The 144,179-nt window shown below is 47.4% G+C and overlaps 1 pseudogene; it reads left to right on the forward strand.

The window, feature by feature from the left end:
- Positions 1-5,816: 5,816 nt before the first annotated feature.
- Positions 5,817-52,716, forward strand: LOC146858377 (adenosine receptor A2b-like; annotated as a pseudogene).
- The last annotated feature ends 91,463 nt before the right edge of the window (positions 52,717-144,179 follow it).

Here is a 144,179-nt window from a genome sequence, read left to right on the forward strand (position 1 = left end):
AGTGGGAGGCCCACGGGATTCGTGTGCAGAGTGGAAACACTCACGCGTAATGCGTAAAAGTCAATAGCAATAGTACAGTTTAGAAAACGGTAGATTTAGGACACTTCCGGAGTAGCTAGGAAGTTGAGACTTGAAAACTAGACACTAGGATAGTCACTATCCTGATGAGCACCGGAGTACCCAAGTTACCTAGCCCACAGGCTGCGGGTGCATAGGGGTGAAGATGCGTCGTTTTCGTCGTCGACTCCTATGGATGCCTGAAGAAAGATGCTGACAGGCAGTCAGTGAAGAGTGTCCGGTGGATCCCAAGGCTGGGATCAAGAAGAGAAGAAACCTGCAAGCAGAAGGGACAGAGTCAAGGTCACTAGCCAGTGACCACGTGGAACCAGGAAGGAACCAGGCGATGTCGTGAAGACTTGCAGGTGAAGGTGAAGCTTGTCGCTGCAGCCAGGAGGACCAGGAAGCGTCGAGGACGACCAGGACCAGGAGGCGAGCTGTCCCACGAAGGCTCTTGCTGTCGGCGGTGTCGAAGTTGGACTAGGACTCACCAAGCCTTGGCAAGCGGAACCCACGAAGAACGGAGGACTTGCTTCTGGTGCAGACCAGGAAGGTCTGGGGTGCTTCTTCTTTGCAGAGAAGCGGGAGCCAGTCTGGAGGAGCCAAACCAGCGCAGAAGATTTCAGGGTGCGTCGTCACCAAGGCCACTAGCCAGCGGGCAAGCAACCGGACAGACGCGGCAAGCAGGAAAATGCTGAAGGGCCCCACGCAGGACTCGTGGAGTGTGGGGGGCTGATCTTCGGTGCAGATGGTGCTTGGGGTTGGGGCTTCTCAATCCCCGGTGCACAACTTCGAGGGTACCTCAGAAGCTGCGCTTTAAGTTACTAGCCACTTTTTCCAGGTAGCCGGTCCCACGTCGCTCGTCGCCTCCACGGATCTCAGCTCTGCTGCAGATGTGGATCAGGGTCGGAGAAGTCTGGAAGTCAAGGCTCTGGTCAGGCTCTGCAGTCGGTTCCTCGTAGAACGTGGGCAAAGCAAAGGGTAGTCTCTTGATGGTGCCTGTTTGCACAGGGTAGCCACTCCTTGGCTACAAGGGAGATTCTTCAGTCTTCTTCTTTCGTCGAATGTCGAAGGTCCAGAGTTTCTGTTCAGTTTTGCAGGTTCAGGATAATCTAAAGTCTTGAGGCCCAACTCCCACTCTTATACTAATCTGGGGGGCTGGGATACCTGCTAGGTCACGCCTTATGGGTGGGACCTGGGAGGGGGTGGTTACACCCACTTCCCTTTGTCCAGTTTCGCGCCAGAGCTGGGGCTGGAGTGCCCCAGCGCCGGTTTGAACTGGACTATGCAAGGAACACCTTGTGTGCCCCAGGCATGTCTCATTCCTTTCAGCCCACCCTGCCCCAATACACTAAAGGCTGTCTGGGGAGGTGCTAGCACCTCCCCAAGCAGGAAACCTATTGTCCAGGCCTCCCTGGCTGGGATCACTCCCAGCTGCAGGAGGTCAGACTGGTGTCGTGGCAGCAGCATCCATTTTGTGATGCTGAGGCTTTGGTCAGAGGCTAACAGTTGAAGTATGATTTTAACATGTCTTTCCCTCTAGAAGGGGGGAATAATATTCTCATGTCCAGAAATGGCATGGGGGTATTATTCCACAGTGTTAGACACCTTACACGACATGTTTCGATAAAGCCAAACCATAGTTACCATAACCGTCTAAGATTATAAGGCACTTTAAGAGTATATGGTGGCTATATCATAGAACAGCTATAAGGACAAGGTTCCGAAAGCTGCAGACAGGCTCAGCTCATGCTAGAGCACCATCTCACATGTTACCAAGCACTCTGCCTCCAGGATTGTCAAGGCCTGCCATAGGAGTGACTGATAGGTACACATGTGTCTATATGTAAGTTAGGTATAGGAATACTACACCTAAGCAAGGGGTGATTACACGACCTTGCCCCAGCTGAGTGATCAGCCAGTTGTGTCAAAATGGAAGGCCAGGCCAGGGGTGGCATAATACATGCTGCAGCCCCTGGTAGGCCTAGGGTACACCTATGCCCTGGGTACCTAGGGTACACTGTACAGGGGCCAATAAGGTGATCCTATCCAAATGGGTTATGCACCTAAAGTACATAGTATTAATTTAGAGAGAGAACAGCAGGGCTGTGGGTCTGATTAGCAGGCCCACAGCCACATCTAAGTCGAAAACCAGTAAAGCAAAAGCAAAAAGTGGGGGTGAACATAGAAAGCAGACCCTACTCTCCTACAGGGGTCTACTTTAGACTTTATCTAGCAGTTATTAGTGCGCTATTATTGAATGGTGATAAGGGCACTACAACTCCCACAAGTCTCTAAATCGCCTTATGAGGGGCGGGACTTTGTACAAATTGATGGGAGGTGGCCCGCCAAAGCACGAACTTTCCGAGCCCTTGATGAAGAGGAAATCTTGAAACGCGTCGGCGTTAAGGAAAGCTGCTTCAATCACCTGCATGCGAGTGTATCCATACCTATTACATTAAAGGCTGGTAACCTGGTGCCATCTCGAGTGTGTCCCAAGTGAGTCACCGTGTTCTTGTCAAATGTGCGGCGGACGCTTATCCGCCGGGACTGCACCACCCCATGATACCGAGGGGGCCACGAGGAAGGTATTCAACGTCCTCAAGTGGAGCTGACACCTAGGATTTAGGATATACCGGCGTGTGGGGGTCTACTTTAGACTTTATCTAGCAGTTATTAGTGCGCTATTATTGAATGGTGATAAGGGCACTACAACTCCCACAAGTCTCTAAATCGCCTTATGAGGGGCGGGACTTTGTACAAATTGATGGGAGGTGGCCCGCCAAAGCACGAACTTTCCGAGCCCTTGATGAAGAGGAAATCTCGAAACGCGTCGGCGTTAAGGAAAGCTGCTTCAATCACCTGCATGCGAGTGTATCCATACCTATTACATTAAAGGCTGGTAACCTGGTGCCATCTCGAGTGTGTCCCAAGTGAGTCACCGTGTTCTTGTCATATATATATATATATACACACACATACACACAGGCACCTACTGCTTTTCCAACGCGCTCGTTAGCCTATCATGCACAGAAGAACCGGCGCGAGGTTTGAACTTTCCCCCCGCCAATCAACACTAATGAAAAGGAGACTTGCGCTGTTCACTTGCACACGCAACCAAAGCTGTGTCTGAACAGCTGCCATCAGGAATGCCACTCTCAAGCTTCCAATAGAGAGCGGCTCGAATCGGACTCTACGAGCGTCAAGTAAGGAACGAGGCTGGATTCAACTTCCTCACAACAACTGCCCGACGCACAGCGTTTACATTACGGGAGCGAGCAGTGGTGGGTGCAATAATTGCAAACAGATGGCGCCGCTGCTCCTCCTGCAAGGTAAATGCCACACATGCACGAGGGCTCAATGGGAACCGTGCAGTACATGCACGAGTTTCCCAAAAAGTCCTGAGTGATTCCAAGAGGTCGCTGCGTAGGCGAGACCTAGAAAGGTCTGAGTGTGTGAGACAACCCCCCCTGTCTCCAGGCATCGAAGGGACCTGGATGGGAGGCCAGGGGGGAACGCTGGGTTGTAATGAATCGGTGTATTTGGTGACAAGAAGGCAGTTCAGGAGGCCACTCGATTTGCCTCATCCCATACTTGGAGGGTAGTTTTCATTGGGTGATCAAATAAGCATTTGGTGGGTGCTCCGCTTTTGCTTTCCAGAGCACGTCTCAGATGACCCTACCCACTATTGCCCTGTCTATGTGCAGCCAGTGTTTGTCTGACTCTATTAGTGACCATTCAGAGAGAACCCACAGCTGAGCTGTTTTTTAATAAAGGTGAAAATCAAGGTGCGTAGCGTAGGCAGAAACTGACAAGGTAGGCCTTGAAAAAAATTAAGTACTTTCAAGAGGATCATCATCCTGATCGCATGAATATGACCTAACCACGTGAGATACATGGGCGCCGAGCACTTGAGATCACTCTTCAGTTGTAGTAGGAGCGGGCGTAGTTGGCCAGGTAGAGGGTGGACAATCTAGCGGCAAGTTTAACACCCAGTTAGATGATATCTTTTTTAGCCCATTGGAAGGGTTAGAGTCCACCAGAGTCTCCATGTCTGTGTCCGTCAGTGTCAAGTTCAGTAGAAAGAACTTGTTTTCGAGCCTGATTTCAAGTTTGACTGCGCAGTAGTGGGGCAGCACACAACCGTCCCGCTCCCGCACCGCCAAACTCAACTGCCGGCCACCTACCCACCAGATTTCAAGTTTCCTCGTTGTCTGGGGGAGAGGGGGTGGGCCTTTGATGTTCCCACGGTCGTGAAGGCACCACAAAGTTCCTGCACGCCATGGACTGTTGAGTCAATGTCGTGCATGAACTGGGCATGCATGCAGACAAGAGGGCACCCATCTTTCCTCACCAACAGCAGTTTCATGGTGTGAACACCGCCATGAGACCGCTGGCAGTGAGGAAATTCGTACTATGGTTGGCCGTGCCGCAGCAGCCGTGCCAAGCATATTGCGGTCTCGCACTGCCGCTACTCCCCCAGGGATCGCAGATCCCTTACGGTTGCTGCGGTGCCATGGAGGTCCAACCACCGTAGTTGTAATACGGTGGTCGGACCACTGGTGCAGCGGTCCCCGACCACCACTGTATGGGTTCGGCAGTCCATCATAATCAGGTCCCTTAGTCGGGTTAATACGGAAACACGCCACACTTGGCTCCATCGGCAAATAGGGAAATTTTGTGTTCTAGAGAGCCAATCTTAGATTATTAGAGAGGGTGGCTTGTATTTTGGCAGCTAGTGGTTCTATACTAAGGGTAAAGAGGAGTGTCAAAATAACTCTTCTGTTGACTGGGAGCCAGAGGAGTTCTTGCAGGTGTTCGGTGATGTGGCTGCGGCGGGGGATTTTGAGAATCAGTCTGGCTGTGGTGTTTTGAACGTTCTGTAGTTTCCTGAGGAGTTTCTTAGTGATGCTGGCATAGAGTGTGTTGCCGTAGTCAAGTCTGCTGTTGATGAGTGCGTGGGTGACTGTCTTTCTGGATTTGGTGGAGATCCATCTGAAGGTCTTTCGAAGCAGGCGAAGCCCAAGCTGAGGGGGTGGGTCCCAGGATGAGGACTTCGGTCTTGTCCAAGTTGAGTTTGAGGCAGCTGTCACTCATCCAGGGGGCGACAAACTTCATCCCGTTGTGGAAGTTGTTTCTGGCGGCTGTGGGTTCATTGGTGAGGGAGAGGATCAGCTAGGTGTCGTCAATGTAGGAGACAATGTTGAGTCTGTAGTTCCTGACGATGGCTGCGAGTCGGGCCATGTAGATATTGAAGAGTGTGGGGCACAGGGAGGAGCCCTGGGGCAGTCCGCAGCTGATCTCTGTGGGGTTTGAATGGAACATGGTAGTCTGGGTCGCTCAGTTCAACCGGTGAGGAAGGAGTTGATCCATTCTAGGGCTTTGTAGTGGATGCCGGCGTCGTGGAGTCTCGTGATTAGGGTGCGGTGGGTGATTTTGTCGAAGGCAGACGAGAGGTCCAGGAGGATGAGGGCTGCTGTTTTGCCCCGGTCGAGGAGGGAGCGGATGGTGGCGGTGGCGGCGAGGAGGGCAGTCTTGTTGCTGTGGTTACTTCAGAAGCCGGATTGGGAGATGTCCAGGATGCGGTTGGCTTCGATGAACTCAGAGAGTTGGGGGTTGATGGCCTTCTCGATGACCTTGACTGGAAAGGGGAGCATGGAGCTAGGCCTGAAGTTCTTGAGGTCTGTCAGGTCGGCGATTGCTTCTTCAGCAGGCAGTTGATCTCGGCGTGTTTCCAGTCAGGGAAGGAGGTGGTCTCGATGGAGCAGTTGATCATGGGGCGCAGCTTGGGAGCGATGGAGGTGGTGGCTCTGTGGAAGATGTGGAGCGGGCAGGAGTCTGAGGGGGCCCCGGAGTGGATGCTCTTCATGGTTTTGAGTGTGTTGTCCGTGGTGAGCGGGGTCCAGTTAAGCAATATCTATTGAGAGGTGGCTTCGCTTGGTGTGGTGGTGGCAGGCATGGTGGGAGGGTCTTCTGTGTCGAAGCTGTCGTAGATCTGCCTGATCTTGTGTTGGCAAAAGGTGTTGAGTTTGTTTCAGAGGTTGTGGGAGGGTGGGACGTCTGTGGTCTCGCTGTTGGGTCTGGCAAACTCCTTTAAGATGGTGAAGAGTTATTTGCTGTTGTGTGTGTTGGCATTGATTCTATCTTGGAAGGCCATTTTCTTAGTAGTTTTAAGGAGTTGATATAACGTGACGGCGGCTTTGAAGGCTGCATGGGTTTCGTTTTTTTTTTTTGTTCCTCCATCTCTTCTCGAGCCGTCTACAGGGGTGTCTGAACTCTTGAAGGGTGGGAGTGAACCAGCTGGCTTTCTTGGAGTGTTGCCTGCCAGGGGATTTCTTGAGGGGTGTCGGAGCATTTGGAGATCCATCGGTGGAGGTTACGTGCTGAGGTGTTGATGTCTGTGAATGTTGGCGGTGGGGTTGTGCTAAGGCAGGTGGTGAGATGTTCTTCGGTGACCTTGTTCCAGCTTCTCGAAGACGGTGGGTGTGGTGGTGTACGGTGGGTTTTGTAAAGGCGAAATGGACACAGTGGTGGTCGGTCTAGATGAGTTTGGAGTTGTGACTGAAGGTGACATTTTCGCTGGCAGAGAAGACAAGGTTGAGCGTGTGTCCCACTGAGTGGGTAGGAGAGGTGACTAGCTGCTTAAGTCCTACGCTGTTGAGGTTCTCCAGAAGGGATGCTGTGTTCAGGTGGTTGGGGTTGTTCATGTGAAAATTGAGGTTGCAGAGTAGAATGTAGTTGGTGGATGTGAGAGCCTGGAGTGCGATGAAGTCGATGATGGCGTCAGTGAAAGGCGGGCGGGGGCCAGAAGGTCAGTAGATGAGGGTGCCTCAGAGGGTGGTATTGGGGCTGGTCTGGAAGTGGAGGTGTAGCATGCTTATCGTTGGGTCGTCTAAATGGGTGGTCAGGTGAAGGGTGTTTTTGTGGACGATGGCGATGACTTCTCCTATTTTGTTGGTGCAGTCCTTGTGGTTGAGTTTGTATCTATCGGAGATGGTGATGTCCGGGGCTGAGCTGGGGTTTATCCAGGTTGCTATGAGGAAGGCGATGTCCGGAGAGATGGAGTGGAGGAAGTCCCAGATTTCTGCAGCGTGTTTATGGAGGGAACGAGTGTTGAGGAGGATGCAGCTGAGACTGTCGTGTACGCTGTGGGTCGATCCACAGGTGGGAGGAGCTGGAGTGCGGAGGTGGGTGAGGGTGCGGCAGCAGTGGCGACAAGAGAAGAGGCCATGGGGGTCGTGAAGCGGCAGGCGGCGTTGTGTCTGGGGTTGAGGGTATGAGGCTTTAGGCACAGGAGCATACATTCTGCCCTATTAGTGTTGAAGGCACTAAGCTTCCCACGTAGTGGCGTAATTTTCTGTGGAATCGGTAATGTCAGAGACGCCTTATGTGTCTGTTCTAGTGTGTGTGGTTACCCTTCAAGTGTCAATCAGTCCTTCACCTCTGTTTATTAAGTGTGGCGATAAGCCCTATACATTTGCCTCACAAAACCACCTTGAACATACCCCAATTACTGGAAGGGATAGTGTCTTGGGGGCGGTTTATGTGAAAGACTTCTCCAATGTTTTTCCGCTATTCATCTCTAAGCAAACGGTCTCTTACCAGGGAGCTAGAGAAAACCCAGTGGCGATATTTCCCCACTCCAGGGAGATCACCACTGGGACATCGTCAGATATCGTGATTGGGTGAATTGCTGCTGCCCTCAAACCTTGGATAAAAGTCTGACTGAGAAAGACATAGTCCAAGCAAGAATATATACAGTGTATGTGTCAGAAAAAGGTGTAACCCTTAGTGCTGGGATAAAGTGTTCTCCATGCATCTATGAGACCTAGATCTTGAAAAGCCTTTTTTAAGGTTTTGGGGATCTGTGGAGATGTGTGCTGTCCACACCGGATTGCCACGTGAGGTTAAAGTCTCCCATCAGGAGAATCACATCTTCTGAAAAACACCCATCATGGTCAAGAGAGAGTGTACAAAAAGGTACCTGGCTAGAGTTAGGGGCATAGACTGAAGTAATGTACACATTCTTTCTTTATGGCGTCGCTTCAGGAGGACAATGCACCCCTCCTTATCTGTTCTATAGGGAGGCATGGAATAGTAAATCTACCACGCTATGTTTAGTAGGTGCTAAAGACTTACATGTCAAATGATAGGCCTTGTGTCTCAGTCTATGGTGCTCGTTTTGTTTCAGATGTGTCTCCTGCAATGCCACCACATCATAATGTTGATCAAGTAGGTATTTCCACATTTGGAAACGCTTGGTCGGGGAGTTTAGGCCCTTAATGTTCTAGTAAAGGGTAGTGATTACCATGGCGGCTGAGACCTCCTATTTGTCTGCCCAAAATCTCCCTGTCTCGCAGCTGCCCCTGCTCCTCCTCACTCCAGAGTCTGCTCTCCAGTCCTCTCTGTTTGCTCGTGTCTAGGTATCCTCCTCACTACATCTAGTCTTCATGTGAGTCCCCTGAAGAAGAAGTCAATCATGTACCAACAAACATAAAAATAAAAACTGAAACCCCAACCCCGAAACTAATGACAACTGATTCCGTGACATGTATGTCAGGTAAAGAAAAATATATCTTGCTCACAACATAGTCACAACATTTATAAAAGATACGGATTGCATTAGATAAGTCTGGACCTTGTGGATCCCCAGACACACCTCCTCAACGATCTCCTAGCTTCCATCCGGCAGAGAAGCCCCCATAGGTTAGTATCTATACCTCATTTTCCCTGTGTGGGTGGATAGTCTACGTTGAGGGGTTCTCAATATCACATCCCACCAAATTGACCCGCCAGGGAGACACAGTAGGAGTCTTGGTCACCTCTTTCTCTGCTGCCATGAAAGTCGCTGAGACAGCCCTAGGCCCCCTCTTTGGGATCCGTTGGTGCTGCCTCTAGAAGTTCTCAGGTCATCCCCAGCATGGTGTACTTCAGAACTGGGTATCTCTAAGAGTGTCATCACTGCTGCCAGATCCATGCCATGACGTACTTTGCTGTGCATTTTAAAGGCGAGCCCAAATGGGTATGTCCAGAGATATTTGACATGATAACGTCGTAGCTTGTCTGTCACTGGTCTAAACTGTTGATGTTGGGCTAGAGTTGCCAGTGCGACAACTTGATAGAGCGAGCAGGTTGCACATTGAAATTCAATCTTGTCCTTTTTTCTGGCTGCCTGAATAGCCTCCTTTATTTTAAATGAGTTAAGTTTTGCTAGCACATTTCTCGTGAACTTCCTCTCTCCTGTTGCCAGGTTGCCTACACGGTGCACCCTCTCACATTTAACCTTCATCAAGATGCCCCCTAGAATCCCACAAACAGACCAAGGCTTCCAAGTCGGGACCCTCCACCCCTCCTCTAAATCACAAATCTGTTTATCACATCGCCATCAAATTTCAAGGTCTTCAGTCTTCAAGAGAGAAGCCTGAAGCTGCTCATGGAGGGGGGGTTGCAAGGTCCTCCAAATGGCCAAAGCATTGTTCCAGGTCGAGAGAGTTTTATTCCAGGTCTAGAACCTGGGTACCCAAAGAGTCCACATCGTGCTGGAGGTAGGACAGTCTCTCATTCAAATCAGCCCAGAGGTTTTCCAAGGAAGATGCTATATCAATTTTTAGTTCCTCCCGAAGTTCTTTTTTAAACTCTCGCAAGGACAAGAGAGGGACATGGTGTTTCCCACGACCATTGTTGGTAGGTTGTCAAGCGATTCTGCTGGGGTGTAATAGATGGACACCCTACTAAGCTGTTGCATTTTCAGAGGCATAAAGAGTGACTAGGTTGTCAGCAAGAGTCCGATAATGAGACGTAGTCACATGGCGGCTCACCTCTTTATGGCTTCTCTCTGAGGGGGCAACCGGCGGTTCCCTCAGTCCTCTCTAGATCTCCCCCATGCGATGCCACTCCATGCTGTGGGGGTAAATCATGCTGCCAGATGGTGCGCCCCCGAGAGAGGCCTCTACAAAGCTCCAATCATTGCTCTGGGCCACTGATGGTCCCTGGCACTAAAAACCGTCTGCTAGCACCCTCCGAATGCCATTTCTTTTCGATCCTATGATACAGACTATGTGACCCTGCCACTCTCCCACAGTCTTTATGCAACTCTGGAGTCAATAACAGATGTGGGTATGTTCAATTCAACTGGAGGGGCGCCCCAGCGCTTGCCCTTTGTACTTGACTCACCATCAAGCACATTGGCACATATTTAGGTGATTCTCATGGGTAAATGCAAGTGGAGACTGAGCCAGGCCCGGGAGGGCCCCATCCGGTCCGCCATGTTGTACCCAGGTAGGTGTTTGGTCGTTGCTCTTTAGATGGTGCAACTTCCCGATCAGCTCTGTGATGCCCAGGTCCCCCATAGTCTCTTAGGGGCAACCGGGTGGGGGGAGAAACAAAGCACCGGAGTCACTGACGTCTTGTAGGTCTCCATCTCTGTGTCGCAACTGGCCGCCATCCCAAGGTCAGGCAATCCACTCCCTTGGTTTCCGGAGCTCCAACTCTTCTGCCGTAGGAGGAGCACGTTAATCATCTACTGATGGTCCCCTTACCGAAGGGCAGCCTCTCCCCGGGTAAGTGGCTGCGGCGTATGCAGCTCAGTGGGGGAAGTGCCTAAACAAAAACTTAGGGGCCTGGCCGCAGCAGGCTCTGGAGAGTGGACCACACTCACCACTCTCCGCACCATTCAAGCATCTGAGGCCTCTCTGCTCCTCTGGTGTAGTAGTACGCTTTGTTGCTGCCCAGGGAAGAGTGAATGGAACATAGCCTCGATCCAGTGCATGTTTCAGTCTCTGGTTCCACCGCTGCATAAGGCCGCCGCCATCTTGTTGCCCAGCCCCGTTTTTTAATATGTGCTTATCCGTCTTGCTGCAGGGATTTCCATCACTCCAGGGGGTGTCGACAGTATCCCATCATTGGCTGCAGTGCCTCTACTGTGCAAGGCTGTCCAGTAGTGATGTAGAAGCTAAGATTTGCCAAGCACAGTAACGAGGCCGCTGTGGATTACTTCCACTCAGCTATCTTGGCTGGCCACGCCCCTACTTTCAGATTTTTATGTATTGCCTTATGCCGTGAGCAAGAATTGCTTTATGTTTATGTATGTGGGTGGCCAAGGGAGCCTGAAGTTGAGTTTTCTACCCAAATAATCAAATTTGGATACTCTCTGTAACCTTTGCTGTCGCAACCCTATATTTCCTCTAAAAGTCTTGTGTATCACCGTAGGCATTAGAGTTCTCAAGTAGCCTCTGTAATCCCTTTGGGGCCTGTGACTACAAGAGGGTATCATCTGCAAATAATAATGCAGGCACTGGGACCCCAACAAGCTTCAGGGAGTTGTGATTGCACTACTGAAGGACTTCTATAAGGTTATTGACATAGAGTGAGACAAGGGTAGACGCAAGCACCCACCCCTGTCTCACTCCCCTATTTACCAGGGTAGGGTCGATCAGCTCACCAGGATGGCCCTAGCAGACTTTAGCATAGTTGACCGGGTGCAGTCTGATTATAGGAGATAGATCTTAGGGAGTTCCTTTCTTCTTAAGGGACACCCAACAAAGAGCCCCTAGGGACTAGATCAAAGGCCGCCCTCAGGGCAATAAATGCAACGTATAGATGGCCTCCCTTCAGTTTAGTATACTTCCATACAATGACTAAAAGCCTGAACACCTGATTTATTGTGCTGAGTCGAGACCTGAATCCTGTTTGGTATGGTGTTAAGATCTTGTTTTCCTCTATTCAGTTACTAAGTTTGTTCAGAACCTGACTTGCTATTGGTCTATAAGTGTCAGGGTCGTGACGATTCCCTTTTTTACAAATTGGTTCTATTTCTGCTCCTTTCGTCTTATATGGAACTGGGGCTCCTGAGGCAACTGAAGTACATAGTAAGTTTACAAATGCAGTGGTTAATTTTAGCCAATGGTTTACAGGTGCTCAGCACCGGCACTCAATAGACAACACCAGCACTTATGACAGTCTACCACATGGTAGTGCTGTTTGTCTAATTTAGAGAGAAGAACAACAACAGTTGTTTATGAATTCAATATATATTTAAAATGACTAATACCTGCCGCCAAAGCCATTCTTATAGCTTTGTGGGCCTGATATAGACAAAACTTCCACACCTGTAGTAGTGTGACGGTTAGTAGTTATGTTACTGTAATTGGCAGCCCTGACAGCGGCAATGGGTGGTGCAAGTGGCCTCCTGGCAGTTATAATTTTACAAATCAAGCACTGGAAATCTGGTGCCCAATTAGCTGTATCATGCCTCAGTAAATCCCCTGGGATTTTCTCTGGACCTGGAACTCTTCCAGATTTTGAGGAACCAATAGCCAACTCAGTCTCTTCCAAGGTAAAATAAGGTTGATATGTCTTACCACTATTTGAATGACAGATGGATTGGCTTTCGGGGGGCCAAAGGAGATAAATGTTCATCCTTGGCACCCTATGACTAGAGATTGGAAAAGTGATGAGCCCATGTGCTGGGATCTAAAAAGTAATCAAATTGAGTTTGTGAATCCTTGCTCCTGTGGGCTATAATTTTCCAAAACGTTGTAGTATCTCCATTTTAATGCATTAATCAGATCAACCCAGTTGGCATCATCCCAGTTCCTTTGCTAGGGCTATTGTTTGCTTAGATTGTGCCCTTGCCTCTCGAACGGCTAAAATGGATTTAGATGTTATTGCCTTGATTAGTGATTATTTAGCTATTCGACAATCCTTCGTGTACAAAGGGTCGCATGAAGATTCCTTATTTATCCTTCGTTATATGTCTTTACATAATATTTTAGTTGAGGATTGTCTCAAATTGTCAATTAAAGAATGTTGAATGTCTACCATGGGAAAGTCGTTTGGCAAAAGATCACCATATGGGGATAGGATGTCAGAAAAGGCATTATAAATCTTTGACATGGTGTCCAAGTTAATCAGTATTGATGGCCATTTAATGGATTTGCAATTGTTCCCGATAAACGGCATTGGAGACAAGGGGCCAGTAGATAATTTCAGCATCTCAATGAGGAGTCCTGTCATCACTAGATGCAAAGGGAGATGATTACTTTCTTTCCTCAAATCTGTCTTTTATTCCAGCATTCTGCCCCATATGGCAACGCTAATCAGTATGTAGCTATTTTTTGATGGAGAGTTGCCTCTTTTAAATGTAAAGGAACTAGCGTTATCAGATATGGGCCTGCCATTGCAGACCCACAACCTATGTTCTACAGTTAAAAGAGCCAAAGTCCATAGAACTGTTGAACAGCTATCAAGGCAAGGAATACGCCATGTCGTACCCTACTCCTTTGTTACAGAGTCCAAGCCAACTATGGGCTCAAACGTGCTTTTGAAGTCCCCCCTAGAATAATCATACCCCTTGGGGTAAAAATGCTATCTAATAGCACTAAGGTTGGATATTCCATGCTGCTCTTTCTCTGTCTGACATAAATGCTAAGGAGATATAACCGGAGCCGATTTTGGGTATGAATTCCTAACCCTAGGATATCAGGTGAGTAAATTCTCAAAATTGACTGATAATTAAATGGAGAGTCAGGGTCTACAGTCTCTAGACCCTTTCTAAACCCATACTGGACAGTAGAGAATTTTTTTTTCTACGACCCAAATCTCTAATCAGTCCTATAGAATTCTGCCCAATGTCTTTGCTGTTGAGTCAATTACAGAGTTTGGTCGATAGCAAAGAGGGCCAGCTCTGTCACACTTTTTATAGATTGGAACAATGATGGAGTTCGAGCATGGCTTGAGAGGAGCTATGGAAACTGAACTCCTTAGTACATTGACAATTAGTACATTGTACCCAGGCTAATTATAAATGAAAAAAGGCTCTGCAAAAACTTCCAAGAAATAGAGAGGAAGTCAGATTTTTAAGGGCAAATACAAGCAGGCTATAGGACAGCGTAAAAACGAGCTGAGGGAGCAACCCTGTGCAGGCCTATGACAAGCAGCATACACCAAAGATAGTAAACTGTTATGAAAATTAAAAATTCTCCCTTTTTGTCAGACAGCGCAGACCATAAAATATAAGCTTTTGTTGCTACATCCACCTGGGTACAACATTTTGAAGGAGTTTTTAATTCCTGCAATGACCATCCAATAGCATCCCAGAGTGATATTACTGGTTTGACCCTAACCCCTTTACAAAATGTTACTGTGGAGAAGGTGATTGCAGCTGTTGGAAAATCTACTGCCTTGAAAGCCCCCGGGCCCCGATGAGGTTCCAGCCGATGTGTTTAAGGGTGTCACTGAACTATGGACACCAGTCCTTACAAACGTTTTTAATGCAGTGGGTAGTGGGTTCTTTCCTCAAACCTGAACTGATTCTATCATCGTTCCTATTTTTAAAAAGTAGAGAGGGGGACCCTAGGTGTTACCGCCCGATATCCCTCCTGGACTCCTCTCCAAAAGTTTAGGGTGGGTTATTTTAGATAGATTGGACGACTGGATGGTAGAGAAACATGTCTTGACTGATGCCCAATACAGCTTCAGGAAGGATATAGGGGTTCATGGAGCAATGTATAAATCTCCACATTATAGTTAGTAAATATACACTAGCAAAGCAGGGATTTATCTATCTTTGCTTTGCAGATCTCTCCAGCACGTTTGATTTTGTGAACCACACCATTTTATGGAAAACCTTGATTGATATGGGCGCCCCAATGGATATAGTCACTCATTTAGAACAAATGTATTCTTAAATTACCTTATGCGTAAGATTCGGGTTGGGGGAAAGTGCCCTAGGTTCAATATTAAAAGAGGTATAAGACAAGGATGTGTCGTAGCTCCAACTCTTTTTCTTTTTATGTAAATGGGATTGATAAGGAGCTAGACGCACCAAGAATTAAATCTCAACCCACCCCGGTGCTCCTATATACCGACGGTGTGGTGTTAATATCTAGAATCACAATCAATCTTCAAAAACTGATCAGTTTAGTCGCATTAATGTAGCACAAAGTCTTACAATTGAACCTGTCTAAGACCTATCCATGGTGTGAGGTAGTGGTAGAGCCAAAAATAAATCACATTTTGTTATGGGTCATAAGTTATTAGAAATCAAGAATTTTTCCTATCTGGGCGTAATTTTTTCAAAAACCTCTAATCTAGAATTTGCTAAATTAAGATTTTCCAGATCCTTCGAGGCCATGTTTAGGTTTGCAAAAAAAGTTGGTGATAAGCCTTTTTGTGAAATGCTTCAACTCTATAGGAGTAAATGTATCCCAATAGCCACGTATGGAGCAACCCTTTGGGGAGTGAAAGGGCATACTATGTTGCAAACCCAAGAAAGTTCCTTTTTGGCGAAGCTCCTTGCTCTATGGCACACTATACCTTCCATAATTACTCATAGAGAATTAGGCATAACCTTTATGGAGAATACAATTGACTTGAGTGTGATAACTGGTTGGTACAATATCTGGAGTAACCCAGGCAAGACATTTTCAAGAGAAGTCATTTGTGACTGCCGTGCCCTTGAGCACTGTAATAAAATTCCCTGGTTGGTTCATGTTATTAGGTTAATAAAATAAATTGATGCGGAGCTTCAAATTAAGAATCCAGCAAATATTTTACAGTTCGGTAAGAAAGACATTAAAGCTACCCTAATAAATAAGCGTGTAGCCGAGAGAGAAATCAAGGAAAGGCAGAAAGTCTCAGTAACCAATTATCTCCAAGGGCCTAGACAATCCGGGTTACAAGGATATCTTGTGACAATTACAGACATCCAAAAGAGATTCTATCTTACTAAGCTTCATTTAGGTATTGTACATAGTCTTGTAGCTATTCCGAAAAGAGATGCGTGGTCCAATAGACTCCCTAGATGCCCGTGTAATGGAGTCTCAATACAATCCTCAGAGCACTTTATATTATTTTGGAGATCCTATAGTGCAATTAGGAAACGTTTTCTGCGTCCAGTTTTACAATCTAAGAATTTTATAATATACCAGGAAGCTTATAATTTTTATGCAGTTTTGAGTCCGACCGTATTTGCCATACTGCTTCAGGATTCATTAGGGGTGCTATAATACAAGGAAAAACACTCTCCTTGTATGATAAATTGGTATATGAACATGATTAGTTTACATTCTGTTTTTATCTTCTTTTAGCTACAACGTGAATACTTTTGTTTTTACCACATGATTTTAATCTTGGATTTTATTTATGTTAGAAGAAATGTGGATATCTATATTTAATTATGTATGCTTTTATGATTATCAAAACATGAAATTGCGAATAAAGCCGATTTGACTTGACAATTATGAGAGCCCATAAGTCTAAATGATCTTTAAAAAGATCAAGTGGAATCCCATCATGGCCTGGGGCCTTGTTCCTTGGGCTCCGTTCAGTCGCAGATCTTACCTCCCCCAAGGTGATAGGTGCAAAGGCAATAATCAATCAATCAATCAATCAGGGGTTTATAAAGCGCGCTACTCACCCGTGAGGGTCTCAAGGCGCTGGGGTGGGGGGTGCAGTTCCAGATCAGTCGAAGAGCCAGGTCATGAGGTTCTTCCTGAAGGTGTGCAGTGTGGGGGAGCGTCTGATGTTGACTGGGAGCTCATTCCAGGGCTTTGCTGCGACGTAGGAAAAGTCTCTTCCGCCTGTTCTGGTTCTGCGGATGCGTGGGGTCTCTGCTAGGGCAAGGTCGGCGGAGTGGAGGTTCATTTGGGTACATGGAAGGAGAGTCTTTTGTTGAGGTATTTGGGTCCGATGTTGTGGAGGGATTTGTAGGCATGGGTGAGTAGCTTCAATGTTACTCTCTTCTCAATGGGGAGCCATTGGAGGTCTCGTAGATGCTGGTTCATGTGCTTGTGTTGTGGGGCTCCGAGGACGAGTCTGGCTGCGGTGTTCTGGATGGTTTGGAGCTTGTGTAGCAGAGTTTTGTTGATTTCGGTGTAGAGGGAGTCACCGTAGTCCAGCCTGCTGGCTATGAGTGCATGGGTGAAGGTGTTTCTGCATTCGGGGGGGATCCACTTGAAGGTTTTGGGGAGGATGAGGCGGGAGTTGAATCAGGTGGAGGCAACGCATTGGTCTGGCTGGTCATGGTGAGGGAGGAGTCTAGAATGATGCCAAGGTTCCAGGTGTGGTCCGTCCGGATGGCTGGGTTCCGAGGGCAGGGGGCCACCAGGAGCTGTTCCATGCAGTGGGGGAGGGTCCAAGGACGAGGACCTCTGTTTTCTCCGAGTTCAGTTTTAGGCAACTGTCGCTCATCCAGGCTGCGACATCTTTCATTCCTTCTTGGAAGTGGAGTCTTGTGTTTTCGGGGTTCTTCGTGAGAGAGAGGATGAGCTGGGTATCGTCATCCGGTGTTGTTTTAAAGTGATTATGTAGTTCAATGCTACTATCATACATCTTGGGGAACGGCTTCACCCACATATGTGTTGGAATGGTCGTATCCATGGTGACATTGTGGCCGTCTCCAAAAAAAGGGGCATTTACAGTTTTCCAAAAATGTCAGACATCATTTCTTCTACTGGCCTCAAATAATTACTCCCAGGCTTCCTGCCAGCTGTCTTCCTATTTTTAATCATCTGTTTGTTGTTCGAACTACAAAGCTTCACTTCCTCCACATTCCTAGGTGACTGCTTGAAAGCATAAATAAGACATCTATGTGGAATAGAGCATGCTCCGTCAAACCACTTCTGAATACTGTGCTCCCTACGGGCCTTTGTGAATGTTAAGAGTTTGGTCGCAGTATTGTAAATCGCATTATACGCCCTTAGCTGGCAAGAAGGGTCCGTCTTTAGCCCTAAACACATCATCAGCTGCTCCCTATTTCTGGCTACAGGCTCAACTAGCAAGTGTTTGGAATCTACAGTGGCCCATTTACGGAGGAGGCCCTTATTGGGTCTGGCCTCTAGTGGTAAGATGGATTGGACATGCTGATGCTGTATAAAGTCCACAGACAAACATAATGCCAAAGGGTTGTGGTCGCTCTTACAATACTGTACAATTGAAAAGGGAATGGCTTTATTACTACACCGCTCTGAGACGGCAATAAAATGAATCATACTGTGAAAGTGATTTGTTTCTGGGTTGAGGCTCTAGTAAAACCGAATGCCAGCACAAAAGAGGGCCTGCTCATGATTGTATTTAAGACATCACTGCATGAATTGTGTTCGAAGGGCGAGTAATCCTCATTGTCGCGAGCCATCACACCACAATCGAACAGAAATTGAACAAAGCCTGCAATTAAAATCCCACCCCTCCACCCAGATTACAACATAATCTCCCTTTAGTTTACTCAGTGCCTTGCTTAGGGTCCGATCAGATGTGTCTAGAATATCTGTGTTATGAGGATTCGAGTTATTGTGGTAAAAATTAACAATACCAATTGTTTCCTTGGCAACAAATGACATTGTTTCCTTGGCAACAAATGACAGACATATCTTTTGAAAATGTGATGACTCAAGATAGGTTTTAAGAATCCTGCTATCTAATGAGATGGATCCTAAAGTTACCAGCCCACCCCTGTGATTCCCCAGTCTGGAATACACTGCGGGTTGACACACAGGTAAACCCATCAATATACACGGTGTTACAAGCCCAGGTCTCACGCAAACACACAAGAGATGATATTTCTTTATTAGTTCGATCCATTCCACTTGCTCAAAAGGACCGGCCACGTTCCAGAGCAGACAATCGAGATCTGATGCAGGCGCTGCAGTCTGTAGGGATGCTTTGTACATTTCCAAATTGTACTCACAGGTCCACAGCCACAGGAACATTAACAGCAAAATCCTTCCCCTCTCCGATAGAGAGAGAAGGTGATTCATGGTAAGCAGGTGGGGGGAAAGCTGAGTCCCTTATGGCCTGTCCTGATAAACGCATGGCACTAGAGTAGAGTTTGGCCCTAACAAAGATGTCTGCCCCTTCATTACTGACTTAAACTTCTGATGTCTCACCCTGAACCCTTTGCCCGCCAGCAGCAACTTGCCCTTAAGTCAATCAACCTACACTGGGGTATAGAATGACTGTGTCGGGATAGTGTATGACCTACACATAGGAACTGAGTGCACAGTGGGTCCAAAGGACATAGCATTGGTTGGTTTATAGAAGTGTCCTAGAGGCACTGCCCTTCTGATTATTCTGTGATGTTACAGCTCTGGATAACCTGTTCAGCGGAAAGCCCACCAACTGTGCATCCCTGAAATGAATGACTACGCAGGACCCCGGCTCCCTTTTCAGACTGTTCTCCACCCAAGTGACTCTACGCACGGTAATAATATCATTATACGAGGTGTCACAGCTGTGGACGCCCAGTATCTACCCAACAAGTGTACAACTTTGTTTTTAGTTAGAAATTACCTTCAGATTGATTAATATGTAGGGTTAGGACATTTTTGAGCAAGGAGTGGCTTTTGGTGACAGCGGCAAAACCTTGCTGTGTTGCCTAACGGCAGAGCCTTCCCATTTGGGATTGTCTATCCCTGACTCTCTTGTTCCTAATACTGGGGGTGGGAGGGTATTCCCCAAATAGCTCGATTGATGTTTGAATCTCGGCATAGAGGGTAGAATATTACATGCTGTATTAACACATGAGAGTTTAACTGAGCTTATTGTTGATAGAGGTTCAGTCACCATATTTCCTGTGTGTCTCACATGACTGCGCACAAATCTAGGGTCATTTGCATTGAACAAAGGACCCATTGTCCCTGAACCCCTTTTTGCAGCCTTAGAATCCCCTTGATCTAATAACAACTTAAGTGAGGAATCTATACTCTTAAGTACAGCAAGAACGAGTTCAAATGATTTAGCTAAGGATTCCTCAACCGCTTTTAAGCACAGATTAAAAGGGGATTTCTCCCTGTCTCGAATATGACAAATGTGTTAGCAGATCCTCTGTATCACAACCCCTAATCGGAGAAACAGTATTAGTCTCCAGGGATGAATGTTTTTTGGATCTGGTAGGCGGTCTTCTAACACAAAAGTTGGCCTGCCGACCAGTGCCTTTTTTAAGGTCTCGCCTAGCGACGCAGCCCTGCTCACCTTGTCGAGATCTACTGTTGTTAACTTGGTTTGCGAAGGGGGACAGTATATGTGCACGCATACAAAAGACAGCAGTTGTGCACGCGTATGCCGTAGTTAGCAGGACTTGGAGGACAAGACATGTGCACGCGTACGGCTTGCGGCACATGAAGACACCTCACAGGGCAGGAGATGTGCACAAGTTTTCTGATACTTTTTAGAATACATTACGAGTACAGCTCATGGCGTGATAAAAACGTTGTGCTGTCTCACTCACTGGCTTCCTACTGGCCTTGTGTGCCTGTTGCCCCTTCTGTATTATTGTTGAATTATACAAATGCCCTTCAATCTTTATTCATTGTTTTGCATGCTAATTTTCTTTTATTCACACTTGCTGGTTGCTTGCCATTTCTTGCGCATTATTACAAAACATAGCAGTTGTGCACGCGTATGGCATCGTTAGCAGGACTCAGAGGACAGGAGATGTGCACGAGTACGGTTTGCGGCGCATTCACACGCCTCCTCCTTGCTTCCTCGCACGCATACAGCGACGCACAACTCGCAGAGTGGAGATGTGCACGAGTTCTCTGATACTTTTTTTTTTAATACATTTACGCGTGTGCGGCTCACGGCGTGATAACACGTTGTTCTCTCTCGTTCACTGGCTTCCTCCTGTGTGCCTGTTGCCCCTTGAGTATTATTGTTCAATTATACACATGCCCTGCGATCTTCATTTATTGTTTTGCATGCTAATTTTCATTTATTCCCACTAGCTGCCTGCTTGCCGTTTCTTGCCCAAGTCTAATCTACAATCTTTCTTCTTACACAATACTGTTTTACATAGTTCCTCGCAAGTTACCTTTTACCACTGCATACTAACAAACATTTTTTTGCATACTCCCAAAGCCCGTTATAGCTCTAACTACCCCGCTACACAAAGCTTTATATTCTGTGCAAATAGCCTAGTACTTAGCAGCCGCACTTAGCCTCCATTGTCCGCATATAGGGGCCTGCTCACAAACAACGATAACCCAGCAAACTCCCTGATCAGCCCTCCGATTTTCCAGCGAGCGCTCCCTGCTTTACACCTCTCCAAAAACCCCTCACGACTCTAAAAAGCTTAGAACACTTTGCCATCCCCCTAGGGCATAACTAAAATCAACCCGAAAACCCTGGATGCCCTCTCACCATTCGCCCCCTCCATACTCCTAGCCACCTCTGGCAACCATACGCTGTCTGCCATCAGCCACCCTTCCACCTTTCAGTCTCAGCACAGCCATAATGAACCCATACGATGCCACAATGGGTTAAAACAGAAAGCACGCATACCGTTTCTCCTTATTATTGCCTCTAATTTGCAATCCACTGCCGAGGTTAGCCGCAATGGATAAAATAGTGATGTTCCCAGTTCACAAACTTTCAAGTCACTAACACAGTCCAGGCTGTTGCTGTAACCAATGCCGCTTTAATCTAACACTCAGCTTTACCACGTTTGCAACCACCAGCAAACCTTTGCATGCTACAGGCCACACACTTATTCATTGTTTAAAAATAACTTACAGTTTATTTTACTACTTCAATGTTGGTCCTCCAAAGCTGCTCAGCTCCCCGCAACGTGCACATAAAATCTGCGTGCGTACAAAGACGGCGTTGTGCACGGGTATGACGTCCTCAGCAAAACTCCAAGGACAGGAAATGTGCATGAGTACGGCTGGCGGCGTATTAGTACGCCTGTTCCTTTCTTGCTCGCACGCGTACATCACCGTTAGCGCAACTTAAAGAAAAAAAAATATGCACGTGTCTTGCAATACTTTTTTTTCAAAATATATGCACTTGTCCGACGCAAGGCGTACTCACACGTCATTCTCTCTCATTTGCTAGCTCCCTACCGTCCGCTGCATATTATTGTTAAGTTACACACTTGCCCTGTGATCCTTAAATGACTGTTTTGCATGCTAACTAACTACACTGTTAAATATCACTTTAATAAAAATTTTAACATTACTATTGCATTATTATTTGACACACCAAAAACTCAAAATTTTACTAATGCGAAACCTATTGCAGTGCAAATGCTTGTCTTTTTAAGTGAGCGGGGAGGTCTCGTAAGTTCGATGCTGTAACTTAAAGTATTATTAGTGTAAATCGAAAGTTCCTCGTTAAAGACACATGGGTTGGATACCTCGCTTGTTTGTTCTCTACTTGAAAGGGTATTAACTTGGTGTGGAAGGGTAGGAACCGTTGCAGCACCTTTCGCCACATCCACCAGAAGTTCTTTTATGTTGCACCCAGTCTTTCTTCCACACAGTCTATCTCTGAATTGAGAGCACCCAAAGCATTGGTGAGAAAATGTGTTATAGTGGCAGTTAAAGATCGGTCCTTAGAGGATGAAGACAATACTGCAGATTTACTCTTGACTATAATTTACCATCCTTCAAAGATCTCAACAAGCTAACAGATAAGGTGGCCAAGAGAGGTAGCTGAGCCCAGCCTCATCTGGCCTGCAGACGGGCCTGCTCTTGGCACAAGCATGCACCCAGGCACATATTGCACGGCAGGAAATGAGAACGCCTTAAATGGTCAGGTGGAGGAGTCTGGGGCTTGAAGTTCTCTGCGTGACCTGCTGAAGCCAGGCCTAGTAACTGATGCATCCTGTCCTACGGGTAATGAGGGTGCCTTAAATGGTGTTGAGTTGCGGCTCAGGTGGAGGAGCCTGGGGGACAGAAAACCATATGATAGTGCTATAGGGTCCGCACATCAGATACGTGGTCGAAGTAGGAGGATATGAAGTCTCTTTAAAGATAAAGCCTGTCCCAATGGTGTTGCTCTCTTGGTAGCATCACCCTTCCACCATGGGTGAAAAATCCATCCTGGAGCAAGGTCCCAGCACGGTACGTTTAAGAAAGAAATGGTGCCAAAACACACAAGTAAGTCCCGACATTTCTCTCGGACCATGATATATCAGCAGTAAAAGTGAGCAAAAGTTTTTTTTATTATTCTTTGCGTTATTCTTCTCCAAGTCTTCGTATTACATACAACACATCTCCAAAAGGCAGCTGACACATGTTTCATCTACAATACTTTTTCAAGGCTGTTAGAAACTGAGGGCCTCATTAGGATGTGGGTCGGAAAGCCTCCGATCGCAGGTCGGAGGCTTTCCGGCTGACATCCTTGGTTTGACTTCCGACCACCGTATTATGATTACGGCGGTTGGAAGTTAAACCGGTTGGCTCAAGGAGCCCGTTGGCCAGCCAGAAACCACAACATACTCCCTTACGGGCGGCGTTTCCGCCGTTGGGATTATGATGTCGGGCTTTCTGACATGGAAAGCCTGTGTGAAAGTGAGTTTTGGGGCCCCTAGCAGGTACCCCATACCTCCGTGGCCTCTGGTTGGGGCTCTATAAATACCTTGAGGTGCCTGCCACATGGTGCAGGGATTTACACACACCCCCATTTCTCTATGGGAGCTTGTACTACCCGCAGCACAAACTCCCATACAGAAATGGGAGTTAGCCACCGCACCATGTACGGTTGCAAAATAATGCGGTGTTTGGAACCAGCGACCTCTGGTCTGTCGGTTCCCACACCGACACGGTCCGCCCGACATTGTAATTATGGCCTAAGTTCTTATGCCCATGTAGTGCTCAGTTAAAGGTTACAAAACCAAGTTAAAATATCTGTGCCATTCCACTGTGACACATAAAGTAAATCCTTTAAGGCACTCGGGTAGCTTATGAGCGCTGCCATCTCAATGTCCGGTGGTCAAACAATTAAGCAACAGGGACACTATTTATCACTGGGAGCACCCAGAGACATATGATGTCTTAATTAGATGTAACCATAGATTGATTCCCGTCTTGAAGACCTCTGCATGCCCTGATGAATCCTGGCCCAGTCACTGATGCATCCCGTGCTGAGGGTAATAAGGGCACCTTAAATAGCACTGAGACGCAGGTCAGGTGGAGGAGCCTGGAGGACTATGGGGCTTGAAGTCCTCTGTGTGCCCTGATGAAGCCTGACCCAGTCACTTTTCCTAACAATAGGCAGAGGGTGCATGTCTTGTGATGGAATTCTTCTATTATCAGGCACATAAGTACAACAACTTTGTGTCTTAATGCCTTGCAGACATCGCCTTCATTTGCTAAAAGAATATCTAATGCTAATATGTTCTACATACCCATAGCCCTAATTGCAATCCTTTCCCTAGTCATCATCTTCATTGCTCCATGTGTACCAACTGCCATCTTATCCACTAATGTAGAAAGACATCTAATTTTCACATCATTCACTACAACACCTATAAAGTAATCATAGCACCTAATGTACCAAAGCTCCTTTTCACTATTCTCAAATCCATCCTCAATGTCACTCCTATGATAAATTCTAGGAAAGCCATAAAGCAAGACCCAACTTAATTTCTCTGCAAATTCAAATATGCATTTTGCCCACATACATAAGAAATTGCAATTCAAACTTGGCTCTACACCCAACATATAATCTCCACTTGCCTCATAGCTTCATTCATTCTCTCTCTCTCTCTCACTCTCTCTCCCCTTCCCCCCCCCCTTTTCAATCTTACCATCTTTTGGAATTCTCCTTCGAACCATACATAATTCACCCTTTTTCTCATATTCCACCTTAACCTAGGATGCATATTTGACCGTCTAAATTTCACCTCTTCCTTTACCTGTTCATCTGCAGGCTTCCCTTCGTCAAAATTCCTCACAATGTTAACTCCTCTCTTATTATATTCATAGTAAACAATGTTTCTTCTTTGTTTAAACCACACACATACTCCCCATTTTAGATTAATGATTTTAGATTTGTGCTCAGTTGTGCAATTATTTTCAAATACTTACCATACTTACTAGGTTTATCTAATCTAACTGGAAGACTCTCAATCGAAACATTATAATCAGTCAGATAAGGAGAAATAAAATCATCCCTATTGAATACAGATACATTATCAATGCAGGATAGAGTGTAAGATAAAGGAAGGTGCAAATATGTAACTCCTTCACCCACAAACGTAGGAAGTTAAGTGCATAACATCTGTCAACACACATTATTATTATTTACTTGTTAATCATTCCAGTATATATATATTTTTACTAAAACATGTATTAAATGTTTGTCTGTGTACCATAGTATCATAATCTAAGTTATTTCTAATAGTTAATTCTATCTACAGTTGTGCAAACATTTCCCACTGCAGACAGTAAGCACAACAACAGCCCATTTAAAACAAATAATATAATTATTAACATAACTGCCCCTACAATTTTACAGCATTTCGTTCTTCTAATTAAGACACAAAAAAATTATAGTGGTGCTAAAATAAAAAAGTAACAAAAACATTCTTTAAGACAAAGCTTTCTACTATTTCTATTTTGTTAAAATAATAATCAAACAAAAACATATTAATCTTCTCAACTGTTCAAAAGTGAGTTTAAAAAATATTTTAGAAGTCAGTCTTTGTTTGGTAAATTTTCAATGTGCCAAAAGTCTCTTATCTTTTCATTTATTTTCTATTTTTCAAATGTATTTAAGTTTCTTTTTCACATTCAACTCTCGAATTCAGTCTCATGCTTGTACTGGCAATAGTTCACTCCTGGGTCAAAATTGCCTAACTCTGCTGCTTCTTCTTCAGATACTGTATCTAGATTTAGCCATTTAGTTAAAGCATACTTTCTATTTAGTGCTCTCCTTCTTGTTGATCTTTTGGCTACCAGTGATTTACTTTCACTAGTTTCAGAGTCTCTGTCTCTCAGAGTTTTCTTTCGGTTCACATTGCTTTCTCCTTTCAGGTTCTCTTTCTTTAAATATCTTCTTCAGCTTTAGTCTTTTTGGCAACAGTCTTTGTTGGAGGTTCTTTATTTTCCAAGATACCCGAGTGTGAATTTGCACTTTTAACTGAAACTTCTCATTAATTGGATCAGAGACTACATCTTCTTGCTGCCACTCATGGTTTTGGTTTTTGCACTGCAACAGCTCTTCATTCTACTTCCTGTTTTGAAAATGGACTTCAGAATTTTCAGGTTCTTCATCAGAACTTTCACTAACCTAAACTTTTACCACTTCATTTCTCTTGTGTTGTTCACCAGTTTCAAGCATTTTATCACTCTTTGGATCTTTGCATGAAATATGACTTTGTGCTTGACTTTACACTCTGAGCACTCAACTATGGACCAGCTGATTCATCTGCTGCTTCAATTGCTCTCAATCTCTTTGTGTGAGATATGTGGATCCACTGCAGTACCCCTGCATACTTGACCACAGTGTTCATCATCAATATCACTAGCAAGGGTCTACATCATCTCTCCTTCAAGCAGCTGTTACTGACATGTTTTTGAACTCCGACCCAGTCACCTGGATTGAGGTCATGGCACCGGATAAGTCTTTGTTTCTTCTGTAGCCACATTCATCTGCGAGACAGATTTCACCTTGTCAGCCAGGCTTTTGCAGTAATCTACTGCAATGTCATCACTTATAAACTAGAGCAGCTGATGATATATATACAAGCCTGGTCACTCGGCCCATGATAATTTCATGGGGCGATAAACTAGTCTATTTGTCAGGGGTACTTTTCATGCTCCTCAAAACAAGAGGAAGGGTGTTAGACTTTGCCCTTTTTGGCTGAAGTTCCTTAAACTTTTTGCCTTCCTCATAGACCTTTTTCTGACATCATTTTGCCAACTAAGATGCTTTGGGCACTTTGCCACTGCTGATCAGTGTCAAAGTGCAAGTGCTCCCTTTATAAAGTGTGATAGTAATTGGTTGTCCATAACTTGTATGTTTGTCTTACTAGTAAAGTCCCTAGTAAAGTGCACTATGTGTGCCAGGGCTGGTAATGCAAATGCTACTAGTGGGCCTACAGCACTAATTGTGCCACCCACACAAGTAGCCCTATAAAGAGATCTACGGCCCGCCACTTCAGTGCCTGCACGCAGTTTGTTAACTGCCTTGTTGTCCTGGCTAGTGTACACACTTGCCAGGCCTTACCTTCCCTTTTTATGCACATCAGACACCCCTATAGTAGGCCCAAGGTAACCCCCTGGGCAGGGTGCAGTGTATGTGAAAGGTAGGACATGTACTGTGGTGTGTACCATGTCCTGACAGTGAAATACTGCCAAATTCGTTTTGCACTGTTGCAAGGCCATCTTGCCCATAGCACAGAATGGGGATTGCTGTGTCCCATGGTTCCAGCATATCTTCCCATAGGCATAAGATGGAGTTTAGTGTGCCTGAACTCAGAATTTAATAACCCATCTTTTTGTGAAGAGGGTTTTTAAATTGTGTGCTTAGAAACCATGTTTTTAAAAGTGGCTGGTTTCTTGTCTTAAACCATCCTGTGTGCCTCTGCCTGTTTGTGTATTGACCATCTGAGTTTGGATGTGACCGGGTCTGGGAAATGTCCTGACCCCAGGGAGGAGAAGGTGAGACAGCAACAGGCTGGCCTGCATTTGATGTGGGGGGAAGGAGTAGCCCCCTGTATGTGAAGAGGGCTGTGATGCTGCCACAAAAGGATGGCTCCACCTCCTGCAGAGCGTCTGGGTCCCAGACCCTGACTATCAAAGGAAGAGGGTGTGCACTGGCAGGAAGACACCCAGGTCTGGTTTGGACTGGGCTCAGAGCCCCTGAACACAAAGACTTCAAAGGCATTTAGGGGTATAAATGTGAGAGCTGAAACCCAGGAACTCAAGACTGAAATCGAGATTGAACCTACTCCGTGATCAAGAGGAACCTCTGCCAAAGAAGAACAGCTGAAGAGACTGAAGAGAAGGACTGCCCTTGCTGTTTGTTCTGGGGGGCTGGCCTGCAGTTTGCTTATTTGACTAAGGAGAGTCCAACGGACTTTGCTGTGTGCCATGTCCCCCTGCCTGTGAGGACTTTGCTGTGTCCTGTAGTAGCGTGTCTCCAAGGGCCAGAGGAGAGCTGTTCTCCTGTTGTGGAAACTCAGGAACATAAAAGTTTCCAACCGTGTCTCAGCGACGCTTGGTGCGTGGTGCTTTTGCACGCCTGAGACTGCCGTGTGGTCTGTAGTACTGTTTATGAGGTGCCCCGTGATCGCATTGCCCCCGCAGCGTGAAACATCGTCCACGCTGCTGTATTGCTGTTTGTAGCCCAAGCCATCATCGTAACCGAGGCTGTGAGTAAGAATCGCCGCCGCCGGCTCGAGCCGCAACGTGCTACAGGATTTCTGGAAGACTGCTGTGTGGTTCATGGTACTGTGTACGAGGTGTCCCATAATTGCATTGCCCCCGCAGCGTGAAACATCGTCCACGCTGCTGTATTGCCATTTGCGGCCCGAGCCGTCATAGTAACTGAGGCTGTGAGTAAGAATCACCGCCGCCGGCCCAAGCCACAACGTGCTACAGGATTTCTGGAAGACTGCCGTGTGGTCCGTGGTACTTTTTACGAGGTGGCCCGTGATCGCATTGCCCCCGCAGCGTGAAACATCGTCCACGCTGCTGTATTGCTGTTTGTGGCCCAAGCAGTCATCGTAACTGAGGCTGTGAGTAAGGATTACCGCCACCGGCCCGAGCCGCAACGTGCTAAAGGATTTCTTGAAGCTAAGAAAGCCGCAAGGTGAAAGGGATCGTGATCGTTGTTCACCGAGAGGAATCTGCCCAAGATCGTCAACGAAGGAGAAGGCAGCGCCGTAACACGTCTGGCTACAGCGTCGCCTAACAATGGAGCTACACTGTCATTGGGGCCGCACAGCAGGACGTCTGACGAATGGGGAGAGAGAGAGAGCGAGGCAGCGCACCCCCCAGTCAAGGCTTGGACTCCGGTCGGGAGCCGCAGGCGTGTGTGGCCTGGGGAGACGTGCAGGAGGAGTACAGGAGTGCTCCCAGCTCCCTCCTGCTGCACCGCTTTAGACGCGCTGAGTCCCCAAGCGACCTGTACCTGCCCAGCAGTACCAGGGCCGCCCCTTTAAGCTTCTGACCATTGTCTCTGGCGTTGGGGCCTAGTGGGGGCCCGAGTTGACTGCGCAGATTGGCGTACTGCATTATTTCTTGCATTACGAACTGCCTGATTCTTGCATTACGAATCGCCTTATTTCTTGCATTACGAACTGCCTGATTCTTGCATTATGAATCGCATTATTTCTTGCATTCTGAACTGCCTGATTCTTGCATTACGAACTGTATTATTCTTTCATTACGAATCGCATTATTCTTGCATTACGAATCGCATTATTCCTGCATTACGAACCGCATTAGTACGTGCATTAAGGACTGTGTTATTACTAAATTACGAACTGTATAGGATTGCATTAGGACTGCATTAGATTATTGTGAACTGCTCATTAATTCCGCAAGAACCTATAAGTGTTTGCTGGCCTAATAACTGACAAAGTGAAAGATTACGAAAACACATATGTTGGATTTCTATTGTTTGGTCTCAACGTCTTCCTTTTGATAAAGATACCACTATTTTGATAAAAACCAGTGTGGTGTCCTTTCGTGGTGTTATCACTGTGTTACTGGGAGTCTGGTTGCAAATACTTTACACCTTGCCTTGGAGATAAGCCTGGCTGCTGGTGCCAAGTTACCGGGGGTGGCCAGGGGTTATCTAAGAGGGTGTCCCTCCTTTCCCTGACTAGAAGCAAGGGTCCCTATTTGGACTAAGGTACCTACCTCAGCCAACTAGAGACCCCCAGTTCTAACAAAGGGTGTCAGGCCATTTCATACCAGTTGACGCACACATTTATGCCAGGTTCTTTTTTAAGAGTACCATTTGTCCTTTCTACCACTGCTGAAGATTGAGGTCAATAACTACAAGGGAACTTTTGACGTATTTCTATTTCTATACTTCACAGATGATTTGCAAAACCTCATTTTTAAAATGAGTTCCATTTCCTGTCTCAATAGAAGTTGGAAGACCAAATCGTGGAATTTACTCCCTCACCAACAATTTGGCTACTGTAAGACTATCTGATCTATGAGTGGGATATGCCTCAATCCATTTAGAGAACAAGCAGACAACTACTAAGATATACTTCAATCCATTGTAATTTGGCATTTGAATAAAATCTGCTTGCAGCCTCATAAATGGGCCTTTTAATTTGCAAATATCAATACCTGAGTCTTTGTTTCCTTGGATCATTCCACCGACAAGTGAACAAACATCCTAAGCAACATTTCTCAATTTTGAATTTTTTAAAATACTTAAAAAATATTCTCACTAAATTATCTCTCTCTGCATAAGACCTATTGTGCAAATATTTGCACATTGGGTCAACATAGAGTTTTGCAAGATATATTTACTTTCAGCATTTACTTACGAATTCTGATATTTCCTCCTGTAGCATAATCTTTTCCATTATTTTCTCCACGTTTGGGGCATCATCCTGTAGATCTCTGAATAGAACTCATAAAGAAACGATTCACATTTTCTGCATTTTTAACTTGTACTTATTGTGGCCTCATCAGTTTCATTCTCCTAGACAACTGTCTCTTCTTTTTTCATTTATTTTGAAAGTTTTCTATAGCGCGAACATGACCACTGCGGGTATAAGAGCGCTTTACAGTTTATACATCAAGAGGGATACAATCAAAAACAGAACCAACAAAGCAAAAAATACACAGTCATGTAAAGCCAAGGGATTCTCGTGACCATGGCAGCTGGGCCACAGAATTGTGACTGAGACCTCAGTATCCAATGGAATAGCCAGTCAGAGGCAGAAATGTCTTCATCAAGAGCACTTTTACTTCCTTTTTGAAGAGGACAATGGAAGGATTCACACTGACTTCAGGGGGGAGGGAGTTCCAAATCTTCGGTGCAATTCCTGAGATGGCTCGATTGTAGGTTTTTTTCTTCTTGAATGTTTGAGGTTTTAGCAGTAGGGTGCTGGCGCTTCTAGAGGCTCTAGAACCACATGAAAGCTCCAGTTTCTGTGCGAGGTACAGTGGGGTATTGAAGTGAATGGTTTTGTGTGCCATGCATTCAATTATTAATTGTATCCAAGCTTCATATGGCAGCCAGTTCAAGGAAAACAGGTCAGGAGTGATATGGTTGGATTTTTTGGCGCCTGTTACGTGCCTAGCAGCAGAGTTGAGTGCATCCCTAATAGGAGCAGTCTTCACTCTAGGTAGGCAGCAAAGGGTTGCGCTACCATACTCCAGCTTTGACATCACTAAGGCTTGCACTGCCACCTTTAGATCATGAACAGGGAGGTAAGGTTTGAGTTTCCTTAGAATATTGAGTTGGAAGTTCGCTCCTTCGGTGAGAGAGCTGATGTGCTTCTGCATGTTCAGACGTTTGTCTAGCATAATTCCCAGAGAGGTTGCAGAATCAACAAGGTGCGGCCTACAGTTAAGAGCATGAGATGATTCAACCATTGTTCGATGAACGGAGATTGCTTGTGTGGTGCAATTAGGAGGAATTCCATTTTGAGAGAATTTAACTTCAAGTGGTTGCGTGTCAGCCAGCTTTGAGTTTCCAGTAGGACTGAGTTGAGGGACCAGATGTCCTCAAGGGAGGCGATCTTCATGTATAGTTGGGTGTCATCCACATACATGTGATAGCGAATGCTGGATGATTTCAAAATTTCTGTCAAAGGCTCCATGAACAGGTTGAAGAGCGTGGGTGAGAGCGCTGAACCCTGTGGGACCCCAAGTGTGACCGGCGAAGGACGAGACAGGGACTGGTTCACCTTGAAGCTTTGGGATCTGTTATGAAGGAATGAGGAGAACCAGTTTAGTACAGGCCCAGCCAACCCCATTCTGTGTTCCAGGAGGTCAATTAGGTTATCATGTTTGACGGTATCAAATGCTGACGAAAGGTCGAGAAGGATGAGTAGGCAAGAATCATTTTGATCCAACATTCTTAGCGCATCATCGACAATGTGAGTTAACGCAGATTCTGTACTGTGGCCCGGACGAAAACCAAATTGATACTGGTCAAGGAGTTAGAAGTGATCGATGTGGTTACAGAGTTGGGCCAGAACACATTTCTCCAGGAGCTTTGCCAACGTGGGGATGTTAGAGATTGGGCGAAAGTTATGAAGGTCCATGGGATCTGCAGATGGTTTCTTTAGAATCGGGGCCACTTGACCCGATTTTGTGGCAATCCGGAATAGCACCTTGCCGAAGTGATGCATTGACGATCTTAGTCCAGAGTGGGAGTAAGGAGGTTCTAACTTCGGAGAAGAGGTTCGATGGTAGGGGGTCGTTGTAGTGATTAGAAGGTTTCAGAGTAGCCAGCGTTTTGCGTATAATGCTTTCATCCAAGGTTTGGAAAAGGCTCCAGGATGTGTTATTTTTGGGGAGGTAAGGCTTGCAGTGACAACCAACCCAGTGGGTAGGAGGGTGTTCAGTGGACTGATCGACAGTTGTTCAAGGGCAGAGCGTATGTCAGCTTCGATCTTAGTGGTCTTATCTGTGAAGAAGTCAGCAAATTCATCGCAGTTCGGCAGTGGCCCTCGAACCCTGTGGGGATAGATTAGGATGATTGTTAGCTTGGGACTTGATGAGTTCAAACAGTTTTTTGGGACTTTTTTTGCTTGCTCTATTTGATTTCGGAAGAAGGTGGCCTTTGAGCATCTGATGCGTTTGTTGTAGATGCTTCTTAGGGATCTCAGATGGTAGAGATGTTCAAGGGAGGTATGGGATCGCCACAATCTTTCCAGAAGTCTTAAATTCCTTCTTTCGGAATTAAGACTATCATTAAACCAAGGTTTGGAAAGTTTGAAGGACAGTCTTTTAAGCTGTAGTGGCACAATCATGTCTAAAACATTGGCCATTGAGCGGTTATAATGAGCTGTAAGGTCACGTACATCCAACATGTTCATAGGAGGGGGTAGGATGTTATTGCAGAGCGCATTCAGATCGTGCGAGTTGATGTTCCGTAGACATCTTTTCAGTTGTTTTAGGTTCCTTGGCTGGCTCTACTAGCTCTTACCGCCTCCAGGATGAGGAAGGTGATGCAGTAGTGGTCTGTCCAATCACATGGGAGGATCGAATCCAGAAGGAAGGAGTTGGGCTTACCAATGACTAGATCTAAGGTAGCTCCTTTAATATGAGTAGGGCTGTCACAGATTTGGATTAGGTTGAAGTCCAGTAGGAAGGTTTTAAGGCTATTGACCACCACATCATTCACATCGTTCCAATGCAGGTTGAAATCACCCAGGAAGATCTGAGTGCCGTGGAAATCTGCGTTAGCCGAGATAATGTCCATGATCTGTTCCGTGAAGGGAATGTTGTCGCAAGGCGGGTGGTAGAACGTGTGCAGTTTGCATGGGTGATTGTTGCTACCAGCCACTTCAATGCATAGGTATTCACAAGACGGCAGGAGGTCAGATTGTAGTGCTTTCACTGTTAGATCGCTACAATGTAAACAGGCGATGACTCCACCCTGTCAGCTTGCTCTGTCCAACCGAATGATATAGTTGGGAGGCATTAAAATGTCCAGGATGGGAGCAGCTGAGTTACTTAACCATGTTTCAGTTAGCATGGGATGAGGTCGACAATGTCCGCAACATGTTTAACTGCCGATTGACAGTTTAGGAGCACGCATTTGAACTTTGTGTTGGTGTCAATTGGTGCAGATAGTGTGGGGGTGACTTTCGTGAGGTTTTTCTCATTTAGTGCTCTGGTGTTTAGCCTAGGTTCCCTGAAGGGAGCAGTGTGGATGGATTCAATTTGTTGCAAGTTGGTTATGTTGAAGGAATGTGCCAGATCAAATGAAAGTAGGAGAGTGGATATCCCTATCTGACAGGGAGGTTCTACATCTGGATGGCCGTGAAGGGTTGTTAGGATGAGGAGCGGAAGCTCAACTATCGGGTGAGTGGGTGTTGTAGGACGGTGACCGACGATTTGTGAGGGAGGTTGGGCACTCAGGTAGATGGGAGCGAGCAGAGATGGTTATTGGTCACAGTGAAGCAGCTTAACCTGGAGTTGGCAGCCAGTTCTGCAGGGATATGTAATAGGCTACGTACCTCTGACTTGAGTTGTAGGAGGCAAAGTGAGATCTCATTAAGTCTGTCTTCCACTGAGGTGTGGGAATGGGATTGGGAAGCTAGGTTCAGGGGACCCTGCACTGGTAGAGAGCTAGTGGGAGCGGGGGACAGTAGGGCAGGTGGCGAATGTATGTGCTCAGAGGGGAGAGATTCCAGGAATTGGAGCTGGGTGTTCAGAGGGTTGGGTATGATAGGGGAGGAAGGGTAGGATGGATATTGACCCCTTGATGCCAGTGAGAGCAGGCTGGGATTACGGGAAGGGCTGGGGGAAGAGATCATGGGGAGAATTGGGGCAATGCTGTGAGCTGTGGAGCTAGGGGAGTTAGAGCTGGCTATCCTTGAGGAGGGGGGAGCAGGCCTACTAGTATGCTGACTATACTGTCACCGCTCATTCCCAACGGGCACTGAAGGAGAATTGTTCTTATGGGTAAAGGTAGGTAAAAGAGGGGCCCTGCGGTGCTAAGGTAGGGTCAGAAGATGGTGCTAGAGGGGTATGGGATGGATTTTGAGGAGACTGGGGGACGGTAGGGAGGCCGACACCTCCGGAGGGGGTGTATTTGATGTTAGCCACTTTATTCAAGATGGTAGGGAAAAATTGTCAAATACCACTAGGTTGTGATCTGAGGCTTGTATAAGGATGGTTCCGTTTTTGTAAAGCGAGATGGTGGCTTCTGCTCTGTAAGCCAAGGAGGGCGCAACCAACAATCTAAGACCATGAGGAGTCTTCAGGGAAGTGGAGATCTGGAGCAGAGCGTATATGGCCTTCTGCCATTGAGCGTGACGTTTAGTGTAGAAGATGAGATCCTTTATGGTAACCCCGTTTTTTGATGAAGAAGTAAGGATCTGAGATAAGGGTTTCCGGATGGGATTTAAGTAGTCTGTGTTTGAAGTTTTTTGCGGCCTTTTTTGATAGGTTAGGGGGATATATGATTCAGAAAGCATTATCGGTGGTCGGCTCAAGTGTGGGAGAGATGGAGTTCAAGGATTTAGGATCCATAGCCAAATCAGCGCTCAACTCGGCTCCAGACATAGGAGGCGCAAGTAAGCCAGGAAACAGAGGGTTTCAGGGAGTAGAGGTGGAGTGCTCAGTCGAATCTCAATATCTAACAACGAACCATCAGGTTCCTTTTGTGTAAACCAAGACCAATGTGAGCCTGACTATATTGGGCTAAAAAGACAGGAGCAAGGGCTGAGACCACTTGAAGGCAATTCCAAGGGTCGGATTTGCATCTGTGTATAGTAGACAGTTCACGCAAGGCGTTACACGCAAGACCTTAAAAAGGAAAACACCACATCTAAATGTGTGGTAATGAGGAATGATGACCACTCAGGCAAGGCCACCGTACGTGGAGGAATTTATTATGATGGCAGTAGGGAGTAAACCCAGGGCATTTCGTGGAAGTCCATGAAAGGGCAATTCGGAGGCCAAGTGTGATGGATATAGGTAAATTGACCTCACCTGAATGGTCCACGTATATGGGTGTGTATCTCACATTTGTTGAAGGGAGATCATGTAAAGTATATCATGCACAATGTTACATGGAGAACGCAGAGACCACGTGTGTGGGATAGAAGTCAAAGTAAATTGACCACTCCAAGATGGCCATCGAGTTTTGCGGATGGAGCACACCTATTTTTTTATCCATGACTAGGAGAGCAGAGAGACCAGGGAGCTCCCCTCATCAGTTTCCATAAGGTGTGCCAGGAGACAAATTGGATGTCCCCAGTAACCCACAACAACAAAAACAATCAAAATGAGCGCCCTTCCTTGTAGAAAGCCAAGCCCAGGGACATTCAAAGTGCCAGCAGGTCCAGGATAGCCTATCTGGAACCAGCCGAACCAATCAGGCTGGAGTGACAACCCATATGTGAGGCAGGAAGAGCTGGCGACGCCTGCATGCAGGTAAGAGCCGGTGTGACTCGCGCTAATACACAATTTGTTAACAAGTGTGATAAAATTCTATATAGCCGTATGGGCAAAACACTTGACAACAGCAATTTCCTGCGGCTTTAATATAGCTTTTAACAAATTCAATATGTAGGCACTATTTTTATAGGGGATACAAAAAATATCATAAAACCTCTTTGTGACCACAGCTGATCAAAGTCATGCAATACCCCAGAACCATATTAGCTGTCTGTGTAAGACATCACATTCAGAGTCTCTGACAAGCAATAAGCTCTTGTCAATGCAGCCAATTATCCCACTTTTACTATAGTTACATTTGGCAGAGAGAATGCTTAAGAAGGTTTTGAAATGGTACATACAGTATAGGCAGCTCTCAGAGCACCAAATTCATCTTTCAAACAAGAACCATCAATAAATAATGTCAGATCAGCAATTTCAAGAGGAGTTTATTTTTAAATCTGATCTTGGGTTTGTGCAATACAATCATCATTAGGTTCATCATCAAAATCAAAACATTTCTTGTCTTCACAATTTTTTATCTGAAATAGGAAGCAGCGTTGCTGGGTTACTGACTCTGCTAAGTTTCTTGAAAATCTGCATAAGCCTCTCATAAGAGGTATGCAGTGACTCTTTCGGCTCTTAGGAAGGGCCATATTCTCAAGGAACGGCGATAACATTATCGCCGCTTTAGCGGCAGGAAACTGGCGCTAAAGCAGGGATAATGGGCTTGATAATATGCCCTTGTGAATTCCCATAGAAGCCCAGGTTCACACCAGAACCTGGGCTTCTATGGGAATTCACAAGGGCATATTATCAAGCCCATTATCGCCGCTTTAGCGGCAGTTTCCTGCCGCTAAAGCGGCGATCATGTTATCGCTGTTCTTACTATGGCCCGAAGTTCTCAAAATCTTTAACCAATTTCTATCCTCTTCTGGAACTCGTTTTTCCAAATACTCAGTAACCTTCTGGTATTCATCAACTACTTCCTCTTCAGGATTATTAGGAGGCACAATAGCAGGTTCTTGTGTTGGCCGTCCAACTATAGTTTTGCACTCTGCACACACATCACTAGGAACCACAATAACAAACAAGACATTTAAATCTGTCCACAAAATCTGAGAAATGCTTGTCAAACTGTGTAGTTCCTCAAACCACTTCCCTGGTTTGTCTTACAATTTCAGGAAATTATTCGTAAAAGGCACATTAATCAGCTCTCGAGAAAGGCACATGAGCTAAATACCCTCCATGAACTTCTCTTAAAGTGAATTCCAAAACTGTTCTGGTCATTGCCTCTGAATCACTTGCAACCCTCCTTGCCCCAACTTCAGGCATATTCGATTTATTTTTACTTGCCATCCTTCATCTCCATCTTTTTCAATATTTCTTTAACCCACTCTATTCTGCTGTTTCCTCAATCAAATCTTAAATATGAACTCTTATAGTAATCATGCTAATTTCCTTAATTTCATCATGAGTTAAATCCATTTTAAAAGTTTGTTTCACATCTTTCAATCTGCTGACGTCTACTCAACAACATCAGGTAGCTCTTTTAATTTATTGTGTGCTTGATTTGCACTACTGGCTGCTTCTTTGGTCAAATATCTCATGTTGTCAACATTGTAAGTCAACACTTTATCCAAGTTAATATTTCTTTGCAAAATATTGCCAAATTCAATTTTTGAGAATGATAATGCTAATTTAATTAGGGGTCTCCTCACCTACAACCATACTTGCAGGTGTGGCAGCTTGAATCTGCGTCTCTGCTCATACTGGGCACTGCTATCATTTCAGTCTCACTTGGTGCACTTGGTACTACTCCTGGAGGAGCCTGCACCCCAGTACCATCTCCCTCAGTTCTGTTATCTGTTCCTGGACTAGTAATAGTAGAATTAGTACCACCACATGTCCCTGTTCCTCTGGCAGCGTACAGGGGGGGTCTCATATTCGAAGATGTATTTCTAAAATAATTTTCCTCATCAGAATCATTTGTCTGTTTTTCTCCCTTACTCCTCTGATCTTTGCCATTGGTTTCTTTAACTAAGGCAGGATAAGGGTTTACATTTTCAATGGCATCCTCCAGCTAACCTTTCTCCTGCCAATCCAATTTGTTTTCATGCCAAAGTCTAAATGAGCATGACATGTGACCTCTGTCTCAGCAAACGTGACAAGATAAATACAGAATTTAAAGGCATCTCTACTGATTGCTTGGACTTTCATGAACCACCAAAAATAAGGTCAGGACCCACAGTTTGGGAAGTACTGCTATGCCTTAACTGTTGATAGTAAAAGACACACAATTGATGGACGGAATGCAGAAAAATCAAAACATTCACTCCCAGTCAAGAGATCTGGGTTAAATCCATCATTCTTTTGCTCACCATGCCACCCTAGTTTAGACCTGGCCATATGCAAATCAGTCTTGACGCTGTGCCTCATGGGAACAGTCCAGCCCGAACTGCCAAGCCAGGTCCTCCCTGGACCGGAAACAAGCATCCTAGGACCGGGTTCGGGGTTTCACCCCTCTTCAACCAAAATAATAATGATTCTCTCTTGCTTTTATATAATTGTGACTATTTTCCACTGTGACAATATCTTTTGTACCAGTGACATCATTGGTGGCAGCGATTTTCCCCATTTTGTTTTAGTAATTTAGTATGTCTAACTTAACATGTGGGGTAGCCCTATCACTCCATTTCATCCCGGACACTCTTTCCAGTCCTGAAACTTTTGCCAGCTAATCACTGCCATCAGGTGCTTTACTCTAATTTGTTAATAAGGAAGCAAACTCCATGGTTATTCCTTCTCAGATTGTCATTGGGTTTTTCTCCTTGGCTATTTGTACAGCACTCTGATATCCAGAAGGGTTATGTTTGTGCCATATAAAAATCCCCCCAAAAAATTTAAACCAAGCTGACCAACCCCAACAATTGCAGAAGGATGTCACATAAATGGCCCGCACATGAGGTAGTGTCCATAATGACAGAGTGAGGTGACTGCCATATCAAATGTGACCAGTGAGAAGTGGTCTCCATAGATTCTAGCCTTGCCATTGTAGAAGCTGTTGTCCTATAGATGAGAAGTCAGGAGGACAGAACTCTTGGAAGTGGAATCAAAGTTACAACTCAACATGCTCTTAAGAACCATCGAAAACTGATGCTCTGGTCCTCATCGGCTCAACACCTCAGAAGCTTGAAATATTGTTCTGTTTGAGGGAAAGTTTCTGATAAACTACATGACTCAAACAATTCTTGTATCTTTATATTTTTCCAATGAAAATGTGAATTTGAGGCAAATGTCAGGGAGGATGTTTGTCCAGTAACACATAACTGGTTGATTAGCGTTTTGTCAGACATCTTCATTGCCTCATTTAAGTGTTCTCATCCATTTGCTACTGTAATGTATATTTGCAGAAAAGCAAATACTTATTTTAATATTTTATATGTTTATGTCAAAAGTGGTTTTCTTCCAATGTTTTCGGGTTCTTTTAGAATGTTTCCAAATTCCCTTAATTTTGATCTGACGTCTGGATCTGGTACACTTCAAAGGTGACAATGATTGTTAAATGTCTAAAATTTGAAAACATGACGTTGACATAGAAGAGCTCAGGAACATTGATGGGAATTTCAACAGAATCACAGTAGGGCTCAGTGACATAACAATGGAGTACAACAGTATCACAGAGTTCAATAGCATGAGTGCAACTGAAGAGAGCTCAACATCATCATAAGAGTGCAACAAGTTGGATCACTGACATAATATCGATCCAACAAATATCAAAACACAAAATTATCAGAAATTAAATATTGCTAATTAAAATATCAACTCTGTATACTTCACTATAAAAATGACAAATATTGAGAACACAAATATCACAGTTAAAAATGTCAATGTTTATAGATATTGGAAAACAATAATTCTGAAACTAAAATATTGGTACCTTTAAATAAACATATAATATGTCAAGAATATCGATCCACACAATATAGAGTAGAATATTATCGGCAAAATAAATTATTATTAATAAAACACTAAGAAAACCACTTTTCACAGAAACAATTACTTTAAATAAACCTACAGCTTCTTATACTATTGCACTGATGCTATTGTGATATACATATTTAATTTCAATAAAAATATATTACATCAACAAAATATTTACCATTCACCGCAAAAAGTTACAATTCTAAAATATATACAATAACCCCACCCACCCCCCAAAAAATGCTATTAATTACAAACAGATAAACACTAAACTAAATATTCATAAATATACATATAGAAATTATTGTATAATTTTTTAAAACTATATATCATACATAAATACTAAAACACATATTAGCTTTTACCTTTAGAAGGATTCAACTGATAAAAAAAATTAAAACTATAGTAAACCAACTCGATAAAATTAAACTATGAACAACTTTAACCAATAGAATCAAACAAACAATATACTCAACAGTATAAAAGGCACACTAATTAGAACAACTAAATACTTCAAAAACTTAAACTTCTGCAAGATAAGGAAACTTTGCCAGGTTCTTTCTACTAACCATTAAAGAAAAAATATACATCTTACACACCACATAACCAAGTAAGTAACACTTACATTTAAACTAAGACATAACTGTTAACAAACGTAAAAATATAGCACAGCAAATAAATGTTATCACATTTTCCAACTTTTATCTTTTTTACACATACCTTCTAAAACAGAAGATCTACAACTTAAAAACCAATAAACTACTAGAAAATACCAACTAACACCAACAAGCAAAAAAATGTTTTTAAAAAGTAAGTAAAACTAACTAATGATAAACTCATCCAAATAGTAAACAACAAACCTAACGACCCCAACCCATACAAACTATCACCAAAGTACCATTTTAAATGTAACCTACATTATCCTTTTTCAAACCACAGAAACGAAAGCACCTGCTGCACATTAAAACACCTCACAAGGAATAGCTGCAAAACTAGGTAAAACGTCTCACCAGAACATATATGTAAGCATACAAAATAGAAGTAAATGCATTTTTAAACATGTTAATAACAAACATGCAAAAGTTTAAAGATATTATATATTTATATTATTACAATACTTACAGATACAATGACAGAGCCTGCCAAATGTATCACTTCACAGAAAGGAAAGCAGTTACTAAATCACATGGGCTACACCAACAGTCACAAAAGTGCATTATTAGAAGCTATACATTGAAAATGTGCTAAATATTATTCTAATGTAAGCTAAGGGAGGGCAAGTGCCAAAGATGATGTAGTAATCCATGTAAGAGAGCATAACCACCCCCCAAATGTGACAGAAACGGGAAATATTGCAAGATAGAGGAGAGGCAAGCACTAGCTCCCAAGAACCCACAAGCAAAGTTACCTAGAGTTCCGGAACACATAACAGGGCAACCACCACCTATCCCCACTTTAAAAAGATTAATTGGATGAACAAAAATAAAGCCACCAGTGATACGCCAACTGCCCCTAGAAGATACCAAGACATAGGCATACCTGCAGAATTAACTATTACTCATAGTAAGGAACGTTTTCTGTTACATGATAGCCTAAATGGTGATAAATTCTAATATTTTCTAAGCAAACAACTTAGTAAACCCTAGCTAATGTCATACCTAGATGATGGATGGAACCTTTAGAATGTGTCTCAAGCCATTTACTCATATATATATACCATACATGGAGAATATTAAAATACAAATATCCCTTTTATATGTGCCCTACTACCAAATAAACAAAGCAGCACTTATTACGAGCTCTTAAACCATATAAAACATGCAAACATGCAATAACTAGTACCCCCCAAAATAATCATAGCCTTTAAACAAGCCAGTAATTCAAACAATTCTTAACCTATACCCCCACATAGCTATACAAGGCTGTTACTATAATTTCAATTAAAGTATAAGGAAACATCTCAAAACATCTGCACTAAGAGTAGAATATTTGGCTTAGAAATCAAAAAAATGATAGCACTAGCCTATGTCCCTGACATAGAGGTAGTGAAATACTAAAATCGATTAACAGAAAGCTCTTTCTACAAACATTATGACATATGAAGGGCCTAATTATGATATTGGGTGGACCGTTGTGGTCTAGAACTGACCGAACATAGGCTGGCGGTTCCGACCGCCAGATTTATATGTAACCGCCAAATGGGTGCTCAGAAACATTCATTTCCCAATGGCAGCTTGTGCAGGGGGCAGAAAAGGAACGCAGTACATGCTGCCATTAAGAAATTGATGTTTTTGAACATCCATGCACCATGTGGCAGGCACAATGTGGTTCCATTTTGAATACAATTTGTATAATTTTCAAATGTTTGTACATTTATTAAAAAATAAGTAACTAATTTGTTTTAAAAAATATATTAATTTAAAAAATAAAAGATTATATGAATTCATTTTTTTAAGATACCAAAATTGCAAAATGTTCTACTTATTTTGAAAATAAATGTTTTAATATTTAATATTTTCCAAAATATACATATCATACCATTAACATATATCTTAAATAACAAAGGTAAACATTTTTTAAATATTAATATAATAAAATTAATTAAACAGTTCTAAATTAATATTTTGCTCATCATTAAAGTGTTTACCCTATGTATTAAAATTTACATATAAATAACTACTTATATACCCACCCTTTTGTCCTAAAAACCCAATATCCAACTACTAAAAAAATAAAAACAATTAATTCTGTACATTATAGCTAAAACTACAACTTAAGTATTACTAAATAAAAAATAATAAAAAATAAAGACATACAATCCACACTAGTATACATTGCATACTAATTAACACTTACAAATTATATTACATACAATAATATTTTCAGCATCAATATTTTTTACAACAGTGTCCTAACACCCAACTAGTTCTAAGAGTTCAATATCTTCACTAAAAACGTAACAGCATCACACAATAGTACAAGGATATCAGAGTGCAACTGCATCACTATTGACACTAACATTTTGGAAATAGGATTATTATTTGGGGTGGGGCACTACCCACGTCAGGAAAAATCACAACTTTTGTCGGGGTGAACCCTCAAAGTCGCTAAATTAATCTGAACTCAACCCCCTGGTATGTACGGCACAGAGCAAACAGACTTAACATAGGACAATGTATAAATTATTTATACAGTACTTAAACAGAATAAAGCCAAAATGCAAAACATAAAAATCCGAAACAGAATAAGGAAAATAGAATAAAATGTACTAAACAAAATTACAGCACAATGACAACAATCCAATAATGGGAACTAGAGAAATGAATTTTTCAAGAAGAAATAGCTGCAAAAAGCACAAAGCATCAATGGTAATCAATTGTCAACTGGGATCAAGCTATACCATGAGACTAACCGTGATGAAGCACAGGTTTATCCTGGTCAAAGACTTTACCTTCAAACATAGGTCCTCTTTATAATAGTGGGCGGTCCACCGCTGACAGTCCGTCGGTGCCGGTCAGCCCGCCATCTAGGGCATCGGTCTGACCACTGCATTACAATGCAGCCAGTCGGACCGCAGAGGTCGGTAGGTAGGACCGCTGCCTCGGACAGGATAAAAGATCCAGCTGTCAGAATTCAAACCCTACAATGGAGATGGTGCCTGCGCGCACACCGCCTTAGGGATTAGGATATCCCTTTCCGGCTGCCTGTTCATGGCGGTCCCACTGGACCATTGCTAAGTGGCCTGGGGGCACATGTAGTGCTCCCCCACACATCCATGCATCGTGTGCCAGGCAACACATGACTCGTGCTGCAGCCCTTTCCCTGGGCCTCAGCACAAGCCACAGTAGAAAAAAGCATTGTACGACCGCCCAGACGGAGGTCCTATCCTAATAGGGCAGGTAGGACCGCTGACTCATTGTCGGAAAGTCACTTGCCCGATATGATGGCAGTCGGTGGTCCGACTGACCGCCATCGTAATAAGGGCCGTAGTCCTTTATTTCCCAAATCACCGCAGGAGTACACTTTTACAGCCCAGCAGGCCCTCAGGGGACGCATCTAAAGACTGAGAGGATGGCAGGCAGAGGCAAACAGCAGGGTCCTGTCTAGGTCCACTTACAACTGGTCAGCTGGGTACATCCAGGAAAAGGACTCTTGTAGCTTGTTGTATCCCAGTAACTTGAACAGGAGGTCTGAATAATAAGTTCTTTGTTCTGGTACAAGATTAAACTCATAGGTCCTTCAGGTCTCCTCTCAGGTTACAGAAAGTAGGTTGAGTACTTCACTGATCTTCCTCAGCTCTAGAAGTTTTCTAAAGTTGGGTGCCCTGATGTGTCACATTTATGCCTGGCATGAGCTAGAGGGTGTGAATGAGATTTATGAAGCCACGCAAGGGGCCCGAGTGGCTCCATAAATTTCTAGCAAAGCAACACAGTGCAAATCGCTGCGTTGCCTTGCTCTGCACCAGGGTGGCGTTCCATGGGTTTTACGTGGGGGTTCCCAAGCAAAATACATGGATTTTTACACATTCCCAGATTTACCAGAAGTTGTTGGCTTGGGAATGAGCCAAAAAACCTATGCCTCCCAGGTGAGGCGTAACAAGGAGAAATATTTGTATTTCTCCTCGTTTTTCCTCTTTCTATGTATGCTGCATTCTGCAGCAAACAAAGGAAGAGTTAAATGTCTCAGGGTTTGCTTTTGTGCAGGACAGTGTCCCTTTCTGCACAAAAACAATTCACCTTTTAAAGCAGGCACCCTTTTACCATGGTGCTAAGGTGCTTCCTTTGGCGCTAGGCAGCCAAAACGTCCCCAGCACAGGGCAAAAGGTAGAAATGCATTGTATTCTTTAAATAAGGTGCATTCCTGCCTTTTCCCTGTCACGCAGTGTAACGCAGCAAAGTGACTTGCTGCACAAAGTGACTTTCTTTTTATATGTATGCCCCTAAGTACTGGTAGCAGGAAGACAGAGGCTCATTTCAAATTTGCATAAAGAAACTTCAGGCAGGGAAAGGTACATTGCTAGGTGTTACTTATTGTTAAGATTAATTAAAAATCAAACTTCACCATTAAAATGCTAATTACTCACTGGTAGACGCTATAGATCAATGCAAATTAGCCTACAGGAACCTCAGGCAGGGAAAAGGTAACTTTCTAAAAATTACTTTTACTTAACGTTTATTAAAAATTCGATTTCACCATTAAATTGGCTTTTTAATACCTATTAAAAATAGTTGCTTAATTGTTTTTCAACGTGTTCCCATTCCTGAGATACGGCATTACTATTTTAATCTGTAACTGTTTTTCTTTTTAATCTTGTACGGAAACAGGCCAATAGTTGTGTGGTCTGCACAAGTAATGGGCTCACATTCACCCTCCACTGGGAACCAAAACCCCATTGTAGCACTTGACTCTCTCAAAGTAGCATAGCAGAGTAGTCCAAGGCCTACTTAAGGGAGGTGGTGTGGGCTAAGAATCACGATTCACTGGCACGCAATAATACTTGTGCTTTTTTTTTAGAAAAGGAAAAGTACTTTTTTTAAACAAACACTACTTAATACTATACAGTAATTTACAAATATATTACAACTGACTCCTACATGGTCATGATCCCACATTATCAGTAATAAAGCATTTAAATAACACATTTTTCTACATAGCCATGCATCTGTATCTTTTTTAACAACCTTCAGGCTACAAATATAGCAGTCATTGACTTAGCCCCCTAGGGGTATGCACTACCAGCTGTAGAGCAAAAGCTCCAGCCTTGGGAGTGCTTGAAAACAAAACATTCCATATACCAGTGACATGGCCCCTATTCATAGTGACGTCCCAGAAGTGACTGCTGCCGCCCTCTAGGATAACCAGCTTACCTTGTAGGCCCACATCCCACCTAAGGAGTACTAAGGAATGCTCTACCCTCTTTTCCGCGGAATAACACCCTCCCTTCCCACTCCGCCCCCAGGCTACACTGGCCTGCCCAGTAGAGGGCCCACATGTGGGATACTTCCAGAGATACACAGAGTCCCCTCTCTTGTGTCATGACTGGAGACAGTCATAGCACCAGGGCAGGTTAAATGACACCTTGGGCTTTCTACCAAAATATCCCCTACTTTACTCTAAAGGGGAATGAGAATAATTTCCCTCAAAACACTTTTGCGGCCATTTGGTGAACATATTTGTATTATCCTGGCCTTCTCCCTTCCTCTGTGGAAGGAAATCTGAGCCATACTTCATTTGGACCACTCTTGGGTACCTTCTTTGACACATGTGCTGATCTAGAGGTCAAAATCCTTCCCATGCTCTCTGGGCAAAGTGGTCTTGATGTCCATCAGTTGGTAGTACAACTCTGTAAAATAATTACTTAAAATATGCTCCTTTATAACCAAATTGTACAGCTGATTAAAATCATTTACTTTGCTAGCCTTCACCCATCCATCTAGTGCCTTGCTACAAGAATCTACAAAATTCACCCAAGACTGTTGTGACTGCTTCTGAATACCCCTGAACTTCAGGCGATTTACTTCTCAGGGGCACTCTGTAAAAAGGGCTTCCTTCACTCTATGCATTTGTAGGATCACCTCATGTGCTGCAAACCACTAATTTATGTAACTCCACACTACATAGCTAGGCACCAGGTCTTTGAGGATGTAGACTCATTTACCTTTTTACCTTCCCTAGCCACTTCCCTGTCGCTGCCACTATTTTCATGGTACTAAAAAGCCCTCTTGGCTCTCAGGCCTTGCTCTCATTGGCCGGCAGGGTCTTCTTTTCCTCCAAGGCCAGAGTTAATGTCTTCTCCCCCAGAGCCATCTCTGTTGCTGCCCCCTTCTCCTCAGCAGACAGGTTTCTCCTCCAATAATAGTGTAGCCAGCCTGAACTTCATGTGCCTCTCGGCCTGCCTGTCTTCCATCTCTAATTGGAACAAACTGTAAAATGACATGCTGCTCCCTGCTCTGGACACTGCAGGTAAGGCTGCTCTTTGGGACACACACTCCTGTAGCACCAGAGCCTCCTCAATTTCATCTTAATTTTCCTCCTCCATCTCCTCGTGCTCTTGTGGGGAGGATTGCAATGGGCGTACTTCATCCCAATATGGTCGACCTTCTTCTAGGACTCTCTGCCCAGCCTTAGCCCCATTTCTTTGCACATTTCCCACAGATCTGCCATTTGGAGGCTCTCCATGTTACTTAGATCTACCTCCATGCTTGCAGAAATCACAGGTGCAAAATAATTGAGAACAGGCATGAATTTAAAAGAAAATCAAAAATGACCATCAAAAACTGAAGAGCCAAACAAAATTCCCAAAATTCAATTAAGAAAGATATTTTTCATTTCAGTTTAAATCACTGAGAGGTCGACCTAAACACAAGTCCGAGACCCTACCAATGTAAGAATTTGGATTACTATTTGGGGTGGGTGACTAACCACCTCAAGAAATAATCACAACCCTTGTCAGGGTGAACCCTGAAAGTAACTAAATTAACTCGAGCTTAATCCCCTTGCAGCTATTACAAAGAGCACACAGGCTTAACATAGGGCAATGTGTTCACAATTTACAAAATATCAGAAATGTAATAAAATCAAAAAACAAAATATTACAAATCCAACTCCAAATTAGAAAAAGAGTCAACCTTAATAAATAAAATGACACATGACAAAAAAAATCAATTAAGGGGAACCGGATATAGATTTTTTCTAATTTTTAAGTAGTTTATCACCAAGAAGCCCAATGTGCCAATGATTGTCAATGACTGTGGTAGGCTGGAACCTAGACTTAATTTAAGGCTGACCACGATGGAGTGCAGGCCAAATACACCTACCAAGTTCATTCTGGTCAAGCATTGTACCTTCTGACTTAGTCCTTTATTGACCAATCCTCCACAAGAGTACAGTTCTAAAGCCCCCGCCACACCCCCAGGGAACACACTTAAAGGCGTGGTGCCATGAATGTGCCATCAGCAGAGGCCAATCCAGGTCCAGCTGCCACTGGTTAGCTGGACAGTAGCAGGAAAGGCCTCCTATAGCTTGTTGTATCCTGGTAGCTTTAACAGGATGTCAGCCTTATGATCCTTGGAGTTCACTTCTCTGTTCAGGGTACGAAAGGTAGCAGGTCCAATCCTTAACCCCTTCGCTGCTAGGCCTTTTTCCCCCCATGTGCGAAGCCTTTTTTTTGGCTATTTGGGGTAGTTCCCGCTTAGGCCCCTGTAACCTTTTGACCACATAAGGTATCCACGCAAAATTCGTGTCCTTTTCTTCCAACGTCATAGGGATTTCAGAGGTACCCAGGGTTCGTTGATTCCCCTGGAGGGTACCCAGAAATTAGCCAAAATAAAGGTACCTTTATGTTTTTTTGGGGGGGGGAGTGCTGCAGAAGAAAGCGTCTGTTTTTTTCCCTGCAAATGGTATCAACAAAGAGTCTGTGGTGCTCAAATCAACACCTTCCAAGCTTTCACAGAATGACAGACTTTTGTCAGAAAACCAAAAATGTTTACACCGTCTTGGCATTTTACTGGGACATAGCCTATTCTTGCTATTTTTTGTGCTTTCAACCTCCTTCCAGTTAATGGTAGAAATGGGTATGAAAGAAATAATGGATGCTGGAAATTTCAGAAAAGTAGACAAAACTCTGAATTTAGCAAGGGGTCATTTGTGTAGATCCGTCAAGGTTTTTTTAATAGAAACTAACAGCTGAAAATATGAAAAATTGAAAATGAGTTGAAAAAAACAGCCATTTGTGCCAATATTTTTACCTGTAACTTCTACCAAGTATGACAGATATTTGACAGCAATATACAGTTACATCCGCTGGACCCTTCTGGTTGTGGGGATATTTAGGACTTGTAGGTTCACCAAAAACCCAAGGGACCCAGAGCCAATAACTGAGCAGCATCTTGCAATGTTTTTTTATTGTGTACCGGGTATATAGAAATTCATTTGGAAAAAAAAACTGCAAAAAATTGATATGAAAGACACCAATGTATTTCCGAAATGGGAAAGAAATATAGAGTTTAGAAACAGGAGCTATTTGCACATCTCCAAAATTGTGGGTACCCATACTAGCATGTGAATTATCTGACATTTTTCATAGTGACTTCTTTTTTACACATTGTCTTCCATTTGGAAGGCAGAAATGCATCGAACGTCAATAGGTAAGAACAGTTGCTCTACAATTCTGTGTTCCCCTATGTTTCCCGATAGAAATGGTACCTCACTTGTGTGGGTAGGCCTAGAGCCCTCGACAGGAAACTGCCCAAAATGCAACATGGACACACCACATTTTAAACGTGAAAACCGACCCTTTTTTTGTAAAGTGCCTAGCTGTAGATTTTGAACTCTATCTCTGCCGGCACCTAAGGAAACCTAGCAAACCTATTCATTTTTTTTAAACTAGACACACAGGGGAATCCAGAATGGGGTGACTTGTCTGGCTCTCACCAGGTTCTGTTACCCAGAATCCCTTGCAAACCTCAATCTTTGTAAAAAAAACAAAACACATTTGCCTCACATGTCTGTGATGAAAAGTTCTGGAATCGGCGTGGATCCACAAAATTCCACCCACCCTGCATTCCCCAAAGTCTTCCGATAAAAATGGTATCTCACTTGTGTTGGAAGGGCTACTGCCCCCATTTCCCCCACCCCCCACGGGGGGGGCAGAAGGACTCGCTGTGGCCAAATTTAATGGGGGAGCATGCGATCCCCAAGCAGGGATCCACTAGGAAGAGTACCATTACAAAGAGAAGATTCTCCCCTTTCCAACGATACCTCTCCCAAGTGTTTCGGGTCGAGGGGCTGAGATAGCCCCGTGAGCACTGAAACAATGAAACTGAAACTAAGTTTCAGTTTCAATTTTAATGCAATGACGTCAGCTTGCCATGCGCATGTTCAATATTGCACTGGAAATTTTAAAAACACCGCGGGAGGTTGGGGAAGCTTTTCCCCACCTCCCGAGGCCAACAAAAAAGAGGAAATCCTTCTGCTGTCTGCAGCAGAGAGATTTAGTGCCCCTGTACTCATGACGGAATGGTTCCGTCATGAGCACAGGTGCTCATGATGGAATGGTTCCGTCATGAGCACAGGTGCTCATGACGGAACCATTCCGTCATGAGCACTGATAGGGTTAAGTGCCCCTCTCAGGACACAAACTGCAGGTCCATTTCTCTTTTGTTCGTCCTCTGATCTAGGAGTGTTCTCAAGTGGGTGCCTGGAGATGTCACATTTATGTCTGGCACAAGCTAGTGGGTGGGAATGACTCCTGGGCTCACTCTAACCAATGAGCTAAAGGTCCGGGTGGTCAACCCTTTTCACTTTGGGTATTTTCAAGATGGCAAAAGTTTTGGCCTCCCTAAACTTGGGCTCTGAGGGCTGCATGTGTATGTGGTGATTGTACTATGGTAATCCTAGTCTCTTCCCACGTTTAACACTAAAATACAGTTTATGGGCAGCTACTCCATATACAATAGACCCAGAGACAAAGTATGGTTGAACAAAAGTATGGGGTTCCAGTAACCAGACGGTAGATAGACATGAATTGTTTTGCCATCCTGCTTCCCTTCCTTTCAAATGTAACCACAGTGTTATATGTAAAACTCAGTGTCAGAGGTCTGAAAAAACAAAGCAGGGTTCATCAGCAGCCAGACAGTGGACACACAAGAATTGTCTTGCAATCCCGTTCTCTGCTTTTCAGGTGCACCCCAAAGAGTTATATGTTAACCCAGCAGATCTGCCAAGCAGGAATTGACAATATAATGTCAAAGAGGATACTCACAGCCTCATGTTACATATTCTGCATGGTTCAAAGGAGCCATCTCTGCCCATTGAGGTCTGGCTATTGTTTGCTCTCGGTAGGCATGTCACACCTTTTCCACACCTGCTCAAATGCAAATTACTAGCTGTAGAAGTTGGACAAAAAATGCAAATTTAGCTTCCAGGAACTTCAGACGGGGAAAAGTTACTTTCTAAAAGTCAGGTTTCCTTAAAAATCCGACTTCAGAATTGAATTGGATTTTTAATAACTATTAAAAAATAATTGTTTAGTTATTTTTCTACCCAGTCTGATTCATACATTATAAGAATTTTAATCTGTAGTCTGTTTTTCTGCACAGCCGGCTAGGCCTGCAACCGTGAAAAATAGATTTTGGGTGCTAGTCACTGTAATGACATGTTAACATTTCTGACTTGCAAATACCATGCACCCTGCCCTGTGGTCTACAAAGCCTACATAGGGCGGAATTAGTACTATTTAGAAATGGTTCTGACCTGCCAAAAGGGTTTATTGTGATCGATTGAATTGCAGTATTTACACTGCTACAGTCATACTACCCTGGTAGTCCTGAAGCCATGATTCCACTGCCACTGTAGCATATGGTACAGTAGCTGCTACAGTCGAATAGTGGCATTTAACTTCCAGGCCATAAGTACATCTTGAACCATACACTAGAGACTTTCAGGTAAGTTAAATGGACCAATTACAAATATACCAATTAAACCATGTTTAAAGGGGGAGCACAGGCACTTTACCATTGGCTAACAGAGTAAAAGTGCACAGACTTCTAAAGCCAGGAAAAACGTAGGGTCCTGCAAAAGGCAAAAAATATGGGGTGACCATGCACAAAAGGTAGATTTCCTACAGTCACAATAGCCTGTTGAGTATTACATATTGCCAAATGTTACCTTTTAACAAGTTGCGATTATGATTTTTTAAGAATGGAAACTTAAGAGCAGAGGTGTCCAGTGAATGGCTGAATCAATGCTAGGTTTTCAAGAGCTGCACCTAGATGGAAATCATTTATATAGACAGTTGTCACCCTCAAAAAACTCTCATTGGATTTGGCCTTCTTGCAGTAAGGTAGGCTCTCTTTAAGAACCTTCTTGGATGGAACGCATCATAAATTGTAGAATCCTGAGACCGATAGAGTGACACTTGACATTGAGAGCAATTATGAGAGTTAATACTAATTGTTACTAAGATTGTTAAGTTGAACATTTGCTATGTAGAATTATAGGCATCATTATGTGTTTCTTCTGGACTCTCCTTAGTGATCAATACTCAACTTTGCCTTTGCAGATACAAGAGTTGGGGACAGGGAAACAACCCGGAGGCAACATCTCAGCCATTTGGATTTTCTCCTTCTGAATTGGCCCAACTCCACTGATGGGTTGGAACCAGCTGGACTGTGAATGTTGGGCCAACGGGGCTACGAACATGAATGAGACTGGCTGTACCCCCCCAGGACTGCTACATCAAGTGCTTTTTTGAGATTATGGTTACCATGAGTTTCATAGTCTACTTCAACTTCTTTGGCTGTGTACTGCTGCCTTTGCTGCTCACGCTGGGCATCTACATTAAAATATTCATGTTCGCCAGTGAACAGCTGCAACAGAGCGAACTTGAGTGTATCTGCTCAGACAACTCCCGGACAATAAAGTCCACAGTACTAAGTCACTGGCGATCATCGTGGCACTCTGCCTTTTACTAGCTACCTGTCCAAATCCTGAACTGCTTTACTCTCTCTGCGCCTCAATGGCAAAAGCCAAGTGAGGTGATGTTAAGGGGCATCATTCTCTCGCATTGCAACTCTGCTGTCATCCCCATCAGCTACTCCTACAAAATTGAGGACTTCCGCTACACTTTTCAGAAAATCATCACCAAGTGTCCCAATGACAAAGTCACCCACAGAGACAGATTCAAATCTGTAGCATGAGCGTAGACAATACCTTCATAAGATATAAGAGTGCCTGCAAAGACATCTCAATGATCATTCCAGTAGTTATAGGTTACAGTGGATCAGCTCCCTTGCACTCGCATATGTAGCGACTGGACATCTCGTGCAGAGTGTGCTGGAGTCCGGTCTTGGAGGATGTGAACAATAAAGACTTTTACTAATTATACATTTGAATTATTTTGATAATTGTGCATCATCTATGATTCTTAATGTTTCTTCATGTGCACAGCATTGTGACCTCCTCAGATATATAAATCATACAGCTGAGATGTTTTCCTTCCAAGGGTTGATTTTCTGTTTCCCATGTTGATGGTCGCCTCTTGTGCTGCTCATAAGTCATATCTCTCTTCTAAACCTAATTAATTTAAGAAGAAATTGTGGGAAATGCAGCTATCACATGTTGAGGCTTTTTTCTAAGGGGTAACTGAGCTGTCCTTACTCTACAACGTTAATGAGCTGTATGTGTACTAAAGCTATAGTGACTTTCCATCATACTACAGAAGAGTATGTACAGGTGACTAGTGCTGCTTTGGGGTAGTACAGCAAAGACACAAAAAAAAGATAATATGATAGGTTAGCATGCTGGAAGCCCTTAGGAAATCTGCAATAACTCTGCCACTCAAAGATTTGTCCTTTTTCAATCTTCCACTGCAGCATTCTAGTACCTGTTATAAACTTTGTCTGCTGCAGGAACATTCTCCAACAACATGGGGAGACCCATGGGATGCTGGAAAACTCCCTTTCTTAGTTTGGGTAAAAGTAGGACTGCATCTCCCAGCATCTAATGGAACTCAGTTTAGACTTGTATACTAGTGCTGTTGTGGAAAATGCCGTTCAGAACCCTGCCGAGCTTAGGTATGGTTCTCATTCAATCAAATTGAGTCTTCAGATCAGAACCTCATGAAACCACTAGACCAAGGCGAGAAGAGACCGTAGTTCAGAACCTCGTGACATCATCAAATCCAGCCTAGACAGGATTCCTACTTCATCAACTTGAAACTGCAGGTGACTATTAAGGGGCCGACTCCGATGGCCGGTCGGACAGCTGTCCCTAGCCTTACCCTGCGACCGACACGTACCCGGAGCCAGTCCGTCCTGTATAGGAAGTACGATGCGCAAAACTGCCAAAAACACGACCGACACGTAGGCTGTGAATCAAAACCCATTCTCCGCCCGAGCCGTAACTCCCAAAGAGGAACCGTGTCGCCCGGAAGCAGTATCCATAGCAGTTTCCGGCATGACAAGTACGATGCGTACTTCCTACGCGCCGGACGGGTCGTCACATATGGCACGTCACAGCATCCGGAGAACAAGCATATCAGCTACGATTCGCGCCACAAATCAATACACGGCTACGAGATGGAACAGCTTGCAGTGGGTACGAGACGGAGCAACAAGCAGCGTGTATGACACGAACACATCATGAATCCCATCGCGCAGTTCATACCAGTACTCTACATCTATGACTGGATCAGGGACTGACGCTGACGGCGCAGACGGTAAGTCAGACACCTACCACATAAACAAACGACACATACCCGCAAAATGGCACACACACACAGGGGATACATATCCTGGCCACTAACAACAGCCCACCATAGGGGTTGCATGGCCAGTACCACTAACACCCCCACCCATAGGGGGCCTGTTGCCCATCACCCCTGCCACCCCCACTCACAGGGGACCTGTTGCCCATCACCCCTGCCACCCCCACTCACAGGGCTTATGTTTCCCATCACCCCTGCCACCCCCACTCACAGGGCTTATGTTGCCCATCACCCCTTCCACCCCGACTCACAGGGCTTATGTTGCCCATCACCCCTGCCACCCACACCCATAGGGGGCCTGTTGCCCATCACCACTGCCACCCCCACTCACAGGGGACCTGTTGCCCATCACCCCTGCCACCCCCACTCACAGGGCTTATATTTCCCATCACCCCTGCAACCCCCACTCACAGGGCTTATGTTTCCCATCACCCCAGCCACCCCAACTCACAGGGCGTATGTTGCCCATCACCCCTGCCACCCCCACTCACAGGGGACCTGTTGCCCATCACCCCTGCCACCCCCACTCACAGGGCTTATGTTGCCCATCACCCCTGCCACCCCCACTCACAGAGCTTATGTTTCCCATCACCCCTGCCACCCCCACTCACAGGGGACCGGTTTGCCATTACCCCTGCCACCCCCAGCCATAGGATGGGTGATGCACAACACATCCAGCATACGCAAACATCAGGTATGTCTGCAAAATACATCCCCCACGACATCATGACAACAGTGTGTAGTCTGTGACAAATGCCCACAACAGTGACTATGGCTACGAGCATACAATATAAGTAACAGCACATGTGTGACCAACACATGAGTGTGACATACACAAGGCAAGCATCACCATAGCACTGTGGCAATGTAAAAAGAACACCCCCTCACTGTGTAGAACAGAAGTCAAGTGCGGTCTCACAAAATGCAGCAGATGTGGAGCATTGTGGTGATGGGGACCAAACCCCCCTCAACACAGTGACCAAAAGGTAAGTGTCATCATGGTCAAAGCTGCACATAACAAACAGCATGTATGATCCCTGCTCCCAACACATCAAACACTTCTGGGGGAAAATAGTGGTTGTGTCCCATACACACAGAGATGTGTTGAGGCAAACAGTGCTGTGAAAACATAACACTCTCGGCCATGTGCAGACAAGCACCACACATGGGGGCTGACAATGCACACAGCGTACAATGACACAACAGCAGAAGTGACCATCACCAAGCATGCCCCCCTCTCGAAAATAGACACACCAACCAAAACAACATGTGTAGACTATAGGTGTCAGCTCACTAACTCAAATTCCATGCCAGCAATGGCACCCAACAACCAGGATGAATGTGCACAATGATGTGAAATGACTCACAGGGACAGCATGCAAAATCACAGAAACAGCATTCAGACAAAGGCCCACAACAGCAATACCAATGCACTGTTGCAGATGCACAAACACAAACAGGCAAACTCACACAGCACATCGGACACACCATGTGTGTGTGTGTGTGTGTGTCACAGTATCCACAGGCAACTACACAACACATGAGAGGAGCTGAACCACAGTGACACAGATGTGGACACAGTGCCATACAAAAGTAAACCATCATTGGGACACCCTCAGTGGGCAATCAGGCGTTGGGAGATGAGAGGGAGCACAACAGACACATGTGACACTAGCTGGAATGAACACCAACTAACACAGCAAGAGACTGACACACAACAGCACAATCCCCAGGGACAAGACATTGGTGTGACACAAGCATGCATGACACCTTCACTGTGATGGCAAAGGCAGATGTCGTACAAACTGGGAAACCCAGACATGCGTCCTGTGCCACAAACGTACATCACACATACACAAACACAAATCACTCAGCATGGCCCTTCATCCATGGACAAACGGGAGCTAAGGGGCCATCCATGCAAACATTCACATCAGTCTACCATCAACACCACACACCTGAACTGCAACAATGTGTATCTGTGAAGCCCATATGGACAGGTGACATTGCACATGCCCACATGACAAACACAGGAATGTTGCCAGGAACCAAGGTGCACACACACATCACACAAGGACTGTTTACAACCCTGGGGAATGACAGACACACTACACAGTATGCGGTACATGGCTATGACCTCAAAGCTCATGTGACCTTCACAATCCCTGCCACTGTCCCAGGACTATGCAGATGCCAAGGAAGAACACAAGGCCCCCATGTTGACACCTGCCAGCATCGCTGCCGTGAACCCGACAAGTGGGAGCAGTCACACACACATACAAATGTCTCAATCACTGAAAACTACCACCTAGGGACAACTACATGATATTGCGAACAAACAAGTGCCTTGAGGAACCCTCACTGTGTCCCATCTGCGTCTGACAACATCATCAACACTCAGAACTGACAAATCACAATGATGATACACCAATTAACAGTAGTGAGTCATGCACCCACACATCTGGTAGCCCATTGGAAAAGTAGTGGGATTAACCGAGTACCACTCAGCAAGCATCAACAACACAAACATATCAAGGGAACACTGTCTTTGTATGAACAGGGATGTGGACACACACACATGCACATACAACACACACCATGGGCCCAGGCCATGACACTGGACAACACACTAACTTGAGGGGACACAACTCCTGTGGGAGCCCAGCTGTGCCAAACATATTCACCGCAAGTCCCACTCATGTCTGCAGAACACTTGGTCAGTCATCCATCAGTTACCGCACAATGAAGGCTCTGGTCACAACAGCCTGGGTACGTGAGTCTCCCTTAAGTCATCTGCACATACTCAATACATATGTACAGCAAGTTGCAGAGAGGACCCAGTTGCTCCTATACCAATGATGCCCACACCTGTAGGGCCAGTAGTGATGAGCACGAAGTATGTGGAAGTGACAATTTGGACAATGGGAAGCACATCATATGTGCAGAAGTGCAAGCCACAGATGTGACCATGGCAATTAAATGCTCACAGAGAGATGTACACAAATGATTGATCCAGACACACCCAGGTAGCTGCAAAGGATGACATGGATACCCACCAGAATAGGATACATATCTCATGGACCACAGGGAGTACCTCACATCAACACATCAGTATGCAACATTGTAAACCAAGCATTACAGGTGCAAGGGCATCTAAAACAACCTCAACATGATGTACAGCTAAATCAAGTTCACAGGGAGAAAGTAAAAAGCTTTATTCAGCATATGAAAAGTGAAACGTCTGTTCCAACAAAAGGCCAATGGCCAGTCCATGTCAAATTGCCAACGAGTGAACTAGAGTGACAACTGTCACACCTTGCTTGCCTGCACTGCTACGGACAGGGGTCATCCCCTCTGAGGGGCATACATGGAGGCAGGCCAGGCACCGCAGGGACAGGATCAGGGCGCAGCAGAAGGAGGCAGTGAAGAGGTGGGAGATGCAGGCGAGACACTTGCAACTGCAGTGGAGATGACTGAAGTGGTGGGTGCTGTCACAACTGTGGGGCACAAGTCAGATGGGGTGGGTGCCGGCACAACTCCAGTGGGCAGGTCAGATGGAGTGGATTGGCTCACCACTGCAGTGCCCAAGTCAGACCGGGTGGGCGTGGACTCCAAAGCAGTGCCTACATCCATGGGAGCGGAATGGGGGACAGGTGAGGTCTGCAGTGCAGGGGGTGGTGAAACGGTCCCTACATCAGTGGCAGCAACTGTCTGACCAGGTGTGGAGGAGCAAGTGCTAGGGAGGGATGGCCTTAGCATTTTGGGGATGGTGTATCTGTGTGTGGGGGAACCCGGGGCAGGGAGTGGTGGGGGAACCTCTGGAGTGGTAGCCTGGGGGATGGAGTAAGGAGACTTTGCCTTGGAGCTGCGTGCTGGAGGGGGGGGGGGGGGGGGTCTTGCTCTTCTTGCGCCGGGGGAACTTGCGGGTGGGCGTCTCGTTCTGAGTGCGCCTGGGGGACGGTGTCCGGGTGTGAGGGGCACCCCCTTCTGTGTGTGGGGACTTCCTCTTCCCCTTGTAATCAGGATCTGCTGGGACGGTGGAAGAGGCCAAGATCGCAGAGGAAGAGCTTCTGGGGGGATGGGGTTGCAGGTGAGGCAAGGGAAGGGGGCTGGGTGGGAGAGGTCTCAGAGGACTGTGGAGTGGTTGTGGATGACTGTGTGTGTGTCAGCAAACCAGCCCCTGTGAGTGTGGAATCAGTCCCCTGCATTTGCTTCTGTGCACGTCTAGCCATTGGTTTGGGGGTTTATGTGCTTTGGACAGGTAGTGTGCTAGGAATTGTGGGTGCTGCAGGGGTAGGAGGCGTGTGGGACTGTTGGAGGAGGGACACTGCTGCCGTCAGGGAGGAGGCCACGGACTGGTTGGTCCTCTGTAGGGCAGACATGCCCGAGGAAATGCCCTCCATGAATGACACCAGTTGTGTCAACAGACCTGTGTGTGCATGGAGGACCTTCAGCATCGACGTCTGCCCCACATGCATCTGTCTAAGTAAGTCCACAGACTCCTCACTCAGGGCAGCAGGGGACACAGGGGCAGGGGGTGCGGTGCCTGGCACAAAGGAGACATGCTCACGAACACGGGAGCCAACAGGGACCTCTGGGATGGGAGTCGATGGGAGGGGGGTGGTGGTGGTGGTGGTGGTGGCGGTGGCGGTGGCGGAGACAGCCTCACTAGCTGGGGTTTGGTGGCTGCTGACACCTGCCTCCACAGGGGAGTCATCCTCAAAGCTGCTGTGGCCTTCAGCTGGGGGGGATGGTGCTGACGACTCCTCTGTGTGGCTGAAATTGCCCTCCATGCCACTGGGTCCACCTGACTCCTCTCCTTCTGTCCCTGTAAGGCTCTGTGGCTCCTCCTGTTCCGTGGAGCTGTCCCCTCCTGTGGCCGTGGATGTATCTGGATAGGAATAGGAAGTAACAGAACAACATCAGTCACCTGCACTGACTGCACACACCACAGTGAGTACATCACATCACAGGGCAAGCCGTGGCATCATCAGCTGAATACAGCTCAAAGTGCCAACACTGTTTAGAATAAGACAATTGTCATTTCCAACATCAACCATGGCACACATATCCCTCCTTGACTTGCACACATATGTCTGTTGCATGTTGGATGCTAATACCCCAATGTGCCAACATGCACCACCCACACATTAGTTGTACATGCAAGTGAACATGTAGGAGTATGTCACTAGACCCACAGCACATCTCTTGCGACTGACTCAGCACAGGTGTCCAGATGAAGGGATGGGCAGAGACTAATTTCACATTCTTGGGATGCATGCCAGAAACACACACTATGATGTACTCATGTCCTGATGGGCAAGGCCACAATGGGGTGCATGGTGCACACTTGAACACAACGCAGGCTCACTCATTGCAAGTTCAATGCCATGGCACTGGAATGCACTGTAAGTCAGTCAACACTGTCTCATGTCACAGGGGCAGGGCATCCAGACAACAACAATATGCACTGACTCACAATCCTAGATCAGGGGCAAATCTGACTCTGCAGATGACCGGCGCACTTGCCCATCCCATGCAAACAACATATCCAGGACCCAGAAGACCCCACATCATGAAAATCAGACATATGAGTCTCAGCAAACACGAATCCATGTACATTAACACATCATAGTCTGCCATGCATATAACCCAGCTGCATGAGGGACAGAGTTGCATACACCATTGTGCGCTGTCAGATGCTCACACACCTATATGTCACACAGGTCTTGTCTCCCACAGTCACATTGCAGATGTCATGCTGACCCTCGGAATCATGGACACCCCAGTTGTACGTAGTAACAAGCCACACCCTAATGACACAGAGGCACACACCTGAGGGCACATGTCACGAAGCACAACCTGCAATTTCACACACAGGAGTGGGATTACAGAGCGTTTCTGAATGCCCTTGAGGGGGCAGGACTGGGCAGGACTAAGTGAAACAGTGTTTTGTCCCGGACTGTGTAGTCAGGTGGCTAAGCAATTGTGGCATACTTGCCATACCTACTCCTGATGCCCAAAAATTGGAGTACCCTGCTGCATGGTTTTGTATTGAATACCCCAGAAACATGTTGCGAGTCAGACCAGCAATTGGTACACATCTCAAGGGCACACACAGTTCACATGTCAGATCTCAGGCATTGTGTAAACAATTGACCCACCCATGACACACACAACAGAGTCACGGGAACTGATGCTGACTGGTACCTGATACATAGCTGACTGCGGGGACACAGTGCCCTAGTGACACAATCCAAAGAATGTAGGGGCCACACCTGTGGAACAGATGAGGAGGGTGCATCACACAGATGAGGGACCTGATTTGGGGACTACAAGACCTACGTAATGTGGAAGTGTGACCCGGACAAAAGACTGCTATTTGCATGTCAGACATAGTACACAGATCAGGCATGAACTTACCCCCTTCCTGCTGCTGTCTGGCCTTCACCTGCCTATCCAGGTCCGGGAAGACCACCGCCAGTATCCGGAGCATGTGGGGAGTCAGGGTCCGGTGTCCGCCCCTCCTGCGTGGAGGTGACAGCTTCAGCTGGACTCTAGCTATCCTCCGGGTCCAGCCCCGAAGGTCCTGCCACCTCTTCTGGCAGTTGCGGATGCGGCGCTTGCAGACCCCCACAGAACGAACAGCCCGGGCGATGGTCAGCCAGATCTCCTGCTTTTGGTGGGCATCAACTTGTGAGGAGGACAAAGTGAAAAGTACATTAACACAAATGCCCCAGATTTGTGCAGCACACAATTAGATATACATGTCATCATCACAAAGGGAAAATAATTACACAGGTAGTGCAACCCTGGGGAATGAAAATTCACATGCATCTCTGACATGTTAACAATGAATGGATAGTTTAAGTTGGCGAAAATGCACTTTAGCAGCAGGAAAAATATTCAGTACATGTCCCTACACACTTTGGGGGATGAAAGTAGTCAGTGATAATGCTTGCCACTGCTGTACACACTACTAGTACTGCTAGTCAGACAACATGCTTAATTAGGAAGGCAGTGGACAGCACACTCACCTGCTCCCCTGGTGTCCCATAGAGCTTTCTGTACCCCTCTGCAAGGCGTGACTTGTGCCTCCCACCCCTCCCAGCACCCCTCTCCACACGGGCAGGACCAGCGGCGGTACGCACAGGTGACCCTGGGACCCCTAGGTTGGTGTTGCTGGTGGTGTTGGCTGTAGCTTCCAGGGGGTCCTGTGTCCCTGTGCTGTGGGTGTTGATTGTCCTTGGTCTGTCCGTGTTGGCGGGGGTGCCCTGTCGGTGTCCAGATGGTGGAGGCGTGGGTACAGGGGGGGGCAGATGTTGCTGCTGCTGGTGCTGCTTGATGGCTCACACCGGAGGGGCCAGGTTGGTCGTCGTCATCCGAAGAGGACAGCGAGAGAGTCAGACCAGAGATCTCAGTGTCCAACAGAGTCTGGGACTGGGTATCCTCGTCATTTGTCAGTGGGTACCCAGCACAACCTGTGTTTGGAAGAGACACACAATGTGATTTATGTTTCTACATGCATCGTTGGTTCACAAACATGACATTTTCTACTTTTATAACAGATGCCTGCCTGTACACTGCTTTTTCCCAGCTTGTCACGGACAGAGTTTGATCTTGATGTTGGCCATTTGCCAGCATGGCCTTGTGCTCCCCACAACAGAGCCCAGTGTCAGACATCTTGTCGGTCCCTTCCCACTCCCTGTGAGGCGAGTATGGTTCAGGTTGATCTTGCTGGGCCATGTGGGTGGGTGCAGGTTGTCTGTGACTGTGAGTCCCATCATACTCTTGGCTACACCCCCCTTCCCAGCATGGCCATGCTTCCTCCCTCTTGACTCTGCTTCCCTGTGAGGGGTGTGACAGCAATGGCAAGATGGCTAACTGTGGAATCCTGGTGTTTGTTTGGCTAGGAGTCCCAGCATGGCCTTGTGCTCCCCACAACAGAGCCCTGTGTCAGACATCTGGTCGGTCCCTTCCCACTCCCTGTGAGGCGAGTATGGTTCAGGTTGATCTTGCTGGGCCATGTGGGTGGGTGCAGGTTGTCTGTGACTGTGAGTGCCATCATACTCTTGGCTACACCCCCCTTCCCAGCATGGCCATGCTTCCTCCCTCTTGACTCTACTTCCCTGTGAGGGGGTGTGACAGCAATGGCAAGATGGCTGATTGTGGAATCCTGGTGTTTGTTTGGCTACAATTACCAAGTGAGCCCCTGTGCTTCACACAGCAGCAGCCAGTACAGGGGATCTTTTGCTGATATTTCAATGAGGTGTGTGTCAAAGCATTGTACCCGGTGAGTTGTGTGGAGTTTGTGTTGGGGGGTGTCTCCCCATGCTGATTAGTATGGTCAGGACTGTCAGTCCTCCTTCCCATCATGACACGTGCTTCCATTGTAGGGCGTGCAAGTTGTCTTTCAGGATGTCAGTCAGTGGTGTCCTGCTTCTGATTTGTGCACATGCCCTAGCAGGGCCTTGTGCTCTCCACAGCAGGACCCAGTGTCAGCCATCTTGTCAGTCATTTTCCACTCCCTGTGATGTGGGCATGTTTCAGAGGGGTCTTGATTGGCCAATCAGGAGGGGGAGCATTATCTGTGACTACAGGCCCCATCATGCTTTTGGCTATACTCACTTTACCTGCATCCCCACTATTCCTTCCTGACAGTCAGCTGCACTGTGAGGTGGTGTGTTTGTGGTGGCAAACTGTCTTGCTGGATGTATTTGGCTTAGTGCCAGTGGCTTGCTCTATTTGTTTGTAGGTTGGTGCATGTAATGACACAGTCCCCAGTCACTATGAGATGGCAGGTATTATGTTTGTGTGACTGGCAAACACGTATTGGGTTGATTATCTATTGGTTAGTGTAGGTTTGCTTGGGGTGCATGGTTTCACTGTCCCCTTGCCACACAATCTTGGGTTTGTTGTTTGTGTACTCACCAGTCTCTGGGATGTCTGTTAGGCCATGGACGCTCTCTGGTGGTAGGATGTCCCGCACCTTCTCCTCCCAGGTCCTGAAGTAGACTGGTTTGGCAGGAGGGCCACCGTCGGTGCGCTGACTCAAGGCGTGATCTTTCTCAATGAGTCTCTTGACCCTCCTGCACTGGTCATACCACCTGTTCTGGATATCGTCCTTTGTGCGCAACATTGGTGCTTGTGCGTTCACCTTGTCCACAATCCTCGCCCACATCTTGGTTTTCTGTGAGATGGGGGTCCTTTGAACCAATGTACTAATGTGGCTCTACTCTGATGATCGTCTACCAGCACTTCTAACTCACTATCTGTGAACTTTGGATTCTTCTTTGGAGTCATGGTGATGGGTGGTGGTGGTGAGGGATGTGTGTGTGAGGGTGAAAGTGATGTTGGTTTGGTGTTGGTTTTGCTGTGTGTATGTGTGTGTGCTTTTTTATGAGGTGCTGATGGTGTGTGAGTTGTGTGATGGGTGAGTTCTGTCCAATTAATTTGTGTTGGGTATTTATTGGCTTAGTCATTGCTTGTTTGGTCCTTTTTTTGTGTTTTTTTCCTTTGTGTTTTGTAGGCATGTAGGAGACGTTCATGCGACGGAAACGGACGCTGCTGTTGTCTCGTGCGGGCTTCCCTGCCTCATTCACGCTGCCTGTCTTCTGTGTTTGGTGGGCGTCGTTTGCGGCGGTCTCTATTGCTTGTTGCATCAGACTGTGACTGAGGAGAACCATTAAAATGGCATAATACCAGTGGGATGGATAATAAAAATACTAACTAAAAGGAACATCAATATTACTAAGTAAAAAACACACTGCCTCTTCAAACTCAAAGTATGTCTTGTCCAGACTGGTTGTTTTCGTCAGCAAGCAGTAAAGTAACAAAAACAGACGGTAAACAGTCTAAATATTGAGTTTTTAATTTCGACCTACAATAATATCGAGTTGGAAATATCGTAGGGACAGAATATCGAAATCAAGACTATCGATGACCAGAATATCGACCTGAAGGTAAGAAATATATTTTTTGTTAATATCGAAGTTAGTAATATCGATAGCAAAAATATTGATGTTACTAATATCGATATTTATATTAGTGTTATGTATTTTATTATGTATTTTATATCTTTGTGTTTATATTTTTTGTTAATTATAGTATTAGTTTTAGAATATATGTATACATTTTTTAGACTGTAGTAATTAAAAAAAAAAATATGCGTTTTAGTACCGTAGCGGATTATGGATTTTAGGGGAATAGGGTGGGAAGTAATTTAATTGTAATTAAGTAATTATTTATTTTTATTTATTGGTATTAATTAATTTTATGGTAAATAATTATTAATTGGTAATTATTTTTTATGAATTGGGAATTATTTGTTATTAATTGCTATTTTTTTTATTGGTAATTAATTTTTATTAATTGGTACTTACTTTTTATTAATTGATAATTAATTTTTATTAATTGATTAATTGGTAATTATATTTAGTGTATTAATGTATTATTGAAGTGTGCTGTGAGTTTATAGGGCTATAGGCTGGGAAGTAATTTAATTGTAATTAATTATTTATTTTATGTTTTAGTATTGATAATTAATTTATTGTTAATTATTAATTGTTAATAACTTTTGAATAATTAATATTGTTATGTTTTGGAAATTAATTTACTGTTCATTATTTATAATTGGTAATTAATTGTGATGAATTATTATTTATTGGTATTTATCAATACTTTGTGAATTAATTATTAATTGCTAAATATTTTTAATTGTTTTTTTGGTATAAAAAAGTAATTATTTTTATTTGATTATTATTGGGTAATTCATTGTTAATTATTATTTAATTGTATTTATTATAAATTTAATTGTTAATTAATTATTAATTTGTAATTATTTTTAAGTAATGTATTGATATAGTTAATTAATTTATTGTTATTTAATGAATAAATTACTATTTATTTAAAATAAATTATTTGTATTATTAGTAAGTTATTTGTATCCCTACGCTATCCAACACTTTCCTCACTGTTGCAATCTATGGAGTTGGAATAGTAATTTTTACCCCTAGGCTATCCAACACTTTCCCTACTGTTGCACTCTCTGGAGTTGGAATAGTAATTTTAACCTCTACGCTATCCAACACTTTCCCAACTGTTGCACTGTCTGGAGTTGGAATAGTAATTTTTATCCCTACGCTATCCAACACTTTCCCTACTGTTGCACTCTCTGGAGAATGAATAGTAATTTTAACCTCTACGCTATCCAACACTTTCCCTACTGTTGCACTCTCTGGAGTTGGAATAGTAATTTTTACCCTTACGCTATCTAACACTTTCCCTACTGTTGCACTCTCTGGAGTTGGAATAGTAATTTTAACCCCTACGCTATCCAACACTTTCCCTACTGTTGCACTCTCTGGAGTTGAATAGTAATTTTTGCCCCAACGCTATCCAATGTTTACTGTTTTAGTTAATGTAATGTATAATTTAAAAACAAATGTATTTGTTATATACATATTTTTATATTTTTATTTATATTATTGTTGTATGTGTATGTATTTATAATATATAAAATGTTTTTTGATAATTTATAAGTTATTATAATTAATTGTAAATATTATTAAGTATATATATTATATTTTATATGTATATGTTTAACTATTTTTTACATTACACGTATTACTTATAATTTTAAACATATTTTTAACTATGTTTATTTTAAATATATGCATTATTTACTTTATTTTACATTTTTTTTTAACATTTAAAAAAACGGTATTTTTCATAACGATATTTTTACAACAATATTTTTTTTCTATATATTTTTGTACTTACCATAATGAAGATAGGAGTTCGATATTCTTGACATCGATATTTCAGCTCCGATATTTTTGATGTTGATATTTTTGACTTTGAAATTATGTCAGTGATTCAAACAGACACCAGTGCCAGCAGCTAGGCGCAAAGTTTCTGTTCAAACAATATTGTTTCATTAAAGTTCATCGAGCTCCCTTCAGAGTAAAGAACGGCTGTACACCAAACAGCCTGGGGCATTGTCAGAGAAGGTCCACACACAAATCAATGGAGCACTTTTAAAGGGGTTTTCATTGTGGTTTTCTTTTACATTAAGAGAACACATAGGGGTCTATTAGGATGAGGGACGGACTCCAGTTCGCCCCCCACCCTAGTGGTGCTGGGACCGGCCGCCAGTGGTGCGGCGGTCCCGCTGTGCCAATTAGGATGCGACCGCCACCATGGAGGTCGCATCCTGTAAATTTAACATTGTGGCAGGCGGTGCTGTATTCAGCACCCGCCACAATGTTAAAAGGGCATGTTGTGCATTTACATGCACAACATAACAGGCACCGCGTGGTGCCTGCCACCTTGTGCATGCAAATGTCGGGGGGTACCATGGGTACCCGCCAAGTGCAGCCACCGACCCCCCTCCAAACGCCTGGAGGCCCGCAATGGGCCCCCAAAGGCATTCTCTGCATGCCTTTCCATGGCAGAGTCTCCGCCATGGAAAGGCATGAGACCGCCATCATCGTAATATGGATGGCGGTGCAATTGCAGGTCTTTTCCACCTAGTAGGCAATCAAGCGGATTGCCTACCGGCGGAAAACTTGCGAACGGTCTTTCCTGTTCGCCTGGGTTCGCACCGCCATCGTAATATGGCGGGGGGAAATGTTAGGCGGGCGGACGGAAATGGTGGGCAGGTCGCCCCGCCATACGGGCTGTGGCGATCCGCTCGCCATCCTAATAGACCCTTTAATGCTTGAGGGACAGCGGCCAGTGGAGTCGTTTCCCCCTCCCTTTCTAAATAGCGTAGGGGATACGACTCCCATGGTCTGAAATTACTATATCTAAACCCCAGTTTGGGAATTATCTCTTGCACAATTAATGCAAATTAAAAGGAAAGTATTCATTTAAAATAAAAAATTGGTCATTCAATAAACTAGCCTAAACACTTTTGAGCACATTCAATTTCACAGACATGGAGCACATAATATTGGAAACATATTCCTTTATCCTCTTTACTTGTTCAGATTTAAAAAACATCATAATAGCCTGATTATTTAAAATCCCAGCCTCTGTGTGATAACAGTATGGCTTGCCCTTTGATCCCTGAAATAAAATCAAAACGAACAGTAAATAAGAAAATAGAAACAAAGTTGAGATATTTTTTCAAAATTAAAAACGAATTAGGGTTAGCAATTAGCATATCATGTTCTGATTAAAACACATCTCCACTAGACACAAACCAGGGCTTGTAAAGTGCCTCTGACTAGGAAGAGACCTCAAAATCAATACAGTGCCTCTTGAGTCTATCGTGATAGGGCATTCTCGCAGACCAAATTGTTGTAAATTCAAACTTAGGTGTTTTTCCCCTTCACATCATGTTAGTTGAAGTGAAATGGTTTTTGTGTTAATATTCTGCTTCACTCCTGAAATGGCCCTAACTTTGACCACAAGTGCCCTCAAAAGGTCCCAACCTCTACTTGGATTATCTTCTGCGTGTACCCCATTCACCGCTGGCAGACGGGGGTCACAATAACATTGCATGGGGAGACATTTTGGTGAGGTGAATATATGGGCAGTTTACCAAATAAACTACTACATTCTCAGCTAACACTCCTTTTCTTTTTGGACATAGTTTCCCATAAACTTTGTAAATGTATTTCCTTTAGGTCAAGCCTATGTCACAGTTGACTTTTTCAAATAAAACCTTTCAAATAACGTAGGCGTTTGAGGGTGGCCACGATCATGTGGTTAGCGTGCACTCTAGGTGATTGCCTAGTTTCTCTGTATGCTAATTTTTTTTTTTTAATGGGAACCAATGGCGAATCTACCCCGTCCTCTAGAATATCTCTCAGCTAAGAAGTAGGGTAGCCATATCACTCCATTTCATCTCAAATACTGTTCCAGTCCTGAAACATTCACCTGCTAATCATTACCATCAGGTGTATTTGTCTAATTTGTTCAAAGAAAGCAAACCAAGCCTGCCAACACAAACAACTGTAGCAGCAGGGTGTCACATAGAAGCCCAGGACAGGAAACAGGGTCCTCAATCAGAGAGTGAGGTGGCCATCCTATCAAGATGTGGACTCTGCGAAGAGTTCTCCATGGATTCTAGTCTTCCAATGGTAGAAGCAGCTGGACTGCAGAAGAGGAGGCAGGGGGAGAGATCTCTTGGGAGATGAACCAACGTTACAGGTCAACTTGCTCTTCAGGCCAATCACAAACAGCAGCTCTGCTCCTCATGGTCTCAGCACCAGAAGCTTCAGTGTTCTACTTGGGGGAGTGTTTCTGTTTAAACAATGTGAATCAAGCAAGTACACTGTATGGTTAGATTTTTATTTTAATGAAAATGTGAATTTGAGGCAAAATGTCACTGAAGATGTATGCTATCAATATTTGTATTTGTCCAGTAACACATAGGTGCCGATTCCGATCCTGTAAAACCCGGGTACGAATGGTCGTACGGAGCGTTTTCTCCGTACGACTCATACCCGGGAAATCCTCCGTACAAACCAGCAAGTACAAATTGTACAGAAATACCATTTCCATACGATTCGTACAAAAGTACGTGCGGCGAAAAAATACCCACAATTCCGATCCGGGACATCGCGTACGTGACGTCCGGACGGAGTCAGGCAGCGTTTTACGGACCAGCAAGTACGATTCGAGCCTACGTCACACCGCACAAACTATTTTTTACGGCAGCCAAAAACTGCCGGGAAATTGAGGACGAAGCGAAGAACGAGCACCGGTACGCGACGGACAGCCAAGGACCCCATCCTACGTGTCATCCCGGCCCTCCTAGCCTACGACCTGGTGCACAGAAACGCACGCAGACGCCGCAGAAGGTCAGAACAACACCCAGGGGCAAAGGGGGGGCCAGGGGCAGGAAACATAACCCCCACCCAAGTTAAATTGTAAATATGTCCTGTACATACATGACCTCCTGGCTCTGGTCACTTCGGGGGGGCGTGTCCACCACTCCCTACGTACCGTCACAACGGAAGTGGACGTGGACGCGTACCCGTCACCACGACAATGGTGGTACGGACCGTACCCACGCTGTGGGGGCGTGGGTATGGCCCGTACCACCATTGGAGTGGTGATGGAGGTGTACGCGCCGTACCCACGCCCTCAGAGCGTGGGTACGGCCCGTACCACCATTGGAGTGGTGATGGAGGGGTATGCGCCGTACCCACGCCCCCACAGCGTGGGTACGGCACGTACACCTCCATCACCACAACAATGGTGGTACGGGCCATACCCATGCCCCCACAGCGTGGGTACGGCTCATACCACCATTGGAGTGGTGATGGAGGGGTACGTGCCATACCCACGCCCTCAGAGCGTGGGTACGGCCCGTACCACCATTGGAGTGGTGATGGAGGTGTACACGCCGTACCCACGCTGTGGGGGCGTGGGTACGGCCCACACCACCATTGGAGTGGTGATGGAGGGGTACGCGCCATACCCACGCCCTCAGAGCGTGGGTACAGCCCGTACACCCTATGAATGTGGGGTTAGGGTCCATCCTACCCTACCCCTACGGCACCAGTACAGAATGGATACAAGGCGTACACACGCCACGAATGTTGGCATAGGGCCTGGTGCAGCATATAAGCAGTATATTGGTGTGTGTGTATGCACAGGACAGCAGTGTACTGCACCAAGGGGGCGGGTGGGATGGTGGGTGGGTGGCTGCAGAGGACTCCCAGCAGTGCCCAGACATATGAGGGGTGGGTGCAGAGGCCTCCCAGCAGTGCCCAGACATATGAGGGGTGGGTGCAGAGGCCTCACAGCAGTGCCCAGACATATGAGGGGTGGGTGCAGAGGACTCCCAGCAGTGGCCAGACATATGAGGGGTGGGTGCATATCACTCCCAGCCGTGGCCAGACATATGAGGGGTAGGTGCATATCACTCCCAGCAGTGGCCAGACATATGAGGGGTGGGTGCATATCACGTCCAGCAGTGCCCAGACATATGAGGGGTGGGTGCATATCACTCCCAGCAGTGCCCAGACATATGAGGGGTGGGTGCATATCACTCCCAGCAGTGCCCAGACATATGAAGGGTGGGTGCAGAGGCCTCCCAGCAGTGCCCAGACATATGAGGGGTGGGTGCATATCACTCCCAGCAGTGCCCAGACATATGAGGGGTGGGTGCAGAGGACTCCCAGCAGTGACCAGACATATGAGGGGTGGGTGCATATCACTCCCAGCCGTGGCCAGACATATGAGGGGTGGGTGCATATCACCCCCAGCAGTGGCCAGACATATGAGGGGTGGGTGCATATCACGCCCAGCAGTGCCCAGACATATGAGGGGTGGGTGCATATCATTCCCAGCAGTGCCCAGACATATGAGGGGTGGGTGCATATCACTCCCAGCAGTGCCCAGATATATGAGGGGTGGGTGCCAATCACTCCCAGCAGTGCCCAGACATATGAGGGGTGGGTGCAGAGGCCTCCCAGCAGTGCCCAGACATATGAGGGGTTGGTGCATATCACTCCCAGCAGTGCCCAGACATATGAGGGGTGGGTGCAGAGGCCTCCAAGCAGTGCCTAGACATATGAGGGGTGGGTGCAGAGGCCTCCCATTAGTGCCCAGACATATGAGGGGTGGGTGCCGATCACTCCCAGTAGTGCCCAGACATATGAGGGGTGGGTGCCGATCACTCCCAGCAGTGCCCAGACATATGAGGGGTGGGTGCAGAGGCCTCCCAGCAGTGCCCAGACATATGAGGGGTGGGTGCAGAGGCCTCCCAGTAGTGGCCAGACATATGAGGGGTGGGTGCAGAGGACTCCCAGCAGTGCCCAGACATATGAGGGGTGGGTGCAGAGGACTCCCAGCAGTGGCCAGACACATGAGGGGTGGGTGCATATCACTCCCAGCAGTGCCCAGACATATGAGGGGTGGGTGCAGAGGCCTCCCAGCAGTGCCCAGACATATGAGGGGTGGGTGCATATCACTCCCAGCAGTGCCCAGACATATGAGGGGTGGGTGCAGAGGCCTCCTAGCAGTGCCCAGACATATGAGGGGTGGGTGCAGAGGACTCCCAGTAGTGCCCAGACATATGAGGGGTGGGTGCAGAGGACTCCCAGCAGTGGCCAGACATATGAGGGGTGGGTGCATATCACTCCCAGCAGTGCCCAGACATATGAGGGGTGGGTGCCAATCACTCCCAGCAGTGCCCAGCCATATGAGGGGTGGGTGCAGATCACTCCCAGCAGTGGCCAGACATATGAGGGGTGGGTGCATATCACTCCCAGCAGTGCCCAGACATATGAGGGGTGGGTGCAAATCACTCCCAGCAGTGCCCAGACATATGAGGGGTGGGTGCAGAGGCCTCCCAGCAGTGCCAGACATATGAGGGGTGGGTGCATATCACTCCCAGCAGTGCCCAGACATATGAGGGGTGGGTGCAGAGGCCTCCCAGTAGTGCCCAGACATATGAGGGGTGGGTGCAGAGGACTCCCAGCAGTGGCCAGACATATGAGGGGTGGGTGCATATCACTCCCAGCAGTGGCCAGACATATGAGGGGTGGGTGCCAATCACTCCCAGCAGTGCCCAGACATATGAGGGGTGGGTGCATATCACTCCCAGCAGTGCCCAGACATATGAGGGGTGGGTGCATCATCCTCAGATGACCACAACTCCATGGGTCCATGAACGTATCCCCAATGTGCGACTATGTTGAGAGTGCCATATCAACACATCACTGACAGCAGTGCCCCACTCCCATGAGGATGGATGTCATTCCCCCACTGCATGACACACCACATGTGGGTGCGATGACAAATGACACATGCATACCCACCCCTGGCGGATTCAGCACAATACACACACTGAGATCATGTCACAAGACTGTATAGTTATGTGAAACCCACTAAACTAAGAAAGCCAAAGGGAACACACACTGTCACGCACATTCCAGGACTGATAGGAATGTTCAGGTGCTGGCCCAGCCACCAAGTTGTTGTCTCCCATGGAAGGAATAGGGTGGACTTCCCACAGATACAATGCCCACAATTGTCAGTCAGGTGACCAAATACCCTGCAGAACAAGTACCATATGTGTGCTAGGGACCATTTCCCCATGGAGGCATGGCAACATACTCCATACACAAGTACAGTGACTACCAAGGATGGCACAGACGATGCAGCCGGACACATTGCTGAGCAGGCATGGACATAGTTGAAGGGATCCATCAGCCACCAAGGGAATGTAGACACAGGTCAGCACAACAATGGTGCAACTCCCTGCAGGGAAGATGTCAGGTGCCACAGAGGAAGGAATACTCCTTGGGAAAATGTCTCAAAACACAAAGAGCATACACGACCAAAGAATCATTGCAGAGACCGTGTGATGCCACGCAGATACCAGGGTCCACCCCCATCAGCAGCAGACTACTACATTTCCCAGATACCCAACACATGATCACCACCCCAACTCATGGAGCATCAGCACCATTATCAATACCTGAAAAGCAATCATGTGCAAAGTAAAAAACAAAATGCTTTATTCAGCATGAAAACAAAAAGTAGAAAAGGACACTATTTACAAAGGCCATAGGCCAGTCCAGACACAAAGTCCTGGGGGGGACACGTGGCCACGCGTCTCCCCTAGCTTGCCTGCACATTAGATACCTCTGGTTGATCGACTGGGGTAGGGGCATCATGTGGGGAAGGACCAGGCACCGCAGGGACAGGAGGGGGTCGGGCAGGTGTTGGGGGTGCAGGGACGGACGACTCCACCACAGGGGGTGGGGCAGCGCCAAAGGTGGAGGTCAGTATTGCGCTGCACACGTTCACAAGCTCTTGCAGCATCTCCCCTGCACCCAAAGGAACCACAGGCCCCAAGGAGGGGGGGGAGGGGTGGTCAGAGGGATGGGTTGCAGCGCTACTGGGGGAGGTGGTGGACAGGGGGGGGGACTCAACTCCCCTACCCGTGGAGTGCCTTGCCCGTTTGCGCACATGTGAAACAGTGGGGCTGAGGCCCATTACAGCCAAGTAGGTCTCCTTCTCAGACTGTGGGGCAGGGGAGCCGAGGGGAGTGACATTGGAGGGACTGGGGAGTGAGGCATGTGGACTCCCACTGTGGCTGCGTGTCTGCCTCTGTGCCCTAGACCCAGTGGGTGTGCCTTCTTCACCCCGAGTGTGCGTGACAGGAGGTGTGCGCTTGCCCTTCCCTGTTGGTGTGCTGCCTGTGTCTGGTGTGGTGCCTGCCTGGGAAGGTGTGTGTGTGCTTGGGACAGGAATGGTAGTGGGATGTGTGGATGGCGCAGGGGTAGGTGGGGGTACGAAGCGCTGCAGGAGACTCACTGCTGCCATCAGTGACGAGTCCTTGGACCTCAGCAACATCCGTTGGTCAGACATCGCTGATGACATGCCCTCCATGTACGACACCATCTGTGTCAGCAGTCTGGTGTGGCCATGGAGGACAGTCAGGATCGATGTCTGCCCAACCTGCAACTGCCGCTGAATGTCCATAGACTCAGCAGTGAGGGCAGCAGGGGATACAGGGGCAGGGGGTGCGGTGCCTGGCACGAAGGAGACACGTTGTTGCCCTACACGGACAGAAGGGACCCGAGCAACTGGGAGGGCGGTGATGGGAATGGAGGGGGCGGTGACAGTTGTAGTGCTGCTGCCAGCTGTTGGAGCAGCCTCCGCCCCCTCAGGGAGTTCAGCCTCGGACCCGTCTGCTTCGTAGTCGGTGGTGGTACTACCCAGGTCCTCCGCCGCACTCCCCTTGCCCTCCGTGCCACTTGATGCTGCTGACTCGCCAGGAGTGGTGGCACTGGTGCTGGATCCCTCCTCCACGTCCGTGCAGGTGTCTCCCTCGATGTCCCCCGCTGATGCTGTGGGCAAGGTGAAGAGACAGGAAATAATCAGTCACCTGTGTACATCTGACACATGAGTCCAAACTAAATAGGTCACAGTGCATATCATGAAAAGCATCATGAGGAACATCTAGAATACCCAGCACATATGTAAGCCCTGCACTCCCCTGAAATAATGAAAATCAGGACACCACAGCAAATAACTGGATATCCAATTATACAGAGAAGCTAGTGTCTGTGAACAGTGGAGCACAGGCAGACCATGACGGCATGCCACCTCCTAGTCACTGTGAACGAAATAGTATTGGTGCACCCAATTGCAAATAACAGGCGCCAATGCTGAAGGGGTCCCCACACTCATAGACCTGTGAGTACTGTAGAAAAGCACAAGTAATACTATCTGATCCATTGGGAAGCACAAAACTTTACACAATTGACATATTTGGAATGTGTGAATGTCCCACCTGTGGAACAGAACACACATGTGCATGAATATCAGAAGTCACACAAGGAGGTGCACACAAAACTACATTTACACAGTCATTGTATGAGCGGCCGCCTAAAGCCAAGAAGCCAATGTTAAGAAGAAACGTGGTATCAGGAAGTACATATACATGGCACCACGGTGGTCGGGATGACTTGACACCGGTAAGTTGGCATCAGCAACAACCAAGGACTAACCCAAATGCTAACACACTGTGGGAACATGGATATGTATAATTCCCCCAAACATTTTGGACAGAAATGTGCCCATGTTCTAATTGTGCCAGCGTGTTCCACAAAAGTGTAAAAGTGGTCCTTGTGCACTCCCTTGGGAGACATCTGTCATGCAGGCACATCATTGTCCTTCACAAAAATCAAAGTGAAGCATATAAACTATTGGGACATGTTGACAAGTGTATTGGGCACATGACTTCTTGAATAACAACTTAAAACATGCCACCTGTCACATGGCCATCCGTACCATGATGACACAGTTGGCAACACATCTGACACACTACCTGTCATGTGGAGTGGCACACATGTCCAGACACAGGACAATGCATTAGCAAATGGCCCTGAAATTGTGTTGGAATAAGGAGCACCTGCACTGAGGAGACACCCTGATGTGAACGAAGAATGTCCACACAGATGTCAGCACACACAGACCAAACCACATAGCATCTGGAGCACACACCCGTGCCAATAATGGATGAGCAGGAAACATGTTTTTTAACTTGTGACACATGCTGCAAAGCACAAACATGACACCCTGCACAACATGCCTGGGTCACTGCACGTTGAGTGCCTATCCAGACAATCATCCAGACAATCATCACACACTGGTCAGACCTGGCAAGGAGACATAAGGTTTGGACATGTAGTCCTTGCCCGCAAAAACACCCCATACCTGAGACAATGTGATTGAGACAGTTCAAGAAGTGACACCTCTCAATCTGGGTTTAATAAAAAGTGCATCAGGAAATCCTAAATGTACTCCACATCACCTCGTGAGGCTGCCAACACATATTTGTGACAAAAAACCTCAACAGATTGTTGTACATAGACACACAGGCACTGGCCAGTGTGAGGATGCAGAAGCAAAATGGGGTCAGCCTGTACAATGGGCACATGTAGCAGCACACTTTAGATAAATACAAATGAGGCCAGGGAACAATGCCACAGAGGCAAAACTATGCTGAACACATTGAGAATGGGCACAGTGTTGGATGACACACATTATACCGAGGCAAGGGTGTCTTAGGGTACTGTAGTGGGCACACTGCTCCATGGTCCTGGAATTATCTGACTGTAACATGAGCTACCGTCCCGGCACTATGCATATCTTCCACTCATGCACATCATGTCTGAGGCCACAACATCGGTCATGCATGCTGCAAGTCTGTTCATTTGAACACTCACACTCCTATGTTGAGACTCAGCATCAGTGCCAACTGATATGGACCCCCAAATGACTGAACAGGACAGGGCACAAGCAAGGTAACAACACATGTCTCCGACCCCACCCCCACATGATGCAGACAGCAATGTGCACTTGGATTAACTGCCAGCCTAGATGACCATGTGCAATAGTGATTACACACAGACCAGGGAACACATGTCAAGGAGGGGAAAGGAGGAAGAACAGCAGCAGATGACTTTGGGGAACTGAAAATGCAATGCACATATTGACCCTGGCAGTGTATCCATTCGACTGAGCACTTCTCAAAGCTGGTGACACACAACAAACACACATGTACCTACCCCCTTGCTGCTGCTGCTTCGCCTGTAACCGCCTATCCATGTCAGGGAAGACCACCGCCAGGACACGCTTCATTTGGTGGGTCAGGCGCCGGCGCCGGCGCCCGCGGTTCTTGCTTTCTGGTGAGTCCCCCAGCAGGACCCGGGCGATCCTCCTGGTCCAGCACCGGATGTCCTGCCAACGTTTCCTCACCTGTGCCAGGCGCCGACTGCGACCCTCCACGGAGATCACGGCCCTGACGGCCCGCTTCCATATCTTCCCCTTCTCGTAGGCGGTTACCTGTGAGGATGCCAAAGTGAGAATAGATCAAAACACCTGCTCCATGTCACAGAGACACACATTAGAACATCTTTGATTTGTTGAACAGGGCATAGTATGCTGCAAAATAATAGCACCTTTGTCATAGGGACATTGGCCTCTGTGTAAGGCCCAATGCACTACATGGCATTGGAAGTACACAGGTGGCATGAGGGGTGCGACACACTCCCTGATCATGGCATACACTGTACATCACAAGCAACACAAAGCTGATGGCCAGCACCTCCAAGCAGTCACATGCCCCAGGCCACTGACCCAACATCAGCAGACTACACAGACACACACAGGCACAGATCATTCACCTGCCAGTGGCAACAGCCGATACAAACCTCACTCTGCACATGTGCCACTTGCCTGGCTGGGGGGGTGTCACAGGTGTGGGGCTAGCCCAGCAAGTCAGACACACAGCACGGATCACTTCTCACATCAGATGGGTAGAGCTGTTGCCTCCTCCATGCAGCTGTGGTGCAACACTCCACATAGACACTCACCCACATGACAAGGAACATTCACACACATCAATGTCCAGATCATTTGGACACTCTCACCACAGCTCCACTCAACTCACACACATCTTTGGGTACAGTCACCTGTCACACGGAGGGAACACTGAATCACCTCAGGACTATAGAACAAGAAGGGCCAAGAGGATTAGCTATGCTGAATGTGCCATGCAGCATGCAGTGAATGTCACAGTAAGCACAATTCAAGTGAGGAGTGCACACATGAACCACATCATGCTCTGCATGACAGACATGAGCCATTCCCCCCTCCCCCCCCCGGGACCCACTCTAAACAACATATCATGTCTGTCACACCTGGACACAATGCCAGAAGTGCCAGTCACAAAAAGAAGGGGCATAGTCAAAGGTAGCGGAGTCAGCACTCACCTGCTCCCCTGGTCTCCCATACAGGCTGGGGAACTGTGGGAGGATGAAGTCCAGCAACGCCTCATTCTCTTCCTGTGTGAATGGCTGGGCCTTCTCCACAGTCCGCGACATGGTGCCAGAGGAATCACAAGCAGCAGCAGTGGTGTCGAATCAAAGGTTGTGCAGGCAAGTGCCCTCTCATGGGTTCTGGCTGACATATCTGCCTTGCTGGCCTATTTCAGTAACAGGAGTACAGAGTGATTGGTCAGACTCATTTGCATCCTACGTTTCCTCCAATCCCTTTAAACATACACCAGTGACAGCATTAGCATTTTTTCTAATTTGCAGCATTATGTCAAGTCAACAACCACTTTGCAACAATGTATAATGTGGCCAACTGCTTTTTCCAGGCCACATGATGGAAACATTTGATCTTTAAACTGGGTATCCATGACAACCAGCATGCATGTAGGCCCTAATACTTGTCCCTTATGTGTCCCCATTGTAATTTTCAAATCCCCACACAGGTACGGTGCGTTTCACACGTACCCCTGGGGCACCACTACTCTAGTGATACGGCCCGTACCCGCGTGTGTACGGCCCGTAGCACTATGGTAGTGTTGGCGTAGGCGTACGCCATAGTGCTACGGGCCGTACCCGCGTGTGTACGGCCCGTAGCACTATGGTAGTGTTGGCGTAGGCGTACGCCATAGTGCTACGGGCCGTACCCGCGTGTGTACGGCCCGTAGCACTATGGTAGTGTTGGCATAGGCGTACGCCATAGTGCTACGGGCCGCACCTGCGTGTGTACGGCCCGTAGCACTATGGCGTACGCCTACGCCAACACTACCATAGTACTACGGGCCGTACCCGCGTGGGTACGGCCCGTAGCACTATGGCGTACGCCTACGCCAACACTACCATAGTGCTACGGGCCGTACGCATGCGGGTACGGCCCGTAGCACTATGGCGTACGCCTACGCCAACACTACCATAGTGCTACGGGCCCTACACACGCGTGTACAGGCTGTATCTCTATGGCGTACGCCTACGGCAACACTCCCATAGGGATAGGACCAGTGTGTACACGTACGTGTGTACGGTCCGTACACACACGCGTACTCCTACCCAAACCCCATATAGTGATACGACCGTACACACGCCCTCAGAGCGTGTGTACGGTGCATTTCACAGCTTACACTGGTGATAGGAGGCGCACAGGAAAGGGATGGAGGTGTCTGACTCGCACAAGGATGGACATCAAGTCATTGTCAGTGCAGTCCTTCATGTGTAGGGCCTAGGTGTGTCAGGCAGTGAAGTGGCACATGTCTCCTCATGTTTTAACCCAATAGTTGTGTGATGACCTGTGTACACATGTCATGTGTGTTGGGGCACTATGTGCCGCACTTCCCCTTCACACCTTTTACATGTGTGCATGTAGTTCAAACTTGTCAAGCACTGCATCACTGGCATGGCACAGTCACCAACACCCGCAACTGTCCCCTGATACCAGGTACACGGATGATGACACCTGACATCTCACTACCAGCGTGCCACGATGTGACTATGTCATGTGTGTGTCATGTGTTCCCATGATCTTGCTGTTGGTGTTCCTTCAACGGCATCTGCTGTAGCTGCATCCAACATGTGTCTGTGTGTAGATGCCCATGTCACACTATTACGCACACAAGGACACATGTGGAATAACACGTAACGCGTGTCTGTATGTATCGAACAGGGACTTGCGAGCTTAGGACATATCTGCGTAGTCTCAATGTCTGTGTGATCATTTTTGACATGTACCCCTTCATGGCAAGGTGTGTGGTCTGTGCTTTTTCCATGACATGTGACCTGTGCGTCTAGCTTGCCGGCAGCTGTCTGTATGAGATAACATCCTTCAAATGCACATATGTGGATGTATGTCACTCCTGTAATGTGTCTGGCTGTTCACTCACACTGGCCCACAGCTACTTTCATGGCATGTCATGTAGACCTTGACAATCCACGTTTGTAGCTGGCTCTTGGTAGGAGTATCACCTGGCTGGCATACATGTGCAGGATGTATTGCACAGGCCAGACTCTGTATGTAGCATATGTGTATTAGCTGTTGAACATGTGCTCAGTTCATTGACATTGGTGTAGTAATGTACTCAATCTTGGTTATTCCTTCCAAATTTCTGCAGGGCACCGCCTCTCCCCCGACCAATGCCAGACTTGGCTGCCATGAGGGAACGTGACTGCATACGCCGCTACAGATTCCCCCAACAGTTAATTGAGGACCTGACAAACAGGCTGGTACCACACCTCCAACCTCGACACAGTTATCCGACTGCGCTGACCCCCAAGATGAAGGTGATGTCAGCCCTACATTTCTTTGCCACCGGTACGTTTCAATTCACCATAGCTGATGTGGGTGGCATGTCCCAGACCATGTTCAGCCGTGTCCTACATGATGTTTTAGAAGCCATGTTGGGTCACCTGTATGAATTCATCCATTTTCCAACTCGTGAGCAGTTGACAGGTATCAAGGGTGAGTTCTATGCCCTGGGAGGGATGCCCCATGTAATTGGGTCCATTGATGGGACACATGTAGCTTTGGTACCACCACAGGCACAGGAGGGAGCCTATCGCAACCATAAACATTACCACTCCATTAATGCCCTTGTGGTGTGTCTTGCTAACATGCTGATTTCCCATGTCTGTGCTCGTTTTCCAGGGTCAGCACACAATGCCTACATCATGAGGCGTAGCAGGGTGCCAGAAATGATGCTGCAGCTGCACAACGAACAAGCATGTCTTGTTGGTGGGTAGACTCAGTTTGTCCAGTATTCAGCGGTATCTTAGTATGTGACGGCATCTCCTGACCCACTTCTTTACATGATGTTTCCATGTAGGGGACTCTGGCTATCCCAACATGCCATGGCTGGTGACGCCTCTCCGCAACCCAAGAACAGCTGCAGATCACCGTTACAACAACGCCCATGGGCAGACCAGGCGAGTGATTGAGAGGACGTTTGGCCTCCTGAAGAGCCGATTCCGTTGCCTCCACAAGACCGGCGGGTCCCTCCCATATGCACCGGTGAAGGTCTGCAAAATCTTCCTCGTGTGCTGCATGCTGCACAACATGGCAGTGGAGAAAGCTGTGCCACTCATCCTGGATCCCGATTAGCAGGAACATCCACCCGTGGAGGATGACGGCATTGGTCACGAGGCAAGTGAGGAGGAGGAGGAGGAGGAGGACATCCGGAGTCAGCTCATACGCAACTTCTTCTTATAATGGTGAGTCCCTGGGTCTGAGTGTGCACGCTTGGAGCCTTGTGTGGCATGTGTTGCAATGTGTGTGTCCAGCTGACTGTATGCTAAGTGACTTTGAGGTGTGTGCTGATGTGTCACTCGAGTGCTGATGTCATTCCACACATTTTAGCTGACACACTCAATTGACAACTAGCATGGTGTCAACCTTATTCATGTAGAGTACATGACCATGCATGCGGATGACTATGTTTTTCCTGACTTCTTGTGTGTCTCTCATCCCCAGGTAGTTGCACATGCTGTCTGCTCGTGGCATCGTTGTGCTCCTGCTATTCCTCATGAGTAATGCAACGTGTGCTGAATCAGCGTTACATGCACGGACATGGTGAAAAGTCTCCTTTGGGTAAGGATTGCAGCAAGGCTTTTTGGGTGTGGTAGTTGTTTGTAATGTGTGGGCACTGCTCCTGTGCAGGTTTTGTTACTATGCATACATGTCGACTCACCATGGGGCACATGACATGTAGCATGACTCACATGAATTGATAGTCACACTTCGTGACAGTCATCTGTTATGGGATTGTGGTTTTTGATGAAGGCATCAATGTGTGTACAACTTCCCTGGGAAACATACGGGAGGCTACGGGTGGACATATTTTGGGACATCCCCATAAGAGGCTCTATGGGGAATTGCAGCCTCTCCGTGTGCAGCAGGGGATGTTTGGCTCACCCCCTTCACTTGTGTGCCACTCCCATGGATTCACAGCATCTGTGGTGCAAAGGGGGTGTCCAGTGTAGGTCCCACATGTTAATCCAAAAGACCTGTTAATATTGATGCATTTCCATAGGTGTGAGCCTGAGTAATAAAGGTGTTCCTCAGCCTCCAAGGTGCCTCATCTCTGTCAATGCAGGTCTCTTGCCACTGTGCATGCGCCATCTCGCATGGTTGTCAAGGATTGTGCATATGAGTCTATGTGTAGATTAGCAACCTGCATGCTGTTCTACATGTATTTGATTCTCTATTGTGCATGAAGTCCATGGCTGTGTATGTGTTTTGGTATGTTGGTCCCCACAACGGGCCGTCAACACCTTCTGGGGTGTGTTTCCTGTGCGCAGCTTGGCCTTCAGTTTCATGATCCGGTGTCAGTCATCTTTGGGGATTGTGCATCCTTTGTCTTTGGGTGTGCCATTGAAAACTGGTTACTCCTTCCTTGACATACACCTGTTGCAGTAGTCCTTTCTGACATCCTAGTCTTTGTGTGGATATTGTGGCATAGTTCCCAGGACATGCCGCCTGCTGTTGCAGCCACTGCAGCAAGGGCACACGAAGTTTCCTGATTTGGCAACACACACACATCAAAGATGCTCCTCCCTTCCTCCATCAACCCATTCATTTGGCTGTCATCAGCTTGTCTGTGCCACAGTTGCAGCCACGCCGTCCCAAAGGCTGGACCGTCTGCACATGCAACGTGCACATTGCACGAGCCTCATGTCCTTGCATGACCCACATCACACTACAGTCTGATGTTGCAGCCACCCTCCAAGCAATGTCCATCCACACATCTGCCGCCAGCTCTCAGGCATACACTAAGCGCACACACAACACCTTTGCATGATGAGTGTGCAACTCCAACTGCCTACACAGCGCTGCCACGCCTTCCAGGCCCTGTCACACCCACCAGGTCATGTCCCTCCTACTCCCCACTGGCTCTGTACCCCGACAAGGCCATGGGAGTGGGACTCAAGGCTTCTGCATGTAGTATGCTGTCGTTGTGAGGCACATGGCACAGGTATCATCTCTCAGCGTGTCAATCTACAATGTGTCCAGGACCCCCCCTCTCCACCATCACATGCGCACACAACCTCATCATCAACTCGTATGCCATTGACAGCCAGGTGCTCCTCACCCTCACCAAGGACGCAGACATTGCCAGTTCCAATATTCTAGATTGCATGAGATCCATTGATGAATGGCCGAACAGCAGCCACCTGAGGCTGGACTTGTACAGGAATGAGGTCAACATCTGAGGATTGTCCCCTTACAGCTGGGTCAACTGCTTGTGTTCTACCCGCAGAAGCCCTGCACTCGCACCCAGTGTCCATGCACACAAGATGGTGTGCATCATGGATTGCTTGCTCACATTTGCCATGGTAATCACCAGCATCTGTGCCTCAGACTGCAACAAGCACATGATCTCCAGATAGATCCACTCCAAGGAATGCGGACCATCCCCCAGGTCCACGACAACATCCGTGTCAAATACTGCCCTGCCCTCTACGGGGCAGCCACATCCAAACTCCCAGGACACTTGTCCACATCCAGGCTGCATCTGCACACCTCAGCTGCAACATCCCGCGCCCCAGCCACATCACTGTCCAGCAGAGATAGCTGCAATGGATCACTGTGTGCTGCAGGATGACCTTCAGAATCCCAACCCACACTCAGGAGGCAGGCCACAACCCCGACCCAACACCAACCTTGTACCACTGTCATCCGAGAACCCGTAGTACCATCTCCGTGCATCCAACCTTGACCTGGCCACCATTCTTCAGATCCACCGTATTCCAGCATGCAGGACATAGTTCTCCCACCTGGGAACACATACCTGGGACTCCCTCCCCGGGAACCTCCAAATGAGGCATGACCTCTACGCCTTAATGATACTCTTCCAAATAGATCTGTCCGCACAGTATTGCAAGCAACCCCTCAGCAGCTTGAGGCCATCACAGGTGAGTTTTGTGCTCCATGTCTGCATTGACTGATAAATTGTGACCCATGTGTGTCCTGTACCAGACTCAGATTCCAGGGTATGGATGGCTGGAGTTAGTTCAACACTCAGGCATAGTTTGACATTTACACACACATATGTTGTGGACTAATGCCAAATGACAGCTACATCTCATGAAAAAACTTTTTTTTATTTTTGTTGGGGTTAGTCTTTTGGTAGTTGTACTAAGGTGCTCTACCGGGTGCATAGAATCCAAAGTTCACAGGGGGAGATGGCATCCTTGTCAGTTGGAGTCATCAGAGTCCAGACCACAGTGTTGGTCATCTGTGACCAGCAAGTCCATGTGGCAGAGAATGTCATTGGGTGAGGTGCTGCTGTTGCGCCAGTGGGCCAGGTGCCAGGCCAGGTGACCTGAGAGATGTGGATGGTCCGCTGACTCTCACGGTCTTTTCCGTGGACGACCCACCTTCCTTGCGGGACCCTCAGATGCAGGCCTTGACGATGCTTGGGACGCTCCGTCGGATGAATCCTCCTCCTCCTCCCTCCCTGTGGCTGGTGCTGGTCTTCGCCTGGTAGCACAGGGAGGTTTGCCCATGTTGTCGGCGATCCGACGGAGTGAACGTCTCATGTCCGTTTGCACCGCTAGGAGCTCAGCCAGTCTTGCCTCCATCCGTCCTTGGTGTTGTTGTTGACTGGCATGTTGCTCGGCCTGCAGGTCCTTCATCTCGTCGAGGGTCCCCTTCATCTCTGTGAGGCTCGACACTACCTGGCTGATGCCCCTGGTGTCACGCCGGTATGTGTCCAGGATGTGGCGTATGTGTGACATACCGGTTCCCTCAGCTGGCTGGTCAGGTTCTCGCCTCCGCCTGCCGCCACTCCCACCACCCCTGCCCACACGAGCCTGGCCTGCCGTTGTGGACACATCGGGTCTACGGGACCCCTGAGGGATGGCATTATCTGGGTTGTCTGCCTCCTCCTGGGTGCCCGGAGAACCTTGTCCCTCCTGGTCAGACTGGCTGTGTTGTTCAGTGCGAGCAGGGCTCCTGGGTGTCTCCTGGGATGTGGCAGGAATGGGGATGGGGGTTGGCACAGATGTACCTCACGCAGGTGCTGCAGGGGCTTGGGCACCAGAGAGGCCAGGTTGGTAGGGGTCATCCACGGAGTGGTGAGAGTCGTCGCTGCCGGTGGGATCATCTTCACGCTGAGCCTGGGACTGTGATTGTTCCCCCCCATTGTTGGGGGGAGGTCGATGACGTTGCCCTGTGTGTGAGAGAGAGACAATGTTAATGCTGTTTCATGCCACAACCCTGTTTCATACATATTCAAGTTGTCACAGATCCTCCAGGTAGTTGGATGTGCCTAGCATTCCTCTCAATGTACACTTGGGGATGGGTATGTTGCGGGGGACAGATTGGTATGTTCTCCTGAGTGTTTGACCAGTAGAATTTTGGCTCGGATGCTTATTTTGCGATGGATTGGTCTTGTTGTGTCACTTGTCCATTGTGAGAGTGGGTAAATCCGTTGCCTGCCCCGGGGGTGTGTGCTGGTGTGAGGGGGGGGGGTGTGACCGGGCCTGCTGTTGGGTGTAGTGTGATTTGTCATTGGGTCTCCCAGGTGATGTGTCTGTCCCCTCATGGTGCATGCTGGCATGACAGTGAGTTTGAGTGCCTGTGCTAGATATCTGAGCTTGTGTAGTTGGTGTTTGAGTGTACAGTGGTCAGAGGAGGGCCTTGTGCTGCATACAGCAGGGCCAAGTGTCAGCTACCTTGTCAGTACTTTGCCAGTCCCTGTGCATTGGGCATGGTGCATGGGTATGTACCTAGGCCATATGGACTGAGGGCATTGGTGTCTGCTTCGGAGTTGCACAATGTGTTGTGTGAGCCCCACCCTGCCAGCATCCCGGACATCCAGTCTTGTGTTTGTGGTTGGTGTGGCCTGGGACATGGCATTGCCTTTATTTGTGAATGGGGCATGGAGACGTTAGTGGCATGAGCGTGGTTTTTGAGTGTGGTTGTGTGCGGTGAGGGCTTGGGGGAAGTTGCGTGCATTTTGTGTATTTGTGGTGTGGATGGCATTCCCCCCAGGTTACGTGAGTTGTTTGTGTACTCACCAGGCTCTGCGACTCCTTCAACTCTGTGTACTCCCACCGGCGGAAGCATGGCCATCACCTTCTCCTCCCAGGGATGGTAATGTACGGGTCTGCGGGGCAGCCCGCCTCCAGTGATGTTACTCTGGGCGTATTCCTCGTTCATTTTCCGCTTGACTGCCCTGCGCAGATCGTACCACCTGCCTTGGCATTCATTCCTGGTCCTTCGGATGGGCACAACAGCATTCACCTTATCGACGATCCTCTGCCACAGGCTTGTTTATTGGGCTATGCTGGTCTGTCTGACCAATGTTCCAAACAGCTGTGGCTCGACTCTGATGACTTCGTTGACGAGGAGGTCCAGCTCCGCCCTTGTGAGCTTTGGATTCTTGTCTGTGGGCATGGTGTGGGTGTGGATGGGTGTGGGTGTGTGGGTGTGAATGTGACGGTGTGTGTGTGAATGTGAAGAGGGGGTGTTTGTGAATGAGGTTGTGTGAAGGTGTGTAAGTGAAGGTGTAGTTAAGGTGTAAGTAAGGTGCAGTTGTTTGTCTGTGGGGTCTGTCAGCAGTGGGTCTGTTGCAAAGGCTCATGGGTTGTGTGTGTGGGACCTTTTTATTGGTCCATTTGTGGGTCAAGCTGGGTTTGAATTTGTGGTGGGTGTGTTATAAGAGGTCGTTGTGATTTAGGGCCTCTGTTTGCCTGTTTGGATGTGCCAGGTCAGTCATAGAGATGTATTTTGTCATGTTTACGTGTTTTGTGGTGTTGTGCGAGTCGAATTGACCCTCCTTGTGCTGTTTTACAGTGTCTTGGTTCTGTACGAGTATTTTTTGCGTCGGTACGGTCCGTACATACGCGATGCTGGGTGAGGGTGCTAGGGTAAGGTGTTAGGGTACGGTGCGTACAGGTACGGGGCTGGGGTACAAGCCTGGGGTGCGTCGCGTACAGGTGGGGGGCTGTGCTACGATGTTGGGGTATGGTGCGTACAGGTGCGGGGCTGTGCTACAGTGTTGGGGTACGGTGCGTACTGGTGCGGGGATGTGCTACGGTGTTGCGGTACGGTGCGTACAGGTGCGGGGATGTGCTAGGGTGGTGGGGTACGGTGCGTACAGGTGGGGGGCTGTGCTACTGTGTTGGGGTACGGTGCGTACAGGTGCGGGGCTGTGCTACGGTGTTGGGGTACGGCGCGTACAGGTACGGGGCTGGGCTACGGTGTTGGGGTACGGTGCGTACAGGTACGGGTCTGGGCTACGGTGTTGGGGTACGGTGCGTACAGGTACGGGGCTGGGAGACAGGCCTGGGGTGTGGCGCGTACAGGTGGGGGGCTGGGGTACGGTCCTGGGGTACGGGGCATACAGGTGCGGGGCTGGGAGACAGGCCTGGGGTGTGGCACGTACAGGTGGGGGGCTGGGGTACGGTCCTGGGGTATGGGGCATACAGGTGCGGGGCTCGGAGACGGGCCTGGGGTGCGGCGCGTACAGGTGCAGGGCTGTGCTACGGTGTTGGGGTATGGTGCGGAGGGGGGGTACGGTGCTGACATACGGGGGTACGGTGCTGACATGTGTGGGGTGGGGGGGGCTGTACGACTCGTATCCGGGCACAAGTTTACCCGTGTACATGTGTGCTACAGCGTTTGCTCCGTACGGGGCCTTTTACATGCGGTAGTGTATTCGGACGGGCGGTACAGATCATACGTGCGCGCCGGACTTCTGTTTTACGATTTGCACTTAAAAATGTCCGGCTCCCTATCGGACACTTTTCCCGGCGCTATTCGGACGTAAAAATTTACGGCTCCCTCTCGGACCATTTTCCCGACGCAATTCGTATGTATTTTTCACGTACGAATCGTACTTCACAGTTTGTACGGTGCTTGTACGATTCGTAAGTGAAAATACACGGATACGAGTCGTACGCAAATTTTTTTACCCAGATCGGAATCGGCACCATAGCTGGTCGATTAGATTTCTGTGAAACCGCTTCATTGCACCATTTTATTGTTTTTACCCATTTGCTACTGTAACGTATATTTGCAGGAAAGTAAATACTTATTTTACACCTTAATGGAAAAAGTGATTTAGTTTTAATGTTTTTGCGGAGTTTTTTTTAGATTGTTTCCATTCATTTTGATTTAAAGTCTGGGCCGGTACATTCCAAAGGTGTCCATGATGGATTAATGTTAGGCACTTGAAAGTATGATGATGACAAAGAAGGGATCAGGAAAATGGAGGCTCATCCGCTAAGATGGAGGAGCGTTTCCCTACTGCTGTGCAGCAGTGAAATAAAGGAAAAATAAAATAATAATAACTCGAGTATATCATTTTATTTTGTCCTGCTGCTGCTGCTTTGAAGGGCGGGCGGGGCAGGGCTACTCTGACACAGGAGCAGGGGGAATGGTAAGCACACTTTGCAAGTGCGCATGAATGTTTGGCCGGCTGTGTGGGGCTGGCCAAACATTCATGCACACTTAGCATATTCTCCACCCAGGCTTCACTACAGCCTGGGAGGAGAACATGCCCAGGCTCCCAATCCCTGGCTTAGTGCCGAATCGCTACGCTCAGACCAACCAGAACGCTGCACTGCAGCGTTGTGACTGGCCAAGGAGAGCCTGGGTGCTTACCAATAACGCTGCATTGCAGCGTTGTGATTGACTTAAGAAGCATGGGTGTGCTTCCTGTTCTGTTCCGGCGGTGCTGAGGGACGAGGAGGAGAGACGCGGTGGTACAGTAAGATATATATATTTTCATTTGCCTTAAACCTCCACCCCCCCCGGCACCATACCCCCAGTGCCGGCCGCCTCTGGATCAGGAACATTGCTGGAAAGTAAAATAACATTACAAGAGTGCCCAGTGACATAAAAATGAATGCACAACCGTATCATAGGGTGCAATAGCATCACAGTGTAAAACAGACTAGAGCTCAACATCATAAGAGTGTGACGAGGTCTCAGTTCAATATCCTCACAAAAATCATAACAGCATCGCACGACAATGCAATGACATCAGAGTTCCACCGCATCTCAGTAGAACTCAACATCACATGAGCATATAATAGCATTACTGCATCACACGAGACGTCAACTGTACAAGATCATATAATATCATCACAAACAGCAACATTACAAGAGGGCAATCTCTCATTTTGACACATTTCTACAAAGGAAAAAGTCAGCATGACGAAACTAGAATGATGAAACTACGTTTTAGAGAAAAGTTAACATGACTGGTTCTTTTCCCCGTATATATGTTTCTGTGGAAAAGGTAAATGTTTATTTTAAAGGTCAACATGATAAAGAGGTAAGGGAAAGGGGGTGGGTATACAGGATGGGGGAGGCGTAGACAGGGACGGGAAATAGTAAGGAGTTTGTTTTAAACAAGCATTTGCAATGCAATAGGTCTTGCATTAGTAAAAGTTTGAGTTTTTGGCGTAGTAAATATTAATGCAACATTCCTAGCTCGAATTTTGTTAATGTAGACCTATAGAGTGTAGCGTGGTACAGTGAATTGGTGTTTTATAGAGTAGAGGAAATTATTATAGAGTGTAGTGGAGTTAAGTAGTTTAGCGTGGAGTGGCGTTGAGTTGAGTAAGTGGAGTGATCTCTATGCAGGGTCGAGGGCCAGGAAATATCCGAATGTAAATGCGTGGGATGGAATGTTATTGACGCTAAAGAATAAAAATGATGGAGTTGGCACTGTAGGCGCTGCAAGATTGCACTGTAAATGTCCCATTATGCAGGGTTTGGCCCAATGTGCTGGAGGTAGAACTGAACGGCTATCTGGGGAAGGGCCCTTCCCCTGGGAGCGCATTAATGTGGGACTCAAACTGTATTATGTAACAGCTCCTGAAGATATACAGTGTAGACAAGTAAAGTATGGGGAGACACTTCGACCTAGGAGAGGTTGGGGACTGTATGCGTATTGTAAATGGACCGTGTTGATAATAGTGGAGGAATGTCATCGTATGTGCCCACCGTTATTCCCTTTTAAAATTGAATACAAGTAGTTTTAAAATACTGCACAACACATCCCTCTTCATACAGGCGTCACCACCACAACACGAGATAACAAGCAGACGCTTGCATCAATCATTAACTATGAAAGGATATCATCTGTGTTGTTCATTGTATCTTGATCTTAGATAGTGATGGCATAATATACAAAACAAGCAGCAGCATAACGGATAAGAGGAGATCAACTTTACTTCCTGGTCTGGTACGGGGCTCCGTGCAGGGGGCCGAGTGGGTAGGACTGCGAGAGCCGCTGCTGCATCAGCGCCAGCGCCCCCGGACTGCACCAGCGGCGGCTCTGGGGAGAAGCGGCCCCCGGAAGGTTGGCATAGCGGGCCGGGTAGTGCGGCTCCGGGGCGGGAGGCGGCGGCGGGAAGGGCTCGGCAGCCCGCAGCACCTCCACGTAGGAGGCCGGGAAGAGGCCGCGGTCACCGCGACTGTTCACCCCCTCCAGCCAGCACTCGATGTCCTGTGCGCGGTCGTTTCAGAAACCAGTGGTGTGCGCGCACCACAGGGGGGCGAGGGAGCCTGTCGTCTGTGCCGCGCTGATGCGCGTGCTAGACACCGGTGGGACTGGGTGGAGCAAAGGCGGGGCATGCGCCCGCCTTTGCCAAATTGCATGCCTTTTTTTTTTTTTTAAAGCACGCTAAAGCGAATGGCAGCCCGCAAAAGCGAAACCACATGCATGAGCGTGTGGCCAGCTTTCAGAACCCCGTACTAGAGGTCACGCGCTGCGCGAGCAGTGCAACGCGAGACCTAAAAAGGGACTAAAGTGGGATGGGAAGTAAAGGGTTTGAAAAAAGGAGAAATAAAAGGGAAGTGGGATGAAGAGTGTGTACAAAAATGCGAGTAAGGTGCTAAGGAATGTTAGAGGTTTGAAAAAATACAGTAAAGCAGGAGTAAGAGTGTAGTGACCTGCGGAAGGGCACTAGGACCCTGCAATGGACATTGGTGACACGAGGGAACCGGACACCACATTCGGTCAGGGGTGTGGGGATGGGCATTGCAGAGGGACGAGGACGAGGGGACAGATGTGTATGTGGGCAGCTCGCCATAAGAAGGAATCAATAAAGATACTGTAAATCCCTACCTGTATCGTGCATACTTTGCAGAGGACACGACAACTGACGACGAAGGATGGGATCATCATCTGGCGACCATCGCGTGCACCGGAGTCCTTTCCTCAGAGAGGCTGAGCTACGTAGCCAGGAGCCCACCCTGGTCTGCTGGCCAACAGAGGAGGAGAAAGAAAACAAAAAACGGAGCCAGGAGCCCACCCTGGTCCGAGCAACCGGAGAATCAGAGACGCGAAAGCCCACCTGACCGCCGAAGAAAGAGGTAAGGTTAATGAGGCTGCCTGCCAAATAAAGCGCCCGCAAAGCAAAGACAATTGCAGAGAAGCACCAAATAAAGACAAGCGCAGACAAGTGCCAGCACACGATCGTGCCTGCAGCCCAAATAACAGAACAGACGTGCGAAGTTCAAACAAACTATCGCGAGAGCAGGGTGGCCATTTTTAGGACAGGCAGATCGGACCAATCAGAAGCAAGGAACAAGCGGCGGCCATTTTAGGAGGTCGGGCAAAGCTCGAGAGACAAATCTCGCGAGACTATGGCAGCCATTTTAAAGTCAGGCAAATAAGCCAATAGGAGCAGAGGAGAGCGTGGCGGCCATTTTGAAGTCAGGCAGCCATTGACAAATACAAGAAAAGAAAGAAATAGAGTGAAAGACAGAATATAAATAAGAAACACAGTGTAAACTCAACTAAATACAAAGGAAACAAGGGGACAAAGAAAGAATTAAATGAAAGAAAAGAAAAAGGGGTCAGGAAAGTCCATAAAAAAACAAAAATAAGGGGGAAAATGAGCGACAACGAGAAGCAGAGCATGCAAGCAGTATTCCGCAGACCTTTACCATTTAGCTTATCGGAGCCGCAAGCAGGCAACAGGTGGGAGAGATGGATCAGACAATTTGAGCGCTACATGAGCGCCACGGACGTCCTGGATAGCAAACAGCTGCACCTGCTTCTGAATCTCGCAGGGGATGAAATAGAAGATCTGCTCTTAACATTCCCCACTGATCAAACAGCGGATTACAAGGGAGTGGTACAGTGTCTCACACAGAAATGTGACCCCCAACGAAACGTTGATTTTGAGAGGTACACATTCAACACAACATGCCAGCAAGGAGAAGAGAGCCTAGACAACTTTGCAACAAGACTGAGAAAACGGGTCACATACTGCGAGTTTGACAAATTTGACAATGAGCAAGCAATAAGATTGTGTATTATCGAAGGCTGTCAATCAGTGGAGTTCCGAGCACGCATTCTGAAGGAACCCACAACGCTGGAAAAGATATTGACGATGGCTCGCACGGAAGCAGAAGCCACAGCACATGCCAAGCAGATAGAGATGGGAAAAGAGAAGAGAGTGGCGCTAGCACATCGAGTGACTGGGAATTAAAAAAAAAAAGAATTCCAGGCACCAGTCCTACCAAAGAAGAGTGAACAAACATGCTACCGATGTGGCCTCGAATTCCCACACGTCGGTGCCTGCCCAGCAATGGGCCAGAAGTGCAGGAAGTGCAACAGGGACAATCATTTTGCAAGCACGTGCATGTCCAGACAATTCAGAAGTGAGAGAGGCAGAACAATGAGACCACGGATGACCAGCAACAGATATGCACGACACATGAAAACGGCCAATCGCAGCTCCTCCGACGAGTCAGAAGAGATGGCAGCACCTGTGAGGGAGGCGAGACTATATCTAATATCAGACGTGCTCAAAGAAGCTAAAAGGACAGAGCACGTTCATCTCGTGGAGAAGCAGCAAATAAAGAAAACAGCCACCATGGACATCGATGTAGGGAGCCACCAAGCTAAGTTCGTGCTTGACAGTGGAGCAACATCCAACATCATGTGCATGTCAGAATACAAGATAATGAAAGTGAAACCACAGCTGTCACCGTCGACCGTGGATGTGTTCACGTGGGGCTCCAAAAGCCCAGTAGAAAATATTGGAAAATTTACGGAAACTTTAACATACAAGGGCAGGTCCTATCAAGAGGAAATACACGTGCTCAAGGGTGACATCCCAGCACCATGCCTGCTAATCAATGTGACGGCGCAGGTGATGGGGCTACTAGCAATGACGTACCACATGTCAGAAACAGAGAACATCCTACAAGAATACCCAGCTACACTAAGAGGTCTCGGTAAACTGAAAGGAAAACAGATAACATTACATATCAATGAAGCAATTAAGCCATTGCAACATCATAGACGAGTACCAATACACCTACAACCACAAGTTTGAGAGGAAATAACGAACCTACTGGCACAAGCCATAATTGAACCTGCTGAAGGGCCAACGCCTTGGGTGTCTCCGATTGTGGCAGTTCAAAAGAAGAACACCTCAAAGATCTGCATCTGTGTAGACATGAGGATCCCAACCACCGCAATCGCAAGGGAACGTCACCCGGGGCCACACCTAAACGACATAATCAGCTGTCTCACTGGGGCCTGCCGATTCTCGAAGCTGGACCTGTGCAAAGGGTACCATCAATTAGAACTAGATCACCAGTCCAGGTACATCACGACATTCTGCACACACCTGGGTCTGTTTAGATACAAGCGACTGAGCTTCGGAATCTCATCGGCAGCGGAGATATTCCAGGAGACAATAAGGCAGATGATAAGGCTGGTGCGGAACAGCCTAAACTATAGTGATGACATTTTGGTATTTGGGAAAACAGACAAAGAACATGACACAGCTTTGCGTCAAGTGTGCACACAACTGGAGCAAGCGGGCCTAATACTGAATGGAGACAAATGTGAGCTAGGGAGAGGGGAATTAGTGTTCTTCTGACACATTTTCTCCAAGCAAGGGATGAGGTCAGACCCCAGCAAGTAGAAACACTGAAGAACGCAAATCCTCCGACGGATGTTGCAGAAGTATGAGCGTTTCTAGGATTTGCCAGCTACTGTGCTCGATATATACAGGACTTCGCCACAGTGAGCACACCGCTAAGAGAACTGACCAAACAAGGACAGAAGTTCATCTGGTCTCAGGAATGCAACAAGGCATTCGAGGAAATCAGACAAGCAGTGATGACTGTGGAACATCTCGCTTACTTTGACCCCCTGCTGTGCACTGAACTGACTGTTGATGCCAGCCCAGTAGGACTAGGAGCAATACTAATGCAGCATCTGCCAGGAAGAGACTCACCAAGAAAAATTGTCGTGTATGCAAGCAAAAGCTTAACGGACATTGAGAAGGCATACTCGCAACCGGAAAAGGAAAGCCTAGCAGTGGTATGGGCGTGTGAACACTATCACATGTTCATCTACGGGAAGTCATTCACCATCATAACTGACAACCAGGCGCTAGTAACGATCTATGGCAGCCCGTCAGCCAAAATGCCGCCCAGGATTGAGCGCTGGGGCATAAGGCTGATGGACTATGACTTCACAATTGTGCACGAGCCAGGGAAAGAACACAACCCGGCAGACTACATGTCGAGACACCCAATGCCGCAGGCACAAGAGACGACATTGATGGCAGACGAGTACCTCAATTTCATACTAAAGCAAAACACCCCGGCACCAATGACACTAGCGGAGCTAGCAAAGGAGACTAAGGAAGATTCCAAGCTGCAAATGGCCATGGAGACAATGAGAAAGCAGAGATGGAGACACGTCAACAATAACTGCAACTGGGGAGAAGGAGTCTGAAAGGAAGAAGTGCTGGCTCTAAAGAAGATATATGAAGAACTGTCTGAGACAGACACAGGAATAATGATGCGAGAGACAAGAATAGTGATACCAAGTTCACTCAGGCGGCAACTGGTCAATCTGGCTCATAAGTCACACCGAGGCATAGTAGCAACAAGGAAACTGTTAAGAGAGAAAGTATGGTTCCCTGGCCTAGACCTCATGGTGGAAAACACCATCAAGACATGCCACCTCTGTCAAGTGACAGGATCACCAGCCTAGCATGAACCACTACAAATGTCAGAACTTCCAAGAGCGGTGTGGACAACATTAGCAGCGGATTTCTTTGGGCCACTGGACACAGGCAACTATCTGTTTGTGGTCATTGATGAGTACTCGCGATTTCCTATAGTGCACCATGTCTCATCAACATCAGCAACAGTAACCTTACTAGATGACATATTTGCAGCCTGGGGCTCACCAGAAACGTTGAAAACAGACAATGGTCCTCCATTCTCAGGAGAAGAATTCCGCAGATTCATGGCCTACCTAGGGATAAACCACAGGACGATAACTCCGTTGTGGCCTCAAGCGAATGGAATGGTGGAGAGGTTCATGGGGAATATCAAAAAAGCAGTTCAAAGAGCGAAGCTGGCACAGATATCACTTGGCCAAGCTGTGTGTCAGATGCTACGTGACTACAGAAACACGCCACATAGCTCCACAGGAAGATGCCCAGCAGAGCTAGTACTGGGAAGAACAAGCAGGACAAGGCTACTGCAAGTAGAAACAACTATGGCACCAGAATACAGCAGCATTGCAGCAAAAGACAGAGAGGCGAAAGAAAAAATGAAAAAGTACGCAGACGCCAGGCGACACGTCAACTACAACAAAGGAAATCAAACAGTGTGTTCTCAAAAGACCCGCTAACAGTAACAAAAGTGAAGGGCCCAATGATCACGGCAGAGTCAAAACACCAGAGGATAACACGGAACAGCTCACACTTCAAAGGACTGAAGGAGAAGAATGAAGAAGACCAAGATGAGGAAACAGCAGAACGAGAAGGGTCGGAGAGCAACAGAAAGGAAACACACAAGGGTAAGGGACCAGCAGAAGAGCAACAGATGGAGGCCGGCCCAAGAAGAGCATGCAGACGGCCTAAAAGACTAATAGAAGAAACGTAATGATCGGAAGCACACCGGCATGTGCCCTGGCAGACTTGCATCTGTCTATCTACACATCTCTGTGTTTCAAATTTCTCGTCATTTCTTTGTGACAAAAGGGGGAGATGTAGTGACCTGGGGAAGGGCACTAGGACCCTGCAATGGACAGTGGGGACACGAGGGAACCGGACACCACATCCGGTCAGGGGTGTGGGGATGGGCATTGCAGAGGGACGAGGGGACAAACGTGTATGTGGGCAGCTCTCCATAAGAAGGAATCAATAAAGATACTGTAAACCCCTACCTGTATCGTGCATACTTTGCAGAGGACACGACAAAGAGGTTTGTTAAATAGTGAGTAATGCAGGAATGGGAGTAAGGGATTTATGAAAAAAAGGAAATAAATCTGGAAGGGAGCAAGTGGTTTAAGAAGGGAAAAGTGTGAGTAAGGGGCTTAAAAAGAAAAATGGAAGTAAAGCAGAATGGAGAGTAAGGGGTTTGAGAAAAGAAAGTAAAGGAGAGGGGTAGCGGGTGTGAAAAAAGGGAGTTAAGCAAGAAGAGGCGTACGGGTATGTAAAAGAAGTAAATATGGCAGAGGAGTAAGGGGTTTGTAAAAAAAAAAAAGCAGGATTAAAGTGGAAAATGGAGTAGGGGGTTTGTTGAAAAATAAAAACTTGTAGTCATGCGATTATCACAAGGGGCAGGGAAGTGGCTTAGGGAACCCCATGGAGGAGTGTCCGGTGTTATGCACAGTTAGCCCTTTAGCACCAGCCCCCAGTTATGGTCCATTGTGTCTGCTTAGGGCAGTGGCTGGTAAAGCTGCTTCAGTGCCTTGGAACCAGAGGATCTGGTGGTGGGTCAAGGAGACAGTTCAGGTTATCCCCTACGAAGTGGTCACCAGGGCGATTGGCCCAAGGACTACAAGGGTAATTCCCAAGCGTGGAAAGTATTTCAGAAGGAAGACGTCCACACCTGTAATGTGTAAAAAAAAGGTGTGTGGAAAAGAGGTTTGCTCACCGTCTTTCGTGCAACGAAATGTTAAAACTTCCTCAGAGGCCAGGTGCTTTTAAGCGACTTAGTTGAAAGGACATCACATGAAATGGCGAAAAGCAGGCAAGAAGCAAACAACTTATGAGGACTTGCACCGAAACCCGAGCCGACCAGGGCAGGCGCGCTCTGTTTCCAAGGCCCTGTGACGTAGGTGGCAGCCCAAGAACGACTCCAAGCAATCAGAGTGTAAGAAGAAACCAACCGTAAAAAGCACCGAGTTGTCAGAGAAAAATGCGCACCATCCTGAACATACATGGCGGGAGGTCAGGATTAGTGTCATTGTAATGGCCTCCATCATTGTGAAAGGAGCACTTATGGACACGTGAAGGCTGCATGACTTACACCTACACATAACAGGCCAATTCTTTTTTTCAGTAGGGCCTTCATTCTCCTCTGATTCCTTCTCTTTCTTTATTGTATTTACAGCAATTTGATATTTTTCTAGGGCTTTATCTTTTCAATGCCCAAATCGCACGGTTATCTCGCAATTATAGGGGATCGAAACGTCTATTGACCGTACCCTTCAAGCTTACAAAGAAATTAATTAAATGCATTTGTTTTGGCTGTATGGACAAGCACTACGTATTATACACTGGAATGATCTTAAATCACAGTGTGCATCATGTGTGACAACGAGCACTTTTTCGTCACATTTCTGATGAGAGCAAGATTCCCCTATATTTAATACATGTTTCTGATATTGCATTTGATATTAAGGCCCAGATTTATGAACGCTTTGCATCTGGTTTGCGTTACGATTTTTTCGCAAACTCGGCGCAAAGTGTTCAGGTGAGATTTACTATGCAATGCGAATTGTGATTTGTGTTGGATAGTCACCCAAAGAACAGGGGAGGCTCCTCCATATTGGCGGAGGATCATCGTTCCATTGGTCAGAGTCAGTAAGCATAAAATATAATAATAATAAAACAATATTATCATTTTATTTTCCGCTGACTGACTGAGCCAGGGAGTCCTGGGCGGGGCCAGGCCATGGCAGGGGGGAGAAGTGAAGGGCACTGTAAAGTGCGCATGTCAGTTTGGCTGGCCGTCTAAGGTCGGCCAAAGAGACATGTGCATTTAGGTTTCACCAACCTAGCTGTGTTGACAGCGGGTTGGAGAAAAGCTGCAGGCTCCCTGTGCTTGAGCGAGCATCAGACCAGCCCGCTGAGGTCAATTCCCACACTGATTTCATGATTGGCATAACATTAGAGCAGCGTCTTGATTGGGTGGGGAGCCTGTGCTTTGTGCCCCAGTGACTGCTGGGAAGAGAGAAGCTACTGAGGCAGTCGGCAGCATATGCGGCAGGACAGGTAAATTGTTTTTTTTAAAAACAATATTCCCCTAATCCCCTGTTCCTCCCTGCCCCCCACTTTAGTTGTGCGACTGACGCCACTGCCAAAGAAATGCAAAGTTGCGCAGTGCACTGCCTTTCTTTACTTTGTGTCAAGAGGGTATTCCAGGGGTAAACCCTTGGATTTTGATACAAATCCCAAAGAATCGTAGATTTGTGTCAATATCCTACACCTCCTCGAGGCTTGCACAATGAGGAGGAATAGCTTCTTAATTGCGCCTCGCTTCTCCCACTTTGCATGTGCGCTGCATTGTACAGCACACATACAAAGTAGGAAAAGTCTTCAGCATAGGTTTTGTACTGGAAGGACCTCCTTCCAGTACAAAACTTATGCTCCAGACAACACAGACACCCCATGGCGCAAGGGTGTCTGTGTTGGCATATGGCTGCATGAAGTATGACAGCACAGGGAAGAGCGCAGAACTGTGCCACAGCTTAGTAGTTATAGCACGGTTCTGCTCTCTCCTTTTCACGTAACGCAAACACTTAACTTGTTGCCCTGCGTTGCGTGACTTCTTGATAAATCTGGGCCTAAGTGTATAATAGTTTTCTACATACAGTGTATAAGTATCCTACATATGTAGGATACTTATACGTTATATGACCTCTCTTACGTTTAACAAGAACTGACTCCTACTGAGAGAACTGCATACCTTTACCCACTAGTACTAGTATTGAAAACTATTCCCCATAAATCACCCTCGGAAACAGGAAGGCAGACTTACTAACATTTCACGCAACGCAATGGAGCAAGGCAACCCGCTGAGCTGCAATGCGTGAAAGGCAGACATCAAAATACACTATATTTACAAATAAATGGCACAAATGTGCTGCCTCCTTGCTCAGATGCACTGTGTGCTGCCTAGCGCCAATGAAGACACCCTTGCACCATGATGCAAGGGTGCCTGCAATACAAGCAGGATTATATTTGTGCAAGAAGGGATGCCTTCCTGCACAAAAACAATTCTTAAAGGCATTTTCCTTTTTCTATATGTAATGCAAAATGCATCACACTTTGAAAAAGGAAGGATCAAGGATAACTAAAGATATTTCTTGTTGTTACGCCTGATTCTGAGAGGCATACCATTTTGACGCATTCCCAGGTTTACAACTCTTTATAAATCTAGGAACATACTAAAACCCATGGGTCGATGCATGGGAATGCCGACGCTCCGCCCATGGAACACCTCACTGCCGCAAGGTAACAATGAAAAGCGCTGCCTTGCGTTACCTTGGATTTACTAAAGCATGTAGAGCCATGCAAGGTGGCTTTGCATAGCTAAGTATATCCCAGTTATGAGCTTGCGCTGCCTTGCGTGACTCCCAGGATATTTTCAGAGACTCTCAAAGAAAGACAGCTTCTGTACTGATGTCTCTGCACGCAATCCTTTGCATTATTTTGTATAGAAAACCCACAAGAACTAAAGATGTGACATAAGAGTCCAGTCCTAAACATTTCTCACCCAGGGTCTAATGGCAAATATATCTGGTCCTTAGCTAGAGCTACCAGAAAAACTGTCCGATGTTAGTGGCTCTTTGGTCTGGCTGAATCTGAAGAGGTCGTGCTTCACCAGGCTGTGGAATGCTCCTGCATATATGTACGAATGTTGGATTCTTCACAGGGGCATCTGCTCCACTGACTTGCTGAAAGTACCAACTTAGATGTCATGTCCTGCACGGCTGCTTCTGCACCACCTCGATTCCAACCACAATACCCAAGTGGCACATCCAAAACTGCAAGCGCCAGGTAGTTTTGACTTAATTCTCAAATGTTATTCATATTTCTCTGGGGAATCCTCATGATTGCCTGATATTCTTACAATCTAGAAGTATTGAGACCCGCAGTACTGGTACTTCTGGGCACAGGAATACATAATTGGGCTCCCAGTTACTTATTTCAGCATGTCACTTTCACCATCTATGACATTTCCATTGCAGGCTTTATTACACAGGTAAGTACCATGCAGGTAAGTGATGCTGATGGGTTTTTATCTTTACCCCACATCCTTTAACACACTGTACTTTACTCCACAGGTACGTTTAAAAAATAACATTATTTTGATGTTATTTTAAAGAAAATAGGGGAAAAGGGGGGGGCATGGGTTATTTTAGGGTTATGGGGCTGGTAAAGGGGGGTAAAACTATTTTAGGGTCAAAGAGTGGGTAGAGATAATGGGAGCAACTGAGATTTTAGGGTTATAAGGAGAGAAGAGGTAAATAAAAAAAGGGTGCTTTTGGGTTAAGGGATCAGTAGATGTAAAGGGAGGTAATAGGGGTTTTAGGGTTAAGCGGTGGGGAGAGGTAACGGTAAGGAAAGGGTGACTTTAGGGTTAAGGGGCGGGTAGAGATAATGGAGGTAAGGGTGATTTTAGGGTTATGGAATGGCTAGAGGAAAGGGTAATATTAGGGTTAAGGGGTGGGAAGAGGTAAGGGTGATGTTAGGGTTAAGGGGTCCGTAGAAGTAAAGTAAAGGGGAGTAAAGGTGATTTTAGGGTTAAGGGGTGGGTAGAAGTTAATGGGGTAAGGATGATTTTAGGGTTAAGGGTGGATAGTGTAAAGGGGGAAGGGATTGTCAGGGTTCATGGGCGGGTAGAGGTAAAGGGGGACAAGGGCGTTTTATTACCCCCAAGCAGGCAAAAAAGAGGAGATTTGGAGGGGTAACCCACCAAAACACACAACCAAAATGTATAAAAATGAATACCACATTGTCAGTCACAACTATAAAGTTAGCGCCAAAGACCCCTGATGATGACGGTGTGCTGTATAAACTGCCTTTAACATAACATAGTTATACATAAGACAGACTTCCATAGGAAGAACGTTTTTTTGTTTTTCTAATACCTTTGGCACTGTGTAACAAATCTATGAAACTTTCCAAATGAAAAGTTCACCCACCTAAGCTCCTTTCTGGTAATTTTCAGGATGGTCCATCAGGTGGAGTCGAGAAGAAAAGGGGGAATTCCAAAAAGCTTTTCCCCATGCAATTTCTGGAAATTTTAGACAATGATTCAGAAAAAACTACTGAATAGAATTACATATTTGGCAGAAAGCTAGCTCTTTAACCTGAAACCGGGCATTTTGTGGGTTGGTGTAAATCTGCTCATTCATTTTTGAGAAATGAAGGTTAAAATAAATAGATATATCTGGACTGCTGGTCAAAAACATACAGCTAATTGGCTGCGAGGGCTTTTAGTTTCGTCAGCCTATTCGGTACCACAGGACCCAACAGTCCTGCAGTACTACAGAATCTGATTGGCTGGCCACAACATGAAACAAATGTTGCCCCTGACATTAGAGGACACGGGGACTCTTTCCTTGTGTCTTGAAAAATAAAATTGGAGACAGTATAAAGTGCCAGGGGAGGGGTACCCTGAGGCCTGGACTCTTTGTGGGCCCATTAACAAAAAAGATTTTGCAGCACCCCACTCCTGTTGTACTCTCGCTTTTGACAGCTCCTTTGGAACCCAGAGCAGCCCCGGTATGTTCCGGCAGAAGTCATGTAGTACAAAAAAAAACAATTAAAGATGGAAAATGTGAGCTGGGGGTCTGTGACCGATTGGCTGCTTGCAGGTGTTGACCCCCGCGGCACACAGCAAAAGGTGGTATGTGGCGAGGGTTGACCGCAGCCAAGACCCTGCAGCCAGCACCATGCCATGTACGGCTAAGTGTTGTAAATGGCAGGTGGTTGGCTGCCGCAGGGGTTGGTAACAGGCCATGCGGGTCGGCAGGTTGGTCGCAGACGTATGGTTATAAGATCTTACTTCACATTTTTTTAAACTAGAAAATCACTGAAAAACAAAGGATTAAGTGGAGTTAGACTTAAGTAAATTTGTAAGATTTTAACTTAAATTAAGAAAAACGTCAGAAATTCACAGAAAAACTCCGGTGGAGTTATGCATAGGCCTTCTAATACTAACAAAGCAAAGTTTTAAACGGACAAAATCTCTGAAAATTACCAATTATACATAACTGCCCTATGTATAACCTGCACCGCTATGATACACTTCTTATGACCTCACACATTATGTCATTGATGACATAAGAAATGTATGGAGGCGTAAGTTAGAGTTAGGTCACTTACGTGTAACTGATGAGTTTAAAAATAAAAAAAAGAAGTTTTTTTCCATTATTGGAAGATCTATGTATAAGTCCACTTTAACCTATAAGCCCACTGTGACCTGACAATACGTCTCATAACAGACAGTACGTCCAGTAGTTAAGACCTAAAAATGGCCTGCTGCCATTCCCTGGTGATGGATGCCTTGCACAATGCACAAGCTTTGCATAATAATGCAGAGATGTGTGCGTACTGCCTAGCATAGGATTTGTACTGATAGCATTTCCTTCAATCAGAAATCCTTTTGTCTAGACAAATTCTTGAAACCTTCCAAACAATGTGTATGTGCTATAAAGTGCAGCACATATCCAATGTGTGAAATGTTTGGAGAAATTAAAACCTTACTCCTTGTTAGCTCATGCTAGAAGAAGGAATTATTTTTGTATGCAGAACCCAGCCTGGCTATCTTAATAGATCGGGCTTTGCGTTAAAAGCTATGGCTGTTTTGACTGACCCGCCTAAATTACACCCAAGCAAAATATCCTTTGTGCTGGAAAATAAATACCCTTACAAGACTTACGCCACTTTGCACCCTTGCAAGCCCTTAGAAATTGGGCCTGTGTCTGCTATGTGCCAACTAAAACTAAGAAACAGGAATGATTGAAGCAGTGTCTAAAATGTAAATTCCACAGAGTGCTTTAATCTTCTTAACACACTGTAAATTGTCATTGGTGAGAGCTCCTGAGAAATAAGGAAATTCAAGCTGGTACTCGAGGCTCGATTTGTGTAGGTAAGACGAGTGTTTAATTTCTAAACCCCGCTTTTTTTACTGCGTGCCAGTGGCCCTGTGATGGAACCTCAGATAGGGTTTTCTGACAACCAGAGTACAAGTTTGACAAAGCGCCAGACAATTCACCACGCTTCTGACGCCTAAGCCTCTATTAAACAAGCAATACATTCCTTTAAATCCATTTTATCATAACAAACCGCCGCTGGCGGGGCTGACAGCTTTTTGCTGCGACCGTTTAGCGCTGTGCACATAATTCAGCGTGGGACTTTTGTATACACTCGGCCCGCAGGAGACAAAAATGCGTTCCATGTAACGGCGCGCGCATAATCCTCAGAACGGGAAAGTGCGTAGAAGCCGACACCCCTGAATTCGAATCTGCAAAGCTGTTTCGAATGTTCTGGCTGCGACTGACCCAAAAATAGTGAAAACCCCAGTTAGTCTGAGCAGCGGCTATTTTAGATCTATAGAGACATCAAATTATTAACCGGTATTGGCAAAGCCAATAGGTCTCACCTACGCTAGAGTTATTGGCTTTGCCAATAGGTTTTAGCAATGTTGTATATCAGTGTGGCTGCTGTTCAGCATGGCTAAAAGTTAGTGGGGTAAAGGAGAGTGGCGTGGATTGTCTTAAAGTGGAGTAGAGTTAAGTGTTGTGGCGTGGCGTACAGTAGAGTTGAGTGGCATGGGGGGAGTGAAGTGGAGTGTCATGTAGTAGCTTGGAGGGAGTAGAGTGTCGTGGAGTGGTGTGGGGTAGAGGGTGTTGCGTAGAGTGGAGTAGGTGTTTTAGAGTAGACTAGTGTACAGAGGAGAGATTGCCATTGAGTGGAATGGAGTAGTGTGCCATAGAATAGAGTGGATTAACGTAACATGGAGTGGAATAGAGTAAGTTGCGCAGAGCGCCATGGAGTAGTGTCGTAGAATGGCATACAGTTCTGTAGAGCTGAGAAGCATAGAGTGGCGTAGAGTGTCAGTGGAGCAGATCTTAATGGAGAAGAGCATTGAAGAGTGGAATGTCCTAGATTGTAGTGTAGTAGAGTGGAGTAGAGTGACATATGTTACAGAGGTGCAGAGTAGATTAGCGTAGAGTGCAGTGGCATAGAGTGCAATGGTTTTGAGTAAAGTGCTGTAGAGTGCATTGGCGGAAAGTAGCATGGAGTGCAGTGGCACAGAGTAGATCGGCGCAGAGTAGATTGAAGTGGCGTAGAGTGGAATGGCGCAGAGTGGAGTATAGTGCTGCACAGTGGAGTAAAGTGGTTCAGAGTGGCGCAGAGTGGAGCAGAATGGCACAGAGTGGAGCAGAATGTGGCAGAGTGGCACAGAGTAGACTGGAGTGGTGCAGAGTAGAGCGGAGTGGCGTAAAGTGCATTACAGTGGTGTAGAGCTGAGTGGTGCCAAGTAGAATAGAGGTGTAGAGTGCAGTGGTGTAGAGTGATGTAGCGTGCAGTGACGTAGCTTGCAGTGGCATAGAGTGCAGTGGCATTGAGCAGAATGTTGTGGAATATAGTGGTGTTAAGTGCACTGGCGCAAAGAAGTTGGCCTAGGTGCAGTGGTGTAACGTGCATCGGTTTTGAGTAAATTGGTGTAGAGTGCATTGGCATAGAGTGCAATGGTTTAGAGTACAGTGGCATAGCATAAACACCAGTGGCGTAGAGTGGCATGGAGTGGATTGTTTCAGAGTGGAGTGGTGCAGTGTAAAGCGCAGTGGTGTAGAGCGATGTAGAGTAGAGTGGCACAGCATGGATTACGTTGCATAGAGTGGAGTGGAGTCACGCACAGTAGAGTGAAGTGGTGTGGAGTGGTATTGAGTAGTGGCATAAAGTGCAGTGTTGTGGTGTGGAGTGGTGCAGTGGAGTGGCATGGACTGGAGTGGTGTAGAATGCAGTGGTGTAGAGTAGAGTGGTGTGGAATGCATTGGCATAGAGTGCAGTAGAGTGGTGGAGAGTAGAGTGGTGGAGCATAGAGTAAGGTGGTGTAGAGTATAGTGGCATTGAGTTCAGTGGCAGAGAGTGCAGTGCTGCAGAGTAGTTTCATAGAGTGCAGTGGTGTAGAGTAGAGGGACCAAGAGGGCATTGGTGTAGAATGCAGTGTTGTAGAGCAGTGCAGAGTAAAGTGACAGAATGCAATGGGGTAGAGTGGTGTAGAAAGCAGTGTTGTAGAGTATAGTGGTGTACAGTGCAGAGGTGCAGAGTAGATTGATTTAGAGTGCAAGAGCGTAGAGTGTATTGGTTTTGAGTAAAGTGGTGTAGAGAGCACTGATGTAGAGTGCAGTGATTTAGAGTGCAGCGGCATAAAATTGAGTGGCGTAGAGTGAATTGGTGCAGAGTGGAATAGAATGGGTAGACTGCAGTGGTGTAGACTATATTTTTCAGAGTGAAGTGGCATAGAGTGCAGTGGTATAGAGTAGAGAGTCGCAGAGTGCAGTGGTGCAGGCTTGGAGTGGATTGGCGTAGAGTGGAGCGATCAATCAATCAGGGTTTTGTAGACAGCACTACTCACCCGTTAGGGTCTCAAGGTGCTGAGGGGTGGGTGTGAGCAGCTCCGTTGGGGTCAGCTGAAGAGCCAGGTCTTGAGATCTTTCCTGAAGAGGTGCAGTATCGGGCTTCGCCAGAGGTGAGGGGGGAGATCTTTCCCGGTTTTGGATGCGAGGTAGGAGAAGGACCTTCCACCCGCTCTAGTCATGTAGAAGTGTGGGACGGTCCTTAGGGAGAGGTCGGCTGAGCGGAGGTTTCTCTTAGGGGCATGGAAGGAGAGGAGGTCGTTGAGGTATTGAGGTCCGATGTTGTGGAGGGCCTTGTAGGCGTATGTGAGCAGCTTGAAAGTTATTCTTCTTTCGACAGGGAGCCAGTGAAGTTCGCTGAGGTGTTGGGTGATGTGGTTGTGCCTTGGGATATAGAGGATTAGTCTTGCTGTGGCGTTCTGGGCGGCCTGGAGTTTGTGGAGGAGTTTTTTGTTGATTCCAGCATAGAGGGTGTTGCCGTAGTCAAGTCTGCTGGTGACGAGTGCGTGAGTGACTATTTTCCTGGAGTCAGGTGGATCCACTTGAATATCTTATGTAGTATGTTGAGGGTGTTGAAGCATGCAGAGGAGACGGTGTTGATCTGGCGATTCATAGAGAGCAATGAGTCCAGTATGATGCTGAGGTTACGTGCATGATCTGTCAGTGAATGGGTGTATTTCCCAGGGCGGGGGCCACCAGGTGTCATCCCAATGCAGAGTAGAGTGGCGGAGAGAGTAATGTTGCAGAGTCACATAGAGTGAAGTGACAGAGTGGAGTGCTGCAGAGTTGAGTGGAGTGGTGCAGAGTAGGGAGGTGTACAGTGCATGGGCATAGAGTAGAGTGATGCAGTGGCCTGGAGTGCAGTAGAGTGGCGTACAGTGTAGGGGAGTAGAGTACAGTCATGCAGAGTAGAGTGTCAGAGAGCTGTGGTGTAGAGTGGTGCATAGAACAGTGACATAGAGAACAGTGGTGCAGAGGAGAATAGTATGGTGAAGACTGCAATGGTGTAGAATGATGTTGCATGAAGTGACCGAGTGCAGTGGCATAAGTAGAATGTTGTAGAGCATAGTGGTGCAAAGTAGTTGGCTTAGGTACAGTGGCGTAGGGTGCATTGGTTTGAGTCAAGTGGTGCAAAGTGAATTGGTGAAGAGTGCAGTGGTTTTGGGTAGAGTGGTGTAGCGTAGAATGTCGCAGCGTAGAGTGCAATGGCTTAGAGTAGATTGTTTCAGAGTAGAGTGGTGCAGGGTAGAGTAGAGTGGTGCAGAATACAGTGCAGCGGCATAGAGCGTAGTTGCGTGGAGCAGAATGGCATCGAGTAGAGTGGTGCAGCTTTGATTGCAGTGGCGTAGAGTGCAGAAGAGTGGCGTGGAGTTGATTGTTTCAGAGTAGAGTGCAGTGGCGAAGAGCACAGTGGTGCATAGTAGAGTGGGGTAAGGAGCATTGGCATAAAGTAGAGTGGTGCGAAGTAGAGAAGCACAGAGTGAAGTGAAATGGAGTGCAGTGGTACACAGTAGATTAGAGTTTCGCAGAGTACAGAAGAGTGGCAAAGAAAGGTGCACAGTAGAGTACAGTGGCACAGATTAAAGTGGGGCAGAGTAGAGTGGCGCAGATTAAAGTGGAATACAGTTCAGTGGCAGAGAGTTCAGTGATAGAGTGCAGTGCTGCAGAGTAGCAAAGAGTGGAGTGCTGTAGCGTGGCATAGAGTGCATTGGTGTGAAGTGTAGGGGCGTACAGTGGTGCAGAGTAAAGTGATGTAGAGTGCAATGAGATAGAGTAGAGTGCAGTGGCGTAGAGTATAGTAGCGTGCAGTGATGCAGAGTTGATTGGAATAAACTGCAGTGTTGTAGAGAGTATTTATTTTGAGTAAAGTGGTGTAGAGTGCAGTGGCATGGTGTGGAGTGGTGCAGAGTGCAACAGAGTGGCTTCGACTGCAACGTCAGAGTAGGCTGTTTCAAAGTAGACAGAAGTGGTGTAGAGTGCATTGGTATAGAGAAGAGTGTCGTATAGTGTAGTGGTGCAGAGTAGATTAGAGTAGTTTAGAGTGGATTGGCATAGAGTACAGAGGTGCAGAACAGAGTGGCGTAGAGTGCAATGATGCAGAGTAGAACAGAATGGCATAGAGTGCAGAGGTGTATAGTGGCATAGAGTAGACTGGTGTAGAGTGCACTGGGTTTGAGTAAAGTGGTGTAGAGTGCATAGGCGTAGAGTGCAGTGTTCCAGAGTAGGGTGGCGTGGAGTTGCTTGGAGTGGTGTAGAGTGCAGAGAAGATTGCAGGGACGCAGTGTGAAGTGGCAAAGTGTGGAGTGGTGCAGAGTAGAGTGCAGTGATGTGTAGTGGTGCAGAGTGGAGTGCTTAGTGGTAACGTGGAGTACGCATGGTATGGTAGCCTACTGCAATTACAGACAACACATCTTCAATTGAAATTACCTTTACATTTGCACTCACGTGCAGTTTTACTGAAATAAGTATGCTGTGCACAAATGATAATGTGGGGAAATGTCATCACCCAATGTAGGAAGGTGGATATCTGACTATGGTTACCCCCAAATTTTTGCCTAGTGTCTAGCTGGTTTTTCGACTTAGTTGGCCTGAGATCCTGCCATTCAGGCTCTCAGGCTATCTGCTCTCTCTGTAAAATGGACTCCATGTACCCTAGGTACATACCCAATTGGTTGGATCACCCTGTCAGCCCCTGTACCAGTGTACACTAGGTACCCAGGGCATTGGTGTATCCAAGGCCTGCCAGGGGCTGAAGCATGTATTATGCCACCCCAGGCTTGGCCTAACAAATTTGACACAACTGGCTGATCACTCAGCTGGGGTAAGTTGGTGTAATCACCTCTTACTTAGGTGTAGTATACCTATACCTAACCTTAAATGGGACACATGGTAACCTATAAGTCACTCCTATGGCAGGCCTTAACAATCCTGAAGGCAGAGTGCTTGGTTCCATGTGAGATGGTGCTCTGGCATGAGCTGAGCCTGTCTGCAGTGGTCGGAACAACTTCCTTCTACTGTTTCCAGATATCGTCATACCATATACTCTTAAGTGCATTATGAACCTCGCGGTTAAATGCTATCTTTGGTTTGGCTTTATCAAAACATGTCGAGTAAGGTGTCATACGAATTGGAATACTAACCCCTCGCCAATTCTGGCGACGGGGTTAGCATTCCACCCTTCTAGAGGGACACGACATGTACAGTACCTGAAACCCGGGTAAAATCAGACATAGCCTCAGCTCCACAAAATGGATGCTGCCACCACAGACACAAGTCTGCCCTCCTGCTGCTGGGAGTCCTTCCAGCTTGGGAGGTGTGGACAAAGGGTTTCCTGCCAGGGGAGGTGCGTGCACCACCCCAGACAGGATTTTGTGTATTGGTCAGGTAGGGCTTGAAAGAAACCAGACATGCCTGTGGCTCACAAGGAGCCTCGGTGCATATGCCAGTTCAAACCGGTCCTGGGGCACACCAGTCCCGGGCCTGGGGCGAGCTGGACAAAGGATTGGGGGTGTAACCACCCCCCTTCCTGGTCCCACCCATAGGGAGGGACCTAGCAGGTAGTCCGGCCCCTAGAATCCGCTTAAAGGTAGGAGCTGTGTCCTAAGACTTCAGACATCCTGGAATCAACTTAACACTAAGAAGAAGACGGGAACTTCGACGCTCTGCTGCACAGAGGACTGAAGCCAATCTCCCCTGTGGTCAGGGAGTGACCACCTTGCTAACGCAAGCACCATCCAGCGAATCAACGTCTGCTTTGCCGCCGCCTCCCGCCGGAGCCCGAGCCCAGAGACTGACAAGACCTGGACCTCCAGACCTCTCACCGCCCGATCCACAGTCCCTGAAAAGAGGAGACCCGTGGAGGCACCGAGACACGTGGAGCCAGCCATCTTGGAACGACTACGACAAGCTGACAAGTGCAACAACCGAGGCTCCCTCCAAGTTGTGCTTTGGGATCTGAGAAGCCCAACACCCGAGCAGCATCTGCACCCAAGGTGAGCCCTCCAGCATCTCCACGATCTGCGTGGGGCCCTTCTGCATTTTGCCACTCGACGCGCCTAACCGGTTGCTGGCCCGCTGGCTAGTAGCCATCTTGGCGACGAACCTCAAGAAATACACCGCTGGTCTGGTTGCTCCAGACTGGCCCTTGCTCCCCTCCAAAGGAGCAGTCTTTCTGACCTTGCTGGTCAGAACCATCAGCTTATTTCCTTTTCCTACAACAATTGCTTTTGCCAAGGCTTGTTTGCTTCGATCAAGTCGCCGACACCGCCGACAGCGAGAGCCTGCGTGGGACAGCTCGTGACTCAACTCCTGGACGTCGTCGACCTCCAAGGACCACGTGGCTGCAGAGACAAGCTACACCTTTCTCCCTGTTTGCACCCGACATTGCCTGGTACCCACCTGGTGCCACGCCGGTCACTGGCTAGTGACTGTGAACACTGTCCCCTCTGCTTACAGGTCTTCAACAACTCCGATCCACTCTTGGATCCACTGCATCTCTCCCGGACCGACCGCCTGCAGCATCTTTGTCTTCAGGCTCCACGGAACAGATAGAAGAAACCCGACGCACTTCGAGGCCTATGCACCCGCTTCCTGTGGGTGAGGTAAAGCTGGCACACCTGTGCCCAAGTGTAGTATTACATCTCTAGTGCCTGTGTTCCAAATCTTGAGTTCCTAGTCCATCCGGAAGATCCTCTTTGCAGTAACTTTGTACTTTTTACGCACCCATTGAAACCTATGGGAGCACGCGTGTGACTATTTGCTCTGCACACGCCACCCGTGGACCTCCTGGTCACTAACTGACGTTAGCTCCTTGTAGGCCCAGCGATTCTAGAGGCCCTAGGCCTTTTCCCTTTTCTGTTCGTGGTACTTATACCACTATTTTAGTATATGGTTTGAGTGGCCACCAGGGCCTATCCATATAAAGTGCAACTTCTGTGTATTCTACTGTAATCTTGTTTGACGATTTGTGCTCCTGTGCTCATAAAGAGACTAGGGGTTACTTTGAGAAATAAATACATATATATTTTGAATATATATCTGTGTGGTGTCCTTTCATTGGTATAAAAGGGGGTTGCATTTGGTAAAACAGCTGGCTTAACACGCTTCACGAGTTTAGCCTCAAAGACTGCTTAGCCTACGCTACCACTAGGGCAGCTAGTCCGAAAAGGTTGACTTACAACCACACCATAAGGGTTGCTTGGCATGGTACAAGGTGATCACTTTAACTAGTGAGCATCATATACCAGGCCAACTTCTCACATTGGTGAGCAGCGGTTGGATTTGAGCTTGCTGTGTTTTACCATTGTAATCTCTTGGTTACCAATTGAAAGATCACATAGGTACCTGTAGGTACATATAAAACAAGATTAGATATACATAAGTTCTACTGAACTTAGTTGTTGTAGAGCAAAGGGAGTAGCACACCCTGACTACAACTACTAGATAGGTTCAGTAGGTAAACCCAAGTGTAGGTAGATTGCAACACATCCACCCACACTTAAGAGCAATGGCCGGGGCAGAGGGGTCCACTGTACCCATCTCTGTTGAGAGTGACCCCCAGAGGGCACCATCCAGCTTTGCTACCCTTAATCAGAATGAGCTCAGGCATTTGGCAACTCTTAGAGGCCTTAAACAGCCCAAGAACCCTACCTCTGCTGAGCTCAGAGAACTCTTACAGAATGATGAGAATCAGAGAGAACTCAAGAAAGCTTCCCAGTTAGCCCCCTTAGGGTCAGGAACAGGAGGCCCCCCTTCTGAAGATGCTACAGAGGTACCCAGTACCAATAGCCATCCCTTAGATGAGAATCATACTACAGGGGAGGAAAGTGGTGAGGATACAGAAAGTAGTGATGATGAAGGGAGAACTAGCCCAGTGCCAAGTATTATACTTGGCCCAGCTAAACTAAGGCTATTGGGGACTGACAATGGGTTTACCCCATTGGATCTCCCCAGTGGACTTAACACAGGGCTTGGGAGGCAAAGGAATCGCTCAGGTGACTCCAATGCTTCTCATGGCTCTAGAGGCTCTCAAGGTCACTCCAGGAAAAGGATGACCACCCCTCAGAGGAGGGAACATGAGGCCAGAATGCAGGAAGCCCAGCTGAGGATCAGGAAGCAGGAGCTAGAGGTAGCCCTGATGGAAGAAAAACTGAGGAAGGCTAGGCAACCGAGAGAGAGTGGGTCTATACCCACTGGTGGCAGAATTGTCCCTAAGGACAAAGATAGGGTCTTTGATAATAGGAACCTGTCTAAGGTTGTGCCCCCCTACAAAAGTGGAGATGACATCCACAAATGGATAACTGCTCTTGAGAGAGCCTGCAAAGTACAGCAGGTTCCTGAAGACCAGTGGGCAGCAATCCTCTAGCTCTCCTTTGAAGGAAGAGGCAGAGACAGACTCCTCACTGTTAGAGAAGAGGATGTCAGAAACTACAGAGTCCTGAAGAGTGTTCTGGTTGATGGGTTAGGCTTAACCACTGAACAGTACAGGTTAATGTTCAGAGACACCCAAAAGACACAGACTCAGGACTGGTCTGAATATGTTGAATGTGCCACTAAGGCTTTGGAGGGTTGGTTGCTGGGAAGTAAGGTATCTGATTATACAGGATTGTACAATTTGATGATGAGAGAACAGATTTTAAGTAACTGTCAAAACCAGCTCCTCCATCAACACCTGGTAGACTCAGATTTGACCTCTCCCCAAGAATTGGGAAAGAGGGCAGATAAATGGGTCAAGACCAGGATCAGGCCTAAGAATCAGGGTGGTGACCAAAAGAAAGATACCACCAAACCTCAAGAGAAGGGAGGGGATAAGGCAAAAGAGAAATCTTCCTCAGGGCCCCAAAACTCCACACAGGGTGGTGGGTCCCAAGCTCCCTCCTCTACCACAGGTAAAAAGCCTTACTGCCATGAGTGTAAAACTCCTGGGCATTGGAAAACTGACAGCAGTTGCCCAAGGGCTACAAACAAAACTGTTCCTCCAATTACTCCTGTCACACCACCTATTACTGTCAGCAGTAATCCCCCAGGTGGTGGGAGTGCCCCCAAAAATTTGGGTGGGTTTACTTGGGGAACACAGGGGGACCCTGGCTTAGCCAATTCCCCTGCAGCAGATACTCTTGTCTGTGATGGTGGCATGGGGTTTGCCAACTTCACTGCCTGTCCCAACACTTTGGGTAGGTACAGACAGGAGCCCTACATCAATGGTACAAAAGCTGAGGCCTACAGAGACACTGGAGCTAGCATCAGAATGGTGGCCCATTGGCTAGTTCCCTCTGAGCAGCTTTTGCCTGGTTTCTCCTACCAGGTGACCAACATTGATGGCAAACAGAACAGTCATCCCATGGCAGAGGTATGTCTCAGCTGGGGAGGTGTCACTGGCCCTAAAAGGGTGGCAGTGTCCCCAACCTTGCCTGTAGACTGCTTACTGGGGAATGACTTAGAACTCTCAGCTTGGGCTGGAGTTGAACAAGACACCCATTCTAAAATGGTAGGCCTTTCACAAAAGGGTAGGGGGGTTGTGCCATTCACAACCCCTGTCCAAATAGATTTCCTCCCTGAAAAGGTTGGAAGGGCAGTGGTAGCCACAGCCCAGGCACAGACAGACTTCCCTGTAGAGACTGGCAGAGCTGTGACAGTCACAGCTCAAACACAAACTGAGTGCCCCTCTGAAAAGGTTGGCAAGGCTGTAATGGTCTCAGCCTATACTCAGACTGACATAGGTGTAGTGAAGCCTGAAACAATGGATCACTCCACACCAACTGAGAGTAGTGGGGAGGAAGAAAAGTCTCCCTCTCCCCAGACATTAGGAAAAGGTCAGCCTCCTCAGGGATCTGACCTCACCCCTTGTGAAGGAACTGCCCCAGAGGTAGCCAGGCCTGGCCTGGCAGAGCCTCTGATGTCAGTGGCCCCTTCCAAGGTGGGATCCAGTCTGGTGCAGGTAGCCTGCCTCTCTCTACCCTGCCTCAGTCAGCCCAGGGCTGCAGAGGTCAGGGAGGCCAGTGGACCCCCAGAGGGCCCCTGTCCACAAGAACCCCCCCAACAAAAGAATGAGGATTGCCTGGCTAGTAGCCCTAGTCAGGTGATGGGTAAAAACATTCATGAGGGATCTCCTTTACAGGTAGTTAGGGACCTCCCCCAGGGGGATTCTGTTGGGCACAGGCAAACATGGGACCTTAGGGCCCCAAACCTGACCTGTCCCTCCAGTAAGCCCACAAAAGGGACCCAGCCTCCAGCTTTAGGTAGCCAGAGGCTGACCCTGAGAGCACAGTGCAACTCAGTTAAAGAAAGAAAGGCATCCATGGTGGAGGATGATTGGAGGAAGCTGAGGCCCCACTTTGAGGACACTCACTTCAGTACTCCATCTCAACACCAGCCTTTTACTTTGCCAAGACACACCAAAGGTAGAGATTCCCTATGGTGGAGACCCTCTGATACCCTTAGGGTGAGGGATTGCTTAGTGGACCATGAGACAGGGGGTAACCCTGCCAGTGCTGGTTCCTCCTTATATGGCCACTTGGGCAATATAGGCTTACCTGGTCAAGGTCAGCCTTATCTCCCTTCGTTTGGGGGGGGGTTGTGTAGGAAGGTGGATATCTGACTATGGTTACCCCCAAATCTTTGCCTAGTGTCTAGCTGGTTTTTCGACTTAGTTGGCCTGAGATCCTGCCATTCAGGCTCTCAGGCTATCTGCTCTCTCTGTAAAATGGACTCCATGTACCCTAGGTACATACCCAATTGGTTGGATCACCCTGTCAGCCCCTGTACCAGTGTACACTAGGTACCCAGGGCATTGGTGTATCCAAGGCCTGCCAGGGGCTGAAGCATGTATTATGCCACCCCAGGCTTGGCCTAACAAATTTGACACAACTGGCTGATCACTCAGCTGGGGTAAGTTGGTGTAATCACCTCTTACTTAGGTGTAGTATACCTATACCTAACCTTAAATGGGACACATGGTAACCTATAAGTCACTCCTATGGCAGGCCTTAACAATCCTGAAGGCAGAGTGCTTGGTTCCATGTGAGATGGTGCTCTGGCATGAGCTGAGCCTGTCTGCAGTGGTCGGAACAACTTCCTTCTACTGTTTCCAGATATCGTCATACCATATACTCTTAAGTGCATTATGAACCTCGCGGTTAAATGCTATCTTTGGTTTGGCTTTATCAAAACATGTCGAGTAAGGTGTCATACGAATTGGAATACTAACCCCTCGCCAATTCTGGCGACGGGGTTAGCATTCCACCCTTCTAGAGGGACACGACATGTACAGTACCTGAAACCCGGGTAAAATCAGACATAGCCTCAGCTCCACAAAATGGATGCTGCCACCACAGACACAAGTCTGCCCTCCTGCTGCTGGGAGTCCTTCCAGCTTGGGAGGTGTGGACAAAGGGTTTCCTGCCAGGGGAGGTGCGTGCACCACCCCAGACAGGATTTTGTGTATTGGTCAGGTAGGGCTTGAAAGAAACCAGACATGCCTGTGGCTCACAAGGAGCCTCGGTGCATATGCCAGTTCAAACCGGTCCTGGGGCACACCAGTCCCGGGCCTGGGGCGAGCTGGACAAAGGATTGGGGGTGTAACCACCCCCCTTCCTGGTCCCACCCATAGGGAGGGACCTAGCAGGTAGTCCGGCCCCTAGAATCCGCTTAAAGGTAGGAGCTGTGTCCTAAGACTTCAGACATCCTGGAATCAACTTAACACTAAGAAGAAGACGGGAACTTCGACGCTCTGCTGCACAGAGGACTGAAGCCAATCTCCCCTGTGGTCAGGGAGTGACCACCTTGCTAACGCAAGCACCATCCAGCGAATCAACGTCTGCTTTGCCGCCGCCTCCCGCCGGAGCCCGAGCCCAGAGACTGACAAGACCTGGACCTCCAGACCTCTCACCGCCCGATCCACAGTCCCTGAAAAGAGGAGACCCGTGGAGGCACCGAGACACGTGGAGCCAGCCATCTTGGAACGACTACGACAAGCTGACAAGTGCAACAACCGAGGCTCCCTCCAAGTTGTGCTTTGGGATCTGAGAAGCCCAACACCCGAGCAGCATCTGCACCCAAGGTGAGCCCTCCAGCATCTCCACGATCTGCGTGGGGCCCTTCTGCATTTTGCCACTCGACGCGCCTAACCGGTTGCTGGCCCGCTGGCTAGTAGCCATCTTGGCGACGAACCTCAAGAAATACACCGCTGGTCTGGTTGCTCCAGACTGGCCCTTGCTCCCCTCCAAAGGAGCAGTCTTTCTGACCTTGCTGGTCAGAACCATCAGCTTATTTCCTTTTCCTACAACAATTGCTTTTGCCAAGGCTTGTTTGCTTCGATCAAGTCGCCGACACCGCCGACAGCGAGAGCCTGCGTGGGACAGCTCGTGACTCGACTCCTGGACGTCGTCGACCTCCAAGGACCACGTGGCTGCAGAGACAAGCTACACCTTTCTCCCTGTTTGCACCCGACATTGCCTGGTACCAACCTGGTGCCACGCCGGTCACTGGCTAGTGACTGTGAACACTGTCCCCTCTGCTTACAGGTCTTCAACAACTCCGATCCACTCTTGGATCCACTGCATCTCTCCCGGACCGACCGCCTGCAGCATCTTTGTCTTCAGGCTCCACGGAACAGATAGAAGAAACCCGACGCACTTCGAGGCCTATGCACCCGCTTCCTGTGGGTGAGGTAAAGCTGGCACACCTGTGCCCAAGTGTAGTATTACATCTCTAGTGCCTGTGTTCCAAATCTTGAGTTCCTAGTCCATCCGGAAGATCCTCTTTGCAGTAACTTTGTACTTTTTACGCACCCATTGAAACCTATGGGAGCACGCGTGTGACTATTTGCTCTGCACACGCCACCCGTGGACCTCCTGGTCACTAACTGACGTTAGCTCCTTGTAGGCCCAGCGATTCTAGAGGCCCTAGGCCTTTTCCCTTTTCTGTTCGTGGTACTTATACCACTATTTTAGTATATGGTTTGAGTGGCCACCAGGGCCTATCCATATAAAGTGCAACTTCTGTGTATTCTACTGTAATCTTGTTTGACGATTTGTGCTCCTGTGCTCATAAAGAGACTAGGGGTTACTTTGAGAAATAAATACATATATATTTTGAATATATATCTGTATGGTGTCCTTTCATTGGTATAAAAGGGGGTTGCATTTGGTAAAACAGCTGGCTTAACACGCTTCACGAGTTTAGCCTCAAAGACTGCTTAGCCTACGCTACCACTAGGGCAGCTAGTCCGAAAAGGTTGACTTACAACCACACCATAAGGGTTGCTTGGCATGGTACAAGGTGATCACTTTAACTAGTGAGCATCATATACCAGGCCAACTTCTCACACCCAATGTTTTGATTTGACCGTCAGCACAGTTCATTTACAGACATTTACATTTTTATGTGTGCTAGAAAATAAAATGCTCCTGCGGACCCCGTGGAGAAAAAGGTGGACTCTGGTTTAAAAAGGTGTTTTGGGGTGACGAGTCTGGTGTTGAGGGTAGCTTCCTATGCAGCTCTTATTTCAAAGTCCTTGGTCAAGAATTTTGATTCTTTGGCTGAATCAATGCAGGAGGGAGCTGATGTGTCTGACGTTTTGGTTCAGATAAAGAAACAGTCTAAGCTTCTGGCTGATGTTTTTTCAGATATCATTAGAGCTGTGTCTATGGCCTCCAGCTCTGTGGTGATGGCCCGAATGAATTTATGGCTTCGGGATTGGAAAGTTGACTTTTCAGAAAAAGCCTCCTTACTGAAGGGTCCTGTTTTCAGGGATCAGCAGAATGACATCATGAGGAAGTCATTCAAGGATAAGAAGCCTTTCCTGGTCCTATCGTACGTCATTTGATAAGAATTTCAGATCCTGGCCTCTAGTGTTGAGCCTATCCCAAGAAGGACCATAAATCTGATTCAGTACGCTGTCGCAGGTATCAGCAGCATAAACCTGGGAAGGTGCTAGATGGGTTCAGTAAGGCAGGACCATAGAATCAGTGTTCCTTTCTACTTCAGCCCTCCGACTTTGGACAAGGTGGGAGGACGGTTCACGGATTTTGTCAACTTTTGGGACATTTCGTTCTCAGATCAAGGGGTTCTGAACATTGTTCTGAATAGTTACTTTATAGACTTCGCCTCTTTGCCTTAAGACTCGGGGTGCATCCCTACTCCTGTCCCCAAGGACCCTGTGAAAAGGAGGGCTCAGTGGGAGGGCATCTCGGCTTTACTGTCCAAAAATGTAGCTTTTCCTGTTCCTCCAGAACAAAGGGGGCAAGGGTGTATTTAATTCTGTTTTTGGTTCTGGAGGATGTTGGCCAGAGCTTAATCTCAAGAGACTCAACCGATGGATCAGGACGATTAATTGTCATATGGTTACCTTGCAACGCATCATTTCATTGGTCTCTGTACAAGACTTTCTGGCAACTATTGATTTGCATGACACATACTTTCATGTGTCTATCTTGCAGTTTCTTTGATTCAAGGTGGGAGGTTCCCACTTCGTTTTGCGTTCTCCCTTTTGGATAAAAATCCGCCCAACAGGTTTTCACGAAGGTGCTAGCACCACTTATAGCACTTCTTCATCTACAAGGTATATGTGCTCAACCCTATCATGATAATTGCCTTGTGTTGGCCAGGCCTGCTCCTTGAGCGGCAGCACATTTTCATCTGGTGGTCCTAATGTGGACGTCTCATGGATTGCTCATAAACTCTGCGAAGTCTCAGTTGGTTCTGGAGCAGGGTTGGGTCTTTATAGGGGCCAGGTTACGCACAGATATGAGTGTGGTTACTGTTACAGAAAACCAGGTGCAGAAGATAGCCTCATGTTCTACATCTCCTCTCAACCTCCTCTCCCAAGGTATCAAATTGGATGAAGGTTTAAGGGGATTTGGCGGCCACTCTGTTCTTGCTTCCACTTAAACAAACTGGTTTGTACCCTATTTCAGCACTGGTTCTTGAAACAGAGGATATGCCTCTCCCCCCCCCGGTCTCAGACTCCATGAGGCAGCTACTAGCTTTGTGGTTGGACCCCTTCCCTTTCTTTTTTTTGAAAAATCTTTTTATTGATAATACAAAAGAGTAAAGCAACAGAGAATGACCAACCTCAATTAAGACATAGCAGTTGATTACAGCTACCCGGACCCCTTGTAAACTCAGACTTTAAGACCATACCATCTTTCCTCATCTTGGGCCTCCATAGTGTTACCTGCTCCATCTGACTCCTTGACCACTGGGTGAAGGCAAGCACTCTCCCCAGCAGCTCCGCCTGTTTGTTACCGGTCTCCTGCCTCCAGCTCGGTGCCCGCCACCAGGTTTCGAGCCAGCAGCCTGTCCCTGCGCTGTTGCTCCTCTCCTGCAGTTTGCCCGTTTTTGGCTGATAGAGCCCCCCCGTACCGCATTGTTGCCTTGCGTGCCTGTATTTTGTGCCCGTTTTTTTCTTTGTTTCTCTCCTTTTTGTATTACGGTAAGTTTGTTGCTCTAATTTCTCTTTTGTCCTCCCGGTGTGACTGCGCTATTTTTTTCCCGCCGCTGCTGCCCCTGCGGCCCCATCCGGTCCGCTCCTGCTCCCTACCTCTGATCCTGTTCCCATCCCCTTCATATGGCGACCTCTGCGGGGGAGCCCGTGTGACTCCTTGATCACTGGGTCAAGGCCAGCACTCTCCCCAGCAGCTCCGTCTGTTTGTTGCCGGTCTCCTGCCTTCAGCTCGGTGCCCGCCGCCAGGGTTTCAGCCAGCAGCCCGACCCTGCGCTGCTGCTCCACCCCTACATTTCGCACGTTTTCAGAACCCCCCCCTTGTCCCTCATCGTTGCCTTGCATACCTGTATTCTGTGCCCGTTTTTGTCTTTGTTTCTCTCCTTTTTGTATTAGGGTAAGTTTGTTGTTCTAGTTTCTCTTTTGTCCTCTCTGTGTGCCTGCGCTGTTATTTCCCGCCGCTGCTGCCCCGCCACCCATTTGGCGTGCTCCCGCCCCCTACCTCTGATCCCGCCCCCCCTCCCCTTCATATGGCGACCGATGCGCGGTTGCGCCACTGGCGTGCCGAAGGCGCGCCTAAGGCAAGCCCATCTACGCCTGTCTGCGCCCAGCGCCAGACCCCCTGGCTCCCGCGAGCGCCACAACCCCCGACGCCGATACGACGCTAACACCCTCCACGCACTGAACGCCGGCCGATCCTCCACCTGCTTCCAGGCCACCCCTAAGCTCACCCACGGACCTTTCACCTGCCGTATATGCAGCTACACCAGCTTGCGCACACCTGCACGTCCTGCCCATAGCATCCAACCAAAGCAAACCACAACCATCTCAGATGCATACTACTAAACACCCGCTCAGTCCACAAGCACGCCGTCAAACTCTGGGACCTTCTCGATTCATCCTCCCTAGACGTCGCCTTCCTGACGGAGACCTGGATGAATGCCTCCTTGGCGCCGGACATAGCCATAGCCATCCCGGACGGCTACAAGATCACCCACAGGGACCGAATCAACAAACCAGGAGGAGGAATCGCCATCGTCCACAGTAACACCATCAGAATTTCGACCAACACGGGGGCGTGGCTTCGCAGGGCAGCGAAATGGCCGCACACTAGAGCGGCTCCGCCGGCCGTGTTCAATTAATCCGACATTTACTCCGTAAATACTGCTACCTTCGAGAGCCTGTCTAAAGATAGTCATCCTGTGGAAGCGGAGGAAGCACTGGTAACCAAAAACTCTGCCAAACAAAACGTGCGCCGGAAAGGACGATCAAGCGGCCCTCTCGCATCTTCGATTGCAACGCCGGGACCTCGAGTAGTCGCTGCCCCGAGAGAAACGGAAGACGCAAAGCGGAGATTGCCGACACGAGTAAATCAGGTGCGTTTGAAGACGGAGGAACGCTCCCGGAAGTTGCAGCGATTCAGTACCTGACCACCGGTGGGACTGTGAAGACCCGGTACAGATCCGAAGTGTGTGTCCCAGGCGCCGGGAGGTGTCGGGATACGCGCGGCGGTCTCCGAGGTATACTGGGAGCTCAGAGGGCTGCGGCGGGGCCGGAAGACACGGTAAGAACCCAGTCGCACGCTGCCTGGGTGTGGATCCGACTCTACGTGAGCCCTGCTGCGTGAGCCTAGAAGCGAGAGACAGCCATGGACGCAACGACATGAGGCAGGAAAGCGGATTCTAGGAGGCGTCGCCATAACCTGTATCGCCTGCATCGACACAATCACCCCTCCTTACTGTGAGTAGACTCTAACAAGTGCTTGGGAGTGCTTGACAGTGCGCTGATGGCCTGGCCCCCAGATTGGGAAATTGGAGGTTCAGCCCGGAGGGGGATCAGTAGGGAACCCAGAGAGTATACAGCGGCGTCGGTACGACGAGTTGATGCAGCGGTGGATGATAACGTGGCAGTATTTGAAACTTGCAGTTGTGCACATGCCCTGGCCGTGAGACCTGCGGATGGTTGCAGAGTACAGTGGTCCAGGCAGGGGAGTTGGGGTGAAGCTGCTAAGATACCAACTGCCACCTCAGCGACACAGATGACATTGGGCACGCAATAGCTGCCATGCTGCTGGACGGTTGAGGCCTGAAGACGCCGAAATAGCACACATGGGGCCCTTTAGAACACTTAAGTACAAAACTTCGGCCTATTGAAGATACATAAGGCGTCTCAGCTAAGGATGCTGCCGGCCTGGCCACAAGCAGAGGGCGGTGCACGGAGATAGTAAGCAGCCCCGCGTAGAAGGAACGAGATAAGCGCCACAATCCTGAGACGGCCATGGGGGGTACAACTGGAGCTCCCAACCATCGGAGCATATCGACGCGGAGTTGGTTGCTCACCCAGGAGGAAAAGCAGAGACTAAATACAACGCCTGCAGCTGGCATCGAATTTTGTACAGTAAGGTGTGGACAGTTGTCGTGTTTACTCTTGTGGCTGAAGGCGGTCAGTCGCACAAATAGGGGGATAGTCTCCGGGCAAATTCGCCGTGCTTCATCACATGCCATTCAGGATGGGCAAGCCAGACACGAGGCGGCCCAGACTCGCATTCGAGAAAAAACCCAGCAAGGCTACTGAAGATGTTTCTAGTCAGCAGTGTCGGGAGGAGGAGGGGGCCTCTTTGATGCCGCTGGAAGAAGATATCCGCTCAATGTTTAAAGATCTGAAGTCGAACCTCCAGGGCCTCGACTCCAAGATGGACACCTTGGCGGAAAGAATGGACAGGATAACGCAGCAAGTAGATAAGCAGGAAGGCCGCATAAGTGTGTTGGAAACCAGGGTTACAGAGACAGAAGAAGGACACACGGAACTAGACAAGAAATCGCGTGAAATGGACGGGGTACTGCATGCAATCAAGTTAAAAAATGAGGATTTGGAAGCCAGATCAAGAAGAAATAATATACGCATTACAGGAATATCGGAAACCACAAACATACAACACATGGAAAAATATATAGAGACAATGATGAAAGACCTCTTTGGCCCCGCTTTATCTACCATGTTCCTGATACAACGGGCACACAGAACGCTGGGCCCTAGACCGCGGCCGGGAGCGCCGCCCCGACCTGTTCTGGCGAAGGTCCTCAATTATAGAGATCGCGACATGATACTCAGATTGGCACGAGAAAAAGGAGACATACAATACGACGGGAATAATATCGCACTATACCCAGACTTCACATTACAAGTCCAGGCGGCCTGCAGAGAGTTCTTGCCAGCCTAGAAGATTTTCCAACAGATCGTTACCAGATACTCGTTGATATATCCAGCCAAGCTGAGGATTCAGGGACCGGGCAAGCCCACTTTCTTCACGGATGCGAAGGCGGCACTGGCGTACGCAAAGCGCCTGGCTAAGGAGCAGAAACAGAGTGCGAGTCCGGCAGACCCTACGGAAGCCAACAACTTGAGTGACAATGATTGAGAGCAGCGGCAAGTGACGCGGACAGTGCAGATAAGTCAATCTTTAACTGTTACTACATGCCTGAGTAGAGGGCGGCGGGGGGGGGGGGGGGCCCTCCAAATGTATGCTTGGGACAAGATGCTATGTTTATTTTGAGTGCGGACTCTAGCCCTAATCGTAACACCGTCGGATACGGATGTGGACACATCAAAGCTCTTGGTTCTGGGACAGTAAGCACTATACTCAGCCACCCTGCCACGAGTGGTGCAGGGGTGTTACGCCAGCGGACCCACGTTCCCCATGGGATGATTCCCTTAGGGCTTCTAATATGGAGCTTTTGAGAAACCTGCCAAAATGTAACTGTACACCTGAATATAGGTGGCGAATAGCACGTGTGATTGTATCCCTGATCAGTGTAGAACACGAAGCCGTCCTGGTTGGAACTTTGTCTGGAAAGTCATTGATGTTAGAACCAGAGGGCTCACGTAGCCAAATGATGGCCAGAGAACGCACTACATGTATTTGTAATGTCGCTCCTAAAATGTCTCACATGGAATGTTAGAGGACTAAATGACTGTCGGAAAGCGAGATTGGTCCATTCATACCTCTCTAGACACGGAGCAGACATATGCTTTTTGCAGGAGACACACTTGACGAGTGACACGGTGTGCAGGCTTAGGAATAACAGATGGGGTGTAGTGGTGGACAGCGGCTACTCCAACTACTCACGGGGAGTGGCTATACTTATACGCAAGGGAATACAGTGGCGCACACATAGCACACTGATAGACAGGGACGGACGATACATATTGCTCCAGTGTACACTCTACAATACACCCACGGTGATAGTGAACACGTACGGCCCGAACACAGACACACCAGACTTCTTCCAACAAGTTAGGTGAATGATACAGTCCCTGACTAATAATACAGTAATCTGGGGCGGAGATTTTAATTTGGTCCTTTCGGATGTGGCAGATAGGCAGGGCTCGTCGCGTGACCACCACCCGAGAGCAGCCGCAGTGCTATTGGACATCATAGCTGACCTGCAGTTGGTAGACTCCTGGAGAACCCTGCACCCAACTCTTAGAGAGGGGACCTGTGTGACACACCACCGCAATGCGTGGTCGAGGCTTGATTACTGGCTGCTTTCTAAAGACATGCACACATGGGTTACAGAGGTTAAGCACCATCCGCGTACACTCTCAGATCATGCACCAGTACAATTGACATTTGCAGTGCCGGGACCCTACATAGCCCCATTTAGCTGGAGATTTCCCTCAGGGGCGCTACTAGACCAAGTCTTCCATGAGGAACTACGGGGGAAGATAGAGGAGTATTTCTTATTAAATGAAGGTACGGTGGAGTCACCGGGCATGCTCTGGGAAGCATTTAAAGTGGCCGTAGGGGGGGATTGTATAGCACTCAAAAAGGGTGTACTGAGAGATATACGAAACATATTACAAAAATTGGAAAGTGAAATCAGAATGCTTGAACGTGAGTGGGATCGCTTTCAGTCTCTGGCCACTGCAGCGCAACTCAGGGCTAAAAGGTGAGAATTTCAAGCAGAGGCGGAGAGGGAAACGTCATAATTATACAAGCATGCCCGTGCACAGCGCTATGGGGAAGGAGACCTGGCAGGGAAAACGCTGGCAGGCCTACTGAGAACGCCAAAAGGAGCGGATTATATAACGGAAATATTAACAGAAGAGGGTGAGCTGGTCAGAACGCCGCCAGAAATCCTTACCACAATGTCCCGATACTATGAAAAGTTATATACTTCCCAGTCCAGCTCCTCACAATCTGACATAGTGGACTATATGGACACTATGGCGCTAGCGTGGTTTAGCGACAGCGCCAGACAATACATGGAGCTCCCTATCACGGTAGAAGACATTAAACAAGTGATCAGTGGAATGCCGGCCGGGAAAGCACCGGGGGCGGACGGCCTGACTGCAGCCTTCTATAAAGAATACTCAGATTTGCTAGCCCCGCGCCTACTACAGGTGTATTTAGAGGCAGTGGAGACGGGCGTTCTCCCTCCCACCCTACGGGAGGCAGCCATAATCGCTCTTCTTAAGCCAGATAAAGATCCTGCCGCACCCGATTCATATTGCCCGCTTTCCTTAATCAATTTGGATGCAAAGATATATGCCAAACTTATCGCAAATAGGCTACAACCAATGATGCCGCTGATAGCACTGCCAGATAAATCTGGATTTATACCAGGTGCCTCAACAGCTCATAACTTACGAACACTGTTTGGCTTGCTTCATTACCTGGCTCCGCATGTACAAGCAATCGCCACCTTGTTAGACGTCACAAAGGCATTCGACTCGCTGGAGTGGAGATTCCTGTTTACCCTGCTACCCCGTTTGGGATTTAGCCCCTTATTCATCCAACAAATACAGTTGTTGTATGCGGGTCCTATGGCAAGGGTTAGGATCAACGGACAAATATCGGAGCCTTTTGCCAACAAAAGGGGAACACGGCAGGGGTGCCCACTGTCGCCATTGCTATTCGCAATCGCTACTGAGCCATTGGCGGCCCATTTACGCCAGCACCATACGCAGCGGAGCATAGGGTTCACGTCTAGGGAACTGTTGATCTCCATGTACGCGGATGACATGATAATATATCTCACTAACCCGGCAAAAAACTTTGTAGAAGTAATGAGAGAGATCGTCCGATATGGTGGGCTTACAGGAATCCAGGTAAACTGATCGAAATCCGTGATCTTTCCGCTAACTGACGATACCACCCCGGTGGAAGTGGAGTTCCCCATTCGGTGGGCTGGTGGCGAAGTTAAATATCTGGGAATATGGGTGAGCAGATCATTACAGGAGGTGTGGCTGGCAAACTATGGGACAGTAATGGACGGGATAGAAAACAAAATAAGGAAATGGAGACACCTTCCACTGTCACTAATGGGCATCATTAAAATGGTAACCTACCCAAATTATTATACTTGTTCGTAAACATTCCGATGCCGCTTAATACACATTTATTTTGGAAACTGAGATCCCATATGTTAGACCTGGTATGGGCAGGCAGGCAGCCGAGAGCATCTTGGAAGCTGCTGACCTTGCCTTTCGCTTATGGGGGACTGGTGGCTCCCGATTTTGAACGTTACGCATACAGCGCGCAAGCGCAATACTTGTACTTCTGGCAGCACCCTACGCCCTTCCAGCCCCACGTGGCGGTGGAAATAGATAGAGTGGCCCCACCCCGCTAAACACAGCGCTATATCAGCCTTACAAGAGACCACAATTAAAAATTGACACAGTAGAGACCGTAAGGTGGGCATGGAAAGGTATTGCACAGAGAGCCAACCTAGAGGAACTTTACGCCCCATCAATGCCGTTAGGAGGTAATCCGTTACTGACTCCATTAATGGACAAAGCAATAGCATTGAGGGCAAAGGCACACGCACTGGAGAGGGGTGGTGATCTTTATCCGGAGAATAAATTCCTGACGTTACAACAAATGTGTCATTCCGATACCCCCACGTCATCGGATACGTTGCTGTACTACCAAATCAGAGCTGCATGCCGTGATAGATATGAATCGTTCCCCCACGCACCTCCTGTACTGCCCGCGCTGGAAAATGTATTGGTAAACTCCTCACCCCGCAAACTGGTCACGCGAATTTACAGAATAACACAAAAAGAGTCAGCTATAACCGAATGCACGGCCAGGGCGGAGTGGGAAAGAGATTCCAATCTCACTATTACAGATAAACAATGGCAATATTGCTGCTCACAATTAGAAAACCTCTCACCCAACTATAGGTTAAGGCTCCTTCATTTTAACTTTTTACACAGACTATACCGGACGCCATCCCAGCTGCACCGAATGGGAATTTATCCAGACACGAACTGCTGGGGATGTGGGGATGTGGGGCCCAGGGGGCCACATTCACACATTTGGCATGGGACTGTGGGCCGATTGAGAGCTATTGGGTGGCGGTGATGGGGCATATCAGAGAAATCACTAAACACCAGATACAGGCCTCCCCGCTGACGGCTCTGTTGAGCTATGTATCTGAGGTCCCGAAGACATCCCGAAAACTCAACGCTATGCTGCTTCTACTAGCCAAGAGGCAGGTGGCGCTCAATTGGAAGCGGAGACGAGCCCCAACAGTAGCGGCATGGGTGAACAATGTCATTTATTGTAAGGACCAGTTGTCTAATTACTGGGAATTAATGCCTAATAGCTCCAGGCCCTTGGATATTTGGAAACCATTTACTGCCTGGTTGGACACGAGGGGGATCAGACCTTTGCAGGAACTGAGCGAATACACTGTCGAGGGGTAGTCGGGTCTAGGGGGTATCATCAAATATTCAGAGATGTGAGGTCGGACATAGAAGTTCAAAGAGAATGTTTGACAGAGAGAAATGAGGGGGAATAGAAGACTGTTCCGACTACGGCGCTCACACAAATCACATGACACACAGGGCAATACTGCAGTCCATCCGAAAATGGCAGGTGGGAGGGGGGAGGCTATAGTTATGTTGAGATTTATTAATTCACAAGCCAAGGTCATAAGCTGTAACAGATTCGTCAGTTGACAAGAAGAATGATGCAACACTAATGGTTTACATCGCTGCCGGCCCGCTGGGTTGTAGGCATGAAAGCTGTGTCCTGATGGTAAAATAATAGCATATTCCGAGCTGCCGGCCTCCGGGTTGTGTGCAAACAGCTGTGTCACTACATTTTGCTTAAATAAATAAAAATATTTTTTTAAATAATTTAAAAAAAGAATTTCGACCAACACTGAAGATTCCCTCAGCATGGCCTAACACTTCCAAATCCACGTCGATCACACCACCACCCTCAGAGGAACCCTCGTCTACAGACACCCGGGACCCCGACCACAGTTCAGCGACTCCATCACTGACCTCATCAGCACACACGCCCTCGCCTCCACAGACTACATCCCCCTCAGAGACCTGAACTTCCACCTCGAGAATGCAAACAACAGCAACTCCACAACCTTGATCGACAACCTTGCCAACCTCGGACTCAAGCAGCTCGTCACAACACCCACCCACTGCGCCAGACACACCCTTGACCCCATCTTCTCTGTCAGCAACCACGTCACCTTCAGCCACACCACCAAACTCCATTGGACCGACCACCACTGCATCCACTTCTCCTTCGAGAAACACACTGCGCACAACCAACCGCAACAAATCCAACACCGCAGCTGGAACAAAGTCACCGAAGACCAGCTTATCACCACCCTCTCCCGAGGCCCTCCACCTGAGCCCTCTGACACTAACACAGTGGCCCACAACTTCAGACAATGGATCGATGACTGCGCTAACACCTTCGCCCCGATCAGGAAACCCTCAAATAGAGGGCCATCTGGTTCAACGCCGACCTCCAGACTTCCAAGCAAACCTGCCGAAGATTCGAGAAGCAGTGGCGCCACGACCAGACAACCACGCAGCCCTCAAGAATGCCAGACGCAAGCACCACCAACTCATCCGTTCTGCCAAAAGGACCTCCTTCAAGGAATGCATCAACAACAACGCATGCAACAGCAAAGAGCTCTTCAACATCGTGAAAGAACTAGGCACCCCCAGCTCCAGCTCCAGCTCCAACGACATCCCACCTTCCCAAGAACTCTTCAACTCCCTGGCCACCTTCTTCCACCGCAAGATCGCAAACATCCATGACAGCTTCGACACCCAGAAGCCGACACCCCCCCCGACTCAACACCCATCAAACACACCGACCTCCTGCTCTCCTGGAACAACGTCCACGATGAAGACACCATCAAAATCATGAGAACCATTCATTCCGGCTCACCTTCCGACCCCTGCCCCAACTACATCTTCAACAAAGCAAACTCCATCGTCGCACTACACCTCCGGAAGATCATCAACAGCTCCTTCGAGACCGCTACCTTCCCGGCAATCTGGAAACACGCCAAGATCAACGCCCTACTCAAGAAACCAAAGGCGGACCCAAAGGACCTCAAGTAATTTTCAACCCATCTCCCTGCTCCTGTTCCCGGCGAAAGTCATTGAGAAGACCGCCAACAGACAACTGACCCACTTCCTTGAAGAGAACAACATCCTGGATTCCACCTAATCCGGCTTCCGAAGCAATGACAGCACCGAAACTGCCCTCATCGCCGCCACCGACGACATAAGGGCCATGCTGGACAACGGCGAAACCGTGGCCCTCATCTGCCTGGACCTCTCGGCTGCCTTCTTCACCACCTGCTACCACACCCTGCACACACGCCTCCACGAAGCAGGGATCCGTGACAAAACCCTGAACTGGATCACCTCCTTCCTCACCGGCAGAACCCAGAGAGTCTGCCTCACCCATTCCGATCCGAAGCCACCACGATCACCTGCGACGTACCCCAAGGATCCTCCCTCAGTCCGACCCTTTTCAACATCTACATGGCACCTATCGCAAACATCGTCCGAGGGCACCACCTCAACATCATCTCATATGCCGACGACACCCAGCTGAGCCTCTCCCTCACCAAGGACCCGGCCACTGCCAAATCCAACCTCCACGAGGGAATGAAGGCCGTCACAGAGTGGATGAAGACCAGCCGCCTGAAACTGAACTCTGACAAGACGGAGGTCCTCATCCTCAGCTCCACTCCCTCCGCATGGGACGACCCTTGGTGGCCAACCACCCTGGGAGCTGCACCCACACCCACCAACCATGCACGCAACCTGGGGTTCATCCTGGACTCATCGCTCTCAATGACCCAGCAAGTCAACGCCGTCTCCTCCTCCTGCTTCAACACCCTTCGCATGCTCCGCAAGATCTACAGATGGATCCTCACCGAAACCAGAAAGACGGTCACCCAAGCCCTTGTCAGCAGCCGGCTAGACTACGGCAACGCCCTCTATGCAGGAACCACGGCCAAGCTCCAGTAAAGACTTCAACGCATACAAAACGCCTCTGCACGCCTCATCCTCGGAATCCCCCACCGCAACCACATCACCGCCCACCTGAGAGACCTGCACTGACTTCCAGCCAACAAGAGGATCACCTTCAAGCTCCTCACCCACGCGCACAAAGCACTCCACTACACCAGACCAGCATACCTCAACGAACGACTCACCTTCAACACCTCGAACCGCCAGCTTCGCTTCGCTGACCTCACCCTCGCCACCGTCCCAAGCATCCACCGAACGACCACCGGCGGCAGATCATTCTCTTACCTCGCCAAGACATGGAACACCCTCCCCACCCACCTGCGACAGACCCAAGACCTGCTGAATTTCAGGAGACTTCTCAAGACCTGGCTGTTCGATCAGTAGCTGCTTTCTCTTCCCCCTCCCCTCTAGCGCCTTGAGACCCTCACGGGTGAGTAGCGTGCTCTACAAATGTTTTGATTGATTGATTGATATTGTTACTATGGGCAAGGAGGGTGTTACATATATTGCCACTATGTGCTTTTCACTTCCCCCATACCTGATCTCTCTTCCAGGGGCATCCTCTGTTTTTGTAGACCTCTACTTCTGCAATCATGCACCAGTCCATATCCCACTCCCATTCAACTAAAGCTGGTGACTCCACCACTCCCCATCTCCGAGCTATATTACGTTTTGCGATCATGAGACAAATAGTGGTCCAGAGCTGCTCCGCACCATTCATGTCGGTTGCTTCCTATATATTTAACAGGCACAGCTCAGGGGACAATCGAATAACCCCACCACTAGCTTATTTTATACATGTGATTATTACTTCCCAGTATATCCTGATCGGCGGACATTCCCAGACAATACGATAAAAGGTGCCAATACACCCACATAATCTTCTGCACCCTGCCTCTACATTCTTTCCCATTTTAACCAACATGGTGCATGCAATGTATGATCTGCGGAGTATTTTCAATTGGACAAGTCGCGTCTTGATGATATTGCTACTTCTTGTGGCAATGGGTCTGAATCGGGGTATCTGCTAATAACTCTCTGGATTCCCCTGCTGTGCCTGATGCCCCGGGGGCGTAGCGATGCATGTAGTGGGCTGCAAAAGACTCTGCTATTTCCAGAGGGTCGCACAGCCATTCCCCCTCCGCTCCCTGTATAGTCATTACCCATCTATCCGCCTTTTCCCATTTATCCAGCCAACGTGCACTGTCTATGAGTTCGTAGGCCCTACGCTGCATCGCCCAAAGTCTGCCTCTTGCCATTTCCATTACTAGATTTATATACTCCTGACACTTTACATCTAGTGTCTGTTTGGTGTCCACGTTCGTCAAGGAAGTGGGGTACTGTTCCGATGCCAATATGTCACGCTCCAATGTATCCAGTTTTGCCATCTTCTTTTTCCTATGGCCCACAATGAGAGAGAGCGCCTGCCCTTTTAAGACCGCCTTGTAGGCTTCCCAGAAAGTCTGGGAGACTGACCAACCCCACATTTTAATTAAAATAATTTTCAGTAGATTTGACAATGCTGGCTCGGATATGCAGGATTATGAGGTACCATGGACTGATCGATACGCGTGGTTTTCATACCCAGACTATATTTTGCCCATACTGTTGTGTGGTCGGAGATCCCCCTAGCTAACTGTTTGACATCCGTGAAGTATTGTTTTAAAAAAAATAATCTTATCAAACACAAGAAAAACAGTAACAGATAACGTCAATATACTGTTATGCATGTCGGTAGAGCGTCGAATACACAATGACAACAATTCTCCATGTACTTTAATCCCGCTGTCAGTCATGGTCGGCCAACGGCATGCAGATCATCCCTCTGTATTTGTTCCATGCCCCCAAATCTTGGACCATTTTTGTGGGAGGCCTCTACTCTCATAGACCGCTCTTTCAGATTGCATACACCAATCCATGTCTGTCATCGAGTCTCGATACCGCGGACCATTCCCATCTCTCCATGCCTTTGCGATGTTATGCTTTGCAACCATACATCCCAGGGAGACCCATGCTATTTCTTTCGCAGTTAAGTCCGTCGCCTCCCATATATTGAGGAGACACCAGCGGGGCGATACCTCCACTTCCTTCCCACACAAATCTAGCAGTTTTGACATTATTTTATCACAGTAAGGCTTAATCACAGGACATTCCCACCAGTGATGTATAAATCTTCCCTCCTGGCCACACCTCCTAGGACATAATGGTCGAGCAAACCCATTTTAACCAACGCCACATTGGTATAGTACACTCTGTGCAGGACTTTTAGCTGAACCAATCGAAACCTTGAGCGAATCGCCACCTCTCGAGGGGATGCCAGCGCTTCCCGCCATTCCTTGTCACCGTGAAATATTGTTTGTCTTCTGCTACAGTGAGGAGGCAGTCAATTCGGGACAGGCAATTGTGTGCTCCCGAGTGGAATGTGGATTGCTTTGTTCCTGGGTGGGCCTCATGGCACACATCTACTAGGCCAAGGGCAGTCATGAATTGAGCCATAGTATTTCGGGTGCGTGGGATGGTCCTTGGCAGGAATTTTTCAAACTTGTCACTTAGAGTCATATTTAAATCCCCTTCTATCATCTAGAATCATTTTACTCATGTCGGGTAGTGCACCATTGTGTAGTACAGGGAGTATATAGGCTTACATGATACGGACTCTTCTGCCCTCCCAGGATCTGGTCACCCTGCAAATCTGCCTCGTTTATCTGTCTGGGTGCATATACTGTAAAGGCGAATTGTTTACGCATCAGTATTCCTGCCCCCCTGGATCCTGAGGTGAAACCTGAGTGCACAATAAGCTTGTATCCCCATCTGTTAAGTGCCTCACAGGTATTCCCGACCAGGTGGGTTTCCTGAAGCTGGACCACGTCTGGAGCTTGTCTTTTAATGTATTGAAGCACTATACCTCTTTCGAGTTTGTCCCCTAGTCCAGTAACATTTCAAGAGAGTCTATGAAATGATGTTTCCGCCCTCCCATCCATCGTGGACATGTCTGTCACCTGTGTATTTTCAGTCACTGTTTGTGTGGTCCCAACTATAGAAACGATAGAGGAATCTGCCCATTATGTGGGCTCGGTTAACTTGTGTCCTGAGCTGCATATGCAGTAGTTTTATCTGTGGTAAGAGGTGCGGTCTCTGAAATGCCATTAGTGACCTATTCTGCTGTTGCCAATGCACAATATAACATAAATTACAACAAACACCCCCCTCCTGGAGAAATAACCTCATCCCTACCTCCCTGCATGATGGTTCCAGAACTGCCTGCCTCCCCAACTTTGCAGAATGCCCATCGCCCACCCTTCCCTGTAACTAAGGAGTCAGGTGCCAGTACCCCCTCCACCCGCCCCCCCCCAACTTTCACTGAACAATTTACAATTTGCTACAATGACTACATAGGCGCAGTTATTGATATACTGAGCCACCTCTCCTACTGTGTTATGTTGGCAGCTACATCAGTCCTTGCCAAGATGCTGAACAGCATGCCACATTTTCAGTTTAAGTTAAGTCTATGGGGCGACTTGAGTGTTCCAGGGAACCATGTTTCATTAACCTTTGTCACATCTGTGTGTCTCTTGGACACAAATATGGTCGAACTATGAAGTGCAGATAGTGTTATGTTAGCTGGTGAGCTAGTCTTTATTATTGATGGGGTTCCTCTCTTCTTGACTAGCATCCGTTCGTTTCTGTGTCTTCCCTATTCGCCTACCTCGTCTATCTGGATTATCTGGATCTCCTACTCTCTGCCATCCCTCCAGCCACTCCCAGACCTCCCCCGGCTCGGTAAAAAAACATCTTTTACCTTCTGCCTCGACCCTCAGCTTGGCTGGAAACAACATTGCGTACTTCAGCTTCTTCTCACTGCAGGTTTTTTTACCTCCAGGAAGCTGCGTCTTTGCCTCTGTCCCTTTATGGTGAAGTCAGGAAAGAATGTTTTTGTACTATTTTCAAACTTGAGTGGCGGTGCGCTTCGAGCTGTTTGGAGAATAGTGTCCCGGTCTCTGTAGTTGAACACATGAGCCAGGAAGGGCCTGGGGGGCACGCCAGGCTTGGGTCTGCCTCCCAGCACCTGATGTGCCAGTTCGATGGAGTAATAGCTGGAGAGACTCCAAGGTTGCAGATGTTTTGTGACTAGGTCCTCTGCAAAGAGGTCTGTAGCTGGTCCCTCAGCTTTTTCTGGCACAGCCAGGATTCTAACGTTGTTTCTCCTAGATCGGCCCTCGTTATCGAGTTGTGCTGCTAGGATTTTACTGGTGGTTTGCAGATCTGATACTTGTTTTTCTAAAGTCTTTGTGTCTGCGACCAGACCGTGGGTTACATCCTCCACTTCTTTGACTCAACAGTTCATTTCCTTAAGTCGGGAGATGTCTGCGGATACTGAGTCCATGCGCCCTTCTAAGGAGGTACGCATGCTGGTGATGGCCGCCATTATATGCTGCAAAGTGGGAGAGCCCTGTTAAGCCTGCTACTGTAGTGTCTCTTGTTCGGGGTCCGGCTGCACTGCTGCCCCATCCTGCACCTTTTGCCATGAACATTTGTTAAGCTCAGGTTGATGCAAACCATACCCACCTCTACTGCCCGACATTACTGCGCCAGAAGTAATGCACACAATGACGTAGCGTGAATATTTGCAGGGTAGTCACTGCTGCCTACCCGGGCCTTCCTATGCAGCCTGTTGGATTTCCCTTGCGATCTTTCTCGCCCATGTAGTGCGTGCTTGTGCTGGTTGCCATGGTATGGCTCTTCTGCGCGATGAAGTCGCGGCTGGGAGGTAAGTTTAGAGTTGCAATGATTTAGCGATCACGCTGGCCGCAAATTAATTGGGCTGTCCAAGTTTGCTGCTATGCGTCCTGTTGCATGCCTTGTCTGTCGACTCCCAAGCTCTGCAGTGCCTTCAGTTATGGGCACGTATCACCACTGCCGGCCCAAGGGTCTCAGTACACTCCTCAGCGGCCTTTTAGATGGAGCCTCGATCAGGCTGGAGCCGGTTCTGACCTGCTTCATTCTATTGCCGGTCTGTCAATGGCCGAGAGCGCGGACCCAGGAGCTTCGTAACTCTGCTGCCGGCCTCAAGGATCAGCCCCCTCTGCATGTATGGTAGTGAGCGGCGGTTGCCTTCTGCATCAGTGCCTCCGAGTACACAGCAGCGGGACCGTGGTCACCCAGTTGAGCCCACGTCTGCGTCACTCCGGGGCTTCCCTGGTTACACAGGCCTCAAACCCTGGGGGCTTCTAGCGGCTTGGAAAGCTGTTCTTGTCCGATCAGTGTGATAGCGCACCACACCCGATGCCCTCACACTCGAGTGTGTGTCCAGATTGGGAGGATTAGTGCTGGAAAATTGGGGCAAAGCGACGGAGGAGGCCGAGCCGCTTTAGTTTGCGGCCATCTTCTCCGGCTTCTGGCCACACCCCCTTCCATTTCTTGTGGGGGATCTCTTTGGGTCCTACCCCTCTTTTGGTAATTACTATGGATGCAAGCAAGAAAGGGTGGGGTGCTTGGATGTGTTCCCATCAGGTCCAGGAAATTTGGTTGTCCGTTCAGAGATTTCAGTCTGCCAACTGGAAGCACCTCGAGGTGATCTGTTAAGCTCACCTAGCTTTTTCTTCTTTGATTCAGCACTCTGCAGTCTAAATGCAAACCAACAATACCATGACAAAGTCATATCTACTCTGGCAGGGAGGGATGAAGGCCTTGTCCCTATCAGCCATTTCAGATCATATTTATTTCTTGGTGCCAGATCCGTCTCCTTTCTCTGATGGCGATTTATATTCAGGCGATTTATATTCAGGGGCTCCTAAACTATCTTGTGGTTCTATTGAGCAGGGCGATTACCTCCTCCCATGACTTTTGTCTCTATCCCCTGTTGTTCAGTCAGATATGTGGGGTTGTCTGATGGTGGACCTTTTCGCATCATCCCTCAACACTCATCTTCCCTGCTTTTTTTCTTCAATGAGGGAGACTGCAGCTTGGGGGATAGATGCTTTATCCTGTCTTTGGCCACAGGGACTTCTGTTTGATTCCCCTCTAATCCAGAGATTTCTGATCAGGGTGAGGAAGGAGGGGGCTCAAGTGATTCTGGTGGCTCCGGCATGCGCCTGTTCCTCTTCATTTCCTCTTCTAGTGACAATGAAAAGGGGTCAGGGTTGGGTGTTGCCCACAGTTCCTTCTCTGGTATTCCCTGTTCTCCAGGAGAAGTCCTTGGTTCATCTCAAGCCGACGGTTTGGAGACAGCAGGCTGCTTTGATGTTTCAGGAGGTCGTTTACTAGGGCTTCAGCTTCCTATGCCTGTCATTGGGGATCCTCTGGAAAAATGACGTGATAGACACCAGGTGTTCCTTCTTTCAGCTTGTTTCAGGTGTTACAATTTCTGCAAGATGGACTTTCTTTGGGCCTTAGTCCTACAAACCTGCAGCTGCAATGGACACCAATTTGGGTCTTTAAGACTCCTTGGGGTTCCTTGGCAGACCCTTATGGTCTGTTGCCTAAGTTGTACAAGGGGTACTCTAATCTTCACCCTAGAGTGTATCCAGTCTGTCCAGCCGGGGATCTTCCTGTGGTTTTATGGCCCTTGTGTTACCCCCCGTTTGAGCATCTCCATTCCATAAGTATCCTGATTCTTACTTTGAAAGTATTCTTTCTGGTGGCCATAACCTCGGCTACAAGGTTGGGGGAACTGGGTTCCTTTTCCTGTAGGTCTGCGTTCCTGAGGGTCTTTCAGGATTGGGTGATCTTGCACCCAGTGCCTGGTTTTGTTCCCAAGGTGAACTCTGCCTTTCGTTCCCAAAAGGAGATTATTTTGTCTATTGTTTATCCTGATCCTTAGTCTCCAGAGGAAGTGGCTATGTACTCCCTGGATAGTTTGAAAGCAGTTCTGGTTTATCTGGAGAGGATAGAAGCATTCGGGCATGACTTCTCTTTGTTTGTCAATTTTGGGCCTGTATGGAAGGGGCGGAAGCCTGCCACCCAAACTTTGAGCAGATGGATTTGTTGTCTGTTCTCCTTGGCCTACTTCCAGTTGGGTATTCCTTCTCCTTTGGGGGTCCAGAGTAGGTCTAAGCGAGGATTATCAGCTTCGCTGGCTGAGCGTCAGGGGGTATCTTAGGCAGAAATTTGCAAGGCGGCCCTCTTCTATCTTTATCAAAGATTACCGGATCATTACGGGTCCTGGGGTTGAGGATCTGTTTAGGTCCAGAGTTCTATCTGCAGTGTTGTAATTGTAGTAACATTTTTGATCAATAAAGTGTTTTGGCATCATACTCAGTTGTCATGACCTTTCTCTGGCGTGGATACATCTCATGTTTGCAGAGTTGAAGCAAGAGGGATGAGGAGGTAATGCTTCGAATACTTACCGGTAATTGCATTACTCCAAGTCCTTCTCTCGCTTAGATTCCTCCCTCCCTCCCAGCCCTGTTAGCCCAAGCCAACTGTATTTTCGGGGGCTTCTTGAGGAAATAGGAAGTAAAGGGGGGCTTTTATACGTGGGAAAAGGGTCTAGAGGGGAACGGATACCTCCTGGGTTGGGAATCTAAGCAGGAGAAGGACAGGAGTAATGTAATTGCCGGTAAGTAATCGAATCATTAAACAACCACAAGAGAAATCTCAGTTTAAGGATGACCCACAAGCAATCAGTGGCAAAGCGGGCATGCCAGGTACCCTTATGCAAGCAAGTGCTGGATAACAAAGGCAACCTGAAGGAAAACCACTTCCTTAATGGCTAGCTACTGAAATACAGCCATAATTGTGGGTGCAGAGACCCAGCCCGATGTGCCAAGTGCCACTGCACCTGCTGCACTATTGATAGCTACACCCCTGCAACTGTTGATCTCCCCTAATTAAAAAACACTATACCTAGGTAGAAGCTTATTTTCAGTACAGACATGCAAGCGCTGGAATAAGGACCATCAACGAACATTATTGATTCAGAAGAGAAATAAATACACGTTATTTCCAGAATACAGGACCTAACTTACTTTCAGGTCAGAATGTGTTATTGGTTTGTATCTGGTGATTGTATCCTCACATTCCTTTGCTTACAACCACATGCATAAGATGCAGGAGTATGCCGCCGTGCCAAGTCTAGAGCACACTCGCCAGGCTACACAAATGACAGCAATAGCCAACCCTACCAAATGCCACTTGAACCAGTAGCCTTCTCCCACCTTGCAATAGTGAAGTAGCATCTACTTACGGACCACCTGGAAAGCACTCTGGGGTTTCGACAAGAGGGAGGGGAGGAAAGGAAAGCACTGTAAAAATGCCAATATACAATCCCAATATTACTTGTATCAAAACTAGGGGGTTGAGAGGTTCACTCAAGAAGATTTTTTCACTGTGGCATTTTCATCCAAATTGTATCAGTGAACTCCTTGTCCTTATAGGTCAAAATGATACATTTATATTCACTCTAAGTCTCACTCCTTAGAGTCTTAACTGATATCCACCTTGTGGATACCCTTCCACCCAGTGGTAGGAGCAGAAACTGCACGTAAAATAATTAATTCAGGGCTCCATCCACTTTACTGTGCATGCATGTCGGAAACCACCTGCTTCGGTGCGCCGATGCACTCCCTTAAGAGTTCCCTTTTGCGCTAATCAGTTTTTGTAAATGAACAATTTCTGAGAGGTCAGTAGGAGGGTGTTGATAATAGGATAGAACCTACAGAGAAAAAGTGATGCAATCTTTATGGAGGTAACTTTATCTTACTCTTCCATCCTGGCTCTTCCTATTATTAATGTTGTAAACAGATTACACAGCAATTGAGAATGAGATTGAGAGAAAGAGAAGGCAACATCTGGAATCTTACGTCTAGGTAAACAGGCGCCATTGAATTTCCCAGCTAAAGTTAGTATTGCTCCAGACATAAGCCTGGAGGGCATAGAGTCGGTGTTGTATTGAAAAATGAGTGCTTCATAACTAGGTCAATGCTGAAAAGCAGATGCATGTGGGGTGGCCTACATGTCCGTGTGAGTAGTTTTAAGGCGCCCAAGGCTTGCAGGTACCACATGCGTTTACCAGTTGTTATGGCCACGGTGAAGCATAGCTAGCTATATGGTTAAAAAACGTTGAGGATCGGATTGACCTGGTTATAGTCCTATGAGACTGTGGAGCGCCTGATCAAAGGGAACCATTGTATGAGGCCTCTCAGATGTGTTTTGATGGGATGACCTAAACAGCGGTGCAGAGGACCCACAGGGCCTTCTCCAGTAAGGCTCAATGCACACAAAGTAATTCATGCAAGTGGCCAACTGCACACCTTTCTGGGGCTGGTGCCAAAGAAATCACCCAGTGTGCAGGTGGGCTGGTTGGTATTTTTCACCTATGCCTAGTGACAGGAGCTCATCCATTTGCTTGTGTGCATAGAACTAGTAGAGGACTTTCTAACATCCAGGTTCTCCAAGGATGGTCTGAGGTGAAAAAAGGCTTACTTCTAAGGAACCATGTGCTTATGATAAGCATTGGTAAGGAGTGGTGCTACTCTCTTTTTCCCGTTACACAATGGATAGGACAGAGAGCTCACCTCTGGTGGGGAACTTGAAGTAGTTGCCGTTCTGCTGGAAACAGGAACAAGTCTATTGTTATTGAACCTTTGCAGAAATGTTGTGACACAACTGGGGCTGAGGTGAATAATTTCATCCTGCAGGCCATCTGGGATGGAGCAGAGGAGGATGAGGTACACCCGGGAAGTCACTTGTCCATGTTATGGGACATTTCTTTCAGGGTCAACCAATTCCTTTTTAGGTGTTACTCCTTCATTTGTAGCACCTAGTCACAGGTAGATCAATGAATTTGTTTTCTATTTTACATTGCCTTAGGTGATAGTGATAACTTTCCTAAGGACCTTTTAAAGGACCTTTTCCACTCTTTGGTCATTATTTAGCTTGGTGTTCTGGTCTAAAACCTCACCTTGGGAGTATCTTACTTCCTTTCAAATGATACCCGTTATCGTCTCAAAAATGGTATCTCCCAAGGAACCCTTTTCAACTGTGGAAAGGGATGCAAAGCAAGGCAAACTGATGATATGTGGATGAGAGGTTTATAACAGGGACATTTGACAAAGCTCGATAATGTGTGGAAGTGGTTCATATATACATCTGGGCATTACGGTCTCATACACAGACACACCTTTAATTTACCATTGGCCTTGTCATAACCTTTACAGGATTGCAGTGTTTTCCATCTATTGTCTCTATAATAAAATGCTTGCAATGATCAAGTTCTGCTCTCAACTGCTTTCACATGAACACTTCTGACTGTGAATTTCGGCCGAGCATCTGCGTTTTCATTATCACTTTGTGCTTCACAGCCACCCCCCCCCCGCCCCACCACTTCTCCCTCCCAGCAAATATACCCGAGAACCCTCCACCTCTCAAAACTGAACAATTGTTTATTTTCTCTCACACAGAAGACATGTGCATTAGCATTAGTGTCGCATTTTAGTGGATTCAGCCCGTGAGGCGTGCACGCCTCTCTGTGATATGCAATTCACCAGGTTTGCCTGCCACTGTGGTGAACATCATCACATAAGTATATACATGCGAACGTTTAAGCCTAGGATTAAAACTTTGCTCAGACGCCGGTTTTGCAAAATGGTTATTGAACAATTGGACAATCAGTGTCTGAGTGTTATGAAGGTACAAATTTATAGCTATTGTGGTGTTCGACAACACTTTTAGATACTTTTCAGAAAAAAAAAGATGACTAACTACTCAAAAGTAAATGCTCGAGAACAAGCTTCTCAACGACAGTTTAATATACAACCTTTAGGTGCAATGAGTCAATGACGTGATCAACAATGCTACCTTTCTCTTTCGCGGCGGCAGCCATCATACAGAAGGCTGATGAGGGGCAATTTTTTTATAAGTTTTTTTAAAAAGTTTAAATGGAAGTGACAATTTTGATTGCTTTTTTAAATCGTGGAGTTTTTACTAACCAAAAACAATGAACTTGACTCTCTCTGTGAAGACATGATAGATCTCCTTAAACAGTCCTCCTTTGATGTGGGATCACACATTAGAAAAGGAATGATATCATGTTTCTCCATTGTAAAGACACAGCTCAGAGTCCGACCGGTCTGATTTACAGTTTGGTGGTAACTGAAAACAAACACTCCATGTTCAGGATTAAACACTAAATACAGCCTTTGTGCTCAGAGGCTCTGCTCTCCTGCACGCTCTGTCTTAGTCATCACTGTTTTGTTTGGCGTTTTATGTTTCTGGCCCTGGTAGGACTGATCGCCTCCCGCCTGCTGCCTTCAACCAGGGATTGGCTGAGTGGGCACGAGGTGCCCTTAAATTCTTACACCCCAAAAGATACCTCAATAACACACCCACTGGTGAATGGGTTGGGAACGGTGTTAAACCTCACTTTCACGTGGGGTAATGTGTCGTGAGATAAGGCACAACGCAGCACATTAGACATACAGTTAATCTAGTAAGAACCGACTCAGTAAGTGAGTTCTATGTCACGATTAGAACATTTAAAAAGATTTATTACACAAATTCAAAAGAGTACAATCCAGAAATTGTTAAGAGCTGATTAATTGCCATGAAGGCTCTCGGTAGTGGGGCAATAAAGAATAGTAGGCAAAATCAGAAAAAATCTAAGTTCATACTGAACAGCAAAATCAATCTGAAATCAGACAGCCTCCCATACCTCGTGGACATGCTCTTCACCCCTTCTTTCCAGTACCTCTCTTTATGCCTTTGCGCCCCGATACATTGCTGCCATCAGCAGAAGTTTGCCTTCCACTGTCACTTGACCCACGGTCAGCTTCCCAAACCATACCTTTGCCAAGCCTTGTTCCCCCTGTGTCCACCTTTGCCCCCTGCACTGGTTGGCTTGCTCTTTGTCAGCGTACCCCTTCTTTATCTGTTTCCTGATATCAGGCAGATCACTCCTTTACTGCGCCTTTGCCACCGCCATCGGTTTCGGTTTCCTCTTTGTCCAAACTAGCCTTTGCACTCTCAGACATTCACTTTTTGGGCAACCTCTTTCTCCCCCTTACACAAATGTCCCCATAAATTGTCTGGTGTGCCTAATCATCACACTCCTTGCTGCACCTTTGCCCCTTACCTCACTGAAACCTTATGTACATTTTCCCCTAGTCCTCTGCTCCTTGTTGTGTCCCCCTTTGTTTCAGTAATCCCGTTGCCCCCTCCTACCCCATTTCTTTGCTGCCATAAGTTGAATATTGGCTATCGAAGCAGGGAAACTTCATTAAGACTTATAGTTATCCAAATGAACAGTAGCGCCACCCCTGCCTTGAATACTTCTTGTTCCGTTTTTTCCTGGCGGTCCTGCATCTCTAGGGACTCATCTTTTTCCCATCCCTATGTTATCATTTTGCCCGATTGACCCAATTTCTTGCTGCCCGGTAACACCTGACATTACAATCTTCTTTTGCCCATTTTCCCCCCAGTCATTCGTGGAGCTTCCGCTTACATTCTTCCACCTACTTCCTCCGCCCCAAAGTTCCTCTGTTGCTTGACCCCCAGCTCCCTTGTTGCCATTTGCCAGAGGATTGACCTACTGGGGTCAACGAAGGCAATATATAAACTGCCAGTTTATATCGACCTCTTTGCATCTTATGAGCTGGAGCCTAAAAACCTGCTGACAGTGCTGGTTCAGAAGCGAAACCCAGCCTGAAATTGAGAAAGAATCTTGTGGTCATCAATCCAGGCCTGTAGGTGATCCAGAACCTGCTTGCAGAAAGTTTTCTGAGTTGTGTCAATGAGGCTAATAGGCCGATAGTTCGCAGGAATGGACTTGAGAGCCTTCTTGTAAATGGGAATGGTCTCTGCACCTTTCCAGGAAGCAGGGATAGCAGCATTTGCCATTATAGCGTTAGCTACACACTTCCAACTCCTGGGACAGCCAAGTCTTTAAGAGTTCTCTTAGGTTAAACCATAGGGCCGCTGTTATTCTAAGATTTGTCGGTAAGACTACTTTCCACCCTGTCTCTCCACTACTGGAAGTTTGGAGAGCCCAGGCAGTAGCAGCTGCTACCTATGACACATAACTTTAGAGGCATATTAAAATAGGTGCTTTGGGGAAAACTGAAAACACATTTTTGAGTATGGCCCTTAAACTACCACACAGCACTCGCTTGTATCCGCCCCATAATTTCTGTGCGACTGAAACCCCTACTTTACTGGCTACACCTTTGGTCTGTTCCCGAGCTGTTACTCTATAGGGCAGGTATAAGCGACATCTTGGGTAGACAAAAAAGAGGGTTTTGGTACCATGGCTGAGTTATATCAAACAGACCATCTAATCATTAGGGGTGCAAGAGTTTTGGGTAGACCCTTCTGCCATCACATCGTCCTCAATTTAAAAGATGAAATCTCTTTATTGGGAACATGAGGAGACAAAGCTGATTAACCAGCCAGGATACCTTAGCGACTGCTTTATATGGTTTAAGCCCTTTTTGGCTTTTAAGGCCTATATGGACCAGATTGATCCTCCATCTACCAAAGCCCTTTATATAAGGTTCAGATTGGGCACTCTTCCCCTCGCTTCATTTACCTCTAAATGGAAATGTGGCCCGGGGGATGTAGCCTCTGCCCAGCATGCAATGGGTGTGGGGAAACGGACAACCATCTGCTCTTTTTGCGCCTTTTACATGAAGCAGCACAAACGGTGTATCGTCCCTCTTCTACGTTTGTTAGGAGTGTGCCAATGTAGGGCTGCCCTGAGAATTTGTAGAGTCAACAACTCGCCCTCCATCGTGTTTTCGATCGCCAAGTTTTTAGAGTGTAGGCCGATCCGGCGTAAAGCCATTCCACGCTAATATTCTGAGAACTATTTTTTGTCGCATAACTATACCGAATTTAATTATTCCTCTTGCACGCAGTTTTAATTGTAGTATATGTGTAAATTATATGTGTAATTTAAAAAAAAAATGAAAATATTTCTATTTTTGGCTTTTTAATTATCATTTTATAATATGGTTTTAAGATTTATGGTACTTGTTTTGCTGTCACCTAAGTGAGCCCACATTTTTCATAAAAAAATGGAGTTTTGTTTTTAACTGTGTTTTTTTAACTGGGCCGTCTTCTTAGTAGAGGTCTACAGTCTAGTTAAGGTCATCTGAGGTATAGGGTGGCAACATGTAGCGGCTCCTCTATATGACTCTGGTTTGGGCCTCTGCCCCATGATCGCACCAGACTGAGGTAATTGAACACATTGCAAGATTATGAACTGCTGATAGCATCCTGCATCTGACCTTTGAGTGAAATTAGCAGTAATATTTTGAAGCACTTGGTTAGGTTAAATCTACCATGTTAGTTCCAGCAATATGTGACGGCCTAGCGACGGTAATAGAATTATGTAATGTGACAACTTGCAAGTTACCACCAAATCCATACCTTCCCTACAAGAACCCTGATAAAACTGGATGGCTGGAGGACAGAACCCCCTCTATATCACACCAGCCATCTGAATCGAACTTCCAAAGCTAGTTCAATGATACAATACTGAAGCTGGATTGCTGAGACTCAAGTAATGTTTCAGCCCTCTCTGCATTTCACTTTTCAGCTTGAGTTAACAGGGATCATTGAGATAAGAGTACTTCTCTGTGCTCCTTGCATGCTGCATTTGGATTGACCTTACTGGGACAATTATATCATAAATATTGCAACTAGGCGGAGACAATTGTGGACAAGCTCTACAGATCACCTGTGCCCGCACTCTCCCTGACCTCACTAAAGTGGTGCTTGTGTGTGAAGAGGAGCGTTGTGGTGGACTGGCTGGGAGGAAGAATTATGCTCCTAATCCTACCCTGGAGGAGCACTTGGTTCGGCAAGGTGGCCAACTTGGTCGATTTCGTGAAATAGGACCTTATATGCATATCTAGATTAGGGAACATTTGGCATTGGTCCTTTCAAGACACGAAGACGGACTTTAAACTTTATCGGTCCCAATTCTACAGACTCCTGCAACTTCACCATGCCCTGTTTTTCCTGCAAAGATCAATCGGGGGCACCAGAGTTCAGGGCCCTGGAGGCCAAATTACTTCTGGGGCCCCGAGGTCACGGGGCATTTCCTGATTACTAGTCATTACCTCACCAGAACTGTACGCCCTGATGAGGGTGTGCTGGGAATTATGGACGGGCCTCCCAGAAGACAGGGAATGGAAGGAAGCCTTCCTGCTGTCTAGAGAGCTGGCTATAGCCTTAAGGCTCCGCCTGATTCTGGTAACTTTTTGCACACCAACATCTGACTCAACTGAGCAACTTTGGCAAGTGGGCCGGAGCCAGTTGTCTGCATGCTCCCACTGCAATAAAGAGGTGGTGGATTTCTTTCATGCAGTCTGGGCCTGTCTGGTGATCGAGAGATATAAGGCCTCGATTTTTAGCGAGTGCTGGAGCAGCCCATTGACTGCT

This window comes from Triturus cristatus, chromosome 3_2, assembly GCF_964204655.1.
Source record: "Triturus cristatus chromosome 3_2, aTriCri1.1, whole genome shotgun sequence".
NCBI lineage: Eukaryota > Metazoa > Chordata > Amphibia > Caudata > Salamandridae > Triturus > Triturus cristatus.